The sequence below is a fragment of the Adiantum capillus-veneris genome, chromosome 21 (genome assembly GCF_014529385.1).
Source record: "Adiantum capillus-veneris isolate H3 chromosome 21, ASM1452938v2, whole genome shotgun sequence".
NCBI classification, from domain to species: domain Eukaryota; kingdom Viridiplantae; phylum Streptophyta; class Polypodiopsida; order Polypodiales; family Pteridaceae; genus Adiantum; species Adiantum capillus-veneris.
Window position 1 is genome coordinate 72,556,172 of NC_140951.1, and position 144,179 is coordinate 72,700,350.

The 144,179-nt window shown below is 42.4% G+C and overlaps 1 protein-coding gene and 1 pseudogene across 1 annotated transcript; both read left to right on the plus strand.

Annotated features, from left to right (window-relative positions):
• Nucleotides 1–16,969: 16,969 nt before the first annotated feature.
• On the plus strand, nt 16,970–43,648 carry LOC147431148 (uncharacterized; annotated as a pseudogene).
• A 5,071-nt stretch (nt 43,649–48,719) lies between these two features.
• LOC147431149 (mitochondrial-processing peptidase subunit alpha-like) lies at nt 48,720–110,003 on the plus strand. Its single transcript, XM_086493802.1, has 13 exons — nt 48,720–48,877; nt 50,220–50,474; nt 50,614–50,910; nt 50,981–51,148; nt 51,314–51,487; nt 51,592–51,672; nt 52,096–52,162; nt 52,236–52,333; nt 52,478–52,547; nt 80,666–80,736; nt 80,815–80,864; nt 80,947–81,059; nt 109,724–110,003. The coding sequence occupies exons 1-13, from the start codon at nt 48,839–48,841 to the stop codon at nt 109,768–109,770; spliced, it is 1,530 nt and encodes a 509-aa protein (XP_086349928.1). The 5' UTR covers nt 48,720–48,838; the 3' UTR covers nt 109,771–110,003.
• The last annotated feature ends 34,176 nt before the right edge of the window (nt 110,004–144,179 follow it).

The following is a 144,179-nucleotide window of genomic DNA, read 5'->3' on the forward strand; positions in this document are numbered from 1 at the left end:
TCTTTGTTTGCCAATGTTTGTCTCTCTCCTTCTCCCTCTTCCCTTGTTCTTCTTCTTTCTTGTTGTGGTAGGCAACACCGCCACCAAAGGTGATTAGAGTTTCACTTTTTTTAACATAATCCAAGGCACAAGAATCTATTAGTGACTTTCTTTTCAACTTTTTGATTTAAAACATACTTTTTTTTGTATTTTTTTTCATTTTCAAATACTTTATAACTAAAAATTTATAAATCATCCTCAAATGAAAGAATTTCTTCACAACTAATAAATTTTTTTGACTTTTGGTTTTGATATTCTAATGTCAACCTATTACCTTAGTGTAATATTTATTATTATTAGGGATTAGGATTAGACATTCCCAATATTGATAAAAGACATTCCAAAGGAAAAAGTAATATATACATGTCACAACAAGTAACACGATCAAGGGAATGTTGTAAGAAAGAAAATAACGTTAATTAGTGTCAACTTCATGAAATATTATTAATAATAATTTAAGTTTTCACACAAAATTACTTAAGTCCATTATCCAATAATCTATGTCAAATGTAGATATTAACTCTAAAATCCTAACCTATATTGAAATAGTCACAGTCACATTGGTTTCTTTATGTAGTTCACTACAACATTTATCTCAAACAAACAACAAACTAAACTTCCAAGTTTGGCAAAATTAGTAACTTCTTCATGTTTACCCCCACGGAAATAACTTGACCTATTAGTCATCTTTTGATATATATCTATTACTCCCTTTATAATATATCCTCTCTGCAACCTTTCAAAAATATTTATTGTGAAAAAATAAATTCTACAAACACAACCCTTATTTACTTTTGCATTGCATTTCCTTAACATGCCACCGTAATTCTTCACCTTCTTTGTAATGTAGGGGTTGTGCAACAAGCTGTCGAGGCTAGGACGGTCAACACAAAACAACCTCACAAGGATAGCACATGTGAATTCAATTCCAAATCCTTGATTAGAGTTTTACTTCAACAAGGGAAGAAAAGTGAGGAATCTCTTGAAGGGATCTATGAAAATTTGGGTTAATAAAAAATAGAAAGTAGAGCCGTAAATAAGGAGATCATATTTTACAAACTAAAACACCAAAACATCACAAGCTGAAGTACCAAAGAATCTTTCAATCATTCAATATGTTGCATCTAAAAGTCAAATGTAGGGTATCGGGGCCAATAATGGGATGGCCCCCTTTACTAAGATACACGTGCCTATAAAACTAAATTGCTAAAGTTTGAATTCTAGGACAACATGGTTTGGTAGGTAAAATGGTTATGAGGAGTAATTTTGAGTTTTGATTAGTTGAAAGATGGGCCAACCCATTGGCGTGCATGTCTTAGATTACCCCCCTTGCCGACCCGCTCGTGGCATCTAAAAATTTTACAATGATAAAACTTTTCCCATGTCGCTTGCGCTGTGAGATTTTCCATTTCAGCTAAGATTTTTTCTGCAAGTCGCCCTTTACCTCACCTATGATTTGCGCAAATTTTTTTTCAAAATGCTGCAGCTCTCTCTCTCTCTCTCTCTCTCTCTCTCTCTCTCTCTCTCTCTCTCTCATAGCCCATGAGCCCTCACAAACACACTCTCATTGTTTGTTAAGCAAAAAGTCATCTCCTTCTCCAAGCTTGAGAAGTAGAGAGCCTACAACACCATCTCTTGTCTATGGAATGCAGATCCAAGCAAGACTCAAGCATCAAAGCATGCTCATCATCTTCTTAATCTTCATTACTATGCTAAGCTATGCTCTACGAGTGATGAGATGTAAGGAGAATACCTCTTTCACGTATGCTGCATCTTCTTCCTCTTCACTTTCCTCACTCCCTACCAGATCTTCACCTTTGAAGGTGTTGAGGTCTTGGGATTGAGGTTGGGGACAAGTTCATGTCTATTATAAGTAAATTTAATTGTTGTTTTGGGCATAATATTGGTGCATAAAACTTTCCATCTTCATGGCATCAACAAGGTCTCAAGGAGCACAAAGAATGTATTGAACCAAGTCTCTCTTTTACAAGTATTGTTCATGCCAAGCTAACTAGGATCCAAGTAAACCCGTTCATCAACTGTTGTCAATTTCTCTTATTTACTCTCGTTTATAAGTATTGTTCATGCCAAGCTAACTAGGTGTAACTTTTATATTGTTATCTTTAATCAAGCAATCCCTCTCTATCTTCATTAGGAATTCTCTTAATGAGATGCTCACTACTGTCATTTTCATTCTGCTACAATCAATGTTACTAGCCCAATTTTGTTACAAAGAAATATTTTCCCTCCATTACAAGCAAGTTCAGGCTTTCTTCTACCACTCAGAAAGAAACATGGCTTCTTCTTCCAGCCCTTAAAGCTCTAGGGATTTTTTTAATCTCTCTTTAACAAGCCTCACCATTAGTCTACCAAGGAAATCTACAACAAATCTATTTTGTTTTGTGAAAAGCACGGGTGCTAGATTTTAAAGCAGAGGTCAGCAAGAAGACTGTGAAGGAGTCTTCAGTTCAGCATAGATTTTCTATATTCACTCTGATGTGATTGTGAACAACGAAAATATCTCAATGGTGCATCACCCACGATGAAACTGAAAGTGCTTTCTTAGCCTTACTTTTGTAGGTTTCCTTTCAAACCTTTCTGGTCTCATACTTTTTTTTCTTTTTGAAGAGGTAGAGTTGTATTAAAATAAATAAATACTAAATAACCACGATCCCTCAAGAGGGTTAGCCCATAAGCTATGCAAATGTATAAGGCATGCCCCCGAGGGATTTGCCATGGAAAACTTATCGCACCACGTAAGTGCAGGGAAGGGTTTTTTTTTACAAGTTACATAAGCGTATAAGTTAAGGGCAGGCCACCAATAATTTATCTCTCAAGCTTAAAAATAAGGGAGAGGAGTATCATATTTTTTTGGGGGGGGGGAAGGGGGAACCTGATGACCCGGGTTGATTACTTGTAATAATTGGTCACTGATCTGCGCTAGAACTCATATGAATTTAGAGAAAGTTTTTTATCAGGTCACACATCAAATTTTGCATCAAGCCGGTCATAGATAAGGGCTAATATGAAGCAGGTCAAGGTTTGATTTACACCATCTTTGGATGGTCAGAATTAAACAAGTAGCTAGAGTGCAGGCTGATCGGACACATAGTTTGAAAGTAAGACTAAGACATATTGAGGATACATCTAGTTATCAAAAGAAGTGGTTCCTTAGTACGTTGCCAGTCACTATGCTATACATTCTTTGATTAGTTTTACTTAGTTAGATCATGTGAGACCTAAATTTTATATGTAAGATAGGGATATGATAGTTTTTTTCATTGATTATCATATAAGCGTAGAAAGGGGGGTCATATTCCCTAATATGAGTCGTAAATAGGGGTTTTATCAAAGTTGTCCGCTCGCAGGTGGCATCCCGTTTTGTATATAGAGTGAATCCCCCGGGGGCATGCCCCTCTTGATTTTTAGTTAGTCACTGCTCTCCAAACTTCTATCCAATGGAAACAATGGAGATCATGTATTAGTGCATTCTATTCAGTTGTTGGACTAAGTGGTCTCTTACTTTTGGTTATTGCACTTGCAAATGTCTATCCTTCTCCGTACAAGGAATGGGAGCCAATGGAGTATATAGTAGGGCTCATCTCTGTAATCCATGCTCACACTGGTGTTTTACAATATGTTGGAAGATCTAGCAAGAGTCTTGCAGATGAGGGAATTTTCTTATACAAGCACTTCTACCATCTCAACCAGAGAAATGAAAAAGGTGCATTTGTTAAGCTCCCTCTCCCTACCAATTGGAACTCCTTGGATTGGCCAATCTCGGACATGAAAGTGAGTGAAACTCTTCAAAGCAAACTCTTTAGGGATGTGCAAAGGTCCCTCCAAAACTCCATACCCACCAAATTGTAAATGATTGCTACTTTTTGTCCTATAAGTTTATTTGTGGAGCTTTTTCACACCAACCACGTACATGTGGCGAAGCATATGCTAGTATGTAAATCTCTAGATTCTTACTTCTGTGAGAAGCTTCTTGATAGAGGGTGGTATGATAAAGAGATGGATGGAATGAATTGCAAGATTGCACTAGACACTTTGGTGGCCAAGTACATGATCAACACATAGTCACTTCTCAACTCTTTCTGGTACAAGTGCTCTCAATTTGTTGCAGGTTGCTCTCAGCTTGTGCCTATTGATCAAGAGTCGGTAGGCTTCGAGAACAACATTGTCATAGATGTGGAGGTGGTGGACAAAGATCTCAACCCTATGACAGTGAGTGATCACAATAAGGGAGAAATGCAACCTTGTTCAACTCTGGCATGACTTAGTGGAGGAGATTGTGAACAACGAGTGCTCACAATTATATTTCTTACTAGGTGGATGAAAATTAATGCAACGAAGGAAAAAAGAGATTGTCTGTAGAGACATAAGTGATCGAGTTCAAATCGTGCCAATGTAACTTGTATGACTTCTACTGGGTGTAACTTTTCCTTGAATTGAAATCTATTTATTTCAATAGTAAGATGAATTTATATGTCTGTCTCTCTCTCTCTCTTTGTGAAAGTATATGTCATTTCTTTACATTTAGTACAACATATGAAGAATTGTATGTCTTATGCCACCTTCAATCATTCAAAAATTCCTCTCTCTCTCTCTCTCTCTCTCTCTCTCTCTCTCTCTCTCTCTCACACACACACACACACACACACACACACGCACACACACACACACACATCATTTGGCACCACATTGATAGGTACAAAGAATCATATTAATGTACATATTTTGAAGAGTATTTGTAAGTACAAAGTTTGGAATAGTCAATGGGTTGTAATAAAAAGTGTGTGTGTGTGTGTGTTACAAACAAAATCTGTTCCACTTTTTGATTTTGGTACAACTTTGCAAGTTCCAGTAAGGCCAAAACAATGTGTCAACTAATTTGAGGGAATCAAAAAATAAAAAGTTATATCCTCCCATTGATAGGGTGCATTTCCATAGGGATCTACTCACCAGTTATATATATATGTATATATATATATATATAGTGATAAAGTTAATCACTTAGGTTTTTAATGAACTCCATGTGTGTGTGTGTGTGTGTGTGTGTGTGTGTGTGACATGGGAAAAGGTTGAGACTATTTCACTCTAGGTAAGTTTCTATAGGAAGCTATATTCTCGTCAACCTATTGTATTCACTGAGGAGAGGTAGGTACACATTAATAAACTTCAGACGTATTTATCCAAGAATGAGTATCCACCCTTGGGTTTATAATAGATTAGCATTTTGAAGCTTGGAAAAGAGTGACTTATGTGAATTTTTCACTATATTTTTGAATTTGGCAAGATTACCTTACCAAGAATTGCAGGTAAAAAGAGGTTTTGGCAGATAATTTCTTGTATAATTTAACCCCTCGGATCAAAGTGCATAACAGTGATGGGAGTTAAAATTTTATAAATGAACAATGTGTGTGTGTGTGTGTGTGTGTGTGTGTGTGTGTGTGTGTGTGTTCTCTCACCCAAACCCATGCACACCCACTCTATGAGACAAAAGACCCATAGAGTGGGGCCTACAGCCTCATCAAAGAGATGATGACGTTTGTGTTGGCTTTAATCCCATGCCAGTCATTTGTATTAAGTGATTGAATAATGATATTCATTATTTTAGGTTTTAGAAACTTATTATGTATAAACTTGTTAATTAATTTAGAAATTTCTTCAAAAGCTATGAAAGAATCACTACAGGAGTATAATATTAAGTAGAGAATTTATCTCTTTTCCAACTGTATCGTGTTGAAAATTCTCTTGTAAATGGTTCTAGTAATGAAATTTTTAATGTTAGATAAGTTGTACTAGTTGTAAAAGGTTTTCCATTTAGTAAAATACGTGTGTTAGTTGTTTCTTCTGCTTTAAGTACATCTAAGGGATAGATGTCTAAAAGTTGTCCTTTGAAAGGATTATTGTTTAATCTAGCAATGTCATCCATGTATCTAACTGTATGGATAAAATGTGTGATTTTTTTTGTGTTTCAAAGTTATGTAATGGTCTAATGTACCATTTGTATTCCAAATAAGCTAAGTAGAGATTGCAAAGTACATGTGAACAAGAGAAACCCATAGGAATCCATTTGTGTTGTTTAAAACAATTTGTACTGAGCTTTAGAAAGCTATTGTTGAGAAGCCAATGGAGGTGAGTTATTAATTCCACTTGGTTAAAGTGAAGAGGGGAATTGTGCGTATGTTTTTTGACCCATGTTGGCTCCTTTATAAGAGAAATTGCCGGGTAATGTTTCTTATCCCAATTTTTAAAGGCAAGATCAATCAGGTCTTCTGAGACAGAGAGTAAACCATTATGTCCAAAAATAGGAATGTTTTCATAGCATTGTGTAATGTCTGTTGTAAAGACATGTGTAATGTGATGTGGGAGGTTTATAGCTCGGTACTATTCTTAATTATCCAAAATGAATTGTAATTTATTCCAACGAACTTGCGAGTGGTTTTTTTGTTTTTTTTGCACAATGGAGCTCTAGTTCTATTAGAATTAAATTAAGACACTTGGTCAAACAGTCAGTAATTTTTGTATAGATTTCATTAGAGACATGCGACATCCATCTAAATTTATGTTTATGTGCTTTGTAAGTGGAAAAAAGCACAGGTAGTTTTTTGTTATCCGAATTGTAACCTAAATCTTAAAGTTGAGAAAAAAGGATATTCCTGGCCATTCAATGTTTCAAATGTAGTTGAATGTACCAATTGTTTGCAAATAATTGTAGATGTATTTCCAGCCTTGTCTAGTCCCACAATAAAGAATTTAGATGCTAGATTCCTGATATTTGTAAGTATATCTTGAGTATACCAGGTGGTGTCCTTACTGAGCCATTGTGGGTTCATGTTTACTATTTTGTTTGAAAAATTGTGAGAAAGAAGTTGAGAAACAGTGTGGATCACTCCTGACTCCAATTGGAGTTTTTTATGGCAAGTCGGTTAAACAATTAAGAAGGGCACCAAAAGCTAAGTGAGGGTTAAGTGGAGGGAGGGGAATATGGTTTAATATTTTGTTTAGCAAGGTAAGGATCTCACGATCCTTGCAAATGTCTAAATTTGAAGTACAAATGTGTGAGCCATATTTATCAAATTGTGAAATGAACTCTGTATGAGCAAAACAATGACAAGTAGGAGTGATGTGTAATCTCAAAAAGTCATTATTTGTAAAACCAAATTTTTAGTGGAAATGTGTATTTCCATGTAAACATAATTGAATTAAGTAGTGAAGTATTACCAAAATATTGCTGAAAGATTTCCAAAAAATAGACTTAGGAGGGTATGATTCTAAAATTTTGCTAACAAGAAGACAGTGCACAAAAATCTGGTTTTGATCCTCCTTCTTTTTACATAAAATCTTCTTGCCCGCAGATTGGTAATAACCTAAAAATATTACAATCACATATCAAGAAGATGTTTTACAAGAAGCTTTTTTGCCCTCCCTCTACCTGTATAGCTTTTTGTTTTCCCTCTACCAAAGTTAGAACTAGAGGTAATAGAGGGAGTTAAAAAAGAAGTAAGTGAATTTGGAGTGTTAGTTAAAGACATAGGCCTTTTTAGGGAAGGGGTAGATTCTTCTTCCATGTTGGGTTTAAGGAGACTAAGAAGAGTCTTCACTCCTTTGTAGTCATAAGATGTCAGGAAAGTACCAGATTCATCTTCTTTAGCTCTTTGAGAACGTCAAGCATCATGTTGCGAAAGTGAATAAATGCAATCTGTGCTAAAACCAAGTTACGAGCTTGTCTTCTTAGCCACAAACCTATTAAAGATAAGAGAAACTCTGCAGCTTTGTCACTGCATGATCAAACCAAATGATTCGTGATTCGCATGCAGCTTTGTTTTCTAGGAACTTACCTGCACATTTGATATAAGGCCTGTAAATATTCCAAATAGTAGTTTGCATTTGGCTTAGAGAAAGCCATAATACCCTTTGTGCGTCCATAGATCCCAGTATTGGTGGAACATTTGGTAGGATCCAGAAAATTCATGGCAAAGGGAGCATTGATTAACTCTCCTTTATCTAAGAATAAAGTACCTTTAAGATCCCCGTTGTGCATGCCCTCCACAAAACCCCAGTCCTCTTCTAAAAGCCTTCCTAATTCTTTATAATACACATCTTTACATACAAGCATTGTGGTAGTCTCCACAGATCCAAACTCCTTAAAAATGTGCACGAAACAATGAATAGACAAACACCAACTCAAGCCCATAATTAGAGCCTTTAGAGTATTTCAAAGAGTTTTTGGACATCTATTATCATCTTTTGCTTGAAAGATGCTACGGACCACAAATCTGGTTGTGGCCATTCCATACTCAATAAGGAAGATACTTTGATGGGTTCAAGATTTCCAAACTGTTGTGTAGAAGTAGGCACAATATACGAGTGAAAATAGAAGAAAATCCTTCTTTGAGCTAGTTTGGTCGGGCAAAGGTGTGCAAAAATTGTTGCTCCAATATCCGCATGTATAGCAATGAATGTGACGGAGAGACTACGTAGTGACTGCTCCTCCACCAATGTGGATGGAAATATGACTATAAATGCATGCCAAATCTTAAGTATTGTTAAGGCTGCACCAAGACGGATTAACCTTTTTGGGTTTTAACTTATGTAATGGACCTATATAGGATAATGTGTCTTTTGGGATCTTAGTGAAGGGATGTGATGTTTTATGTAAAAGGGGTGTTCGGGCATAGCGAGAGGAGAGATACGCTGATGTAGTAGATGTAATGGTGGATTCTATCTGTGTGAAGGAAGTGAATACAGTTTGTCATACACTGTTGTCTTCTTTCATTTCTGTACTCTTCTCAACGTGGTGCTCTGAATACATAAATGAAGTAGTGATTGTCTGTAGAGTATGTCTATGAGAGTTAACTAAAGTTTGTGATGATGGCGGATTTTTTTAAATGCATGTGAGAAGTTGTTAGGCAATTTGTCATGAGTGCATGGTGTTAGAAGTGTGGATGTTTAAGGTTAATAATACACTAGAGATCACGGCGTTAGTGACGTGTGTTCATGGTCGGATTTACTCTCTTCAGCAGGAAGGTTGAGTGCCAAGATGACATGGAAGCAAAAAGGCATTGGCAATTATTACGACAGTTTTGGTTTGACGAAGTCAAGTGCCATCGGGTAATCAGTTCTGGATAATTTACAATGATCAACACATTCTTATTTGACAAGGTTGGCTGCAAGGCAGCGGGAATTGTAGCACCAAGAAGAGGAACAGTGTGCAATAGTGCAAGAAGGTCGGGAAGACAGAGGTGTTCAGGTTGACAATTTGGAAGAAGAATCAGAGCCGAGTACAGAGGATTTAGAGGATATTGAGGAGTATGGTGGTATCTTTCATGAGGCTGAGGAGAATAGGCCAGTAGCCCCAAGATATGTTGGCGGTGTTGTGTTGCAGCAATTGTTTCTGACAAGAAGAAGGTTAGAGTATGATCCTTTGTGCATTGGAGGAAATATCCCATGGAAAACAGTAGTGCCGAGATCATCATCATCATCATCATCATCCTCAGCAGGGCAGTTATCTCCCAATACGCAAAGGAATATGGCGGCAGCGGCTAGAGCGGATTTACAAGTCAAGTTTGGGACCTTTTCAGGGAAATCCAAACAGGACCCTGATTGCCACGTAGCTCAATTTGAGACAAGATGGCAGGCCAAAGGATTTGACGGAGTATATGATGCAACAGCCAAGATGCGACAAATTCCAAGCGGCATTGGAGGGGAAAGCCATGCAGTGGTTAAGTAATTTTAACGTGGGACATTTTGCAGATTATGATGCATTGAGAAATGCATTTTTGAACAGATTCCATAAGAAGAAGACACCAAATGATGTGCTTAATAAGGTCAAGGGTATAAAGCAACGGAAAATGTTTGTTGAGGATTATACTCAAAAGTTTAATCAATATTTGAATAGGCTTACTTATGTAGAGAGACCTACATATGAAATGTTAGCCGGATATTATATGAATGGTTTGTGAAAAGAGTTGCGGAATGCAATTTTGTAGGTGTTGATGTTGGGGTAGGTTTGGATAATTTGGTGGAAACTGCCACAACGGCAAAGAAGAGGTTTGGAGTTATTAACCCAAGTTCCTCTAAAAAGAAATCCAAGAAGAAGAAGAAAAAGGGGAGAAAGAAGAAGAGATCAACAGATAATAGTAATGAGGATGAGTTAGATTCTGAATCAGATTTTGATACAGATGTAGACACTGATTCATATTCAGATTCTAGTAGTGATTCCGATTCCGAAGGAAGTGCAGATTCAGATTCTGAGTCAGAGAAGGAGGAAAAGAAGAGGAAACATAAGAAGCAGGGTAAGAAGAAGGCCAAAGGGAAGTCTAAGGGCAGTACAGTGGAAATGTTGGTGGAGAAGAAGTTGAAAGATTTGGGTGTCAAGCTGGATTCATCTAGTAAGAAACTACATTGTGACATATGTGGTAAAGATGGTCATGTCACACCCAATTGTTGGTATAATCCAAATTTTCGGGGACCAATCCCAGAGAGGATTCAACAGAATTTATCCCAAGTAAGTGGAGTATTTTTGGATGTTGGAGGACAATAGAAAGTATTTGATAATCAGGGATGGCAGAGATAGTAACTGGCATTATCAGTGTGGAGACCACCTTTTAATCTGAATCGACAATTTTTGGGAAATTTTAATCAAGGGTATCGACCAAGGTTTGGAGGATATCAAAACTTTTGGCCTTGGGGAGGAAATTGGAATTAGTAGCAAAATTGGCAACAGCCACAGAATTGGAATCACTAGAGTTGGAATCCACCAGGGTGGAATCAGCAGTACCAAATGGACAGGTACCACAGTTGCCTGCACCACCAGTGAACCAGGCTACCACAAAGGAAGCAACTTAGAGTAATTTAATCAGTGTTGAAGTTTTTTCGGATCATGGAGCAAATACAATGTCAGTAGATTGTTCTCCAGAATGCAATTCTTCAAAAGACATGTTGGAGAATCTGGATATTTTGGTAGTGGCACGTTCTAAAGTGCGTCTTAAACCACCTCTGGATTGGGAGGAACAAAAGGAAGTAAGAGATGAAGCAGTTGAGGAAGTTCAAAAATTGGGTCCTAATGAGACGATTTCTAGGAAGATGCAAAAGCAGATGAAGAAAGTGGTGAATTTTGAATTGGGCTCAAGAGCATTGTTTGAGGAATTGTTGAATACTCCTATGCAATTTACCTTAGATCAATTGCTTTCGTTGGTACCGATTTTCCGAGATAGGTTTTACTCTGCAACCAGGATGACAAAAGCTCCAATGACTTTAAATACATTGGAGAAACAAGTTGGAAGTTATCAAATTAATCCGGATGATGTCGATTTCACCATACCAACTGTGCGGCTTGAGTTTGATGGCCGTATTTTTCCAGATATTATGTTATATGGTGGATCTGGTGTGAATATACTGTTGGACACTAAATTTTAGAAGATGACAAATGTGAAGTTGGAGCCTGTACCATTCCAAGTCCAGATGGCAGATCAGAGAAGAGTGCAGCCTATTGGGATGTTGAGAAGCCAAACTCTAAAAGTACGTGGATTGTCTTTTACTGCAAATTTTGTTGTGATGAAGATGCAAGATGCTGGAAATGCTTACTATATGTTGTTGGGTAGACCATGGTTTAAGGCAGCAAAACTGAAACAAGATTGGGAAAAGAATGAGGTTATTTTGAAGAAGGGTAGCAATACCATCATGATTCCAATGAGTTCAAAGAAGCAATTGTTGACATCAATGAAACCAATGTTGGCTCACACTATAAATTTGGCTGAGGAAGTGGAAGACAATGAGGAAGCATGTTTTTTGGTGGCTAATCCTACAGTGCTTCTGGTATTTGAAGTGGATGTTGTGAAAATTGTTGAGAAATATGGGAACCAGGGACCGTTGTAGAAGTCACCTGTTAAGTCCAAAGCAGCGGATGCAGATCAGAAGCCAGACCAGCAGTCAAAATTTAGTCACAGTGGTGATAGAGAGGATCAGGACATTTCAGAGGGAGATATTGCACCAAAAGAGGCAATCCTTAGAACAAAGTTCTTGTATGATAAGCTGATGGAGAAGGTTTCTAGAGTGAAGGAGGATGCTTTGCAAGAATTGAATTTGAAATCTCAAAGGAGTCCCAAATTTGTTAAAATTAGTGTTCACCTAGATGATGCATTTAAGGAGGATTTACATCAGTTGTTGCAAGAGTTTATTGATGTTTTTGCTTGGGACTATTCCAATTTGAAGGGCATGGTACAAGCACAAAATTAATTTGAAGGAGGATGTAGTTCTAGTGATTCAGCAGAGATATAGAATGAATCCCCAATTATGCTCAGCAGGTCAAAGAGGAATTGGATAAGCTTCTCTAAGTGGTATTTATTGTTCCAATTGATCAATTGAAATGGTTGTCACCTATAGTAGTGGTTCCCAAGAAGTCTGGAAAAATCTGCGTTTGTGTGCACTATAGGAAATTGAATGCAGCAACCACTGCAGATCCATTCCCATTGCCCTTTGTGGACTCTATTTTGGATGATATAGCAGGCCATGAGATGTATAGTTTTCTTGATTGGATTTTCAGGGTATAATCGGATTCGGATGGGAGATGAGGATGTAGCCAAGACAACATTTATTAATGATGAGTGGGGAGCTTTTGCATATACAGTGATGAGTTTTGGATTGAAGAATGGACCCCCTTTTTATTAAAAAGCAGCATTTAAAACTTTTGAACCTTATTTGACAAAGTTCATGAGGATTTTTATGGATGATTTTTCTGTGTTTAGTGAGAAGAAAAACCATTTAGAATATTTGAGGAAATGTTTGGAGAGATGCCGATTGTTTCGGATGTCTTTGAACCCATACAAGCGTGCAATAGCGGGCCAAAGAGGAAAAATTTTGGGGAATATCGGAAGGGATTTCCATTGATTCCGATAAGATCAGTGCCATATAGAATGCAGTAGCACCTGCCAATGTGAAGAAGATTTCTAGGTTTATGGGACAAATCAAATGGCATAATCGGAATTTGAGGTATTTGGCGGATGTTAGTGCTCCTTTGACTCATTTGAAAAAGAAGGATAATGATTTTGTATGGGGAGATGCTCAAGAGAAAGCTTTTTAGTGTTTGAAAAAGATGTTAGTGGTTTCATCTATTATTCAACCTCCAAATTGGCAGTTGCCTTTTCATGTCTTTGTGGATGCGTCAGATATTGCAGTAGGAGCAGTGTTGATGCAGGAGAAGATCCGAGGATGGTTCAGACCAGTATATTATGCAAGTCGGATGTTGAAACCAGCTGAAAGAATTATACAGTTACAGAATGTGAGGCTTTAGGGATGATGTTTGCTTTGGAGAAATTTTGACATTACTTGCTGGGGAATAAAGTAGTTTTCCATGTGGACCATCAAGCACTTCTTTTCTTGGTTCTGAAGCCCAAGCTAGAGGGCAGACTTGCTAGATGGATGCTTTTATGGGGTAGGAGTTATACAATACAGTGTTGCATACACCATGGAATCAACATGCAGTGGTGGATTATCTTAGCAGATTGGAGCATTTTGAAGAGCCACCAGGAGTCTCAGATCAGTTGCCAGATGCGGATTTGTTTCATGTGCAGGGACAGAATTTTGACAATTGGTATGACCAAATGTTGCAGATTTTGACAGATGGAGTGTTGCCTTCTATTATGTCATCCGATTAGAGGAAGAAGTTTGCATTGAGAAGTAGGCCATTTTTTATTATTGCTGGAGGATTGTATAGAAAAGGAGCAGATCAAATCATCAGGAGATGCGTTCCTTATGAGGAACAAAAGGCAGTGTTACAAGAGGCCCATTATGGAATAGCAGGAGGACATTTTTCAAGAGAGATAACAGGGAGGAAAATCATGCAAGCTGGTTTGTGGTGGCCATTGTTGCTCAAGGATGTACATCAGTTTGCAAGAAAATGTTTGCAATGTAAAAAGATTGGACAACCCACTTCAATGAATAGGATGCAGGATCACCCAGTATTGCCACTTGAACCATTTTAGAAGTGGGGATTGGATTTGTTGGGCCAATATCACCAAAAGCTAGCAGAATAGGAGCAAGGTATATTTTTGGTTGCAATAGGTTATGCTACCAAATGGGTGGAAGCAGTATCTTTGAGGGATAATAAGGTAGCTAGTGTGGCTAGATTCTTGTATACAAACATTATGACAAGATTTGGATGTCCCATTGAGTTAGTCTCAGATCAGGGTGTGCATTTTTTGAATTCCGTGATTGCAGAGTTAACATCAAAACATATGATTTTGCACAAGAAGTCAACCCCATATCATCCCGTAGGAAAACGGTCAAGTTGAGAGTACCAACAAGGTTCTAGTGAGGATCCTGAAGAAGATTGTCTCAGAAAATAGAAAGGATTGGGATGACAAATTGGATTCAACTTTATGGTCATTTCGTATAGCATACAAGGTTGCCACAGGGATGACACCTTTTAAATTGGTTTATGGGATTGAGGCTGTTGTTCTCATGGAGTATGTAATTCCAAGTCTGAGGTTGGCAGTTCAACATAGGCTGAGCCCTGAGGATTCTGTGTTGCATAGACAAAGAGAGTTGTTGAAGTTCGATGAGGATCGGATTCAAAGTGCCTATGCAGCGGATATAGGACAAAAGAGGAGACAGGTTTGGATGACAAGGCAGATTAAATTCAAAAATTTTCAGAAGGATGATTGGGTGATGTTGTACAATTCAATTGGGCCCACACACCCAGGGAAATTGAAGCTAAGATATTTTGGGCCTTATCAAATTGTGGAAGAGTTGGGCCAAGGCACGTTCAGATTGAGAGATGTTTTTGGTATAGCTGTTTTGAAAACATTCAATGGCTTTAGGTTGAAGAAATTTTATGGCAAGATTCCTGAAGTTCCAAAATGGATGGTGAATAAAGCTGAGGAGATTGCACTGAAATGGGTGCAAGCAGTGCCAGAGTTCAAGGAGGAATCTTTGGAGGATATTGGGGAATGTGAAGTGTCTGGTAGTGAGTCAGTGCTACAGAATGCTATCGGATTTTGTTTTGATAGGGGAATTGTTTTCAGTATAAACCGCAGCGGAATTGTATTGTGTGACACATTACAGAGGGTATGTCATCCAAGGTGTCATCAGGTCGCGGGGCGGAATATCTTAAAGGGAGATTCCCTTGAAGTGAGGGGTCTCATCACTGCACGTGCACATTGTCTTAACATGCAATCTCAGATTAAGGGCCATCATGGGGTAGGCAGCGCACATTTTGAAGTAGAAAGTCGTTATTATTTTGCATGTAAGCGTCCCGTGCTTTTAACCAAATAAAGCTTTGACACTGCACGTCAGTTCACCATCACCGCAGAAGCCATGTCTTTTGATAGCTTAAGGAAGCCCGCGACTGCTAAACAGAAGAGCTTAGTGGTGAAGAGATGCCACTGACGCGTTCTATGAAGATGGCTATGGCAAAGCTTTTGCGCACCCACAAAGAGAGCATACAGAGTGAGGAGGAGAGCGAGGGTGCAGAGTCGGCAGGTGAAGACGCACTGGAGGAGATGGAAGTTGATGAAAAATTTGATGTTCATGATCAAGACACTGAAGTTTGGCTGCATCGGGTTGGTCTTTATGCATATGCATGCCTACCTTGGGTGCTCTGGGAGAAAAATGATTGTGCAAAACAACAGCTCTGCCACCTTAGGGAAAACGCTGGGTACATCATGGAAGACAAAGATATTTCCACAAAGTTGGCGGCGAAAGTCTTCCATGTTTCTCATAATCCTTTGCATAAAATGAAGAAGGTGACAGTGGTGATGAGGTCGGAGTTCGGCCAGCCAGAAGGTAGCAGGGCATAATACATGGTGCGGAATTACGGGAAACTCCGTAGTATTCACCTGTTCTGGTATCTGGATAAGGTTTGCTTGTTGGCTAAAACAGCCTACATGTCCAAAGAATCATTTGCCCTTATTTATTATGCTGAGCGGGGCCAAAAGGTGGATTGGGAATCATTCATATATGACAGATTGCAGTTGGCAGAGCCACAAGATAAGCGCAGGTCGCCTTCTATTACAAAAGTTGCACCCTACCTGCAAGCTATCTTTTCCCATGTGCTGCAAGTACCCTTAACTCGACCATCGCCTAGTTTTGCCAAAGGTCCGGATGTGCAGAGTATTAGTGAAGCTAAACGGCGGAAGTTTGATTGGGAAATGCCTTTTGGGGATAAGTCTAAAGCTGCAATGGGTCAAGGGATTAAATCTGCAGTATACACTGATGAGAAATTGCAGTTGGTTGGGAAGGTGCCACTTTTTCCTTCGATAACATGAGTGTCTAACATTGACATCAGAGTCGTACCATTACTTTGTTTCTGCAAAAGGCTCAGGATAGCTCAGGGGAGCATACTCCGGTTAGACAGGCTTTAAAGGCCACTCCTTTTTCTTAGACCCCAAGAGAAAAGTCGCAGAGTGTGTTTTTAGTGCAGGATGCGGTCCAAATTTTGTCAGATTTAAATCTATTCATATGCAACCAAGAGGCCATGGTTTTGACTTTGGAGACTCAGAGGGCTGAAGGGGAAATAATAGATAGTCTGGAACGCAAGGTCGGTCATTTGCAGAGCAGAGTGGATGAAGTGTTGAAGGAGAAGACATCATTGCAAGATGAGTTGTCTTGGGTGAGTGTGGATATGCGGAATAGGATGGCGAGAACTGCGCAGGAATTTCAACCATGGGCGGATGGACTTAAGGATGCTACTCAGAAACAGTTCCATGAGGTTGAAGATAAAATTTCACATCTGATTACTGATAATAATTTCTTAATGAAAAAATTGACTCCATTAGTGGATCTTGAGAAAGCCACTTTGGATGGCCAAGGAGTCATTGGAGTTTTAATTGCTGATGCTGATGTGGACACTCTGAAGAGGGAAGTGTTTGACTACACCAAGGAGTTACGACATTAGGAAGCTGGGCTTTTTCAGGAGCATATGGCAAAACCAATTGACAAATACACATCATGGTTTGAAGTTGTTGGGGAGTACAAGGTTCGAGAAGAGAATGCGGAGTTGCGAGCTCGTAATGCTGCATTAGAGCTGCAACTTGAGGCAATCCGGAAGCAGTTGATAGTGCAGCAGTCTGAAGTTGAGTTGGGAGCACAAGGTGCTCAGTTGCAGGAAATTCCTGAGGGCGGTATGGATGTAGCTGTAGAGAGTTCATTCCTTGTTGTGCATGTTGATGCCGAACCCATTGCTGGGGAGTCACTTGTGAGAGATGCTGGAGTTGATGAAGCGACGCAAAAGCTGGGAGTAAATGGAGAAAAGCACAGTGGTTGAAGGCGGATCAATGGATAGTGGGTCCGAGGTCAGCCTATGGCTCAAGCCACCGGGTTGTGCCAAGTGTTAAGGCTGCACCACGGCGGATTAGTCTTTTTGGGTTTTAACTTATGTTATGGACCTTAATAGGATAATGTGTCTTTTGGGATCTTAGTGAAGGGATGTGATGTTTTATGTAAAAGGGGTGTTCGGGCATAGCGAGAGGAGAGATACGCTGATGCAGCTGATGTAATGGTGGATTCTATTTGTGTCAAGGAAGTGAATACAATTTGTCATACACTGTTGTCTTCTTTTATTTCTGTACTCTTGTCAACCTAGTGCTCTGAATACATAATAGATGAAGCAGTGGCTGTCTACAGAGTATGTCTGTGAGAGTTAACTGAAGTTTGTGATGATGGCGGATTTCTATAAATGCATGTGAGAAGTTGCTAGGCAGTTTGTCATGAGTGCATGGTGTTGGAAGTGTGGATGTTTAAGGTTAATAATACAAGTATGAATCCACAAGAACGTTACACTGTGATTTCACACCTGGCTTTGTGAGGGCCAATAACATATGGCTGCATATATACCCAAGCACCTTTGGTGAGCTCTTGTGGCACCCACTCATCATCTATACCTCTTGTGTTGTGGCATGCAAGTGTTGTGACCTCATCCTTTGGCCGCCTTTGCGGAGTAGAGCTGGCCATGGCTGAACAAAGACAATTAGGAGGAGGAGCAGGACCTTGCTTGTTGCTACAATGTAGGTGGGAGTAAGTGATAGGAGAAGGTGGATAACCCTTGCTTGGTGTGAAAATGGGAGGTAGTAGGGGAGGAGAGAGGAGCTTTCTTGTTGTAGCAATGGAGATGGTGTAGAGAGAGAGTGTTGGAGTAGAGGGTGAGTGTGATGGTTGCAACCAAAGAGGGGTTGGAAAAGGGGTCTAGAGAGAGAAAAACACTTTTTGCCTGAGGACTAGTCCATGGGGGGGCTTTGGATAGTAAACATGATGTTTCAAAAGTTTTTGAAAAAATTTGAATTTTAGGGTTTTTTGGTGCAAGTTTTGACTTTTTGAGATAAAAAAATGTTTTTTTGACCATAAACTAGGTTTAGGGAGGTTTTAAGAAGATAAGATTTGAGTTTTTGAAATTTTGAAAAAAATCAAAGTTTTGGGATTTTTTCAAAACCGGATCATAAAGGAGGGAAGTTGGAGGTTACATATGGCCCACCACACCCCCCTAGGCTCCCCACCTTCTCACTAAGTAAGAGGCCATTAAGAAGTGTAAGACTACTTTGTTCCCCTACTTTTTTCAGGGCATAGAGTGTGTCCACCACCCTCTTCTCATTGGTTGGTCTCTAATTAACTTTAATCCCAAAGGGCACCTAGAGGGTTCATATTTTTCCTAATGGTAATGAGACTTTTCTAAGACTTGTGTATTCCATATGCCTGGGTTTCCGTAGTTTTGAATGAAGTATGGAAAATGGATGAAAATGATATGTTGTAAATAAAGAAAAATTGGTAAGCACAGACACTGGCATATTTGTTTCTAATCACAAGAATGGTTTTGAGACTACCATGTAAGGAGTAATCTGAATTGGTAAGCATAGACACTGGCATATTTGTTTCTAATCACAGGAATGGTTTTGAGAGTACCATGTAAGGAGTAATTTGAGTGTCTATCCATGCTTTCTTGAACGATTTTCTTAGAAGTTGTAGGTTCTCCTTAAACTTGTTGAGATCCTCTTGTGACCAATCATCTTTGTCTCACATCAAAAAGAGCACGGTGGAACGTCAGACATCAACCTTGGCGTTGTGAGTAGCTGGCTCTTGGTCCTTTGCGGCCATATGCAATTTTTTCCATTGCAGATACTCAAATTTGCTAACGTAGGTGGAGTGATATATCCTTCCACGCTTTGTAAGCTTCACATCTTTTATGCCTAGTGGTTTAGATAGGAATTTGCGAGCCTTAACACCATCAATGGATGGTTTGCAAGGCACATCCTTCTCATTGCTTGATCTTTTCTCATCCCACTGGATTTTGGCTTTGTCCCCATGGAGCTCCATATGTGACAATACTAGTTCAAAAGCCTCTAGAGCCATCTGGTGCTCACTTGACTTCTTCATTTTCCAAGCAAACGCAATGTAGAAATATACTAACTTCTCTACAATTTTGCAGAGACCATGTATTGTACAAATGTGGACATTAACAAGTGGAATTACCGGAACTCGGTGAAAGTGATCCAAGTCAATGTGTAAATGATATTTAGGACGCTTGGTGAGGAGGTTTGAGGGTGTGGAGGATAGAGCCATTAGTGCTTAGTGCAAGGAAGATGAGAAAGATATTATTGCTCAGTGCAAGAGGTCTGTAAGTGCTTAATGCAACTCTAAATGAGAAAGCTATTACTGTGCAGTGTAAGAAATGTTGACTCTCCCTCCAAGATGACAAGGTGCATTAAATGTAATTAAAAAGAGACATTCCCTCAATCATCACAGCCGTTATGACTCTGTCAAAAGAATTTACTTGGAAGGACACTTTTTGAATGGTTGTATGAAGACACCTTTTCTTTTACCACACCTATTTTCTAGAGAGAGAATGCTGAAAATTCTATGTTCTTAGAAGGCCCTCCAAATGACCTCCAAAATTTCCTAATGAATATGGATTATTGCAATGTACCCTTGGTTTTACCACAATTGAATTGTGATGATATCTAAAGATGTGTCACTAGACTATTGGCACTACTAACCCCTACTTAGATCTAATAGTATATATGTATGCATATACATACATATCTACGTGAGTGAGTATGTATGTATCTCTACAAGTGTATATGTGTGTATATACATACATATACGTAAGCATTAAGTATGCGTATATATATGTATCTATGTGAGTGAGTGTGTGTATATATGCACATAGATATATGTGTGTGTGTGTGTGTGTGTGTATGCTAGAGCTTGTGTGTATACATGCTAGGTATGTAGGTTAGGTATAGGGAGAGTAAAAATTGGCGCGGTCCTAATACTTTCTAATGCATCTCTTGTAGATGTTGGATGAGAGAACATCTAGTGGAGCGAGCAGCCATCACATTCTTCCTTTGGTTGGTTCACGTCCCAGGTGGGCGGCTATGATCTAGGGTGGACGTCGCCTCCAATGGACCTGAGTCTTGAGATGGTAGGTCCAAACTATGGATTTAGATTTATATGTAGCTATTTTTTTGTGAGCAAGGGTGAGGGATTTAATATTTACGTAATTACGATAAATTTTGTGTGATCACATTGAGGTCTTATTGACACATTTACATGATTACACTAAACATGATCACAAAGAATCCAGTTAAGGGTAACCTGGAAATCCACTAAAATCCCACCGGGCTTTTCAGTATTCCCAGCGGGCCCGTCGGGCTTTTCCATTTTCCCTGCAGGCCCGCCAGGAATATTGAAAAGCCTGGCGGACTCGCAGAATTATATATATACGGGCCCGATTGGGCCCGCTGGGTGTTATTTCATTGCTTCATCTTCACACACACACACACACACACACAGAGCTCATTGACCTCCTTTGCAGGTACGTCGAGAGGAGAGAGGAGAGAGGAGAGAGGGAGAGAGGGGGTCATGTGGGAGCGTGCTCTACGTCGTAGTGCACGGCAGTAGTGGCGTACCTGACCACACGATCCGTGTATGTGTTATGTGTGTGTATGCTTTGTGTGGTAGCGTGCCTTTTGTCGTATTGCGCGATAGTCATAAGGTACCTTACCACACAATGGGAGTGTGTGCGTAAGCTGTCCTACGGACCAGTGCTTACCACGGGGCATCACCTAGGTGATGCGGGGAAGATGGTGTCCTTGTGGTAAATATTGGCTTACTGTCTGGGTACTACGTCGGTAACGCGGAGAATCTAGTATCCTTATGGTAAGTCAACTTCCCTTCCCCTTTTCCAAAAAACATATGGGCATCGGTTGGTAACGTGGCCATATGATGTTCGTATGCAAGCCATTATTTCTCCTCAGATTCAGGCGGCACTCGGTGGGTAACGCGAGTAATAGAGTGTCGTTTGTTAGAAGCATCTGTTTTTGCATAAATGTGATGTTCAGGTCGTTAACCAACCGTACGAACGTCATATAATTTGTATGTGCATGTGCATTTATTTTTTAAGTATTAACTATATGAAATACTTGGTCAATAACGCGGTTGTGAAAAGTATTTCATATACAAATGTTTGAATTGTTTGATTTTGTTGTTTTTAACTGTCCATATGAATTATATACCAGCTAATCATATTCAAAAGAACTCCTTATTTATCAATCATCACTATTTTAAATGCTCCATTTATATACATTATATACAAAAAAGTATTTTCACACAATTTGCATGTTAAATATTATTTTTAATCTTTTTAAAGGACCTCAAGCAGCACGCTATTTTCAATGCTTTATTTACATAAATTCTCTGTAAAAAAGAATTTGCACACAATTCGCATGTTAAATATTCTTTTGTATCTTTTTAAAGAGCATCAATTATCATCGCTAATTTGAATGCTACATTTACATAAATTCTATGTAAAAAGTGTGTGAACACAATCTGCATGTTAAATATTTATTTCCATCTTTTTAAAGAGCAAGACATTCTTTGTAATTTTCTACTCCGATTTTTATACTTTCAATGTTTTAAATGTTTTTGAAGTCTTTAAGTCGGTGTCTACTTTGTTTGAGCTAGTATGTGTACACGGAGAAAAATATAAGTTAAAAATTCAATATATGCTAAAATGTGTTAGACTGTTATTATGTATTGTTTGATCTGAATTAAGTTCTTATAAACCACTTGTTTGATCTGCATTTTACATGTGTAACAGATTGCAATTTTAAGCAAAGATTGTTTTTAAATTTTTATCGATATTTCCTTGCACATTTCTTAAAGTCTACAAGTCGTGGTTAAGGGTTTGCCTATAATAATGTGAGAGTGTTAGTGTCACTTGCAACCATGAATGACTATTTGATATGCTGTTTTTTATTGTCCAATGCAAATATGACACCAGACCAAAAGAAAAGTATTATGCGTGCCATTCGTAAAGAATGTATTTTGGCAATCTCATGATGTGTAGATCGTTGCATACAGCAGATTAGTGAAGTGATGTCTTCATCAAAGATCTCACTAGTGCTATATGGGAGAACACAGAGTGTAGGTTGCGAAATGAAGGCCAATACGAGTTGTTGACTCCAGCAGGGACTCGAGAATTTGACCCCCACCACAAGGTTAGGACAGTGTTGGGCAATATGAAAGTATGTTGCAGAGACTTAAAAGAAGATATCCCACCTGCCTGCGACATGTGAAAATTAGAGCTCTGGGATAAATTGTGGGAATAACAGAAGGTAAAGATGAAGTGTGTGAAAGCGCAGGACCAAGCAGCCTTACCCGAGAGATTGAAGATGGGCCAAGATGCGCAAGCAGCTTTGGGAGGTCGATCCAATGCCAGCGGCACCGGCACAATCATGCGCACGGCTTTGAATTCCAAGTGCGCTCATCTTGTCGGAATCCCTCACAAAGCCTTGGTAGAAGGTATTGGGGTTGGAGCAGGGTCCTTTGGTGTGTGCACATTGTACACCATCAAAGGCATCTCTTTTTTTCCAACCACATTACATATGTGGAAAATTGTTACAAGAGAGGGAGTGAGGCAAAAATTGACAGCTTTCAGACAGAGAAAGAAATGCAAACGCTTCACCCCTCCATTGTAAGGTGCATTGGCTTTACTACGGAAGCTCTTTGGATCACAATATTCCCATACTACAATGGGGGTATCGTGGGCGACATGATGTGCCGCTTACCATTCACTCACGGATTCTTCAAAAGACACATGCACAAACTACAACATGGTTGGATGTCATTGCTTGCAGCAAATCTTCATGTACAAGAGATAGACACGGCACAAATCAAAGCAATGATCGAGCAAATGCCAACCATTTGTCACACCTTAATCGATGGTGTTGTTGCCGCCCACTCAGCCGGGATAGTGCACAGTGACCTCCACCCCTTCAACATAATGTTGGACTTTACTTGCACCAATAAACCCCGCGTCGACATCATTGATTAAGAGATTATGCTTAGAACACCAGCTAAACGTGCACCAATTAATTATCTGCATCCAAGCGCACAATTGGACTCTACAGTTTTGGAGGCAGAGAGAGCAGGGGATGTCGAGATGGCTAAGCGACTGTGGATTGCTCCAGAACTATACGATCCACAGTGCACAGATACATGTACACAAAAGAGAGCAACATTTATGCATTGGGCTATCTATTCAACATGCTAGCAGATTTTTGGAGTGCAGTCAAAAAAGTTTATTTTTTCAGAAGAAGTTTTTCACCACCCACACGAAGATGTTATAAGGGCTATTCGGATTAAAGTAGATTGTTGGATGAAGTTAAAAGAGTGGGAGCAAAGAAGAAATGCTCCTGATGTGTTGATATTTTTCAAAGAACAATTAAAGACAAACCCTAACCCTGTCCAACATCCCCTTGTTGAACTTGCACTATCATTTTATCCGATCTAAACATTTTTATGAGCTACATGTCTTTTCCAGGGTATTCTATTTTTTATTGAAGTTTATTATCTGGTTTGAAGTGATTTACCTAATTGAGTCAATTATCTTTAGTCATTTCAAATTTGTCGTATTGAGTGTTGGTATTTCAAATTTGCCTTGTGGTTCAATTAGTCGCATTAGTTGTGGTTTGATTTAGTGGATTCTGATGTCTAATGTAGTGGACGAAAAGTTGCTATCTTGTGCATTTGTGAGACTGTTCAATCGTGAGAATATATATTTGCCAATGATATTGAATATTTGTCTATATGTTGATTGTAGCTCCAAGAGAAAATCGTCGATGAAGAACAAGATATTGGCACATCATCAGTGCCCGATGATCAACAACGAGTAGCTGTTAATGCATTTCAGCGCATGATATCTCTAGCACACGGTATGTCGGCACAACAAGCGATGTGCGCTGCTCGACGACTCTCAAAATGGGCAAATCCAAACCATATACAATGGAAAGAGATCAATAAAGAAGTGACGAAGGACATGATCAAGACCATATGGCCATGTGAGGACGCAAAGATCAACAAAGGAAGGTGGAAGGTTTCGAAGTGCAACCATGATGCGATAAAAAAAAACGTTGAGAGGATTTACTTGGAAGTTTATGGCCATCCCATGCACAATGCAGATTGTGCGCTATATTTTGCAAAAATGCTATATGTTCACTTTGTGCAATAGTGCGACCAGTAGTGTTTTCGTCAAAGGAGACAATTGTTGCCACTCATGATATAAGGGAGAGTTGTGTCACTTTCATCGAAGATGAGCTGGCATTAACAGTGGAAGGCGTCGATCTACAGTTAAAGAGAGAGAAGGATATTTACACGACACAGTTGACAGAGAAAGATGCAAAAATAGCACGACCTTCTATAGCCACCCAGACACCCCAACCCTCACAAGTTTGGATGGAGAAAAGCATTCACCGCTTAAGCCAGGACATTCAAAATCTGACAGAGCGAGTGAATCCAACACCTGTATAAGACCTACATTCAAGCAATCCTCGTACATGAAAAATCTCCACTACTTTCTGACACTCAAGCTAAACGAGCAATTCGAAAGCAAGGGAAAACATACCTAGTGCTTGTAAACCAACTCTCAAGCCAAGCGAGCAATTTGAAAGCAAGGGAAAACATACCTAGTGCTTGTAAACCAGCTTTGCTGAAACTAAAACTTCACATCACTCTACACGTGATGAATTTCTTTCACAATTCAAAGATTTTTTCATGCATGATTTGCCTCATGGAATACCACCATCATGCCCTAACCGCACATAGGGAGATACAAAACTAAATCACAAATTGACTTGATCGAGGACTTATTAGAGCTTATAGGAGCTCTAGTACTTCTTGTTAAGAAGAAAAATAGAACCTTTCATATGTGTATTGACTACAAGGCTTTAAATAAGATCACCATTAAGAATAATTTTTTTGTTCCCAAAGTTGATGATCTACTAGACAAATTGAAAAGGACAAACATTTTCAGTAAAATTGATCTTAAATCGGGATATCCTGAAGTTAAAATGTTTGAAAAAGATGTTTACAGAACTACATTCAGAACACAAACGGGACACAACCAATTTGTTCTCATGCCATTTGGTCTGACGAATGCACCAGCTGCCTTCACATTCATGATGAACATAATTTTTAATGACCATTAAGGTTTCGTCATTGTATTTTTTGATGATATACTGGTGTTCAATAAATCTGAGCAAGAACATAAGAAACATTTAATGCGTGTCTTTGACCTTCTTTCACAAAACCATCTATACGTGTATTGCAAAAAAAAAGAGTTCATTTTTCCAATCTAAAATTGAGTATTTGGGACATCGAAAAAGGGAATACATGTAGACCCCAAGAAAATTGAAGCTATTTAGTCATGCATGAGCTACGTTCTTTCACAGGTCTCTCCAGTTATTACAGGAAGTTTGTTCGTAATTTCACTTATAAATCTCATTACCCGACTCTCTTGCTAGAGAAAACCACTCCATATGTATGGACTAATTACAATAAAGGCTCATTCACTGCATTGAAGAATGCTTTTAGTAATGCACATGTGTTACAATTGCCTGACTTTTATCGACCATTCTTTGTTCTAGTCACTAATGCTAGTGGAAAGATACTAGTGCAATTCTTATGCAAAATAACCATCCACTCACATTTGAAAATGGAAAAATTAAACCCTCTAAATCTAAATTCAGAAAATATAACAAAGAATTGATTGCTATAATGCATGCTTTGAAAATTTGGAAACATTGTTTAATGGGTGCCAATTTGATAATCAAAACTGACCAACAACGTGTAAGTATTTATTATCTTAGCCCCTAATAGATAATAAGCATATTAAGTGGGTTGTTTTTATTCAAAGTTTTCAACCAAACATTCAATACCAACCTAGTACAAAAATGTTATAGCTGATGCTTTGAGTCAAACACCCTCTCTTAATAACCTATCAACCATTACATGCACTTCATTTGATTATATGCCTGATACCTATGCACAGTATGATGATTTTAAAACCACATGGTTGCATATGCTTGACAATTTTGTGCACACATTTCTTGAGTACACCATATAAGAAAATTTTCTCTACTTCAAACAAAAGATGTGCGTCACAAAACCATTCCGTATTTTACTCAATTGAAGAATTGCATAAACCACCTTATGTTGGACATAGATGATTTGTTGCTACTTTTCAAAATTTATATCGTGATTTGTATTGGCCTACTATGAAAAGTGATGTTAAACAGTATGTTTCATCTTGTGTGAGGTGCAAAAAGATTTAAGTGGCAACAAGTAAAACATTAGGTCTTTTATACCCTCTCCCCATTCTTGAGAGACCTTAATAGGTTGCGATGATGAGCAATGCATAACATATCCATATGATACAAAGATAATCCTTAACTAAGTTGAGTTTCTTTGTGTCTAATTCTCCACACAAAGCAACCCAGGTTGAACATCATGTATTAGCTATGAAGAGGCTAAATCTATCATTACATTTTTAGAACTATTGAGCAAATACTCTCTCCAATTAGTCTACTTCTTGCTTACATAGGCTCAAAATATCTTCAAGCACTTGACTTACATGCTCGGTCAACCATCAGTCTTTGGATGATGATGACTACTTAAATTGAGCATCATATATAATCTTTTGGACGCGGCTCGTCAAAAATGATTGGAAAATTTTCGATCACAATCATAAGCAATGTTATTGGGTAGCCCATTAAGCTCATAAACATTCTCCATGAACTAAATCTAGAGTTTGAATTGGTCACTTTATAGGAACAAAATTTTTATCTCGTAGTCTACCACAACCCAAATAGAATCATGTCCACGATTGGTATTCAGTTGGAAGACCAACAATAAATCTCATAGCGACACTTTTGGAATTCTCCTTTAGGATCTTGAATGGATGTAATTATGCCTACTTTCAAAAAATCAAGTCGACAATATAAGATGTGTTCTTTGACTCCTCGAAGCAACTTTGGCTAGTAAAATTGTTGCCTTACTAGCACATATGTCTTCCATATCTCTAGATAACTTGCATTGGATTGTCATGGTATTCATAAAGTATTGGGGTTTATAATTTGAGTCCATTGGTACACATACTCTCCCCATATATAGAAAATACCCAATATCGATTCAATTTATCACTCATCAAAGGCGAACCATGTGTAGAGTTATCAATTACACTTGCTTTAAAGTGAGAGAGGATCTCTCTTTTTCACTACACATATCGTTGAGTATGATAGATCGTACTTACAATTGTGCTTAAGAGGTTTTTGTCACAAATAACTCTTTTACTCTAAGAAACTAACCAAGAGAGCATTATAGTAGGAATTTGTCCTCAAATCGTGCAAGAGGAATAGAATTCAAACCATCAACATGTGCATGTACACAATGTTTCCTTGAATTTCATATCAAGAGTTGTATGCCTATTACACCAATATATGCATACACGCCAGGCATGCCCTTCTACAACATGGAACTATAAGAGGCTTGAAGAGAGAATATATTAGCATACAAGTGATTACATGCATGATGAGTATTAAGCACTTGCATCTTCCATAAAGATGTACATACATGCATATCTTGCTACACACTTTTGGAGTTGTAGGAGCAGAGGGGAAAAAGAAGACGATGATTTCTAATAATATCTCTTTCTTTCTGTATGGATGCACAAAGACCACCAACTGTGGACCAAAAGAGCGTGGAGAGGCATACAACAAAATATTTTTAGAGCCTTGCAACACATTCTTACAATACATCTAAGCACTTATATTTTACAATAGAGAAGAGCAAAAGAGGGAGATCTTTGGGGATATTGTAGAATTAGATTAATGTCAACTTTACTATCTAAGTGCATCAATCAATAAATAATCCCCAAAACTTTGAGAATGACTCTTAAAGCAATATCTTATACATGAAAGACCCCATTCTAAGTTTTTTGTTTTTTCAAGTGAGGAAAATTTGCTTCTTGAGCTTTTCCTCCTCCTTTTCTAACCAAATTGAGCTCCTCCCTTAGCATTACTCAACTCTACACTCTCCCAAGTCTTACATGGCACAACAATTAAGGCACTTGAGCAAAAAAGTTTCTTTTGGATTGAGATTACTCATATCTTTGTGCTTTTGCATGTATAAAGCATTCATTTCATGCACAATGGTCTCTTTGAATACAGTCATGATGTATTGAGTTGGAGATCTCTTGTTTATCATTGATAGCCTATGATCACTGAAATTTGTTGCACATGTTGAGCCTGAGGATGCAAAGTAGTTTTGTTCTCCCACCAACAAGTAGCATCATGACGTTGAGGTATTTGAGGGGACGATTCTGTCTAATTGGATTGTATGGGTTTTATTTATTGTGTTGGAAGGCCATTGATCAACCATGGTCTATTTTGGAGATTTAAAAAGCAACCATGCCTGACATGAATGCTCTTTCTTTCATGGAAATTAAGGGTGCATGGTACTTGTGAGTGTGATAAGTCATATGCTAAGGTATGAAGTCATGGAAGAATGAGGGAAATTTCTCATTCCAAAGGAAGTGCTATAGAGGGCTCCACACACAATTCCACTTCATTGATAAACTACATTAATGACATCATCTTTCTATCAAAGATGAGGACTTACTCTACGATGGGAGAGTATATGTACCCTCATACTTAGGCACCGAGAAGTAAAGTCTTTTGGAGTGTCACAATAGTCTAAGTGCAAATCACCTTGGTGTAGAAAGACATATGCATTGGTAAGAAGGCAATCATATCGGCCAGTTTTGCATAAGGAGTTATCTGAGTATGAGTTATGTTGCCAAAGGTGCCAGGTGACCTAGGGAGAGCATCTTAAGATAGGCAATTCTTATGGCCAAGATTGCATGAAGACATATAAGATTATGTGTTACATTGCCAAAGGTGCCAAGTGCTTAAGCCAAAGTGACCATGAAAGACCTACAAATTGCAACTATGATTCTATTTGGACGGTGGTGGACTATCTGACCAAGATGTTACATTTTTCCTCGTTTATTCCTACTAAATTATGATCACTCTTGGATTATAAAGGCTATCCATGTAGAATGTCTATAGGCTATATGGACTTTGTATTGATATTGCTAGCGATTGTGATAGGAAGTTTGATTGCAATTTGAAGAGAACAATATTCTAAAAGTTGGGTGCTACGCTCTATCTCACTATAGCTAATCATTCCTAGGTTGATGATAAAATTGAGCATATTAATTATGTTACGAGATTGGGAACCCTCCTGTTGTATGTGGTTAACTACAATTGGGACAGCTGACGTGTAATGGTCATTTATTGTGTTGTCTTTCTAATTCTATTAACAGTGAGTTGATGTTGTGTAGATCGGAACTCTGAGGGCTGAGGAGAAGGCATCGGTAATAGATTATTCTTGTCCATTTCATTTGTATAGTGTTATTTAATAAATCTTGTATGTCGAGGCTTTTGTCAACAATCAACAATTTTATCAGTGGCACATTACCTTGCATATTCTTCTACCGATTACCACCTGCTTTGGGATAAGAGAGTTCCAACGCCATCCAAAATTCAAATTCCTCACAGAACAACCTGGTCAAACCCTCACAAATTTTAACCTTGCCTGGTGTTACACCTCTGGATCTGACATCATCATAGGTTATCGAGCTAAGTACAAATTACTTTGCTGATTCCTTTTATCTTCTCATTATTTTGCATACCAATCATTTACATCTGTATATATAGTCGTTAATATATATATATATATATATATATATATATATATATATATATATATATATATATAAAAGAGGAAAATATATAAAAAGAAAAAAGAAAAGTAAAGCACGTCATCATGGCCCATCTTTCACAGCCATCCTCTAAACAAAGTAGAAGTTGCTAAAGGTTTGAGAATAAGGAGTTACCTTGGGGCTACAACCTCAAGAGAACTCCCACTCCTCATCTATCACTTGTATGCCCTCTTTTGGGATCCTTACCCTTATGTAGCCATCTAAGACTCATGAAAGAGAGGAGGACCTCAAGCTCCCTAGGTTAGTGCACTAGTCATGGTTTCTCCCTTGTAAAAGCATGTTGCATAGCTTCTCTTTCCCACTTTGTATCCTTGTATTGGCCATGACACTTCTCTATCTATGGGTTGTGAAGCATACGTAAGTGGTTGATCTCTTATACTAGCTCCATACTCATTCTCTTCTCCATGTGAGGGCCCACCATCACAACTCCAGTCGGGTGTTCCATCATCCAAACTTGGGCCTAATGTGTCATTTCTACGTCAAACTCCAAGAACCACTCTGCAATGTATGAAATTGGCTTCGAAAACTAGTCATCCACGAACCATGCTACTCTCTAGCCACTCCCTTTGACACGTAAAGCCCTTCAATGTCTTCAAAAAATGCTCGAAGAGGAATAACTATTTAGGATGTATAGTCCCTACTACAATTTCCGCTTTTGTCAACTATGTGCACCAAGATATGCACTTCAAGGTAAGCATGGTTGAGGGGAAGTACATTTCAAATATACATGCCACGTCTATTGCATTCAAGCTTGTAAAAGGTGGAGAGCTCTCAACTGCCACATGCCAAATAAACTACAAATGAGAATGTCACATAGAAAATGGACAATACCCTTTAATTGAAATTTGATTGTCAATCTCATTTAGCAGGGCAACTTGAACATTATTAAGAACCTATTCCTCCCCTATGGAAGACCCTTGTCATGTAGACACCTTTGCTCCAACAACTCTTGAGCATACATCTCTCAAGGTTCATGCCTTAGGAAACCCTCATATAGATCATGGGACTTTGGAAGAGATGCCTAGTGACCTTCATAGACCATTTTCCTAAGTTTTGATGATTAACAAGCACACAAACTTGGCTCCCTTATTTACAGAGATGCATTGTAGCCATAGTCTTAAGTATTGTACTACATACACCACATTCAAATTAGGCTTGTACATATCTTTGCTAAAATTCTCATATGCCACAACATCATGGAGAAGCTTTCACTTCACATGAGAATTCTCCATAAGCCAAAAAGTCATGCATTGTCCACATTGGAATACCTCTAATCAAGGCACTATGACGATGGATTTGGCTCATGTCCACCACTTCTATGCCTTCCCATAATTGTTATGGCTCTTCTACTACGAGAGAAGATATACGTCCATGTTCTTCACTTTTTATTGACCCAATAAAATCAAGCTTAAGAACAAGTTTCCTTCGTTACCAACCACTGGTTGGACATGGTAGTTGGTAATCACAATGGGGCATACACTATAATATGTGCAAAATGGATTGTACATTGTCCATAGCCAAGTCAAACTGCAAATTCTTATGATCTTCCACAAAATATGGCCATGTGTCATCAATGTGCTTCCATACCATACTATTTGTAGGGGTTCTTAGCATGCCACATGTAAATCAATTGTTCTTGTGCAGAATTCAAGAACCACCATTGATTTGCATCGAAATGAATATTTGATGCACGGAACAAGCAACAAATATATTAGTACCTTTCCAACACTTTTTGTTCTTTGAGAACATTTTCATATCTTTCTGCACTACACTTTAGAGATATCTACATTCCTTCATACTTGCCTTGGAATAGAATGCAATCCTAAGGGTATGCATGTATGGAATTATAATCCATGCCTTGGAATAGAATGCAATCCTAAGGGTAAGCATGTATGGAATTATAATCCATGCCTTGGAATAGAATGCAATCCTAAGGGTAAGCATGTATGGAATTATAATCCATGCCTTTCTTTTGTAGACTCTTTCTTATGCCATCCCTCGATTCTACCAATGCATTGCGTAAAGTAAGAGAACATCAAAATTCACCTACAAAGCTCTATGATGCCAACGTCACTCTACCCAAAAATCTATTGCATGTTGAGCACTAGGCATGTCTTCAATCTAGACACCCTCGCTCCCTCATATAGTTGGGTGGAGGGCCTCTTCTTTCATGTCATCGTATGTGAACTCCTCTATGTTCATGGTTGTGGAAATCATGTGCTTGATCTTTGCCTCAAGCATCTCCTTGTTCAAAGACAACTTTTGCTATGTGTATGTTTTTCCACTCAACGATACATTTTGGTATGGATAACTACATGAAAATTGCCTTTGAGTTCCATGCTATCTCAAAAACGTGCTAGAGAAGTACTCTCCATCTCCATCTGACTCATGTACTATGCATACTTTCTTATCTCTTTTCAACCATAATCTTGAAATTTATAAAGTGATTAAACACCTCACGTTTCTCCTTCATGAAGAACACCCATGTCTTCCTCGTATGGTAATCAATGAAGGCAGCATAAGACTTGCATCTCTCCATAGATGCAGTCTTTGTTGAACCCCACACATTAAAATGCACTATCTCTCACAAATTTTTTCTTACAAGCTTGTCGTGAGGAAATGGTGCCTTTTGTTGCTTTCCAAATTGACAAGCCTTTTAAACCTTATGCATTTCATCCATCTTAAACATTGGCAAACCTATCACAAGCTTATGACTTTACATAGTTTTGGGTCTTTACACACTTGTATGTCTGATATGCTTGTGTCAAATGTCTATGTCTACAACATCTCCAAATCCTTGTGCAAGCATGGTAGCTTTCATCGCAAACACGTTTACACCAAGAGTGAACATTTTTCCAACCTTTTTAACTTAGGTAATGAGCCTTTTATTCTTTTTTGTATTCTTCCACATACATACAATCAAAATTGAGCCAAACCTGCAAACTCTCCTTGACATTTTGCCCATATGTAAAGAGCCTTCCATTCTTTTTGTATTCTTCTACATACATACCAACAAAATTGAACCAAACCTGCAAACCCTCCTTGACTTTTTGCCCAACGGACACCAAATTCTTTGTAATGTTGGATACATGCAATACATCAATCAAATACTTTCCCTTGCCATCTACCACCAAAGACAATGACACATTTAAATTATGTGAAATAGGATGTGTTGTATCGTCCCATCTCAACATCATCAAGACTATCCAAAGTTTATAAGTTCCAAAACCATTCACCACGGCTATTCATGTGATTTGATGCACGAAATCCACATATCATATGTTATGACCACAACGTGAAACATTTGCAAACACAATGCTCAACATATACTGCACCACAAAAAATCTCTTTCGGTCATTTTTACCCTTACTAGTACTTGTGCATAGTTTTTTTATTTCCTTCTTCATGGATACTCACTGTCGTAGTTTTGACTACCAAATGTCCAATATTCCCATCCTTCTACACACTGTTCTATGAAATTTTCCTCAACCTCCTTGACTCGCCCTACCTCTAATATTTCCTCTTCCACATGTATTTTTCCTTTGATCGTCAAAACATATATTGATTTCCAAGATTCTGATTCCATGATCATAGTGACCTCTTTGATCTGCACCATATCCTCTACCTCTATTGCTATTGATGTAGAATACTTGTTAAAAATTACTTGCACCATGCGAATATGAATCTTCACAATGTTCTTCTCTTCTGAAATTGGCAAGGAAACAAGGTCTGTAAAAGTTGAATTGTTTTCATGAGTGTGATTAGGGGTCTTAAACTACCTGTATGCTATCCCTAAACCATGCAAGCATGCTTTCACCTTGTCGTCGTCATCAACCATGGTGCCAATGGATGCAAGGGATTCACATACATCCTTAATTTAAAAAAATATATTCATTCACTTAGAAGCACATTCTCTTCACACTATCGAGATATGTCTTCAACTACAACTTCCTTGCCTTATTTTTAGTAAGACCAACTTTTTCCATGCCTCCTTGGGGGATTTGGCATTTTGTATATGCCCAAACATGGTATTCTCCACACTAAAACACAACTAATACATGACCTTTGTGCTCCTTGGTTGCAATTTTTTAAGGTTTTCATGTGTTCAAAAGTAGGATTCTCCTCAAACAACACTAGTGTGTCTTCCTGTTCACTTTCAATGTACTCCCAATAACCTTTACATATCAAAAAAATGATCATTTTGAACTTCAAAGCATGGAAGTTGTTATTGTCTAGCTTCTTACTAATATCTTTGATTCCATCATTAATATACATATTTGTAAAAAGATATGCACAAAACCTATACCCAAAATAGCTATCTATCACAACATGGGACCACAAGATGTGTATGTACACTTGATACACTATTTCACACTACTATATAATAGATTGTAGTACCAAGCAAGCTTCCTACTTTACCAAAATGGGAGATTTGTATAATCTTTAAGCTTTGCATTCCTACACACAGACGTGCTCTAGCTCTAGAACAAACACGAAAACACACTCGAATGAAAATTTGCTTATCCATAGTCCAAAGGGATGCATAAAAGTCCAAGAATACATTGTCTTTCATAGAAATCTCTGATTCCATTCGGTTGCTTATGCATAGTCCAAAGGGCTGCATACCTTTAAAAACACACGATCTTCCATTGAAATTGGCGAAATTGAAGATTGTTATCGACGCCTTCCAAAAACCATGGGGGTGAGTGTAGGATCAACACATTTTGGGGTATTTAGTAAAAGTTGTTGTATAGTGGTACATCAATGTATAGTAGGGGGGTTTTGTAAGGCAAAAATGATAGATTTTACAAAGGAAGAATAATATATAAGGGGTGTGCATAGGTGATGTCTCCCCTATTCCTACTAATGAACCCTCTTGGCAACACATGAGGAGGAGAATGGAGAAACCCTTACTCTCAATTACTTCTTTTGCTTCTCTTATTTGCAGCTCATAGATCCTTAGCTATAATTAGGCTGAGAGATCCTATGACACATTGAAGATGGCATTTAGAACATGCTTTTCCCCCAACAATGCTCACACTGCTTTAGGAAAATGTTGCACTTTCCTGCCTTAGTAAATTTTTGATCATGTTTTTGGATGAAGTGGAACACTTACAGCAACTTTGTTAAGTTTTACGTTGCTCTGCAAGGATAAAGTCTACGCTAATGAGTGAAAATGTATGTTTTTAAAGTTTGAAACCCACTATGTCAGACCTACAACTTCAGAATAAGGTCTAAGAATGGATCAAGCCAAGGTTAAGGCCATCCCTACACGACCAAAGATTGGTGTATCCATGACCAATGAACAAAGCTAAAGGACATGAGTTTAGCTAGGACAAGAGTAGAAATGCAACTTTGAGAATCTTGAAGTAGATTTTAGCTACAACTCCTTTAATAGCTTTTGTGGATCCTAATTTTTTATAGATGCTATAAATAAAGCCATTGGTGTAGTGCTACTTAAGTAGGATGGTCCTATGGCTTCTAAGAGATAGAAATTAGATAAATCTTATAATAATCATTTTGCATATGAGAGGGAGTTTTATGCTATTGTTTACAGTCTATATAAGTGAAAACACTCATTAAATGTTGTGTGATTTATGATTTAGTGAGATTATCAAATGCTTTCAATGTCCGATAGCTATGAAGAGTAGAAAGGCCGGATGGGCAAATATTCTTCACAAGTATGAGTGTAATACAATGATATGTAAAGGAAGATATAATGTGGTAACAAATACTCTAAGTAGGATGTGAGGGATTAAGGGTTTTAGTTTAATGTCATAAAATCTAATCTAACCAACCCAAATGATTTTCTCATATTAAACTGATCATTAATGTGGGAGAATAAACGAGAACAAGGGTTGGAATATAGACATGTGTTTATGGATCTGTCTCAACACGGGGCCAAGGTTAAAAGGGGTCCAAATGTGAGATGATATGTTAAAGAGCATTGCTACCTAATGGAGCTTAAAGACCGTAGGGTTAGCTTCATTAAGGACCTCCAAAAGTTAGTGTTCAAAAGTCCTTTGACCTTAGGCAAGCTAGGGCTGACCTTGAGGTGGGAATCATACCCAAGCATGAGGTGCTTGTTGGCTTGCTAAGTGTTAGTGGGAACCTTACCCAAAAGCTTGAGGTGTTTCTCACATGCTTAAATGACTAAAGTTCTTGAAGAATTAAATTCAAAGATAAGCCACCAACGTGCCATGCTTGATTGACTAAGTCTTTGAAATATTCAATTCAACCAAATGAATTAATAAGCATAAAAGACACATGTTCAAACGATCCACATGTGGCCCTCATGATGTGTTTGAATGCTATTGGATAGGTTTTAAATGGGTCCAATAAGAATTTAGATACATAAAAATAAATAATTAAGTTCTTTCTCTCAAAGAGGAAAAAGAGGACACATGTCCAAATGAAATAATAAATAATAAGAGAGAGAGAGAGAGAGAGAGAGAGAGAGAGAGAGAGGTGGAACAAGCATGAGAGGGGGGTATACTCTCCCACACACACACATTCTCTCATTGTGTGGAGTGCAAAATACAAGAGCTCCATCTCCTTCTCCAAGTTTTGTTGAAAAGTGGAGAGCCTACACCAACACTCTTGGCTATGGATTACAAATCCAACCAAGAGCCATGCTTCAATGCTTAAGCTTGCCATCTTCTTCATATTCATTACTATGCTATTATGCTATGCTAAGCAAGAAGAATGATGATAAATGAGGGAACTATTTCTTTCTCCTATGGAATGTTTCTTCTTCCTCTTCCTTACCCTCATTCCCCGCTAGCTCTTTCCACCTTCGAAGGTGTTTGAGCCTTGGGACTGAGGCTTGGGATAGTTAATGCTTTTTGCAAAGTTATATTAAGCTTGTGATGCATGAAGTTTTCCATCTTCATAGCATCACCAAGGTCACAAGGAACACAAAGATTATAGTGTAACAAAGTATAATACAAACACCTTTTGGAGGCGGAACCGGCTCCAAGTAAATCCGGTCCTCATCTACTGTCATGTTCTCTAATACTCTCTCTGTTGCAAAAGTATTGTTCATGTCAAGTTAATTAAGTACTATGTTTTTGTTGCTACCATCAATTAAGTTCACCCTCCAAGTTCTCAAAGTAATCTCACAAAAATGCTCACTAATTCTCTTAATTTCAATATTCTCAAAGTTCATAGGCCATTTCCATTACATTGGTATCAGAGCATTTGGTTTCTCTTTTTTTGCTTAAGAAGAGAGGTCCTTAAGTAGCCTATTAATGGTTGATTTTGTTAATTATCTTAGGGTAAGTGGAACTAGGATCTATTATCGATTTTGTTGAGTCCACTATGTGGGATATGGTGCACACCTCGGGAGCTTTGGTCTTAATAATGGGGTCTTTTTAGACTTGCCTACGGCTTTACCATTATTGAGCCATAATAAGTCCGAAAGGATATATCCCTCGATAATTCTGCTATATTAGACCCACCCCACTACTCTCTATAATTAGCCAATTCGAGCCGTGGGTGTAGATACTTAAATGCTTATTTTCAAAGGATAAGGGAGTAGCAACTAAGGTTTTGAGTTGCCAAAGAATACACTAAGTAAACACATAAGTATAATTAGCATGGATGACAATACCCAAGAGAGTAGAATGAACATTGATAACTTTGATTTTGCACATGAAGGTGCTAATGATGATGCCCCCATGTTTATCAATTATCTTGTTACTAGGTTGAATCAAGCTATGGGCAACCCTACTTTGCAAGCCGAAGTTACTCAATAACTTCGTGATTATGGGATTTTCCTTCCTCTTGAAGAGGAGAGAGAGCTTAGGAGGCCTCTTGATGAGACCCCCAAAAGAAGACTCTCTCCCATATGAGAGGAGGAATCCAAAGAACAAGAAAGTAATGAATCCCTAAGTTCCTTTGAAGATGTGGCTCCACAAAGACGGCGGTCTAGACAATCGCCAACTCCTCCCAAGAGAAAACGGTCAACACATAATCCTTCTCCTCGTCACTCCGAAAGGGAAGAGAGGAAACAAAGGAAGAAATGGTCAAGAAAGAGGTCACCCTCTTCTCCTTCTTCTTTACCTTCCGACGAAAGGTATGGCTATTCTCCTAGAGAATACAAGAGGGGAGGGCATCGCAAATCATACCCTGCATGGCGAAGATCACAAAAGCTCAAGAAGTTGAAATAGTATCTCTTTTCTCACCCATGATGGCACCTTTGGTGCCACCGACAAAGTATTGGCCTTCATCCAACAATTTGATGCGGCCTTTGGAGATGAGGGCTTCACGGAGTCCTCCAAGCTACGCCATGTAGCTATGCACTTTCAAAAATCAGCTCGTCAATGGTGGGCTAGTCTTCATGGCAACGGTGAAGCCCCAAAGACATGGAAAACTCTACAAGTTTCCATCATGAAGCAATTCCTTGCAAGCGATGTAAAAGACAAAGTACTTACCAAATGGTGCAGTTTGAAGCTTCTCTCACATGAGTCTATTCACAAATATGTGAACAAGTTTTGGGATTTACATCTCAAGGCTACTGTCTTCCAAAAGATAGACTTTGCCAAGCAAAAGCAACAATTTTGTGTGGGATTACCTGAAGAAATGGCCGAGTATGTCAACTCCCAATGGCTTGGTTCTATAACCGAAGTAATCCACCACACCATGGTTGCTTCCCGCATCAATTTCCAACAAGGGGCTAGACGAAATGTGAAAACAAAGACAAAAATGATGCAAAGGAGAAAACCAATGCCCAAAATTTTTCCCAAGGCAGTTTCTACAACAACAACAATAGGTCCAAGGAGAAGGGAGTTTACAAAGGTAAAAACAAAATCTCTCATGAAGAGCTTGACGCTTTTCGCAAGGACCATAAGTTTTTTAAGTGTGGGAGCAAGGACATGGCTATCATTCTTGCCCTAAGAAAAATGCTCTCAATGAGACTCCTAGGACTTCCACCATCGAAGCTCCAAAAGAGGATACTCATTGCAAAGGATCATCTCTCTCCTATGCTTGGGAAAGGTAAGGGAGCATGATGCCTTCATCTTGTTTGACCCTGGCACTACTCACAACTTCATATCAACGGAGGTTGCCACCAAGTTGGGCATTCAAGCTTTCGAGAGGGGAGACATTGTAATGGCTGACACAGCTTTCAAGGGACAGCAAGCCTCTGTTACTCCCTTGATTGGGAAGTTGAGGCTTCATGTCCAAAGCTATGTCAACAAAGAAGACTTTTTCATCTCTCCTCTCCAACATGAGGATCCTATCCTAAGGGCGCCATGGTTTGATCGCATGGTTGCCAACATGTAGTTCTTGAAAGGAGAATCTACTTCACGTATAGGGGAAAGAACATGTATATAGATTCTAATGAGTCTGGTCGTACTATACCACTTGTAAATTAACCAGCTTTTGATAAGTCAATGAAAAACTCGATTTCTGCGTACAGAATTTTTGTCAAAGAATCCACTAATGACGCTAATGGTTTATCAAATGGAAATGGTAGGAATCAAGAAGAGTTAGACTTGCCTAACTTTCTAAAAGGATTCCAAGATGTATTCATCGATGATATCCCTATGGACTTACCTCCAAAACGAGGGGATGATGACCATCGAACCGAGCTCCTATGAGGCGGTGAGCTCCTATGAGGAAGCTCACCGCCTGACAAGCCTCCTTATCGAGTTTCCCAAGCTCAACAAGAGGAGATTATGAGGCAAGTACAAGAATTGGTAGACAAAGGGATGGTGAGGCTTAGCTCATATCCCTTTTGTTCTCTAGTCCTTTTAGTGCAAAAGAAAGATGGAACATACCGCATGTGTGTGGACTATCGTGCACTAAACCATATCACTATCAAAACTAGATTTTGTGTACCTCGGGGTAGCCAAGAGTGTTGGTGTAGGTGGAGAGCCTACACCAACACTCTTGGCTATGGATTACAAATCCAACCAAGAGCCATGCTTCAATGCTTAAGCTTGCCATCTTCTTCATCTTCATTACTATGCTATTATGCTATGCTAAGCAATAAGAGTGATGATAAGTGAGGAACTATTTCTTTCTCCTATGGAATGTTTCTTCTTCCTCTTCCTTACCCTCGTCCCCCGCTAGCTCTCTCCACCTTCGAAGGTGTTTGAGGCCTTGGGACTGAGGCTTAAGATAGTTAATGCTTTTTGCAAAGTTTATGTTAAGCTCGCGATGCATGAAGCTTTCCATTCATAGCATCACCAAGGTCACAAGGAACACAAAGATTGCATTGTAACAAAGTCTCTCTTGATGGGAGAATCTATAATACAAACGCCTTTTGGAGGGGGGACCGGCTCCAAGTAAATCCGGTCCTCATCTATTGTCATGTTCTCTAATACTCTCTCTCTTGCAAAAGTATTGTTCATGCCAAGTTAATTAAGTACTATGTTTATGTTGCTACCATCAATTAAGTTCACCCTCCAAGTTCTCAAAGTAATCTCACAAAAATGCTCACTCTAATTCTCTTAATTCTGCTATTTTCAAAGTTCATAGGCCACTTCCATTACACTTCATAGAGTTGATGAATGACCAATTAAAATATCTTAAGAGCAATTGTGAGCATGACCCCATCATATCGAAAGGTATAAAAATGAAAAGCGAAGATCTTTTTCACTTAAAAGAAAGTATAAAATAATTACTCCAAACACAGATCTTGCTTGGACAAACGAGGAACTAATTGTTTGAAACATTTTTTCATTAACAATGGATGCTTACTACACAAGAGGAGGGTATGTGTACTTGTGGACTTAGACACTAGGAACCGAGCACTTTGTGAGTGCATGATAGAACGAGTGTAGGTCATTCAAAGCTACAAAAAACATAGACACTAGTATGACGGGACTTCTACTAGCAAAATTTACATCAAGGGGTCCAAGAATACATCTTATATAAGTCAAAAGTGACAAGTAAACAAATTTGAGTGTTTGAAAGCATATGGGTTTTTACATCCATCAAAGGTTCCAAATGGAAAGTTTTTCCATGGATATCATTATTGGTCTTCCCATCGTAAATCATGGACTTGACCCTATTTGGGTTGTGGTAGGCAGCTTGATAGAGATTTTTAGGTTTATACCTACCAAGTCAACAATAGACTTAGTATGACTATCCATGGAGCATATTTACAAGCGTTATGGGCTTATCATTAACATTAATATTGTTCATGTTTCAAAGTTCAACACTTATTTTGGGGGTCATGTTCAAAACATTGGCGCCAAATTGATGGTCTAACGGAGCGGGTAAACCAACTGCTTGTAGATATGTTTCAAGCATATGTAAGCAAGAAGCACGCTAATGGGTCATACGACATTAAATCCATCACCATACATACATCAAGAAAACCAATAAGGAGAATTGTGAATTTAGAGGAAAGGCAAAGTAGAAAGGAAGGTATGCCCAAAAGGCATGTATACAAACGCCACAAAACCTGGTTACATAGGCAAAACAAAGACTTTTCGTTTTCTATTTGTTTTGACTCTTCGTTTTCTACGGGATTCAGCTTATCTAGAAAGAGTGTTTGCCCCTATTAGAGTTTTCTTACAATGATTATAAGCATGCAAAGATAGGTATTTCTCTTTTTGAAATAGTATGTACCTAGCTGGAAAGAGTGTTTGCCCATATTAGAGTTTTCTTACAATAGTTATAGGAGGTAGGCGAGGCTACCTACAACTTAGAGTCTAGTGTGCTACGTGAGTAGTATGAGGAAATGGCTCATCACAATGAACATTGTGGTCTGCACAAGTATGTTAGTAGACTTTATGAATTCATGTAAGGGACAATTTTATGCTCTGGTTCCTTCCAAAAAGAGCTCTTGGTTCCTTCGATGTGAGACAGGGAGGGAAGAGTCCCTTTGTGTATGTACACTATACCCTTGTAAGTTCGAGAGTCTAAGCATCATAGGCTACTCGAGAGCTTAGTTTTGAATACATTCGAGCTTGGTTTCCTCAGCTTTAGCCACTCCATACGTACATTTCTCTCTGAGCCACTTTGTGGACTCTCAATTGCCACCCTCATACACTTTTCAAGTATCGGGAGTCAATGATTTAGCTCAAAATAGAGTATGTAACATGTTTCATTTTGGTCTTGTAGGTCATATTTGAAGTTGAGGACGATAATACTATCTCTTCAAGTTGTGAGGCTGAGTAGCAATCTTCACATATACATACAAATCTCCTCTTTTTCTCCCAATATAAATAACACGATAACATACACCACCCTTCATCAAGGCTCTCTCTCTCTCTCTCTCTCTCTCTCTCTCTCTCTCTCTCTCTCTCTCTCTCTCTCTCTCTCTCTCTCTCTCTCTCTCTCTCTCTGTGGCCCTGCCCCTCGCGCTCCCCTACTGCTGCTGCTCTGCCGCTTGCCGCCTTGCTGCCCTGCACCCTCATGCTCCCCACCTCTGCTGCGTGCTACCTGCTCTCCATCGCGCTGCCCCCCTGCGCCTGCCCTGCGCTCCCGCTCCATCTCTCTCCATAGCCCTGCCCCCCCCCCCCCCCCCCCTTTTTTGTCTATCCCAGGTTAATCCCCCCTCCTGTCTATCGTGCATCCCCCCTTTTTTGTCTATCGCTGATTATTTTAGCCTTTGAGCTTTTTATTTATTGTCTGTTTAGTTTTAGTATATCGCCCACCCACCCCATCTCTCTCTCTCTCTCTCTCTCTCTCTCTCTCTCTCTCTCTCTCTCTCTCTCTCTCTCTCTCTCTCTCTCTCTCTCTCTCTCTCTCTCTCTCTCTCTCTCTCTCTCTCTTTGCCCCTGCACCTGCCCCCCACCCGCGCGCTGACCCTGCACCACCGCCCTATGCTCCCCAACACCCGCCCCTCCCCCTGCTCTCGAGCTGTCCCTGCACCCCCGCCCCCTGCTCCCGTCCTCTACTCACCCGCATTGCCCCCTGCACTCCCGCCCTCTGCTCGCACACTAACCCCGCGTCCACCCCCTGCGTGTGTGTCTCTCTCTCTCTCTCTCTCTCTCTCTCTCTCTCTCTCTCTCTCTATCGCATATGACTATCGCGATGTCTCTCTCTCTCTCTCTCTCTCTCTCTCTCTCTCTCTCTCTCTCTCTCTCTATCGCATATGACTATCGCGATCTCTCTCTCTCTCTCTCTCTCTCTCTCTCTCTCTCTCTCTCTCTCTCTCTCTCTCTCTCTCTCTCTCTCTCTCTCTCTCTCTCTCTCTCTCTCTCTCTCTCTGTGTTAATTTTCTTAACGCACTAACCTTTTAACCCCCCATTTTTGTTAAGTCTATCGTTCAAGTCTATCGCTTGTTAAATTTAAGTCTTTTTAAGTCTATCTATCGTACTCTCTCTCTCTCTCTCTCTCTCTCTCTCTCTCTCTCTCTCTCTCTCTCTCTCTCTCTCTCTCTCCCTACCCCACGCGCTATTCCCCCCCGCCACCCCTCTCTCTCTCTCTCTCTCTCTCTCTCTCTCTCTCTCTCTCTCTCTCTCTCTCTCTCTCTCTCTCTCTCTCTCTCTCTCTCTCGCCCGCACTCTATCACATTTTTTCCATTGAGGGCACCTGGCCACACCGCCTCACGCTCCACCACTCGTCGTGATCGCCGTCAGTGTGGGTGCACACGTACATCCAGTGACTCCCAGCCGCCGCGCCCGCTGCTAGGGTGGGTGCACACGTACACCTAACTCCCTTGCGGACAACAATCAAGCATGAGGAAGATGAACCATAAAGCCGACCCTCTAGAGGATGCCATTCAAAAATGCAAAGAGGAGATGATGGAAATCATGACCAAGATGAACCGTAACCTCGAGGGCACAATAAACATACTTGAAGGACGCGTGCTGATCCAAGAGAGCAAGATAAGCACGTTGGAAGGCCGAGTGATGACCCAAGAGGAAGAGATCGCGTCACTCAAGAAAGAGCTCGCCGAAGCACGAGCAAGAAACGCACTGGAAGAGGGCGAACTACCACCGTTAGTAATCGAAGAAATCAACACGATCAAGGAGCAAGTACGGGCCATCAAAGAAGGAGAAGAGCAGCATAAAGAAATGACGACCTCTTGGGTGGATGTTCTTACCAAAACTCAACAGAAGGTGGACAAAGCCGAGCAATGGATCAAGGTGGCCAAGAAAGGAAAAGGCAAGGAGATAACGCCCACGCCCACACCCAACAACATTATTAATCAGACACTAGAGGAGGAACAGAGGAGAAGGGTGTGCGCTTTACATGTGAGAATCTGCGGTCTTAAAGACAAAGGCAATGTGGACGAAGAAGTAAAAGAACTCACAGCCTTGATGGGGATTCATGAGCCGACGCACACAAGGGCATGGAGAGTGGGCAACATAAAGAAAAATGGAAGCAGTGGAGAAACCTCAAAAGAAAGAGCACTCATCCTCCGTTTTCCCTCCCTGGAAGCAAAGAAGTCATTCTTGAAGAAAAGACCAACTCTTAAAGAGACTGGCATCTTTCTCGGGGATGATCTCACCCTCTCACAGATCGCTCATATGCAGGAAGTAATGCTAGAGATTAGAGCGGCAAGGGAAAAAGGCAAGATCGCTTTTTACCGAGACGAAAAAGTGGTAATACTAGAACGACGCTCCACATGACGGTGCGAGACTTATGGGACCACACTCAAAGTAGTTGCCTGGACTGCAATGGATCTATGCGTCTTGATGTGGGTGCCTTTGAGAATAGCTTTACTGGAAGAGACATCATCTTTTACTCTGAGACACACCAGGCCCCAGGGCAATCCATTCCTCACATCAGTGGATACAGGTGGGAGACAGCCTACAGACAGGAGACACGCTCAGAGCACAGCGGGCGGGGCTCGGGGGGAGTGACAGTGTTATTTAGAGAGGATCTGCAGCCACTGATACATATAGCCCGCATGGACGAGCAGGCTAGGTACATGTGCGTGAGACTGAAAGCAGAGATAGGCAGATACCTCTATCTAGATATTTGCTACTTTCCCCCGAGTACATCAGTTTATGCATCACCCAGAGGACAATCCCCTTTCTCTATTTTAGATGATGACATATGGGAATTCTCTAGGGACGGTGACATTATCATCCTAGGGGACTTCAATGCTAGGACTGCCCATCACCAGGCAGTGTTTTATGATACTTCAGAGGAGATGCTAAGAGAGCTAGATGTGGTAGAGATGGGCCTTTCCAGACTATCACACGATGTGGAATGTACTGAGTATGGGCGACACCTGATAGACATGGGCACTGCACATGGATTTGCCATCTTGAACGGCCTACAAAGATTTCCTACTTCGGGAGGTTTTACATGCTTCCCACACAAACATGGAGCCAGCACAGTAGACTATGTCATGGCACAACCGAATCTCATCTCTAGTATCCAGGATCTCACAGTTGAGCCCTGGCCGATCGGGTGGTAGTGGATCATGCTCTTGTGTCGATGACCATCTCCTTCTAGTTCAGGGTAGCACACAGGCCACGAGTAGCAGCCCCTACTCGCTACACATTCACACGGGAGACGGATTCTGTATACATGGACGGAATCTACAAACGCCTATGCACTGAGGACTCGGGGCGACCTCTGGAAGAGCTAACTACTATACTAACACAGACATTACATGAGGCAGTAGCAGAAGCATACCCACACACCCAGCCTGAGCATAGCCTCCGATCAGGGAGCATGCCTCAGAACAGCTGGTACGATGAGGAGTGCCGCCAGACTAGAGCCAGACTTTAGAGGGAGGTGCTATTGGGGGACGTCACTCACAGACAGTCACAGATTGACTTCCGACGCCTGGTGCGGCGGAAGAAGAGTGCTTTTTTGGCTCGACTCGAGCGGGATCTATATCAACTATTCTTGAGTCAGGACTCACGTGAGTCCGAACTCACGTGAGGCGTGGCGGATCTTTCATGAGCAGTCCCCCCCCCCCCTTGCTATTTCCTCCACAGAGACATGGGGGCAATACGCATCATCTTTGTACAAAGTACCTGGACAGCCGGCCCTTCCCACCCCCCCCGATCCATGCCCACATGCATGTGTCTTTTTCACCGCTGAGATGGTGAAGAAAGCTATTGACAAGATGAAGACTGGAGAGCATATGATCATGATGGCCTAGTCGCTGAGCATTTCATGCATGCCAAAGACCTACTAGTAGAGCTTCTAGCAGTTATGTTTAACCGGGCCATGTGTGAGGGCCTACCAGACTCTTGGAGCCTATCTACGATCGTACCTATCTTCAAATCAGGAGACCCCATGGAGCCTGGGAATTATCGCACTATTATGATTGGGCACACACTGGCACGGTTGTATGCATCCATTCTGGAGCAACATCTGAGTAGATGGGCAGAGAGGGAAGGGATACGTGCAACTGGGCAAGCAAAATTCAAGAGAGGATTCTCTACTCTTGACCATATCCTAACACTCAGGGCCATCATCGAAGAAGGTAGATCTCATGGGAGACAGATCTATTGTAGCTTTGTGGACTTCCGCAAAGCTTTCGACACGGTACCCAGAGCTAGACTGATGCGCAGACTACAGGAAATGGGAGTACCCACATAACTCATTTGGGGGATCATGGCATTGTACAGATCAGTAGTAGGACACGTACGCACCCCGGAGGGACTTTCTACACCGGTTCACTTCACTATTGGGGTAAAGCAGGGCTGCCCGCTCTCTCCTACTCTTTTCGGTATGTATGTGGATGAGGTTTCTGACTACATTGACAGCGATGGGGATAAAGGTGCTCAATTGGTAGGGACATGGATTCCACTTTTGTTATATGCTGATGACATAGTGTTGATCTCCGAATCCCCAAAAGGAATGCAACGTCAATTGGATGCTTTGCATACGTTTGCCCACGAAAGTGGTTTGTCTGTCAACCTGGGTAAAACCAAGGTTATGGTGTTTAATACCACCCCACAGTGGATCAGGAGGTCAGCACCTACATTCACATACGGCCAGGAGACTGTGGAGTACACAGACGCTTACACTTACCTTGGAGTGGTTTTTAGCGGACCTGCATTCTCACTCAGAAGAGCAGCAGAGACTAGACTTACTAGAGCCCACGCAGCATTGGGTAGATTGGAGAGGATGTGTTCGCAGGTTCAGTTTCAGGAGCCCCGGACGAAGCTCTGGCTCTTTGACACCCTGGTGGCTTCCACATTGCTCTATGGGGCTGAGATATGGGGACCTTCACTGGATCACCACGGGAGGCCGGGTCGCTCAGACGGATGGGGGAACATGGAGAAACCTCTTGTCTCTATGATCTCGCGGCTCATTAGAGCCAAGGCATCAGTACCACGGGCCATTATCCGAGCAGAGCTAGCGGCCCCCCCACTAGTGGTAGAGGCGCTCACTAGATCAGTGTCCTTCATAAACTGCACATGGGAACTTCCCAGAGACAGATATGCCTGCATAGCACTTGAGTCCTCTCGACAGTTAGCCATACAAGGAGATACAACATGCTGGTATGGGGAGATGACATCATGGTTTCAGGCGCATGGGTTCAGCATAGACAAGCTACCACCATTCTAGTACTCATTGGATGCACCATCTCTCATTCTTACACAGTCGGAGATCACCAAGCTCATCCGCCAAGACCTGACCCAGCTAGACACCAGGAGGACATGGATACAACCAGCACAAGAACTGGGCACGAAGATGGCTTTCTACAGAGACCACCTTCTCCAGCTTACGGAAGATGGTTTTGTGATGAGACCCAGATACATGGATACCCACCTGTCTCATGGGATACGGTGTGCTATTGGCCAATTACGCACATCGTCTGCTGTGCGGATTGAAACTGGGAGATACAACGGAGTACCAGCAGAGGCCAGGACATGCCCCTTGTGTGACATGGAACTTGAGACAGAGCTGCATTATACATGCCACTGCCCCGTCTACTACGAGATACGAGGCCGCTTCCATTGCTTGTTCAGAGAGGGTTTTGGACCACTCTTAAGAGTAATGGGATACGCCAGTCTCAAAGATAGATTACAGACTTCTTCAGAGCAGACACAGGACATCCGCAAGAGCCACTCCCACAACAGAGCTCCCCCCCCCGTCTCACACCAGAGGCACACTGATTGACCGAGCGATTGAACTGGGGAAATCCAGGCGCCCACAACTGCGCAGGACTACACAGCATCGACAGAGGCTACGTCAAAAGATTCTGAGCACACTGGCCAGGCATGCACGACGCCCGGTCAGACTACTAACCATGGAGGAAATTGATGAGATTCGCCAACGACCGATGCTAGATCTTTTGTGATTCAACTATCCCAACAAGCCGCCCCCCTTATATCTTTTGTGATTCAACTATCCCAACTAGCTTAGTTTTCGGCTTAGCTCACATAGACCAATATAGAATCCCATTATATATATCTTTGTTTTGTACTGTTGTTAGGTTATTTGGTTACTCTGACTTTGTATCAGATCCACCACCTTGTAACTTTCTGGTCTCATAGGTCACTATGGCCTTTTGAAGACGTTAATATAACATTTCATTTCATTTCATTTCTCTCTCTCTCTCTCGCTCCCGTTTAGCGAAACTCAAGGCAGAGCACAAGACAATGAGGAGCATTACAAAAAATTGTAAGCAAACTAGGCCTACCTAGGTAGTAGGCCAACACTTTTCGGAGGAAACAGATGGTATTATTACCAGTATTGTTGGCAGTGCTGGCTTCCTTTCGGCCCTAATTTCCATCTTTGTGAGTGCGGGATCGTGGGAGGCTTGCGAGCAGAGAAGACGATCCGACCATCGCTATGTGGAGGACCTCTGCCCGCCGTTTTTCTTCCTCCAAGGTTGGTTTCCTTTTCGTCCGAGTCTCCGATCGCGCTACATTTAGCAGGACACTTGCATTGTCTCCTTCTCTCGCGCACTTCGATTTCTGTGTTTTTCCCTCCATTAATCCTGCTCCATGCATTCAACTGGGAAATTAAAATTCATATTTAGAGTGTCCCTACCCCGAATGTGTGGTGTGTCCAGTAGTTTCACAGTGCCGATCATTTTTCTGGCATGGGGAAAAGCAGCTTTAAGGTATTTCATTGCGTAACATTGTCCAGGGTCATTGTTCTTCTTCTGACACTCATATATACACGCATTTTGTGAAACCTTCTTTGTTGGTGTCATATATTTTACAACGACCCAAACCCTTCCCCCGGCAGGGCGGAACAAATAACAAAGACAAACACCTGGATTCATGAATAGTTCAACCAAAGCTATCCCACATGGTGGCCTATTCACTAACACTGTGCCGTCGTATATATATCTATCGGCCATCATAATTCTTTTTTTTTCCTCCTTTTTGGTCATATTTTTTCAAACATGCACAACATCCAGAGCTGTAGAAGACTCAAGTGAGGTTAGCTGTCTTTCTGAAGACTAATAATCTGTGTTGAGAAGATTATAAGGTAATCTGAACTGTATTGAGAAGATTACAAGGTGGTTATGACAGTGACCAAAACGGAAGTGAATCATTCCCTTGACATACATTCATTGATTTCCATACTAGCTTTTTCGTTTGTCACTTCACAAGGTATTGTGCTTATACTTGTCTGTGGTATACCTAAGATTCTTCTAATGGGTTTTGATTCAAATTTCTGACCTTACGAAACAGCTACATCCTTGACATATTTTCTATTTTGTGCCAAAACTCTGCCAATCTTTCTTGCCATAGTTTTGACATTGGGTTATGAGTTGTCTTTTTCATATTTTTCTGGTTCACATATTCCCCAATCGCTGTCGAAACTTTGTCAAACTTTACTTGCGAGTTCACCATAGTATTGTGCTTGATAATGGCAGCTTTTGCATCAGAGAAAGAGCTTCACAACATCTGTAAGTTTGATGGTTGCAAATTATCTTTATGGAACGAGAAAATTCTAGACGTCCTTGTCGTAAGCAAGCAGCTAAAGCTGTTGTTTGGCATTGAATCTAAGCTTGCTTGAGTTAAATGCATTGGCTAAGTCTACGATTAGACTTCACTTGGCAAATTCTATTTACTTTACTGTAATCAATGAGAAGACCATCATGTCTTTGATTTGAGTTTGATTTAAGGTTGAGGATTCGTAGCTACCTTAAGCTTGGATTTTTAGTTTTGCAACACTTTAATGTGTGAGTTTTTTTACTTTGCTACTTGCTTTGCAGATCAAGTCATATACTAGTAGGGGGATCGCTTCCACTGCACCGCGGCTTGCAATTCCTGCTGTCGCCAGTCAGGTTAACAAGGGAGGCTTTTTAGCTTGGCTGCTTGGTGAGAAGCCTGCTACCAACCTACCACCTTTGTTCGAGGCATTGCCAGGGATCAAAGTGCCACCTTCTCTACCAGATGATCTAGCTGCTTCACCAACTGAGGTCACCACTCTTGCAAATGGCTTAAAAATTGCATCAGAGAACATTGCGGTAAGCTTGTGCAACAAGAGTCAGTTGCAAGTGGGAGTTTGTTGATTTCGTCTTATGGTGGAATAATCGATAGAAACTTCAGCCATTGATGCTCAGGGTCTTTCACGTCTCTCTTAACTTTAAACCGTGTGTACGTCAGGGTCCTACTATCACAATTGGGCTTTATGTGGATGCTGGTTCCATCAATGAGAGTCCTCATACAGCTGGGGCTGCTCATCTACTGGAGCGAATGGCTTTCAAGAGCACCCGAAACCGTTCACATTTTCGACTCATCAGAGAGGCAGAAGCTATTGGTGCCAACATTATGGCCTCTGCATCTCGGGAACAGATGGCATACACAGGGGATGCCATTAAAACACACATGCCTGAAGTTGTGGAATTGCTTGTAGACAGCGTGCGGAATCCTGTCTTCTATGAGTGGGAGGTCAAGGAGCAGGTAACTTTTGTGCTACATACTTTAGATTATCTCATTTTACAGATCTCATTTATCTGGACGCTTGTTGCAGGTAGCAAAGGTCAAGGGAGAGCTGGCTGAGATTATGAACAACCCACAGAGCGTGTTGATGGAAGCACTGCATACAGCTGGCTATCAAGGTTGTTTAGCAAAGCCTCTAGTTGCATCAGAGTCCGCTTTAGCTCAGATCAATGCTGAATCATTGGCCTATTTTGTACAAGTGAGTGGCTAGCTTTTGTGTATGTGCCATTCGCACATAGGTTTCATCTGTACTATGTGCACAGTGTGCTGACTGACCATTTAGCTGGTTATCCTGTAATTGTAGCCAAGTTGGGTGATTTTTATCTTTATATGTTGCTGTAGCATAACATAAACTTGATCACAGGAGAATTACACAGCCCCTAGAATAGTTTTGGCGGCATCTGGAGTAGACCATAAGGAGCTGCTAGCAATAGCAGAGCCTTTACTTTCTACTATACCGGCTACTGGACAGGAACCATACGAAGTACCAGCTTCCAAGTATGTAGGTGGTGACTGGCGAGGAGTGGCAGATACTCCGGTATACTCCTTGACCATGGGATTCATGTTCGGAAGAGCCCCCATCTTCTTCACATGCTAGTCGTTCTGTCCACTTTTTTATGCTTGGGGTTGCAACTTTTGCAGAAAATACATGTTGCTCTTGCTTTTGAAGTCCCTGGTGGTTGGCGCAGTGAGAAGGACTCAATCGCCATGACAGTTTTACAGGTATGTTATTAAACTGTCAGATTTTATTATAATTATGTTCATGTGTCTCCTACCCGCTACAAAATTGTTCCGTCCTCAGCAAATTTCAGTTTGGCATCCATTCCAATTTCCAAGACTTGCTTGAGCTGCTTTATCATGTGACAGCAACACCGTCACGTAGTCTTCTGTCAACTACGAGGAGGGGCTAGCGTATGGCATATCACAGTCATAAATTACATATGTTTTATTCGTGTTCCTTGAGCGTAATACGTTTGCTTGTTGTGGAGAGTGTCTAACATCTAGACAGTCATGGTCATAAATAAGGCACGCTTTATGGTTGCTAATGTGTTACTGGAGTTGTCTTGTCTTCTGCACTGCTGCACTCTACTCCTTCCCAGTGGTGCACAATTCATGTCTGCTGTTTACAGTCCCATGTTTGTGCAGACCTTACTTGGTGGGGGTGGGTCTTTTTCAGCTGGAGGCCCAGGGAAAGGAATGTACTCCCGTTTATGTAAGCTTCTCCCTTTTAGAGTTTGTTTTTGTGGCTGGAAAAGTTCTCTCTCATCTTGGTTGGATTCTTTCAGATACAAGGGTCTTGAATCAGTACTCAGAGGTGCAGTCTATTGTTGCCTTCAGCAGCATTTACAACGATACAGGACTCTTTGGGCTACATGGATGTTCGGTACATGAATAAGACCCGATTTGTTCCATAATTAAGCTTCACTTCACCTGTTTAGGCTGCAGCGAAAAGAATAGCCTTAGTCTGAAAGACAAAGTTTCATCCTACAATTATAATTAGGCTCTCCTTTCCTGTGGCACATGACAGGATGCTGAATTTGCACTGGACTTGGTGGACATCTTTTGTAAGGAGCTGATAGAAACTGCTCAAGGAACAAGTAAGAATGGTTTTCTCTCCCTATGTTTGTAATGAAAGCTACATACTTGTCGTGTCTCTTGTTCACAGTAGTTGTAACTTCTTGGAGCTTAAATTGAAGCACCGGGGTGAGCTTTCACTTGATTTTTTACAATGATGTTGCGAAGTAGGGTAGCTGGGGCTACTCTTTGTGCTGGTAGAGATTTGTGGGTTACTAACGTTTACACTATAACATTTTCAGTTGATGAATAGATGAGGGATGCAAGGGTTACTAGATACCAAGTGAGCTCCAACTTTTTGTAGTGAAGATGCAACATTGAGCTCGCTCATACCATCTGCCATTTTATTAGCTCCCAAATGTCACTTGTTTCCAAAGGGCTTGAATGACACTAGGTGCCCTTGGTTTTGAAGTGCCCACTCTCTTTAGACATCTGAGCTTATATTGCCAATGCAAACCAGAAACTAGTTTTTTGTATATGCTGCAACGCAATTGAACTTTCCAAGATGAACCTTTGTAAAAGTCAAGAAAGCATGTATAATCAAGGATGGAGAGAAATGAAGGAATGAATAGAGAAGCACACAGGTGAGGAGAGATTAATTGCAAATTTTGCAGGTGGGATTATAGTAAACCTTGAAAATTTTTCAATCATTTGCATTGCCCCAAGGGCTGGGACTGAACTATGCTCGAAAAGACTGAACTTTAGGTTTGAAGGCAAAACAAGGTAGTGTTCAGACTGCCTGTCCAAGAGTAATGCGAAGGGTTGTGAAGCCAATTTGACGCACTTGCATTCGCCCAAAGCCTAGGGTTGCCAGTCACTAAAGAGGAATGCTTATAGGGCTCATTGCTTTAGGGTTCAACAAAAGTGGCAAAAGATTGCATACATAACTTTCTGCACATTGCCCTTGTTGGATTTGGAATTAACCTCGTTCTTGAAACTCTTGATAAGTCCTATGAAACCTAGCTCTTGAAACTCTTTATAAGTAGTATGACAAGAGGAAAATATAAAAACCCGTTTGAATTAGCGAAAATTGGTCAAAGAAAGTATAATATAATTCTAATTAGATTAGAAGATTTGCTCCTTTAAGAAGATGGTTAGGGCTCAAAATATGGTTGTGCGCACTCAAAATTATATAATTTTCTTTTTGAAATGTATAGAAAGAAATTTCTCCCTCTCAAATACTGATTGGGAAGAGTCTGGAGAGACTCGCAAGAACCATCCCAAGAGACAGTTGCAAGATACATACGGCTGCTCCTATTGTCGAAGCTGAGGCATTGTTTAAAGCCATTGACAGCACAGCTCGCTAGCAGGCTGCTCTTTTCCAGGCCACGCTCCACCTGGATCCATACTAGTTGCGAGGCTTGTGAGCGCATCTGGTTCCGACGTGGCAGTGAGCTCCCTCTGCCAGCGTGGAGGGAGCGCTCGAAAGATATCACCAGCCTGGCTGAAGATAAATTTCGAGCACTACCTCTAGCGTCGCGGAGGTACCGTGTCCATGCTCAAGCCGTAAAAGTGGCACCCCTCACGAAGGTGCCTCACAATGGGCCTCAGTACCAGCGCTGGTTCCAAGAGTTGCCACTACCAAACGTCCCCAAAAGTCACCGCATGGCAGGCGCCTACTCGTAGAGAATTTTAACCCTCAATTTCCCAAACAAATTTCCCTTAAGCCTTAATGTAGAGGGTCTTTACTAGAGGACTTTTCCACTAGAAACCAAGATTTACTTTAGAATGAGGATTACTTCACCGCATTTCTTCAAAGCAAACTTGAGATGTCACGTTTAAAATATACTTAAAAAATGCTGCAAATAGCGAGTTTGTGATACCATAGGTAAATATCTCGAAATTTTTTTGATGCATTTATCGGTATTTACACTCAAAAGGCCATTTTATTCATTGTTTCAATGCAAACTCAAAGTGCCAGAGGCTGATGACGCAGGTGTTTTTAAAACCCATTAAATTTATAAGGTGTAAGTTCGAAGACCACAAGCCATGCTTTAAAAAATTTGGTCTATGTCATAGTTACCAGCATACACACACAAATTCCCTACATCTTTCTACATTTGCGAGCGTGCGCACGCACACACACACCATCTTAGAAACACAAGCGTGCACACACGCACACACCATCTCCATACTTTTCAACCACGTTAGAAAAACCACCATTTCACATTTTCACACACACACACACGTCATACTTTTTTAGCCATAGTAGCACACACAATTTCCGTGCTCTTTACTCGTCATTCCACATTTTTTACACACACACACACACGCACACAAATATCTCCTTACTATTCATCACATTAGACAAATACAAAACATGGGAGGTCATGCCATAACTTGAGGTGGGGTGCCTCATTGGAAGCACCAAGAGCCCTAGCTAATACTCAGAATAAATCATAGATGAATGTATGGAATTGAGATTTAAAGTTTTGTTTACAATAAATGGTGAAAACTTTACAAATTTTAGTGTAAATAGATATGCTTTAAATTTTGACTTAGAGAGCCTTGGTTGTGACTTTGTTTCACCAGTTAAGACAAATGCTTGTGAGAGTGCGCGCGCGTAGAAGGGGTTTTTTTTGCAAAAGGTAAAGGTAATGGGAATGGCATAAATTACATTAATGCCTAAAATGGTCGTCGCCAATAACAATTGGCTTTTGTACTGAAGTACCCTACTGCAAGCTTTTCGCGACGAGGACAGGATTAGTAGGGGCGTGATGTTGAGGGGGTCCACGTTGAGGGAGGCTTGGCCACGGTGGCCTAGATGCCATGCTGACAGGAACTACCTGTCACGAGACAAGCACCATGTGCCAACTGAAAAGCACAAATTGAATGGACTTTTAACACTTCAACAACAACTGAACTGAAAGAGAGAGACGACATAGGGTGGCGGAGTTCCACCCTGAGAGAGCACTGGCCCAAACCTTGGCGCCCCTTTTGGTATTTCTTTATATTACTTGAACTTAGTACATCGTCGGTACTCCATCCTCTACACCTCACGCGGAGCATGCCAGAGAATGAGCCCTCCATCATATTTAAAGGCCCTTGGCCTATGAAAAGCAGTCTACATGAAAAGCTATAAACTCAAAAGCATCTGGTCCAAAAGCGGGTGGCCAAAAGCTGTTAGTGTTTTTTGCGGAAATCTGTAGAGCTGCGATGTGGCATTGTCAGCGCAAATTGTAGGGCTGTCCGTACAGTCTGCCACGCCAGCATGTCTGCGACAGTGGACATGTTTTGCGAGAGTTCCGTAGAGAGCCACGCCATCATCTTCTTGTGTGTGTTGGCCCCGCTTTAATTTTAGTGCCTTTAGGTTCCTGGGCCCCATCGGACGGGGTCCCATAAGTTGGTAGGACTTCTTCTTATTCTTTTGTTGCTTCGTCTTAGGGTTTAGGCCCCTCGGTCGAGATCTGTAGGTTGGCTTTGATCTTTAGTGGCTTGACACATCAGCAATTTGTGACATCCCCCTTTAAAAGAAAGTAATCGTCCGTGATTATAACATATCTGCAAAACAACTCAAGCTAGCTCAAATTTTTTTGAGGGTCATTCCAAGGGACAATCCGAGGGACAATCAATTTTCTCATTCAAATCGAAATTCTTGATATCTTGGGTGGTTGGTTTTTCCAGAAGTATCTCATCCAATAAGGAGTCTCATTCCAGATTAGAACTCTTGATATCCTGGGTCGTTGGTTTCCCAGAAGTATATTATCCAAATAGGGAGTCTCATTCCAGATTGGAACTCTCGATATCGTGGGTTGTTGACTTCCCAGAAGTATCTCATCCAATAAGGAATCTCATTCCAGATCTGAACTCTTGATATCCTTGGTCGTTGGTTTCCCAGAAGTATCTCATCCAACAAGGAGTTTCATTCGAAATCGGAACTCTTGATATTTCTCATTTGAGATCGGAACTCTTGATATCTTGGGTTGTTGTTTTCCCAGAATTATCTCATCCAATAAGGAATATTCTATCACAAAGTGATGACGTGGCGGACAGCAAAAACCCTAATTTCTGGCTGAAACCCTAAAATTCCTGCAAACCCTAAAATCTGCCAAAAACCCTAATTTACAGGAAACCCTAATTTCTGGCTGAAACCCTAATTTCAGCAAACCCTAAAATCTGCCGGGATGCTGACGTAGCAGCTGATACGGAATTCCGGAAATTGCGGCGGAATTTGCGTTGATAGCTTTTTATTGCTTTTTCTACGCAAAATAGCAAGAGAAAGAGGGAGAATAAAAAAAAAGTGCTTTTGGCTTTCAGGGCTTTTGATTTTGAAGCTTTTGGGGGCTCTGCTTTTGAGCATCCCTTGTACCTTTAAATAAGTGGTGAGGGCTTCACTTCTCAGGGCATCTGGACGCAGAGTCTGAGAGTGAAACCCTAGCCACTCTCTTGTACTTTGATCTGATTAATATAAAAAGAAATACCGAAAGGGGCGCCAGTCTTTGGGGCCAATGTCTGTAGGCACGGAACTTCGTCGGGCCAGTGCAAATCTATTGTGATCTGTGAATTGTTTTGAAGTGGTTATTTGGTGCTGTCGTGGTTGATTCTTGACTTGGAGTGTCCAAGTCTGTTACAGTGGTATGAGAGCACGGCCGATTTCTCTTCTACGAGAAATCCGATCCCCGAATTTTTTTTCGCGGCACCTATGGTTTCAGGCAATGATCAGTCAACTCCCTCTGCATCTGGGATGCGGACAGGGATCACAATGAAGATTCCGGCATGGAGTATGGCCCGCCTAGGCCTACTCAGGCTGAGCAACTAGAGATGGAGCGTCGTCAATTGATTGGTGATGCAACAAAGATGATACTCAATTTTGCCAAGGATCCGAAGATGGCAAAATATATGAACGAGACCTCTTTGGAAGAGGTACAGACGGAGTGGCAGAGAACCACAACAACACTCGCGAAACCCGCTCTCAAGAAACCTTCTGCTTCCAAGAAATATACGGAGAAGGAACTGGAGAACGTGGTTGATGCACGGATTGCTCAGCTTTTCGACGCAAAAAAGCACGGCAAGAAGCAGAAGAAAGGCACTGACTTCCCGGGATATTTGGGTCGTCGGTCTACATTCGACAAGGCAAAGAAATTGAAGAAGCGTGTCAAGTTTGAAGGCTTACCCAGTTCTTCTTCTTCTTCTTCTGACAGTTCTTCTAGCTCTTCAGACTCGAGCGAAGAAGATAGGAAAAGCAAAAAGCGAAGCAAGAAACAACGCTTCGGAAAGGGCAAGAAAAAGGCAAAGAAGTCTTAAGTCTCGCCCAGTGAGTGACACTTCTATAGAGGACTCGTCTACGGACAATTCAGACTCTGACAACGGAAACTTTTATGCGAACAAGAAGAATTTTTACAAAGCCAACCAGTATGACTTTCTCGAAGATAAAAGCAAGAAAGTCCGAGAGTTTAAGGAAGGTGGCCAAGCACCTAAGTTTGATACTATTTCGGGATACTCCGATGCTTCGAAGGCTTTGTCTTTTATACAGCAGTTTGACATCGCTTTCGCGGGAGGACGCTATTCAGAGCACTCCAAGATTCGGAGAGCTGCCTCTTATTTTAAGGGGAATGCTTGCACTTGGTGGTCCACGCTTCTATTAAGCAAGCCTGTGCAAGTTACATGGCTGAAATTCAAGAGGCTTTTTATTTCTGCTTGGTTGACTCAAGAGTTTGAACGAGATATACGAGCTGCTTGGAACCATCTCCGGATGACCAAGAGCGATACAGTGAATTCTTACCGTGAAAGATTTTGGAGCTCTTTTCTACTCGCCTCTTCATTCAAGAAGATCTCGTTCAGAGAATAGATTGAGCGGTTTACCTTGGGTCTACCTACAGATATCGAAGATCATTGCTTGGAACAGAAGTCAGCTTCTATTCAGGAGTTGATGAGTCATGCGAAGCGGGGCTTTGCAATTCACTCTGGCAGTCTGACCTACCCCACAGATGAGGTCACGACACAACGACCCGGACAGACTTCTGGGAATGAAAGTCCACGACCAAAGCTTACTCCTCAGGAGAGGGCTCGCTTCATCAGGGAGGGGAAGTGCTTTGGATGCGGGGAACTGGGACATATCTCCGTGAAGTGCCCTAAAAAGGCACAGAACGAATGAAATGACAAAGACGACGAAAAGCCCGAGAGTTCGAGAGCAGCCGAGGACCGTGTACGAAAAGGCAAGATGAAAATAGGACTGGTTCCAGACTGTGTGGGTACTGATCCCGACACCATGGATGAGAGTATAGAACTTTGCCGAGCTTGGGGTAAAGTGAAAGATCAAGAGGTCCTGGTTTTCTTTGATGGAGGAGCCAAGGCCAACTTCATTTCACCGGAATTGGCGGTGCGGCTCGAGATTACTCCCGATCGGATGGGACCACTTGCTGAGGCAGTTCTAGCGGCACCCGGTAGGGACGTAGCCATTACACCTGTCATTGGCAACCTTCGGTTGCATTGTCAGGGGTATTTGGGACATGAGGACTTCTTCATAATGCCTTTGGAGGGTTGTGATGTTCTCTTAGGGATTCCCTGGTACCACAAGAACAACGTCGTGGTCGATTATCGGGCGAGAAAAGCGACTGTGACTACAGAAAAGGGCAGAACAATTGTACTTGATATTAAACTGAAGGGCGAGTGTGTCCCTATTGTATCGGCTTCGGCCATTTCAAAAGTAATGAAATCCAGTCTGTTTGTTTACTCGATCTTTATGAAAGAGTTGAGTGATGATGATAGGACAAATATGTCTAAACTTGATAAAGAACGCCAAGATTTTCTACACTCACACCGATTGCTTCTCGGAAGGCCTGCTAGGTGAGTTACCACTTGCTCGTCCTGAAGATCATACCATTGATCTGATACCTGGAAGTACACCACCGAACCAGCCACCTTATTGTGTGAGCCGAGCACAGAATGAAGAGATTATGAACCAGGTGAAAGACCTCTTGGAAAAGGGTCTTGTCCAGCCTAGTACTTTACCATATTGCTCTCCAGTGTTGTTGGTTTTGAAGAAAGACGGATCTTGGAGAATGTGCATCGATTATAGAGCTCCTAACAAAATCACCATCAAGAACAGATTTCCGATTCCTAGGATCGATGATATACTTGACAGGTTACAGGGATCCTCGTGCTTTAGCAGGATTGACTTGAAGAGTGGATATCATCAGATCAGGATAGCGCCGGGAGATGTCTACAAGATAGTTTTTCGGACGACTTTTGGGTTATTTGAGTTTTTGGTGATGCCTTTTGGCTTAACCAATGCTCCTGCGATATTTAACCGGATGATGGACATGATTTTTCGAGAGTACAGGCTATTTGTTGGCTCTTTGTTTGACGACATCATTGTTTTCTCCAAGAATGAGGCAGAACACAGGGATCATCTGCTTCAGGTCTTTCAGGCATTACGGGATCACAAGTTAGTGATTAATGCAAAGAAAAGTGAATTTTTTCTACCAAAGATACACTTTTTGGGACACATTGTGTCAGTAGCAGGAGTGCAAATGGATCCGGGTCAAGATAGAGACTATCCGTGATTGGCCCGACTTGAGGAATGTCCATGAAGTTAGAAGCTTCTTGGGACTGTGTTCGTACTACAGGCAGTTCATACGAAAGTTTGCAGAGGTGACCCACAGAGGTGACTGCCTTTCAAACATTGAAAGAGAAATTGACTACTGGACCAATTTTAACTTTGCCGGACTTGCAAAAGTCATTTGAAGTATATTGTGATGCTTGTGGTCGTAGTCTGGGTGCGGTCTTGATGCAAGAAGGCCATGTCATAGCTTACGAGAGCCGTTTGTTCTCTAGGCCGGAGATGGCAGCACAGATTTATGAGAAAGAGCTTTTGGCTGTTATCCATGCTCTTACTCAGTGGCGGCATTACCTACTCGGAGCGGATTTTACTGTCTTTACAGACCATCAGAGTTTGCGCTACTTCTTGTCACAGAAGCATCTTTCAGAAAAGCAGATGCTGTGGGCGAACATCTTGTCACAGTTCCACCTCCAGATTGTCCATGTGCAAGGACAAAAGAATGTGGTGGCAGATGCTTTGTCTCGGAAACCGTTGGTTCTGGCTATTTCCGCGATACATCATAGGAGCTTCGAGGATATGGTCGATCAGTATGCCACAGATACAGATTTTGCAGATATTTTCACACGGATACGGGATGGGGAGACAGTAGCTGGATACTCTCTTCGGGAAGGCTACTTGATGAAAAAGACTATGTTGTGCGTTACACAGCCGTTGAGGGAAAAGGTTATGACTGAATGCCACTGTCCACCTTTTACGGGTCACCGTGGCATTGCTACCACCATGAAAGGGGTAGAGAGATACTTCTTTTGGCCGAGATTCAAGAAGGATGTGGAAGAGTTTGTGCGGAGTTGCTTGGTATGCCAAAAGGTCAAGTTTGACAGGCATAAGGCATAGGGATTGTTACAGCCTTTACCTTTCACCAGCCAGTGGCAATTCCATTTTTGTTTATTTTCTCTTTCTTTGGGGAATTTCGTTTGGTTTACCTTTTGGAAACACCCCTCTGGAAATCTACTGCCCTACATTGCATAGCCAGTGTGGAACTGTTCAGAGAGAGTCCAGGCCTGAGGGCTAAAGAGCACTAAGGTTGGACAAGGACTATGGTTAGCCAAAGTGGGTTCATTGGCCAGCCAAAGCGGAATCCTTTGCTACATAAGGTACTGGATTAGCTAGCGGCTTATCCCCCGCAGGTACAGGTGATTCAGAGAGGTTTCATGTGCGAAATCTCGTCCGATTCAAAGGGCAAGTAGCCCTATAGGTGCGGGAGCTCGAGGACTTGCTACGGATGCGACCGGCACGGGAAACGGAGCCCGAAACAGTGAATTACAGCCTGCTGTTCATTTTGCAGGTTTAGGGTTTTGGCCCTAAACGGACCCTAATACCCCCAGGAGGTTCGGGGACGCAAGGGGACCGTTGTACAGGTGATCTGGCGCATTTTCAGGGCAGAAAACAGAGAATTCAGCGTGCTGCAGATTCTCGCCAGGTTTTGCAAAGTGTCCGTATGCGTCGGGAAAGTCATCCAATGCGTGGGAATACTTACTGTGAAGGGTCCTAGTACAGTTATGTTGCCGACATCGGGCCAGAACAGAAGAAATTCAGCCCAGATTGTGCGGGGCAGCTTGTAGGGAACCACAGCTTTTATTCCCACTTTTAAAGAATAAAGAAATACTGAAAGGGGCGCCTATTTAGGGGCCAATCTGGTGTTTGACTCGCATACAAATGCATTCTAGCATTTGTATCCCATTCCCCTCTCTTGTGTCATTATAGCACAGGTAGAATAGACGACTAATAATGGGTGAAAGCTAAATCAAGGTTTGAAGTAAAGGCTACCGCCCTTTTTGAAGTTAACAGGCCGGTTACATGGTTCTATCGACGGGATTAAATCACTTTTTCCTCAAAAAGTGAGCCTTGGTCAGTTTGGGTTAAACACACAGAGAGAGTTTGGGATGACCTTGAAAACACATAGAGTTTGAAAGTAGATCGAGTGGATTTACAGGTGAGAAAGGCTACGAGAGTCTTCTTTGGATACATGTGAGAAAGGCTACGAGTCTTTATTTGGATTTACAGGTGAGAAAGGCTACGAGAGTCTTTCTTTGGATACAGGTTAGAAAGGCTATGAGTCTTTCTTTGGATACTAGATGGATGGCAACAAGGAAGAGGGTTCCTCTTCAGAGGATAGACAGCCTATTCCAACTGCACATGAAATTGGCGAGAGTTCAGGCCAAGCAGAGAAAGCTTTGCAGGTTGTTACTGCTGTGACCATGTTCAAGCAATTGATGGAGAATCCAAGATTTATGGAGTTCATACAATCTTCATCAATAGCACATCAAGTTCAAGGCAGTTTTGGCATGCCAGGAACAGTGTTAGGGGTATGCAGGGCATGGTGCCCAACCCCATGTATGCAAACATTGGTTTGCACCCAGGATTTCAGGGCACACAAGGTCAGTTTGGGGTGTCACAAGGCAACTTGGGTATGGCTAGTTTTTCAATCCCATCAGTGAATATGACACCTGGACATCAACATGTTACTGGCAAGGGAGTACAGATGGCTCCCACAGGTGTACCCATTATGCAAATTGTCTCTTTTGACAACTTGGAGTCAATGGATAAGCTAAAGCCATACAAAGAAGATTATCAGTGAGTCCATTGACACATTCAATGGCTTTGATGAGATGACAAAGGTTTTCTCTTTCCTCGAACAGTTTGACAAAGCATTTGTTGGAAGGAGCATTTAAAGTCAGGAAAGCTGTCACTTTTCTGGAAAAAAAAATGCAAGTCAGTGGTGGAATACACTGTTGTTACAAGGACAGACTCCTTCCACTTGGAATGATTTCATACAGGTACCGAATTAGCTAAAGGCTAATTCAAAACAGGTACAGGATGATTTAACAAGATTTCTTGCGAGAAATCTCGTGTAAATCAAAAAGGGCAAATAGTCCTACTGATGCAGAAGATCAAAGGCTACGAATTGGTGCGATTGGCACGCAAAACAGAGCCCAGAAGAAGAAAATACAGCTTGCTGTATTTTTCTGCAGATTTAGGGTTTTGACCCTATTTGATGCTTTTTTGTCCCAAGAGCTTCGGGGAAGCTAGAGGACAGTAATACAAGTGATCTGGAGCATTTTAGGTTCTAAAAACAGAGAATTCAGCGTGCTGAATTTCCAGGACAGGTTTGCAAAAGTGCTCTATTATGCGTGGACACTGGATAATCACTTGGATATGTGGATTTTTGGTTGTGAAGGTTTCTACTACAGTTATGCTGTCAAAATTGGGTCAAAAAGAGAATTCTTAGCCCAATAAAAGTGACAGCATAAGGGTAGATCACAGGTTAATCTCCAAAGATCAACAGAGAAAGATTGTTTTCGATGCTTAGTATGCAAATCAGTGATATTGCATAAAGGCTGAAATTGCATGAGAGTTGGAAGATTCATAGTGCGTTTCATGTGCGTCTTCTCAGACCCTATGTGGGTGATGTGCCAGAAGATATGCCAGCTGAAGATTAGCCGGAAGTCGAGGAACTTGACGAGATCTTGGTCCCGGAACAGATTTTGGCACATAAAGAAAGAAAAGAAAAGGCAAGGTTGCAAGGTGCTGTTTGGTAAAGTTCAAAAGCTATTCACCTCTGGATGTCAAGTGGATGGAAAAAAGTGAACTTGCAGAGTCATTAAAAGTATGGGAACTTAAAACCTTGGTTTGCAACCTACCTTGACCCCTTGAGATTCAGAGCTACATGGATTGTCAGTGTGACAATGGCTTCTGAAATAAATGATGTACATGTTACTTACAGTGAGCTCAAATGAAGTGCATGTTACATGAATGTTAGAGCTGTACAGATTGTCAGTTTGGCAATTGCTCTTATGGAATGTCCAAAAGTTTGTTTAGTGCTATAGAAGTTAGTATTTCTTGTCAGTCTGTCAAGGGTACAACAATTATTTCTATTGAAGAGTACATGTGTAACTGCATTCTTAAACTGTTGGTTTGGGTATGCTCGAAAGGTTACTGGATCCAACGTGTACTAAAAGACAGTGGCAAAATGTGACGCTTCCATTTTGTCATTGGAAAGTTATGGACTCAAAGCAATGGCAGAGTGTGACGCTTCCACTATGTCATTGGGACAGGGTTTACACGCAGGCAATACATGTGTCAACAAGGTGTTGACTGTGAGCATGTATGTGTCGTACATGTGTCGACACGGTGTCCAGACACCCGAGTGCTGACTGTAAGCATGTACGACATAGGTGCAAACGAGGACGTTTGAGATTTCAAGAGGGGGGTATGTCACCAGTCAGTGGCAATTCCATTTTTGTTTATTTTCTCTTTCTTTGGGGAATTTCGTTTGTTTTACCTTTTGGAAACACCCCTCTTGAAATCTAACTGCCCTGCATTGCATAGACATTGTGGAATTGTTCAGAGAGAGTCCAGGCATGAGGGCTAAAGAGCACCAAGGTTGGACAAGGACTATGGTTAGCCAAAGTGGGGTCATTGGCCAGCCAAAGCGGAATCCTTTGCTACATAGGCTACATTTCAGTTCTGGGTGTGGCTGCAGTGTACAAAGAGGGTCAGATGACCTAGAAGAATGTAATGGCAGAAACTCTTAAATTTTAGGGACTGCTATTTTTGGACGGCAAAATGTCTTCGCGTCATTAAGTGTAGTTTGACACGGGGATCATTTTGTTACTCTGTGGCCAACTCAACAGAGGCTGAGGGTGAGATATTTTTAGACCCGAGGGTCTAAAGCGGGAAAATGCACAAATGAGTGACACTTGGCACTCTGAGGCCAGCTTACTGCTTAAAGAGAAGGCAAAAACGTGAATTTTCAGCTGTGAGCTCGTTTTTGAGTGCTGTCACAGGTGGGAGAGCTTCAATGGAGTGCTGGCTTACCCTCTATGTACAGTGAGGTGCAGGATGTCATGACTTGCACACCTCTCACTGCTCTCTGTCTCCCCTATTCTTTATGGTTATGCCCCTCTAGTGGGCTCATCAGATTGACCATGTACAGTGGTGTGGGTTCATGCGCGATTGCCGAGGCAAGAGCCTCTTGCATAGGTATTGGATTAGCTAGCGGCTAATCCCCCGCAGGTGCAGGTGATTCGGAGAGGTTTCACGTGCGAAATCTTCTCCGATTCAAAGGGCTCGAGGACTTGAGGACTTGCTACGGGTGCGGGAGCTCGAGGACTTGCTACGGATGCGACCGGCACGCGAAACGGAGCCCGAAACAGTGAATTACAGCCTGCTGTGTATTTTTGCAGGTTTAGGGTTTTGGCCCTAAACAGACCCTAATACCCCCAGGAGGTTCGGGGACGCAAGGGGACCGCTGTACAGGTGATCTGGCGCATTTTCAGGGCAGAAAACAGAGAATTCAGCGTGCTGCAGATTCTCGCCAGGTTTTGCAAAGTGTCCGTATGCGTCAAGAAAGTCATCCAATGCGTGGGAATACTGACTGCGAAGGGTCCTAGTACAGTTATGTTGCCGAAATCGGGCCAGAACAGAAGAAATTCAGCCCAGATTGTGCGGGGCAGCTTGTAGGGAACCACAACTTTTATTCCCTCTTTTAAAGAATAAAGAAATACTGAAAGGGGTGCCTATTTAGGGGCCAATCTGGTGTCCGACTCGCATACAGATGCATTCTAGCATCTGTATCCCATTCCCCTCTCTTGTGTCATTATAGCACAGGTAGAATAGACGACTAATAATGGGTGAAAGCTACTTCAAGGTTTGAAGTAAAGTCTACCGTCCTTTTTGAAGTTGATTCTTGACTTGGAGTGTCTAAGTCTGTTACAGTGGTATCAGAGCACGGCCGATTTCTCTTCTACGGGAAATCCGATCCCCGAATTTTTTTCCGCGGCACCTATGGTTTCAGGCAATGATCAATCAACTCCCTCTGCATATCTGGAGATGCGGGCAGGGATCACAACGAAGATTCCGGCACGGAGTATGGCCTGCCTAGGCCTACTCAGGCTGAGCAACTAGAGATGGAGCGTCGTCAATTGATTGGCGATGCAACAAAGATGATGTAACTCCTCTCTTGTGCAGTCCTGCTTGCACAAGTTTCAACCTGCTGATCTTTGGGAACTCTTGGAATAGCCAAAGCTAGACCAAAAGCGTCAAGGTGAAGTTCCAAATTTGAGGGGTATTTGCTAGGTCCTTCCCGCATCCATCCACTTCGCATTCAATGCCGGATAGTTGGTGACTAAGAACTGTCGTTCACTTTACCTTTCTCTTTCCTTTCTTGGTGAGCCAATATCTGTTCCAGAACGAGTATCTCCTCGCTCTCTTCCCCTTCAGGTTGCTCCTCAGGCTCCCTGTCGACTGACACCTGACTCTTGAAATTTTTCAACAGACTCATATAAAAAGCATTGTGAATCTTCCAAGTTTTTGGCAACTTCAGTGTGAAGGAAACATCATTTATCTTCTTGAATCTGGAAAGGGCCATAGTCATTCTTAGCTTTGGAAAAAGCCCCGCCTTTCCTTTTCGTTTCGTGGCGTGCCTTCAAACCGTAAGAGCACTGAATCATCTTCCTTCCGTAGCAAGTCACGTCGAATCTTGTGGGCTGCCCTCTTATGCCGTGCTTGAAACTTCTCAAGAGCCTTGTGCACCTTGGCAAAAGCAGTATCCAGATCTAGATCATACTGATCTGCTTCAAAAAAATTATCCTGGGTCTGAGGAATTCTCTAATCTACTAGCTGATTCCCTTTTTCCTTTCTTTCCTGCCCTGGGACCTGTGGGTGGTGTCTTTCGCTTCCCCTGTCCATTGTCACATTAGTCTCAATCATCGGAGCCCTAAGACACATAATTTTTTATCATGTGATCCCCTTTCTCTGAAATCCTTTGATGAACTTTTTGGTTCCCTTAGTTTGTCGGAACCCTTTGATTCTCCAGAATCCTGTGATGAGCTGTCATCCAATTCCCTTGATTTATTCTTTTCAATCTGGCGGACTTTTGCCTAGTTGAGGTTGATACTATCTTGTCCATAAGATAAGTCAATGAGCCGGCATGTGTTTCAAATCGTTTCTTAGCATGTTGTAGAAGTCTTTGAATAGAGTCAGACTTCTGATTTAGACAACAATCTCGAATCTCATTTGGCACACCACATGGCAAAAAAGTGTTTGTACAATTCCTTTGAAGTAAGATGCCGCTTTTTGCACCCTCGCATGTTTTGAGAACCGTCCTCCAGAGAAGACGATGTCAAACTGTTGTACAAACTCAAGGGCTTGATGGGTGTCTTGGTAGTCTAAAAACGTCTTGAATCTGACGACCCGACTCCCTTCCTTGGACTCCTTGGTTTTCTTGTTGATCTGGTCGCTATTAAAAGAGGACGAACTCTACTCCTCTTAACGGCTAGATGGTTTTTCATGCTTTCTAGACATTCCCATCTACATTTCCAAAAACTGCTTCTGTGACAAGAAGTAGCGTAGACTTTGGTGATTCGTAAAGATTGTATAGTCAGCTCCGAGTAAATAGTGTCGCCACTGAGTAAGAGTATGGATCACTACAATAACTCTTTTTCATAAATTTGTGCAACCATTTCAGGACGTAAAAACATCCTGCTCTCATAAGCAATTACATCGTCTTCTTGCATCAAGATTGCTTCCAAACTGCTACCATAAGCATCACAATAAATTTGAATGGCTTTTGCAAGTCTGGTAAGGCCAACACGAGTCAAGTAGTCAACTTTTCTTTGAGAGTCTCAAAGGCTGCAATCACTGTCGGTCCCAAATAAAAGGAACTCCTTTCTGAGTCAGCATATGCAAAGAAGAAACTTTCTCTGCAAATTTCGGAATGAACTACTGATAAAATGAGCACAAGCCAGGTAAGCTTCAAACCTCATGAACATTCTTCAAATCAGGCCAATAACGAACAGTCTCAATTTTGGCCGGGTCCATCTTTACCTCTACTGCTGAGATGATATGTCTCAGGAAGTGTATCTCGATTCTTAGGGAAGACAAAGCTGCTCTTTTTTGCATTTATAACCAATTTATGCTTCTGCAGTTCATGTAAAATTCTCTAAAAATCCCAAAAGTCATTTGGAAAGCTATCTTGTAGACGTCTTCAGGAGCAATCCAGTTAGGATGATAACCACTCTTCATATCAATTTGGCAAGTAGAATTCTGAAGTCTGTGGAGTATATCATCGATCCTTACGAATGTGGAAATCTGTTCTTGTTCATTGTTTCTTTATTTTGGCCTCGGCTAACTCTGTAAGGTGGCCGGTTCGGTGGTGTACTACCAAGAATCAATCATGTGATCTTCAGGACGTGAAGGAGGCAACTCGTCTGGTACTCCCTTAGAGAAACAGTCAGCCTCAATGTTAGAGTTACACCACCGTTGCTTCACCATTTTGTACAGCTAGTGATTGTCCCGGGTTGGCCACCCATCGCACATCATGTAGATTGCATGGGCGGACACTTTTAGAACGTGTCCGGCCGGTCAATTTCAGAGCCTGGCTGGGTGCACACATTTTTAGCCATTTTTGGGCTTTTATGTTTTTTGCACCAGTTACACATTTTACCCTACCTCAACCGAAGATTCTATAAATAGAATGCTTAGGGTCTTGTAGTCATTCAGATTGTGTATTGAGAGCATCATTTGCAGAGCACTTTTGTTTCCTCTCTCTCTCTCTCTCTCTCTCTCTCTCTCTCTCTCTCTCTCTCTCCCCCTAGCATTTTCGGCGAGCGTGGCTCACACTCTTTCCGTTGCTCACTCTCACATGGTATCAATCGCCAAGACGCGGAGAATTTGCATCGATCCCTCCTCTTGAGGCTAGCTGTAACCGGCCTGTACTTTCAAAAAGGGCGGTAGACTTTAGACTTAACTTTATTTGCTTTCACCCATTTAATTTGTCGCCCCACTTTACCTGTACTTTCAAGACACAACAAAGGGGAAAGGGATACACGCTGCTAGAATGCACCTGTATGAGAAGATCGACAATAGATTGGCCCCTAACTTAGGCGCCCCTTTCGGTATTTCTTTATTGTTTAAAAGAGGGAATAAACGCTGTGTTTCCCTACAAGCTGCCCCGCACAAGCTTGGCTGAATTTCAACTATTCCGGCCCGATTTCGGCAGCATAACTGTACTAGGACACTTCACTGTCAATATTCCCACGCATTGACTGACTTTCCCGACGCATACGGGCACTTTGCAAGACCTGGCGAGGATCTGCAGCACGCTGAATTCTCTGTTTTCAGCCCCGAAAATGCACCAGATCACCTGTACAACGGTCCCCTCGCATCCCCGAACCTCCTGGGGGTATTAGGGACCGTTTAGGGCCAAAACCCTAAACCTGCAAAAATACACAGCAAGCTGTAATTTACTGTTTCGGACCGTTTCGCGTGCCGGTCGCATGCGTAGCAAGTCCTCGAGCTCCCGCACTTGTAGGGCTACTTGCCCTTTGAATCGGACGAGATTTCTAGCGTGAAACCTCTCCGAATTCACCTGTGGGGGATTAGCCGCTAGCTAATCCAATACCTGTGCAAGAGGCTCTTGCCTCGGCAATTGCGCATGAACCCACACAATTGTACATTGGTCAATTGAAAAGCCCACTAGTGGGGCATAACATACTGCCATAGGGGGGAGAGAGGGCAGTGCCTAGCGTGCAGGGCATCACTCCTGGCACCGCACTGTACATAGGAGGGAAAGGAAGCACTCCATAGCTCTTAACCTGTGACAAAATCTGCAAATGAGCCTCTTTCCCCTTCAAATTCAGCGCCACCTTCTCTTGCATGAGGAAAGTGCACAGAAATGTGCCACTTGGCACATTTACAAGTCATTTCCCGTTTCGGGGTTGCCGCCTAAAAATCTCCCAACCGGTTGCGCAGTTGACTTCACGGCAGAGTAAGAAAATGTTCCCCTTGTCATTCCGGAGGTAATGACGCAAACCCATTTTCAGGTCCCAAAATAGCAGTTCCCTAAATTTTAGGAGATGCTGCCATTGTATCTTTCTAGGTCATCTGACCCCCTTTGTACACTGCAGCCACACCCAGAATTGAAATGTAGCATCTATAGCAAAGGATTCCAGTTTGGCTAGTCAATGACCCCCTTTTGGCTAACCATAGTCCTTGTCCAACCTTAGTGCTCTCTTGCCCTAAGGCTTGGACTCCCTCTGGACAGTTCCACACTAGCTATGCAATGCAGGGCAGTTAGATTTCCCGAGGGGTGTTTCCAAAAAGTGAAAGTAAATAAATAATAAGAAAGAAATCAACAAAAAGGATAGATAGTAGTCACACGCTGGTGACACTAGCGCTAGCACTCTTGCCGGTTTCCATCTCGGTGCTGATCAACGTTTTTTCAGCCCTAGCGTTTTTTTTTTTGCAAGAGCAGCCAACGTTTTTGCATCCTCAGCCTGATCTGGAACGTCCCTCTCTAGCGCTCCCCTTCAGCAGCAAAAAATGCACCCAAGTCGGCATCAGATCAGCCTGTGTTCTTCAGACCAGGTTGCGTTTTCTGGACAGATCTGTGTTTTCAGATCTTGTTGCGTTTTCTGTGCACTTGCTGCGTTTTCTACAAACGCTATGCCTCTTGCACGATCGGGAGCAGCCACGACTTGCACGGAGACCCTTCTATTGACAGGCACTTGCAAATCTTCACCTTGGACAAGTATCTACACTCAATCGGCACCATTTTGGTACTTATTACTTGTTGTCTTTTTTCTCTGTTTTAAGCCCCTAGATGGTTGAAAAGTGCGAGAACCCTCTCCTCTGATACTCTGCACGCTCCCGTATCGAGCGATGGCGTATAGGCGCGCTGAAATCTCTAAAACAGCAGCGTTTTCAGCACCCTTTGCAGCGGATTTTAGGGCGGACAGCATGCTGAATTTTTACCCTTTGTGCTGTTGATCACTCCCTTGCTGGTCAAGACACCATCCGGTGGTTTTCTGAGCGGTTATTTTTGATTGCTACAGCATTGAAGGCAGTACCTTCACCGGCGACTTGCGATCTTATCGATCTACCTCTGGGACTACTCTCTTGAGCACGTGACATGTCGACTCCGAAGCAGAAGGGACAACAACAACAGTCCCAGAGGGGGGCAACTACGTCTTCTACGACTACGGCCACTTCCACTACTGCGACTATGTCGGCATCTACCAACGCTACATCCAACAATTATGCCCTCACCCAGTTTGTTGAGGAGAAGAAGTTGGATTTACACAACTATTCTGTGTGGAGGACACGTGTCCGTACAATTATCGCCTACCATTGACTCTGGGAATGGTTGAATGATTTCACCCATTCGACTACTCAGCCTTCCTTTCCTACCGCCACTCAGACCCAGATCGACGAGTGGGTGGATCGGGACATACGAGTCTTCACCTTTCTTATTATGAACCTCTCGGACAGCATCACGAAGGAAGTTTCCAAAGAGGAGCATGCACATCCATTATGGAGGTGGATTCTTGACCTGTTTGAGGAGACTAGACATATCATACTTGAACGGGAGTTGTACAACCTCCAGTTCAAGGATTTCAACTCACTCGATGGGTTGGCCTGTCGTATGCTGGAACTCTGGGACGACCTTCTCTCTGCCGTAGGCGATATCACCTCGGCACGCATGGCTGGCCTTCTACTATTCAAGCTTCCCCCACTCTTTGATCCCTATTTTCAAAGTTTGCCCACATCTGGAAGCACCTCTTTTCCCACTTGGGACGAGATTCTCCCTTCCCTTAATCAAATCGAGGGGCACTCCGCATTCCGAGCCGGAGGTGCTGTTGATGCAGAAGGAGCTTTGATAGCTCAAGGAGGTAACAAGAAAGGTAAAGGTAAGAAGAAGAACAAGGACATCGAATGTTACCATTGCCACAAGAAAGGGCACAGAGAATCAGAATGCAGAAAGAGGAAGCGAGAGGAGGCCAACAGGGAGAAACATACAGCCTCGATTGCAGGTGTAGCCTCTCACGAAAGGGCGAGGATTGCTCTTGTCGCGGCGATGGACCACGCTCTTGCTACATCGCAGTCAGGTACTTGGGTTGTTGACAGTGGAGCCACCACTCACACGACTCCCCAACAGTCATGGTTTAGCTCTCTCAGGGAGACACACGGGCAGACTGTCACTATGGGTGAAAACCATTAGATTCCAGTGTCTGGCATAGGCCAGATTATCCTCTTTCGTTCTACCTCAGACCCGAAGTTTAGTTCAGTGGAGGCGCGTTACGTTCTGAACATGGCCTTCAACCTCCTCTCTGTGTCGAGTTTGGATTCTCAGTGAGCTGACATACGCTTTGGGAGTGGCACAATCACCTTTTATGATTCTACGACAGGTACTATCCTTGCACGCGGTGAGCGCGATGGTTCCCTATGTACTGCCTCACTGCTCTTCTGTCTCGGACCGTGGAGTCTTCTTCTCTATGGCATGCATGGTTTGGATATCTATGTTATCAGCAGCTTCAACAGGTTGCTAGGACCTCTAGGGTGGAGGATTTACCAACGATACGCTCCTCATCAGGCGTATGCGAGGCTTGCCAAATGGGCAATCAACACAGGGTTGCCTTTCCAAAGGAGGCATCCAACAGAGCTTCGGCACCACTTGCATTGGTTCACATTGGTCTGTGACTCTATGTGGCCCGATGAGCACTCCTTCATTTTCTGGCTCACAATTTTTGCTTGTGCTTGTGAATAATTTCAACAGGTATACTTGGGCTTCGTTCCTAAAGCTCAAGTCGGAGGCTTTTTGTTTCATTCGAAATTGGAAGACGATGGTTGAAAAGGAGAAGGACTTGCACGTCAAATATATTCGCTCAGGCAGAGGGGGTGAGTTCACATTGAAGGACTTTGCACAGTGGTGCAAGTCAGAGGGCATCCAGCACCAGCTGACTACTCCTTACACTCCTTCCCAAAATGGAGTTGTTGAGCGAAAGAATCGGATTATCATAGAGATGGCTCGTGCGATGCTTGCGCATGCTTTTTTGCCTCGGGTTTACTAGACAGAGGCGTGCAACACGGCGGTTTACATCCATAACCGTTCTCTACCCATGCTTTGCAGGACATGACTCCTTATCATGCTTACTACGGGCGCAACCCCTCGGTCTCACACTTTCGAGTTTTTGGGTGTCCGGCCTTTGTCCATGTGCCAAAGGAGAAGTGACAGAAGTTAGACTTAAAGGCGAAGAAGCTCATCTTCCTGGGCTATTCACGAGAGTCTGATGGATATCGTTCTTTACAATCCTGACGCCAAGGCCACCACAATTAGCCGTGATGTGACTTTCATGGAGCTCTTCAACACACCTGCAGAGGGGGCAACATCCAAGCCTATACCTTCTCTACCTCCTTCTCGTCCACCTCCTACACCTAATCCTACCCCTGTTCCTGTTCATGTTCCCTCTACACCGCAGCCAGTTACTTCACCCGATCATGCCATGTCATATTTCGATTTTGATATGGATGATGGTTTTCCTTCGATGGAGACGGTCCCACTTCGCAAGGAGAGGTTAGTACCTGGTTGGCTCTACTCTATGGTTTCTTCCTCTGGAGTCACAAAGTTACTAGACTCGCCAAACCTTAGACAACCTTGACGTTCTGCACGCTTTAAGGTTAGACAAGTTCATGATGGCGCAGAGTTCGTGAACTTTGCACTCATGTCTCAGATTCAGGCTTCACCAGTTGAGCCTTCCTCGGTGGAGAAAGCACTCATGCACGATCGCTGGAAGCATGCCATGCAGACAGAGATGGACGCTATTTAGCGGAATAAAACCTTGACTTTGGTTCCAAGGCCCAACAAGCAGAAGGTGGTTTCTACGAAATGGATTTTCAAGACAAGAATCCAAGTCGATCATGAAAGCTATGGAGACGTGTTTCGCGTTTTCGACGCTCGTGGCTCATTCTCTTTTCGCTGCTCACTCTCACACTCAGCTTGTAGAGAATCTTGTCGTTGCTTTTCGAGGTCAAACATATTCGACCTTTCAGTTTTTTTTTTTCCATCAAGTACAATCTCTTTGCCCTTCTCATTCGTCAAAGTCACTTTCTTCGCCGGATAGTCAACCACGATGTTGTTCTTGTGATACGAAGGGATTCCTAGGAGGACATCACACCCTTCCAAAGGCATGATATAAAAAAATCCTCGTGCCCTAAATACCCCTGACAATGCAAACGAAGTTTGCCAATGACAGGTGTAATGGCAACATCTCGTTCGGGTGCTGTTAGAACTGCCTTCGCCTGTTGCCTTAGCCTATTGAGCGAAATTCCAAGTCGAGCCGCCAATGAAGTGGGCCTTGGCTCCTCCTATCAAAGAAAATGAGGGCTTCTTGATTCTTCGTTTTGCCCCATGTGCAGCAAAGTTTTGTGCTTTCGTTCATCTGATTCGGGTCGGTCCCCACGCAATGTGGTACCAATCCTGCTTTCATCTTTCCTTTCGGCTGTTGCTCTGTAACTTTCTAGCTTATCTTCTGGTGGTCCTTTGGTTCGTCTTCTGTTCAAGAGTTCTGTCTGGTTCTTCCTGCGAGCACAGGTTCCCTTGTCTGCACTGGTCTGTCCTTTCAACTTTTCTCTCGACTTGAGAGGAGAAGGGCCTCACGCCATCTCGAGTAAATTTCATCAATCGGGTAATTTTTCAAGTGTTTCGCAAGTCTCGGGTCTCTGGAGTACTTGATCTATCTTTTCACACATGAGTCAACCTGCAATTGACGTTTGTACTTCGCTCTGGCAAAATTTTCCACCAAGAATCTGTCCAAATCTTCATTCTTTTCTTCAGATTCCGTGCAGGATTTCAACTTTCCTTTTGCCTGTCCATCTAAACTGGTTATCTTTGTCAAATTCTCCGAGAGAACTTTATGGCTTATGTTGTGTAAGACATAGCGATGAAGATGGAAGCGTGCTCGATGCGTGATGTATGAAGGGTGGGAGTGAGAATCTTTTTATGATCTGATACCACGGTAACAAACTTGGATACTCCAAGTGAGAAATCAATAGCAACACACGAACAAAAACTTAATAATCACTGAACTTTGAGAGAGAGAGAGAGAGAGAGAGAGAGAGAGAGAGAGAGAGAGAGAGAGAGAGAGAGAGAGAGAGAGAGAGAGAGAGAGAGAGTCGACACGGCCCTGCGTAGTCCTGTGCCCAGAGGTATTGGCCCCAACGTCTTGCGCCTCTTTCGGTATTTATTTTTCCCTAATCGTTGCAAAGTACAACTCTCGAGGGACCTTTGCTCTCAGACTTTGCGTCCAGATGCCCTGAAGAGTGATGCCCTTGGGTCCTTTTTATTCTTAGAAGGGATGCCCCAAAAAGCCAGCATCGCAAATTGCGGAATTTTCACACGGCTGTCAGCGCAAAATCTAGGACTGTCCGTACAGTCTGCCACGTCAACATGTCAGTGCTTTTTGTGGGGTTCCGTATGGTAGCCACGTTAGCAGACTGCCACATCATTGTTACAAGTGTGTCTTGGCAGTACCGCCACGTCATCAGTTTGTGACAGCTTGGTAGCTATAAACATCCACCACTGCATGGCATTGCCTCTGAGAAAAAAAAAGTGGATTGGAAAATATTTGATCCTTCTCTTGCAAGTGATCTTTATGGTGTATGCCTTGTAAGACAGAGCGATGAGAACAAGAACGTGCCCGATGCGCGATGAAGTAAGGGTGGGAGTGGCTAATAACTCCGGGGTCGGGCCATGAAGATTCTTCGAATAAAATTCCAGTAGACTTTGGCAGCGCCGGTTTGCTCTTTCTGCTTTGTGGTGGTACCGGTATGCTTTCAGAAAAGCACATGCTTGAAGCTCTGATACCACTGTCACGAGACGGGCACCGCGTGCCAATAGAAAAGAATAGAGTGAACAGACTTTTAACACTTCAACAACAAATGAACTGAAAGAGATAGACATCACAGGGAGTGGCGGAGTTCCACCCCGAGAGAGCACTGGCCCCAAACCTTGGCACCCCTTTCGGTATTTCTTTATATTACTCCATCCTTTGCACCTCATGCGGAGCATGCTAGAGAATGAGCCCTTGGCTCATATTCAAAGACCCTTGGCCTATGAAAAGTAGTTTACATGAAAAGCTATAAACTCAAAAGCATATGGTCCAAAAGCGGGTGACTGAAAGTTGTCAGTGTGTTTTGCTAGAGCTGCCACGTGGCACTGTCAGCACGAATTGTGGGGTTGTCCGTACAATTTGCCACCACGTCAGCAGGTCAACGACAATGAGCGCGTCTTGGGGAGTTCCGTTCAACAACCACGTCATCATCTTCTATGCTTTGTGTGTGTTGGCCCCGCTTTAGTTTTAGTGCCTTTAGGTCCCCTGGGCCCCATTAGACGGGGTCCCATAAGTTGGTAGGACTTCTTCTTCTTCTTCTGTTTCTTTGTCTTAGGGTTTAAGCCCCTTGGCCGGGATCTGCAGGTTGGCTCCCTTCTTCAGGCTTGACACATCAGCAATTTGTGACACTACCTCCGCCATGCTGGAGGTAGTGAGGAGACTGTAACTGGCAACCCGCATATGACACTGGGTCGAGGAAGCGGGAATATCAGAAGAGCAGATCCAGACGAGGCAGAAACAACTATCGATGCTCAGACGTTGACACTTTGTCTGCTAACGAGTTTGATTCCTATACTTTTTGATAATGTCTTTGACCAGAAGAGGTATCACATGATTGGAGAACCTAAGTACGACAATTTTGAACAAAGAAGAGGAAAGAAGGAATTTAAGGATGGGGTCAAAGCATCAAGTTCGATTCGATTTCTAGTCACATGGATACCCATCGAGCTCTTTCTTTTATTCAACAGTTTTATACTGCTTTTTCAAGAGGCAATTTGATAGAAGTTTCGAAGGTTCGGAAGGGACTTCCCTTCTCAAAGGGAATGCTCAGACTTGGTGGTCCATGCTTTTATTGCATGAAGGAGCGCAAAGAACCTCTGTAAAGTTCAAAAAGCTGTCCTCTTCTATTTGGTTAACTCCCCCGTTTGAAGAAGATGTGCTGACGGCTGCAAATGAAAGAGGAAGACATTATCTCGACTTACAATCAAAGATATTGGGACACATTTTTATTGGTGGCTTGTTTCGTAAAGGTCTCCTCAAAGGAGCAAATGGAACGTTATTGCCGTGGCTTACCTAAAGAGAGTTGGAGATACTGTCTCAAATAGCAGTCTTCTAGTATTCAGAGACTCACGGAACATGTGATGGATTTTTTCTCATTACGGATAGGTTTCATTGCCCTATGCTGCAAATGAGCTAGTGACTAAAACTGCATAGAAAGTCATCAAAGGATAAAAGGAAATCCTAGAAGACGTAGAAGAAATCTTCCAATTAACATCTTTTAGAGTAGAAGGTAGAGTATTGCAAGCAAGGCAAGTGCTTTGGTTTTGAGAGGCAAACACATCTTAGCAAAGTGCCCCAAAGAAGGATGAAAATGAAGACAAATCGTAATCTCAAAAGCAGCAGAAGAGCGAGCAAAGAAAGGGAAAACCAAGGTTGGACTTCCTTTAGATTTCATCGAGACGCTTGAGGGTCACTTTGATCCCAAAACTCGGCCTTGCAAGACGTGGGGCAAGGTGTAGGACCAAGAAGCGCTAATCTTCCTTCATAGCAAAGCCAATTCTATCTCGATTGAGATGGTTGCTTGATTAGGGATCAAGCGTGAAGACATTGGGCCACAAATGGTCCAATAGATGGAGTGGTGGCGGCACAAGGCCATGCATTGTTATGCTTGTTATTGGTAAGCTACGGCTACATTGTCAGGGTTACATAGGGCATAAAGACTTCAATATCATGCCTGCAGAAGGGTGCGATGTTTGGTTAGTGATGCGAGGCACGCCCAGGACAATGTTGTGGTGGATTGTGGGGTATAGAAATCAAGTTGAAGAATAGCAAGGGTCTGGAAATAGTGACATATAAAAATGAAATGCGAATGAAGACCCCTTGTATTGACTTCGGCCATTTCTAAATTAACGAAATCAAGTCTTTTTGTTTACGTGATCTTCTATAATAATGCGGATGAGAATAAGGATTCCAATTTGTTGGAGCTAGTAGTTGGAGCGACAAAGGTTTTTGGAAGCTCAAGAAGGCGATTGTTTTCCAGAGCTTATTTTATATTCATTTAGGTGTATTTTTTAGTCGTGTAGCGGACATTGAGACTTAACATTATGCAATTTCCGTTTGAGTTATGACCAATTGATATTGTGCTGATTCTTTCAATCTTTCGTGGTGCGTATTGCTTGTGAACTATTATCATTTTTGTGCGAATTTTTCCTATTTGATGCTTCTTTTAGTGCCAAGCTACACTATGACTGAGTCTGCCTTGCATCTCTAGAGTTATGACAAAAACTCAATACGCAAATCTTTGTAATGATGTATGCTCGTGTGTGTGGGTGTGTGTGTGTGCGGACGCGCGTGATGTGTGGGAGCATATATTGGTGCCTAGTTCTACACCTACTATTGGGCACTGACAACGTTAGTGGGGATGTCATACTATTTGGTCAATACTAGACATGATGGAGCTTGTCCTTATTGAGTCTATACCTTGCACTTTTCTTTAAAGGTGAATATGGGCTCATCTTGGATCCATCTAGGTTTATTGTTTCAGAGGGTTTGGTTGGCGAGTTACCACCAAAAGACCAAAGGATCATACATAGATCCGATCTGTGGCAGTACTCGTTGACTAGACCTCCCTAAAGAGTGAGCCTAGCTCAACAAGAAGAGATCATGAGCCAAGTATTTTAGACCTTTTGGAGTAAGAATTGATCCAGCATCATAGTACATCACCTTTTTGTTTTCCGGTTTTGTTTGTTCAGAAGAAAGATGGATTCTAGAAGATGTTCATCAATTACGTGGCTCTCAACAAGATCACCATCAAGAACAGGTTTTAAATACCAAGGATCAATGATATACTTGACAATCCAAATGACATCCTGTTACAGGCTTGGACACTTCAAGCGAGAAATCAATAGCAACACACGTATAGAAACTGCAAAATAACTGAACTATACGAAAGAGAGAGAATGTCGACACGACACAACAGAGTTCCTCGCCGAGATGCACTGGCCCCAAATATTGCCGCCCCTTTCGGTATTTCTTTATTATTTCTCATAGCAAAGTACAACTCGCGAGTGTCCTCTGCTCTCAGCCTCTATGTCCAGATGCCTTGCAGAATGAGGCCCTAGGGGCTCTTGTAAACTTACAAGGGTTGCCCTAAAGCAGAGCCCCAAAAGCATCAGGTTCAAAATCACTGTGACCCAAACACAACTGTTCTCAAAAGCTCATGTAAAAACTGCCACGTCAATAGCCATCAGAAATTCTCGCACCTGCCACGTGGCTTCAGTATCGCAAATTGCGGGATTCCGTACAATCTTGCCACGTGGCATGTCAGCACGTTTTATGAGCAGCTAGGCCAGAGATCAAGCTTCTGGTTCCTAGGGTTTTAGGCCCCACGGCCGGTGCTTAGAAGTTCTATAAGTTGGTTGGCTCAGTTTCTCTTGTCCACTCGGCCATTTCTCTTCCACTAGGTCATGCCACGTCATCACTTTGTGAGCGATCTTGATCTTGATGTGATGATAGCCACTCTTAAGATGAATCTATTAAAACAACTAGAACCCTATAATCTATCAAGATTTGGTTGTAGTGCAAGATTGGTAGACTCTTTTGAATATACATGATGTAAGAAGCTTTTTGACACTATGCTCTGACTATAGACTGATCATTTGATATTTTGCGGCTAGTTTCTTTGCGGAATTGAAGTGGTGAAGATTTAGATTTCACACTTTACAAATCTTTACTTCTTTCCTTGCTTGAATGTGTGCTACTTAGCACGAGTGATGGTTCCTGTTATTGCTTTGTAGAGAGAGAGAGAGAGAGAGAGAGAGAGAGAGAGAGAGAGAGAGAGAGAGAGAGAGAGAGAGAGAGAGAGAGAGAGAGAGAGAGAGAGAGAGAGAGAGAGAGAGAGAGAGACCCAATGGGTCCCACTAAACTCTCTCAAGGACCCCACACACCGTTGCCGATGTGATATTTGCCTTTGATTGCATAAATGGAATGGACACACATGCAATACCTCTACTGACTCGAATGGGGAATGTCGCCGCGGTAACACTTTAAAACGAAGCACCTCCGGGCTGATTTGATGCTCCTTTGGATCCGTCTCGATGAGGGGTTACTGATGGCCACCAAGGGGTAGATCTGGGGCTGAATTGTGCTCTGGATGTGAGAGGAATGAAGGGCTAAATCCTGGCAGCAAAAAGGCAGCAGATATGTTGTGTTATGCAGGGCTGAAAATGTAGATGATGGAGTCGTTACAGGCTTGGACACTCCAAGCGAGAGAGTTCCTATTACACACTAGTCATGGCCATCTGCCCCCATTCATATCCAGCATGAGATGCTATGAAAGGAGTAAGCAGCATAACGCAGTAGAGCTAACCTCAATTCTGTTCTGAGAGGTTTCATGGCTGTATTGTATATTCAAACTTCAAAACAGTGTGTCTTACGAAGTTTGGATCAAATAAATCGAATTGTTCTCAATTGTAAGAGCTCTTTTTTCATTGATACATTCAGTTACTCAGTAGTATTTGAATGAACTCTAAACCCTTTTTGAGTGGACGTCTGTTGTCATGCCTTCTTTTACTTATTGCTGGAATTTTCTGACATAAAATTCTTTCCCTCCTTTCTCATAGTATGAGAAACCTTTTGCATCACTCTCTTCTTGTGTCTTCTCACTGAAGGATCTTAATGTTTCTTTATGCAGTTACAGAGAAAGAGCTAACCAGGGCCAAAAACTCCACAGTATCATCTGTTTTGATGAATTTGGAGTCTCGGGTATTTTCTGAGTTTCAAAATGTTATGGTGCTATCAGGTTTAAGAAAAGTGGTCTGCTTATAGTACCATCTCCTGCAGGTGATTGTGACAGAGGACATTGGAAGGCAAATGTTAACGTATGGTCACAGGTAAGATTTTCTTATATACTGTAGTTGATGCATTCAGCAACCTTGGTAGGTTCTTCATGAAACAAGTTCTTTGCACTTGCAGGAAGCCTGTTCAGAGCTTTGTCGATCAAGTTAATGCTCTCACCATAGCCGATATACAAGGAATTTTATTGAAGGTTCTAAAGACACCTCTAACAATGGCCTCTTGGGGTGATGGTATGGATTCTTTAAACACATTTTTACTTACTCGTAGATGTCACGTTACTCGTTTTCATTATTGTGGGATTCGAAAACTGTGTTTTCGTGATTTTTGATAGTCATGCTACTTATTCAAGTTTCATTCATTAGGATTTCTGGTCTTGATTTTGCCAATCAATCTTGCCTTGTTGGCTGTTAAAAAATGCTGTTCGTTCAAGAATTCTAAATATGCTATTGGCATACATCCTTCTTTAGTGCTAGGCTTCATTATGGTAGAGTCTGCCCTGCATCTCTATAGTTCTGACAGAAACTTAGTATGCAGATCTTTGTACTGATGTATGCTCATGTGTTTGTGTTGTGTCAGTGTGTGGGAGCATATATTAGTACCTAGTTCTACACTCACTGTTGGGCACTGATGACATCAGTGGGGATGTCGTAGTATTTAGTCACTACTAAGCAAGATAGAGCTGATGGTTGTATTGGCTTGTGGATGACTACCATGAGTCTAAATCTTGCACTTTCTTGGGTGAATCTTGGCATCCTGGATTCACCTAGATACGTCCTTCATCATGACCACTTTGTACCTCAGCCATGACTTTCTTCTTTAAGAAAAAAAGAAAACCGGAGGCCTATTTAGCATCCTCAAAACCAATTTTGTCTGTGAGTTACCCATAGATTAGGCCAGCCACTGATAAAAACTGGACAAAAGCCATACAAGGTACAATTGAAATCATTGGACACGACTACCAAGCGCAAAGGTCATATCATTTAACATTGAATCAAAAACTACACGAGGAGGTAAGGAACTCCCTATGTGGTAGAAGTTAGGGGCTTATGAAAAAATGCCTTGGCAACCTAAAAGACGAGGGGGAAAACTTTAGGAAGAATTTGGAAGCTTTTGAAAGATGGGGCTAAAAAACAACCAAATAGTTGCACAGCTGATTGAAAACTGGGACATAAGAACGAATTCTCTGATCACCAGCCAAAATGTACCATGTTGAACAGATTTGAGCCAAGATGAGAGTGAAGAAGTCGTCGAAGGCCAAAGCTGAGACAATCGCCATCAGCTCCGTGGGAGAGGATGGGAAGAGATCGAGAACAGGGCAACCGAAGGTATGCCATCTCTCTCTCTCTCTCTCTCTCTCATCCAAAAGTCGAACACTCCCTCTCAGATCTTGGGTGTGCAACAAGTCCCGTGATCAGGGGCCACAAAGAGTGATGAAGAAATGTGACAAGTCCAGTTGTCAACAACAAAGACCATCACAATGTCAAGTGTCACAAACTGCTGACGTATCAAGTCAGTGAAGAACAGAGCCAACCTCAGATCATGGCCGAGGGGCCTAAACCCTAAAGAAGAACAAGCAACAACAGAAGAAGAAGTCTTATTCATTTATGGGACCCCGTCCGATAGGGCCTAAGTGACATAAAGGCATATAAATAAAGCAAGACCCACACACACAGAGCATTGCGTGGAGCGGATGACGTGGTAGCAACTATACGAATCTCCGCAATCTGCGTTGATATGATCACGTGGCAGATTGTACGGATTTCCGTGTTTTGCGCTGACTGTTGACGTGGCAGTTGTACGGGTTTTTGTGATTTACGTTGGCAGCTTTTGACCTCTTGCTTTTGGACCAATTGCTTTTGAGTTTGAAGCTTTTCATGTAAACTGCTTTTGGGCCTAGGGCCATTAAATATGAGGCCATGGGCTCATTCTTTGGCATGCTTCCGCGAGAAGGTGCAGAGTCTGCTTGTACTGTGTTGATGCAATATAAAGAAATACCGAAAGGGGTGCCAAGGTTTGGGGCCAATACTCTTGGGTGGAATTCCGCCACTCTTTGTTGTGTGTCGTCTCTCTTTCAGTTTAGTTGTTATTAAAGTGCTAAAAGTCTGTTCGGTCTGTTCTTTTCCATTGGCGGTGCCCGTCTTGTGACAGTGGTATCAGAGCATCAGGCGTGTGCTTTTATGAAAGCATACCGATCCTACAAAAGAGCAGACAGAGCAAACTATTGGAATATTATTTGAAGTAGCTTCGTGCTCCGATCCCGGACTTATTAGCCATTCCCACCCTTACTTCATCGTGCATCGGGCATGCTCTTGTCTTCACCGCTCATGTCTTACGGGGCATAAGCCATAAAGATCACTTACAAGAGAAGGATCCATATTTGTTTTGAGTCATTGTTTTTCTCAGAAGCAGTGCCATGCAGATGTTGATGTCTATAGCTACCAAGCCGCAGCGTCACAAACTGTTGACGTGTTAAAGCCCTGAAGAATGGAGCCAACTTGCAGATCCTGGCCGAGGGGCCTAAACCCTAAGAAGACCAAGTAACAGAAGAAGAAGTCCTACCAACTTATGGGGACCCTGTCCGATGGGGCCCGAGTGACATAAAGGAAGTAAAATAAAGCAAGACCCACACACACACGCACGCAAAAAAAACTGATGACGTGGCAGTTGTACGGACGCTCCACGTTTTGCACTGATTGTTGACGTGGCAGTTGTACGGAATTCCGCAAAACGCGTTGGCAGCTTTTTGGCATTGCTTTTGGACTAGAAGCTTTTGAGTTTTGAAGGCTTTTTACTGTAACTGCTTTTCAGGCCAAGGGCCTTGAAATATGAGGTTAGGGATCATTCTCTGGCATGCTTCTTGGAGAAGGTACATAGCGTGGAGTTCCGGCTTGTACAATGTTGATGCAATATGAAGAAATATCGAAAGGGGCGCCAAGGTTTGGGGCCAATACTCTCTGGGGTGGAATTCCGCCACTTCGTGTCACGTGTCGTCTCTCTCTCAGTTCAATTGTTATTGAAGTGCTAAAAGTCTGTTCAGTCTGTTCTTTTCTATTGGCACGTGGTGCCCGTCTTTTGACAGTGGTATCGGAACATCAGGTGTGTGCTTTTCTGAAAGCACACCGGTCCTACAAAAGAGCAGAGAAAGCTATCGGAATTTTTACTTGAAAATCTTCGTGCTCCGACCTCGGACTTCTTAGCCACTCTCACCCTTACTTCATCGCGCATCGGGCATGCTCCCGTCTTTATCGCTCTGTCTTACAGGGCATAAGCCATAAAGAACCTACGACATAGAATTCATGGATTCAACAGAATATTTGCAGTTTCTGCTCAGCGAGCTTCACGACATTCTTTCGCGGCATCCTCAGCAGAATCTTTTGATGCTGTAAAGTTTTCAACAATTTTTGAACTACATGTTACCCCCCTTGATGCCCCAGGTGGTACCTCCTCCTCTGGCATCAGAAAATATGAGAGCTTCCAACCGGCAACCTTCTCAGCCGTCTGTTTCGATCAGGGGAGTCTTCAGGAATATGGTGCAGCCATCTGACCCTGATCCAATGCAACCGCCTTTGCCACCGTCATTGCCACCACCTCCACCACGGCCGCCACCGGCCCACCAGGCTACAATGGTTGGAGCCCATATGGATACCCTTATTATCCATACCTGGGAAAATGCATCTAACCAACCCAAAGATTTCAAAGATGGCGGCACGACAGTCAAATTTTTCACTTTTTCCAGGGTGAAAGATCGTAAGAAAGCATTGCAGTTCCTACAGCAATTCGACAACATCTATGCTTTGGGGAACTATACAGAAGAATCAAAGATTTCTCGAGCAGCGAGATTTCTTAAAGATATTGATTGCACAATCTGGTACAAGTGTATGTGGAAGCTATTTGATGCAAATAGTCTACAATGATTGCTATGTCGATGTCGACTGCGACTTCTACGTCTGCTAAGGACTTGAAGCTGAAAAACTCTTGAAGCTTGTTAGGTCCAAAAACGCCAAGGGTTCATTGACAGAAAACGCTGTCCTTGAGGCGGTCTTGTCGCTGAAATTCGGCTGCTTCAAAACGCTGATAAGGGCTGTCAAAAACGCTGATCAGGCTCCCATAAACGCTGAGTTTTGCTGGCTTGAACTGCTATGGAATCGCTGCGGGAATCCTGCTGAAAAACTCTGTGTATGCTGGCTGAAAAACGCTGTTCTGGTGGTTATGCTACTGCTGAAATTCAGTCCCTAAAAAGCTGATGTGGCTGGTATGAAGAACGCTAGGAAGCTGGTGCTGGAATTGCCTATGCAAGGGGCTGAAAAAACGCTGGTTTTGCTCATGAAAAACGTTGATGCCTGTTGGAGAGAAAACGCCAGGTTGAAATATTCTTGTTCTTGCTGAGAGTCGGCCTGCTGAGCAATGCTCCTATTGCCTCATCTGCCAAAAAGTGCTAGCTTTGATTTGCTTATATATTATCTTACCCAATTTGCCCTACTTAGTTCCCAACAAAAGTCACTTAAAATAATAAGTGAAAAATGTCAAAAATAGGAAAAATAGGTTTAATGCACTGGAAAATTCCCATGATGGATTCTGATGGAAATGCTTATGATCATGTTGTGTGCAACCGGAGGATGTGCATCTAATCTAAGTGACTGACCATGCATGGTCTACGAAGAGACTTACAAAACTTCCTATTCTAGACTGACTTGACTAACTGGACCCTTGGTCATGCTGTAGCTTGTCCACGGACACATAAGGTTGGATGTGTCACTCGAACAATGCGTGCTGACGAACACATAGTACTTCTTGTAAGGGTTCTATGGACCTAGGCTCGAGAGCCAAGATCGATTCTTCGGGATCTATCGAATCTTCTTGTGGGGGTTCTGTGGACCTCGATTCAAAAGCCAAGATCGATTCTTCGTGATTGATCGAATTTGCAACGAGGTTAGCTCTGCTAGAAAAAGCATTAACTAAACCATCATCCTTGTGAACAACACGTCTTGATCATACAAATCATGATCCTTGTGAGAAAACACATCTTGATTATCATGTAAATCATCATGCTTGTCATTGTCATTCAAATCATCATGCAAATCCTATGTGTCATACTTTGGAGACGAAGAGACTGAGAGAGTCTCCTTTTCCCGAATCTCTTTCATCTGTGCCTGCAATTGAGAAAAGAGTCGCAACATCTTTTTCATGTGTCGGTCGCGCATGGCTTTTCTTGCTTTGTTCTCGTGATCCATTTCTGCTTTTCTTTCTGCGCATTCACGATCAAATTCTGCCATTCTTTCTGGTCTTCTTGCTTCGCGTTCTAACTTCGTGTCTATCATCATCATGTCGAAAGCCTCCATAGGAGTTAGTGCAATCCTTTGCGTAGATGGGGAAGGGAGAGGGTCGGAAAAACCTCTTGGTGGGGAAAATAGTTCTTCGCCTATCTCATGCTCATCATTTCCAAGCGAAGTATCCATTCCGCTTCGAGTGATGACCATCCACGGAAGTCTTTGGTTCTTATGGTCTTGGGTTCTTAAGTTCACAAGGAACTTGGGTTCTTGGGGGTCTTGGTTCTTGGGGTTCTTGAGGTTCTTGCGGGTCTTGAGGTCATAGTCACACGGGACGTGTAACAGACTTGGACACTCCAAGTCAAGAATCAACCGCGACAGCACCAAATAACCACTTCAAAACAATTCACAGATCACAATAGATTTGCACTGGCCCGGCGGAGTTCCGTGCCTAGATATATTGGCCCCAAAGACTGGCGTCCCTTTCGGTATTTCTTTTTATATTAATCAATCATCAAAGTACAAGAGAGCGGTTAGGGTTTCACTCTCAGACTCTGCGTCCAGATGCTCTGAGAAGTGAGGCCCTCACCACTAATTTAAAGGTTACAAGGGATGCCCAAAAGCAGAGCCCAAAAAGCTTTTAAAATCAAAAGCATCAGTTCTCTCTCTCTCTCTTAGAGAGTCTTTTCTTTTTTTTTTTAATTAAAAAAAGCAAAAGCAAAATTCGCGTCGCTCATCATTTTCCTTTTTTTTTTTTTTTTGTAATCCGCCTCCGCGATTTCCAGAATTTAGGGTTTTTGGCAAAAATTAGGGTTTGCAGGAATTTTAGGGTTTCTGACAGAAATTAGGGTTTCTGCTGTCCGTCACGTCATCACTTTGTGACATACCCCCCTCTTGAAAGCATTGTAATCGACCGCGATTACGCCTGCAAAACCGACAAAAGCCATAAACCGTCTTAGCAGACACTGACTGTTAGTACCTACGTACTAGGAACGCACATCTAGCACATGTACAAAATCGACAGTCACATCACAGGACATCACCAGACATCACAGGACATCACATGACATTCAACATTCATTCGGATCTTAGCGGTGTAGGCGCTTCCATAATTGCGGCAATTTTATCCGGATCCACAGAAATACCATCTTCAGAAATGATATGCCCTAGTAACCTGCCACTACGGACAACAAATGCACACTTTAAAGGATTCAAACTGAATTTCACCTCTCTGCATTTCATAAAGCATAACCGTAATTGTTTCAAATGCTCCAATTGTGCTCCAAAAACACTGAGATCATCCAGAAAAATCCTCATAAAATCCGTCAAATAAGGCCCAAAGATTTGGAACATATCCTTTTTAAAAGTGGAAGGTGCATTCCGCAATCCAAACCACATTACTGTACAAGCAAATACTCCCCATGCGGTAATAAAAGCTGTTTTTGGCTGATCCCGCAATGCCATTCAGATTTGATTATATCCACTAAATCCATCCAAAAAAGTATACATCTCATGTCCTGCTACATCATCCAAAATGGAATCCAAAAACGGAAGAGGAAAATGATTTATCGGCAATGTAGCTAGCAATCACATCTAGGTCCAATCGGGACCTCATCGATGTCCGATTGACTAACCCCTATTGCAACCATGTCTATTCGAGATCAATCAGACCAAAATGCTGCAGTCATTTTGGCTATCAGTTCCTGCACTCACAAGAAGTCAAGAACAAATCAGTATCATAATCACTCCGAATCTTGGAGTGCTCTGAATAGCGTCCTCCCGCGAAAGCGATGTCAAAATGCTGTATAAAAGACAGCCTTCGAAGCATATGAGTATCCTCAAAAGTATCAAACTTGATCGAGTGGCCACCTTTCTTAAACTCTCGGACTTTCTTGCTTTTATCTTGGAGAAAGTCATACTGGTTGGCTTTGTAAAAATTCTTCTTGTTCGCATAAAACTTTCTGTCATCGGAACCTGAGCTGTCTATAGACGAGTCCTCAGTAGAACTGTGAGTATCTGGGCGAGATTTAGCCTTCTTTGCCTTTCTCTTGCCCTTTCCAAAGCGTTGCTTCTTGCTTCGCTTTTTACCTTTTCTGTCTTCTTCGCTCGAATCCGAGGAGCTAGAAGAAGTGTCAGAAGAAGAAGAAGAAGAATTGGGTACTCCTTCAAATCGAACACGCTTCTTCCGTTTCTTTGCCTTGTGAAATGTCAATTGACGACCCAAATATCCCGGGAAGTCAGTGCCTTTCTTCTGCTTTTTGCCGTGCTTTTTGGCTTTCTTTTGCGTGTCAAAAAGCTGAGCAATCCGTGCATCAACCACGTTCTCCAGTTCCTTCTCCGTATATTTCTTGGAGGTAGAAGGTTTCTTGAGAGTGGGTTTCGGGAGTGGTGTTGTGGTTCTCTGCCACTCCATCTGTACCTCTTTCAAAGAGGTCTGGTTCATATATTTTGCCATCTTCGGGTCCTTGGCAAAATTGAGCATCATCTTTGTTGCATCGCTGATCAACTGGCGACGCTCTATCTCTCGCCGCTCCGCCTAAGTAGGCCAAGGCGGGCCATACTCTCTGCCCGAATCTTCGTTGTGATCCCAGCCCGCATCTCCAAATGCAGAGGGAGTCGACTGATCATTGCCTGAAGCCATAGGTGCCGCGGAAAAAATTTCGGGGATCGGATTTCCCGTAGAAGAGAAATCGGCCGTGCTCTGATACCACTGTAACAGACTTGGACACTCCAAGTCAAGAATCAACCGCGACAGCACCAAACCAATTCAAAACACACAGATCACATACAATAGATTTGCACTGCCCGCGGAGTTCCGTGCCTGAGTATTGGCCCTTAACTTAAACTGGCGCCCCTTTCGGTATTTCTTTTTATATTAATCAATCATCAAAGTACAAGAGAGCGGTTAGGGTTTCACTCTCAGACTCTGCGTCCAGATGCTCTGAGAAGTGAGGCCCTCACCACTAATTTAAAGGTTACAAGGGATGCCCAAAAGCAGAGCCCCAAAAGCTTTTAAAATCAAAAGCATCAGTTCTCTCTCTCTCTTAGAGAGTCTTTTCTTTTTTTTTTTTTAATAAAAAAAAGCAAAAGCAAAATTCGCGTCGCTCATCATTTTCCATTTTTTTTTCTTTTGTAATCCGACTCCGCGATTTTTGGAATTTAGGGTTTTTGGAAAAAATTAGGGTTTGCATGAATTTTAGGGTTTCTGAAAGAAATTAGGGTTTCTGTTGTCCGCCACGTCATCACTTTGTGACAGGACGCCCATTTTTGGGCTTCCCGTCCCCACTTTTCTGTCCCCACTTGTCGTCCCACCCTCTTTTTTACACTAAAAATCCATTTGAGCCCTGTCTCCCATCCCCCGTCCCCAAATGCGTCCCTTGTGACTATGCTTGAGGTTCTTGAGGTTCTTCTTTAGCTTGCAATCTGTGCTAGAGAAGGATCTTCTCTTCACCCGAGTTCTGCTCTTTTCGCGGGCCACCACTCGGTGGCCTTGTGCTCACACCAAGGTTGCTTTTTCCCACCTCACATCGATTGGCCGGCCGCTACGTGCACGGTCCACTCTCAATGAGTGAAAAGAGGCGCAAGGGAAGGTTGGACAAGCCCTTCTTTCTTGGGATTCCTGTCACTCTTCAAAAACACGATTAGGAATCGACACACCCAAGAGGACTTGGGTTACGTGCGACCGCAACAAGCAAAAAAAAATTATGTGGTTCTTTCCTTGAGTGATATAGAGCATTGCCAAAGCTCTGATACCAATGTAAGGTGCGGCGGAAGTGAATGTTGAACTTTGCTCAAGATGAGCGCTCCGAATTGTGCTCAAGGTTCCTTTCACTTACATAAGGGAGAGCCTTCCGTTCCTTTAGTGAGAGAGTGCAATGGACATAAACAATGTGAATGGACACTGTGCGTGAAGGTGCATGAGCTTGAGAGAGAGAGAGAGAGAAGAGAATACGACACCGGGAAGTTGTCAAACCCTCCTCCAAGGGCCCCACTCGATGGCGAGAGTGGTCTACTATTGATTGCACAATCTGGTACAAGTGTATGTGGGAGCTATCTGATGCAATGAGCCTACAATGATTGCTATGTCGATGTCGACGGCGACTTCTACCTCTGTTTAGGACTTGAAGCTGAAAAATTCTTGAAGCTTGTTAGGTCCAAAAACGCTGTCGTTGAGGCTGTCTTGTCGCTGAAATTCGGCTGCTTCAAAATGCTGATAAGGGCTGTCACAAAACGCTGATCAGGCTCCCATAAATGCTGAGTTTATTGGCTTGAACTGCTATGGAATCGCTGCCGGAATCCTGCTGAAAAACGCTGTGTATGCTGGCTGAAAAATGCTGTTCTGCTGATTATGCTACTACTGAAGTTCAGTCCCTAAAACGCTGAAGTGGCTGGTATGAAGAACGCTAGGAAGCTGGTGCTGGAATTGCCTATGCAAGGGGCTGAAAAAACGCTGGTTTTGCTCATCAAAAAAGCTGATGCTTGTTGGAGAGAAAACGCCAGGTTGAAATGTTCTTGTTCTTGCTGAGAGTCGACTTGCTGAGCAATGCTCCTGTTGCCTCATTTGCCAGAAAGTGCTAGCTTTGGTTTGCTTATATATTATCTTACCCAATTTGCCCTACTTAGTTCCCAACAAAAGTCACTTAAAATAATAAGTGAAAAATGTCAAAAATAGGGAAAATAGGTTTAATGCACTGGAAAATTCCCTTGATGGATTCTGATGGAAATGCTTATGATCATGCTGTGTGCAATCGGAGGATATGCATCTAATCTAAGTGATTGACCATGCACGGTTTGCGAACAGACTCACAAAAGTGCCAGATCACTTCCTATTCTAGACTGACTTGATTGAACTGAACCCTTGGTCATGCTGTAGCTTGTCCACGGACACATAGAGTTGGATGTGTCACGTGACATTCAATCTAAAGGAGACATCATTTATCTTTTTGGAACTCTGGAAAGGTCCATAGTATCTCATGCTAAGCTTTGGAAAAAGCCGCTCCTTTTCCTCTTTCTTTCTCAGGCGTGCCTTCTCAAAACGTAAGAGCACCCAATCGTTCTCCTTTAATTTCAAATCGCGACGATGTCAATCTGCTGCCTTCTTATGTCTCTCTTGATATTTCTCCTTGACCAAGTCCAAGTCCCTCGTGAACTGGTCGGCTTTAAAAATCTGATCTTTCCTGCTAAGAAAGGGTGGAACCTTCGTAGCAAATTCAATAATCTCAAATGGCGCCTTCCCCATCAAAGAGTGAATTGTGTTATTGTAGACAATTCCACCAAGGGCAAAATACTTTCCCCATGTAGTCTTCTGATCCAAAGAAGAAGACTTCAACAAATCCAGTACGACTGAATTTGCAATCTCAGATTGCCTATCTGTCTGCGGGTGGAAAGATGACGAGAACTGCAGCCGAGTGCCAACTCCAAAGAGAGGCCAAGCGACAGAGGAATACATGGTGAAAACCCTAACGGGCGCCATGTCTTTCTTCAAGAGTCTGTCAGATCTTTCCTATGCCATGTTATGTAAAATCTGTTGAATGTTGCTCACATGTATACAAGTTTTTAATGAGCCTGAGAAAACAGGAGCCCCATGGCATTCATTCTTGGAAGGAAACAAAAGCTTATGCTACGATCTGAGTGGGCAACCTTCGGAAGAAGTCCTTTACGGATTCTATACCAGATGTATGTTCTTGCCCTCGAATAATATGCTAGCCTTTGAAGAAGCTTTCTACACTGGATTCTTCACCTGGCAAATGAAGATATCTACGCAGATGATCAGCAACCTAACATCCAAGTTTGTAGGCTACTCAGCGGTGGAGCTGAAGAATCAAGTAACAATGCAATTTCTGCAAGTGCCTGACAAAGAAAGAAGAATCAAATACCAGAAGGCACTGGACGTGCTTAAAGACCGCCTCGCTAGCCGCGTCAACCCGAAGACTATTTTAGCCCATAAACTAAGTGATCCGTCTTGATTGTTTTCTTCACTCGAATGAAATGAGCTTGCTTGCTAAGTCTGTCAATAACAATCCAGATACCATCGTGTCCACTCTGTGTTTTCGGGGGATCAAAAATGAAATCCATTGCAATACTTTCCCAGGGGCGGGTGGGTATGGGTAAAGGCTGTAACAATCCCTGTGCTTTATGCTGTCAAACTTGACCTTCTGGCAAACCAAGCAACTGCGTCCAAAATCGTCCACGTCCTTCTTGAGTCTCGGTGAAAAGAAGTATCTCTCCATACCTTTCAGGTGGTAGCAATGCCGCGGTGACCCGTAAATGGTGGACAGTGGCATTCGGTTAGAACCCTTTTCCTCAACGGTTGTGTAACGCACATCGTTTTCTTCATCAAGTAGCCATCCCGAATGGAATATCCCGCTACTACCTCCCCATCCTGTGTCCGAGTGAAAATATCTGCAAAATCTGTCTCTGTGGCATAGTGATTGACCATATCCTCGAAGCTTCTATGGTGTATCGCGGACATAGCCAGAACCAACAGCTTTCGGGACAAAGCATCCGCCACCAAGTTCTTCTGTCCCTGCACATGGACAATCTGGAAGTGACTGTGATAAGATGTTCGCCCACCGCATTTGCTTTTCCGATAGTTGCTTCTGTGACAAGAAGTAGCATAAACTGTGATGATCTGTGAAGACCTTGATGAGCGTGAAGCGGTGTGTGCAAGTGATAAGAGCACGCGAAGAAATGCACGAGTTGTGGCTTGCAGAGGAGGCAAAGGCCTGCAGAGGGGTAGCGCTAGAGAAGAGAGGGAGAGAGGTAGCGCTCAATTTTTGGAAGGGGAAGAATAGAGTGAGTAAAATGACTCACCTTTCCTTTATTAAAAGTATAGGACCAATTCTAAAGTTAGTGGCCAAGTTCAATGTGAACTTGGCCAAAGGTTAATAACCTTTAAACTATACACAAAAGGGGGCCATTTGGGCCTTTAACCCAACAACCTCCCACTTAAAGGCATAAATGGCGCCTTTAAGCTACATGACTCCCACCATCTGTATGCATAACTGATGTTGTGTTGTGATGTATGGACCTTAACTAATGTAATAAGGCCATCCTGAAACACTTCTCGAATGAAGTGGTACTGTCACGAGGACGTGGCAGTTATTAACCATGTCACAGGGATGTGGCAACTGCTAACCTTGGTTGTTGGTTTCTTTCCAATGGGGTTTATTTTATTTGTTTAAGACCCTCTTTTTGAAGTAGCAAACGGTCGGACATTGTATGGCCAATGTGAACGGTAGATTCACCCGCAGACGGGAAGTGGTCGGCACTGGAATTCGTATGGTAAGAGGATGTCTAGGCTCAGAGCAAGATCATATAGGTCCCCCCGTCGCACTTAGCAAGTTGGTGGATACTAGGAAGTGAACTCAATTAAGGCGTAAAGTCAAGGTGGGACTACCAACAAAATGTATCCGACAGTTGGGCCACATTGCATTTTTGGATGAGGTCCCAATGAGGATAGATGGTCAGAAGACCAGTGGGAGCGCAACGGAAGCATCTCCTAAAATTTAGGGAACTGCTTTTTTGGGCCGTGAAATGTGTTCGCGTCATTACCTCCGGTATGACTAGGGGAACATTTTACAACTCTGCCGCGAAGTCAACTGGGCAACCGGTTAGGATATTTTTAAGCGGCGAGCCCGAAACGAGCAAATGCTTGTAAATGCGCAAAGTGTCAACTTTTCATGCACTTGCCTCTTGCAGAAAAATGGGCGCTGATTTTTAAGCTGGGATGAGCCTCATTTGCAACCTGTCACAGGTTAAGAGCTATGGAGTGCTTTCTTTCCCTCTCATATACAGTGTGGTGCTAGGAGTGATGCCCTGCACACTACACACTGCTCTCTCTCTCCCCTACGTGCAGTTATGTGATGCCCCACAAGAGGGCTACTCATTTGATTGATGTACAGTTGTGTGGGTTCATGCTTTTGTGTTGAGGCAAGAGCCTCCTTGAGCAGGAACAGGGGTAGCTAACTGCTGCTCCAAAGCAGGCACTGGTGAGGGTCATAACCTCACCGTACAGGTGCAAAATCAGCGCTGTGTATGCGCTGTAAATTCACTGTTTTTCAGCCGTACGGACGCCAGGATCATTGGGAATCGTGCCCCACTGGCAAAGGACAGTTAGGGGATTGTTTGGGGCTGAAAACAGGGCAAAAACCAGTAAATACAGCGTGCTGAATTTACTGTTTTTGGACAGGAATCAGAGGGTATACGACAGTGCAAGCGAGTCCCAGCAGGGGAATTGGTTTCGCGCAAGTTTTGGGGCTGTTATGTTGCCGAAATTTGGCCAAATCAAATGGTATCTAGGTGGATACACGTGAAGGATTCCCAGGACCTTACCTTGTAATTTACCCTCCTAAAGAATAAAGAAATACCGAAAGGGGCGCCAATTTTGGGGCCTACAGGTTGTCGGCGTCTGCTCGGAGCATTCTAGCTTCCGAGCCGTGTGTGTGATTAAGTGTTAATTCCCATTACAGGTTCTCTTTGCAAAGTGCTCTGTGTGTGTGTGTATAAAGTAAAGAATTTCGGGTGAAAGCCAACGCCTACCGCCCTACGGGCCGGTTTCAGGTACCGCACATCAATATGCTTTGTGCGTGCATGAAACATGGCATTCTTTGCTAGACATATGGCGGTCTGGCTATCACAACCAAGCATAGGTGCCTTGGCAGGCAAACCAAACTCACTGCATAGGCGTGCTAACCAAATAGCTTCTTTAGAAGCCTCAGTGGTTGAAATATATTCAGCCTCTGTAGTAGACAATGCAACGATCTTTTGCAATCTAGAACACCATGAAACAACACCTCCTGCAAGAGTAAACACATAGCCACTTGTGGATTTACGTGTGTCCACATCACCAGCCATGTCAGAGTCACAAAATCCCTTCAACTCCAATGGTCCTTTACCATAGCAGAGGCATTTGTTTTTAGTCCCTTTCAAGTACCCCATAACGGACTTCATTGCATGCCAATGCAACCTGCCTGGATTAGCCGTAAACCGGCTCACAACTCCCATTGCATGGGCTATGTCGGGTCTAGTAGCAACCATAGCATACATAAGTGAACCACAAGCTGAAGCATAAGGCACACTTTGCATGTCATTGGCTTCTTCCTTTGACTTGGGACAATCATCCTTGGAGATTTTGACATATGGCTGTAATGGCACAGCAAGAGGCTTTGCTTCAGCCATGTTAAATCTGTCCAGCACCTTTTCAATGTACTTTTCTTGCAACAAATACAATAGGCGCTTGTCTCTTTGCCTTGTAAGACGCACTCCAAGTATATGTTCAGCTGCCCCAAGGTCTTTCATTGAAAATGCAGATTTCAGCTGCCCTTTAAGAGCATCAACAATGCTTCTTTTCTTTGCAGCTATCAACATATCATCCACATAGAGCACAAGAATGATAGGGCTGCCATCCTCATCACGTTTGGTATACAAACAATGGTCTGCATAGCTTCTTTTGTAACCATGTTTAAGGATGAAGCGATCAAACTTCTTGTACCATTGTCTACATGATTGTTTCAGCCCATACAAGCTTCTATTGAGCATACATACCAAATGTTCTTTGCCAGGAATAACAAAACCCTCGGGTTGCTTTATGTAAAGCTCTTCTTTCACATCAGCATGCAAGAAAGCGGTATGTACATCCATTTGGTCCATTTCCAAATCAAGAGCAGCCGCTATGGCAAACAATACACGCGAAGTGGTCATCTTCACAACAAGAGAGAACACTTCCTGAAAGTCTATGCCCTTGGTTTGAACATATCCCTTTGCAACTTGCCTTGCCTTATACTTGGGTTTTGCATCAACTGTCTTGATTTTATACACCCATTTGTTAGGAATAGCCTTCCTTCCTTTGGGCAATTCCACCAAATCCCAAGTATGATTAGCATGCAAAGCTTTAATCTCTTCCTGCATAGCAAGCTCCCACTTGTCGTTGTGCTCACATGTCTTTGCCTCTTTATACGTAAGAGGCTTTCCCTCATCTGTCAACATAATGTAATGCAAAGAGGGGTCATATCTGCTCACATGCTGTCTTTGACGAGTAGACCGCCTCACCCAATGATCCACATTATTTGGCAATGGGTTTACATCAGGTGGCATGATAAAATCATCAACAATGGGCTGGTGTACATCATTTTCAACACCGTTTTCAGCATTGTTTCGTGGCTGCAAATGCTTTTCAGGAGCCTCAATTTGCTGTCCAACATCATCTGGCTCAAACACCACTGGATCATCTACATTTTCAGCCATATGTGGTGTATCCTGAGGGTCAAAAATAGGCCTAACAAGTGGCTGGTCATGCTGAAATTTGACCCTTTTATGGTCATGCTTTGAGGCACAATTGTTTTGAAGCAGCCTTGCCTCATTAAAAACAACATCCCGGGTGCGTACAACCCTTTTGAGGTGAGGTAACCAAATTCTGTAGCCCATTTCGCTTTCTTCACCATATCCCATGAAAAGGCCTTTAATGGTCTTGGCATCTAGTTTGCTCCTCAACTCGGGTCTAACATGCACGAGAGCTTTGCAACCAAAAATGCGTAAGTGATCATATGAAGCAGGCTTGCCAGACGAAACCTCTTCAGGGATGTCACCTTTCAAAGACATGTGAGGGGATCGATTGCATATATGCACTTAGTTTTCAAAGCTTCTCCCCAAAATCCATGAGAGAGATTAGCTGTGGACAGCATGCATCTCACCCTCTCACAAAGTGTCCTATTGAATCTTTCAGCGACAACATTAGAAGAGGGGCTGTATGGCACATTAAGCTTCCTCTTAATGCCTAAATTTTCACAAAATTTGTTAAATTCAGCACTCGTGAACTCCTCCCCATTGTCCGTACGCAAACATTTTAGTTTTCTACCTGTTTGGGTGGTCACAAATGCATGAAATTTCTTAAACGCAGCAAAGGCTTCATCCTTAGATTTAAGCAAATAAACCCAAATTTTCCTAGAATGATCATCAACAAAGGAGACAAAATAGCATGCACCTCCCATAGACTTAGTAGGCATGCTACATACATCTGAATGTACAAGATCAAGCATACAAGATTTACGAGAGACACCGGAGTAATAAGAACGCTTTACTTGCTTTCCATATTGACATTCATTACAAAAGTCAAGCTTTGTGCCTTTAGCATCAAGCTTGTTCAAAGTACAAAGCTTAGAAAGGCCCTTTTGACTTATATGGCCAAGCCTCTTGTGCCACAACTCCATGTGAGAGTTAATTTCAACCAATGCAATAAACTTGCCCAACACGGCCTTTCCATGCATGCAGTAAAGTGTCCCTTTCTTTGTGCCCTTTACAATCAGCCTTAAGCCTTTAGTCATTTTCCATGATCCTCTCTCAAACAAGATGCTGTAACCATGCATATCCATCTGACCAACAAGCAGACTCTTCTTGATTCCCGGCACATATCTAACATCATGCAAGACAAGCTCATTTGTGCCATCTATGGAGAGATGCACTGTGCCAATACCCTCAATGGAACATGCATGATTGTTTCCAAGGTATACATGGCCACGCTTGCATGCATCAAAAGTAGAGAAACACTCCTTGACAGGAGTCACATGAAATGAAGCACCGGAATCAACTATCCAAGTCTGGGATAATGCATCATTGACAGTCAACAAAGCATCAATAAGATCACTCTTGGTGATCTGCATGTCCTGTGAATGAACATTAAGAGAGGCATCAAAGTCATAAGCATCATCATCTGACAAAGTGGCACACAAGATGTCCTCTACATCTGACAGCTCCTCAATCACAACACTAGAAGCCACATTGGCCTTCTCTTTGTCCTTTGAGCTATCCTGTGCATGTGTCCAGTGTCTTGACTTCCTTCTTCTCTGTCTTTTTGTCGTTGCCATTCTTTTTCCGTTCTAACTCGGCTTTGTAGTACCTGTAACAATCGGGTTTCTTGTGACCTTTCCTTCCACATTGATAGCAAGTCACATCACCCTTGCCTTTGCTGGCATTTCCCCTTTCCTTACTCTTACTCTTACTCCTTTGTGCATAGACATTCTTCTTCTCTATCTTGCCTCTAACCATGTTGGCAGAGTTGCCTCCCTCTCCACTTGCTTTCCTCTTGATTTCCTCATTCAAGATAGAACCCCTAACACCATCAAAGGTTAAATTGGGGTTATTTGACAATGAAACCACCAATGTTTCCCATGACTCGGGTAAGGTCATAAGCAAGAAGATATCTATCAGCTTATCATCGGAAGGAGGCAAGTCTGAATCCTGTAACTGCGACAAAGTACCTGTGAACAACGACAAGTGCTCTGCAGCGCTCTTGGACTCATCTAGTTGCATGCCAACAAGTTTCGCATCAAATACACTTGGTTGACAGGCGCTGTATTCTCATACATTCCCATTAACTTCTCCCACACATCAAAAGCACTTGTGAGACCTTTCACATCAATGACTGTCTCATCGGTCATGGCCATTTTAATGTATGTAACAGCCTTCCTGTTCAGGCTAACCCATGCTTCATCCATCATATTCTGTGGCTTTACCTGTTCAAGTGTCCCTTCACAATCCTTAAGAAATAGGATTCCCTGGATCCTGTCTTTCCAAAGGTCAAAACTTGTTCCATCGAACCTCTTAATCTCGAAGAGGTTCTTCACATCCGAAGAAGATGAGGCTATAGTTGCACGAATAAGAGGGCTAATACGCTGAATTTTTGGGCAAAATGCACAAAAACCGGAGTATAGCCTCACAGAGGTGTGTACTACAGCTCCAAATGGTCACAGGAGCAATTGGGGCAAAATAGGTCGATTTAGGCAAAAAAAACAATTTCTGAAATTTATGCGCAGGAAATTTCAGCGAGCGAATTTTTGTGCTATAAACAACAATTTTAGTTGTTTTTAGCCTCACAGAATATACATAAGGCTAATACACAGCCTTTAGAAGCACGTATGAGCAAAAGCTCCAATTTGTAGCATCAAATTGCACAAAAATGAGCCACAAATGGTCATACATAGCCAAAATTTGTCAAATGTGCGTAGATTGTATCAATTTGCACTTTCCCCAATGTAGTCGCACCAAGAATACACTTGCAAAAACCTGCGTAATTCTGAAATTTGCTGAAAACACTTGTTTTGGGACCTATTTTTCGGCAATTTCAGTGTTTTCGGGTAGCGGGGACTTAGCAAAGATGCTCCCACATCTTAATACATCAAATTGCAAAATCTCGCGTGAAAGTTGACCTCCTTGGCTGAAAATCAGCGTTTGCAGGTTTGGGAGCAAACCCTAATTGGGCTCTTATACCAGTTGATGAGCGCGAAGCAGTGTGTGCAAGTGATATAGCGTGGCCTCAGCTTGTCGGGCGTAATTCCAAATCGAGCCGCCAATTCAAGTGAAAGAAGTTGGCCTTGGCTCCTCCATCAAAGAAGATGAGGGCTTCCTGTTCTTTCACTTTGCCCTAGGTGGGCAAAGTTTGCACTTACGTTCATCTGATTCGGTTCGGGTCCCACGCAATGTGGTACCAGTTTTGTTTTCACCTACCTTTTCTACCACATTCCTCTGTTGCTCTAGAACTCCTGGCCCATCTTCAGTCTGTTCTTGCTGTGCCTTTTTGGGGCACTTTGCAGAGATGTGCCCATGTTCCCCGCATCCAAAACACTTCCCCTCTTTCAGATAGATATAACGCTGTCTCTAAGAGTCTGTCGGGCACGTGTATCATTCTTCTCGTTGTTCTGGGAACTCTTTTTTTTTTTTTTCCGAGAAAAAGATCCTTCTATTAGTTAATGAAAGCTGCCCATAGGGCTACATCCACCTCTGCAAGAGAGGGCTACAACAAACATGATGGGGAGACTCTCCCAATGAATGGGGCTAAATCAAGAGATGGGAGGAGGGAAAAGCCACACAGGTGGACAATAGTGCCATCTGAGCACCCCCTGGACCATGGAGAAAAACGGCCCAGGGCGCCAGAGACGAAGGAAAGCCTTGCGGCGCTCCCGCATGCGGTCGGAGCTACCTTGTAGTCCCTCAAGCTGTCCTCTGAGAGTATGGATCAGCTCTAGCCAAAAGTCACGAACAGTCTTTGCCGGTGGTACAAGGCGAGCCTCAAAGATGCGGAAACAACGGGCCCGCCAGATCAACCAGAGAGCTAGGCCGTTGATGAGCTCCCAACACTCCGCTCTCTCACTGCTCCACTCCTGTGGAGTAAGGTCTGTAGCAGGCTGGAGTGTAGGTCGACCCCCCTGAATCACTATCATCCTGCTGGTGGAAGATAGCTCAAACTGAAGTGCCGGGCCCGTGAGGGTGGACCAAGCCGCCGCCCCCCAAGTGTATTGTCGACCGTGGGGAGGGCAGGCATCAGCCGAATAACTCGTAGCCACACTTGCTGGGCCGAGGGACAGTCCCAAAGACAGTGTCGTTGTGGCTCTGTGTGCAACCAACCACTGGAACAAGGTGACGCGCCTCGGCTGTCTGGAGTCCCACAGCCTCTGCCAAAAAACTACCAAGAACTCAACTGTGAGACCCTCCTCCTGCCAATGACGTGCTGCAGCGGGGCGGGCCTCTCTCTGTGCTGTAAGTATATGACGTCCAAGCCGAACAGTGTACTGAAAGAAAGGGACTCCTGGGCGGTCTGCAGATGAGAATGGGTCCCTCCAAAGCCACTCACCAGAATCCCACTGTACTCGTGCCAGTGGACAGCACTCCCAAGCCCATAGCCTCCAGTGTCCTGTCTCAAGAGCTGCTGGGTCAGGGTCTATGACGCAAGTCCTCCCACAGATGCCGACAACGCGGATCCTCTGGAAACAACACTCTGCTACCTGCGGGGCCTTTACTGCAACTCTCTGTAATCGTCCCCCACCCTGAAGCTCGAAGAACAGGGCTGGGACAGTCTCTGAGCAAGCCCTGACTAAAATGAGAACCTCCAGTCGTGTGAAGGCTCCCATCCACCGTGGTGCTACTGGCTCGAGAGGCGTGAGCCAATCAGCTGGAACTGACTCTGAGATGTCCTGACACATGCTCTGAACCCCTCTCATGCCCTGTAGCTGGACAACCTGCACCTCCTCTGACAAACCTGTGAACTCTAGCCAGTCACCTAGAGAGCGCGCTGGACCTGCTACCATGGGACCCCAAGAAACATGAGGCCTACTCTCAACCAAGTGGCCTCTTTGAGTGCTAACCATGGGGTTCCAGACGAGGGGCTGCCGTAGGCGCTCCTCCGTGCACGTCGGCTGTCGCTGCTCTAGGCCACGCCGCAACAACTCCCAAGAACGAAGCAAACTCACAGCGAATCGGTCCTCCAGTCGCCTGCTCAAACCAACTCGGCGCAACTCTGTAAAGATCCATCTGGTCGAAGGTTGCCAAGGGCCTCCTGACTGAGGCACCCTGGCATGAAGCCTCTGCAACAAGAACTCCTTCTAGGGCTCCTCACCTGGAAGAAGTCCTCTGACGACGAACTTCCCAAGAAGGGCTCTGCTCTGCTGTGCTGGATCAATGATCCCAAGCCCTCCCTGAGAACAAGGAAGTGTGATGACCGACCAAGCCACCTTGGCTCGGGCAATCTGAGTGTCGCGACCAGACCAAAGGAAGTTCCTGATCAGCCTCTCTACCTGGCTGATGCAAGAACTCGAGAAGATCCAGCAAGAAGTGATGTACCACATAGTCGCCAACAACACCTGGTTGGCAACTACTACTCTACCAGCCAGCGAAAGTCGTGCTGAGCTCCAATGTAACAGCTTTCTCCTGATGGACAGGAGAAGAGGAGCAATCTGCTGCTCGGGGGACAAATCCAAACCAACCTGACAACCCAAGTACCGAACTGCAGTCCCTGGGGGAATCCACCTGAAACCCTCTCCTGGCATCCAATCTGGCACAGGAGCACTGCCAACCGAGAAAGCCACTGCCTTTCTCCAGTTGATCAATGCGCCCGATGCACAGCAGAAGGTCTCCAAAGCCTGCTCACATCTGTGTAGATTGGCCTCCTGGCCCTCTAAGTACAAGGCGGAGTCGTCGGCAAACTCAGCGTCCAGAAGCTCATCTCCCCGTATAGGGAGTGCTAAGCCCCTCAGACCAACCTACTCTGACACCAAAAATCTGCTCATCGCCTCCGCATAGAACAGAAAGAGAAAGGGGGCAAGAGGACAACCTTGTCTGACCGATCGTGTGAGCATGAAGCGCTCACCTCTACCTCCTGCCAAAAGCACCTGACTGTGGGCCTGTCTGTACAAAGCTGACACCCCTCTGATCCAAGCCTCTGAGAAGCCCATCCTGCGTGGCGTGCCCTCTAGAAAGTCCCAGTCAACTCTGTCGTATGCCTTCTCAAAATCGAGAAGAAGAATCACAAGGTCCTCCCCTCGGAGCCGTGCAAGGGCAGAAGCCTCCCAAAAAGTGAAGATGTTGTCAAGGATACTGCGTTCCTTGACAAAACCTGTCTGAGTCCCATGTATAAGGCTCTCCAAAAGTGGCTGAATCCTCAAACTCAGAGCCTTGGCAAGAATTTTGTAGGCTGAGTTGAGAATGGTGATGGGGCGCCACTGTCGAATCTCATCCAAGGAGCCACCCTCCTTTGGAATGAGGTAAATCAGGCCCTCACTCATGCTATCCGGCATCACTCCTGTGTGCAGAATGTATTGAAAGGCACTACAAAGATCTGGGCCAAGCAGGTCCCAGTACTCCAAGAAGAAGCTGAAAGCCAGCCCATCCTCACCTGGACAGCTACCACGAGGGAGGGCCCTAAGAGCTGTGTGCAGCTCTTCAAGCTGAAGAGGTAACTCAAGCCTCTGCCGCATCTCCTCAGTCACAAGACAAGGCATCTGTGCCCAAACCTGCTCCCTGCATGCATCCTGTCTCTCTGACTCGGGCTCAGCCGACAGTAGCTCACGGTAAAAGTCAGTAGCAACTGCACGCATATCCTCTGGCTCACAAACAACTGACCCATCTGGTCTCCTCAACTGATTGACCTTGGCATGCGAGTGCCGAGGTCCCACTGTCTCAAAAAAAGCACCTGTCACTCTGTCACCCACCTGAGTCCACTGAGATGCCTGTCGGTGAAAGGCAAACTCATGGCGCCTCTCCTCTGTGCAAGCAAGCTCTTGTCGAGCTTGCTGTAGCTGCTCCTCCAACCATGGACTGTCTGGATGCTGCTCCTGCATCCTCTGCAGTGAAGCAATGCCTCGTCTGAGACGCTGCTCCACCTCTCTCGCTGTAGCCCGTCGAGCCAAAAACTCCTGGAGAAAGAAGTGGCTAAGCTGAGCTAGGCCTGAGGCCACTCTGTCTGCAGGTGGAGCGTGGCTGTCCATGCCCTCTGTCCATAGAGCCTCGACCCTCTCTTTGAGTGCTGAGTCCAACAAGACCCGCTCTGGGATGCGAAGCATCGTGCTCCCACTCCTCTGCCTGTCTGTCACTGTGAGGATCACTGGTGCATGGTCCGAGAAGGATGTCCCTGCCAGGATGCCCACTGATCCCCCCAAGTCACTGAAGTGGTCACTAGTGTAGAAGCGATCTATGCGCGATAGATTCACTCCTCCCACTCTGCGGTCCGATCTAGAGAAGGCAAGACTCTCTGGAGGCCTCACAAAGCCAGAATGCTGCCATGTATCCGAGACCCTCAACGTCATACAAAACCTCTCCCAAGCTGCTAACTCGACTCCTGGCTGCCTCCGATCCTGTCAGAAGGGTCCTCCAACATGTTGAAGTCCCCTCCTACACACCACTGGTCAACCTGTGGCAAAGACTCAACAATCTGTGACCAAAACTCTGCACGAGCACTCGCCACATTGGGCGCATAAATGTTCAGGAAACCCACCAGGCTACCCTGAACCTGCATAGTAATCCATTGAGCCCTGCCTGGTACAATAATCCCTCTGCCCACAATGGCCTGCTGTAATGAGTCCGCAATAGTCATACATACCCCACCCTGGATGCCTCCAGGCCCAAAAGCAGCTGACCAAAAGGTATCATAGCGTCCATGCAAAATCTGACCACATCGCCGAATGCGGCTCTCAGACAAATGGTGCTCCTGAAGCATAAGGAGATCAATCTCTCCTCCCACAAGGCAACGCTGAAGCTCCTGACGCAATCGGCCCCGCTGTCGCTGAAACTGGGGCCCACCTAGTCCCTGCACGTTCCACGAGACGATCCTCATGGGGAGCGAGAGAGAACAGATGCTGCCGCAGCAGCAAGACGAGCTATCTTCGAAGCAGGCTTGGATGGGGAGTAATCCGCATCCTAGCGTCCTCTAGATAGGCTAGACTGCAGTGAGTGCCTGGTCCAAGCCCAAGTAGAGCGAGCCGTGCGTAAGGCCACCTCCTCTGTCCAGGAGTCCTCATGAATGAATACATAGCAAGGCAAAAACTGCGTATCAGCAAAAAGGTACACCACAATGTGTCTACATCCTGCTGAATCTGGGGGTGTCACCGCAAACTTGGCCAGTGGCCACAAAGTCTGCAGCAAATCTGTAACGCCAAGTTCTCCCATGTGGTGAGAGAACTCGAGAACCTGTGTATGCAACCATCCCACCACTGAGTCGAGGGACCACTCTGTCTCAGTCCTGCCACAGAGGGGGAAGGAGAAACCAACTGCTGAGTCCAAGGCCTCTGTCCCCCTAGCGGCGAGGAACAAAGCGTGGACTCTGAAGCAGGCTGCCTCGTGGTCTGCTGCGGAATCGCCAAGAAAACGAGTAAACCCGTAATCGAAGAAATCTCAGTGGCGTCGGAGGTCAAAGCTCGTCAAACCACGAGGGATAGCTGCAAGAGGAGAAGTCTGAATCTGCAGTGGGGGCCGCATGAAGGGTTGACCCTCTCTCGCTAGGCGACTCGTGGCGAAGGCGCTGCCAAGAGATCTCCTGGCCGCCGGCAAGGGTCCAGTCTCCTGAACCGACTGTGGTACTGAAGCAGGAGGAGGGGGAGAAGGGGCTGGGGGGCGGGGGAGAGGAGAAGCGGTGGGGCGGCAGAGACATGGGGGGGGGCGAGGTGGGGAGTGAGCGGGAGCAGAGGGCGGGGGAGGGCATGAGGAGGAGGAGGGGAGATCGGAAGGCGGAGCGGCTGGCGAGGGTGAAGCGGAGGTGGTGGCTGGCGTAGGGGGCTCCTCCTGCTCAAGAGGACCAAAGCGGTTCCCCGTGGAACCCACTGCTGCTGAGAGCACCTGGGGGCCACTTTGAGTGCCAGGCTGTCGCTGTGGCCCCTGGCGTCGACGGCCACGGGCCTGTTGCCACCCCTCCTCCGCTGGAGCCCCAGGCTCGGAGGGTGGCGCTGAATCTGTGCTCTGTGTCGTTGGCTGTGGCTGCGGCCCAGCCTTGGCAGGCTGGGGCTGAGGCTGGGGTGTGGGTCGTGGTCTCCTCCGTGGACAGGCCTTCGCTAGGTGGCCCATCTGTCTGCAAATGAAGCACTGGTTGGGGAGACCCGAGTACTCCACACTCTGTCTGAACCAACCCCCACTCACCCGAGGCAGAAGGATGACCTTCAGGAGCGTGTGGGTATCTCTGACCAAAACTCGAATTGAAGGGATGCCAGTCGCCTTGGCAGCTACTGATGCTACCGTATGAGGTGTCTCCAGGACAGTTCCGATGGCGGAGCCAATCCTGGAGAGAAGTGGAAGGTACTCCCTCCGTAAACCGGAAAGCAGACTGAGATGGGGATGTTCGCCTCCTCTACTAGCACATCCGAAGACGGGTCAAAACCATGTCGCCACTGTCGAAAGTGGGTGCGTGATGCTCGGATGGCCAATGGACTCATAGCTATGACCTTGGAGGCCATCTCGGAAGTCTCGAACTCAATCTGGTAGTACCCCCGTTCGAGAATCTGGACATCCAAGATCTTGCCCACCTCTGCGAGGAGGCGGGCCTGGAGAAGGTCACGCAACTCTCCTCTGTTGGGACGAGTGCCGAGAACCTTGCAGATGACAGAAGTCGCATGCAAGCGTTCTACCTCTGTGGCAAGGCTCGCTTGCTCTGCTGGCGTAAGAGCAAGTCGAATGGTGGGCTGAGCGGGGTCGGGCGAGAGGCTTCAGGCGAGTCCCTCTGAGGTGAAGCTGGAGCCTCCATCTGTGTCTACTGCTGAGTCGAAGAAGCGGGCGGCGAAGAAGAAACCTGCAAACAAGTCAGCCAGGCACTTTTCCGAAGAGAAAGTACTGCCGAGCCAGGTGCAGAGGCCTTCGGAGCGAAGAGGGGGGGGGGGGGGGGGGGGGGGGGGGGGGGGGGGGGGGGGGTGGGGGGGGGGGGGGGGGGGGGGGGGGTGATGAGGAGACAGCGAGGGCGAAGAGGGCAGCCGTGCAATGTGCGGGTGCACAAGCAGCAGCGAGCGGGGGGGATGGAGCGGAAAAGGCAGAGCGAGAGGAGGGCAGCGGGCTGCGGCAGCTAATGGGGCAGCACGCGCAGATAGGGGGGGGCAGCGGGTGGGTTGAGAGGCAGTGCGCAGGGCTGAAGGGGGTGGGGGGGCAGCGAAGGGGCAGCGGGGGGAGGGAGGGGGGGGGAGGAGAGCGATGGCGCAACAGCAAGGGGGGGGGGGGGGGGGGGGGTGGGGGGGGGGGCGAGCAGCAGTAGCGGGCCTGATAATATTTCTGGGAACTCTTTCTTTTTCTAATTTCATTGTGAGAGGTTTGTTGGGTTCTCTGAGTCAAGATCTCATCAGTGGGGTAAGTCAAATTTCCTGAATGTATCGCAAAAACCCCGTTTCACATGACCCATCAATTCTTCAAAAGAATTCAACTTCTGCTTCAAGCAGCAGGCTGGGATCTATGTAGGAAGTCTGCAAAAAAGCCGCTCAATCTGTTCCTTAAACAAGACCTTTGTAAATGAAGAGGCTGGTAGAAAAGAGTTCCAAAATCTCTTGCAATAAGCGTCCAAAGAATCTCCCTTGGTGCAAACTTGTTCGAATTTTATTTTGCCCAAATCTTCAGTCTTTACTACAATTCCTGCATCGGATCTTCAACTTTTCTTTGCCTTCCCATTGAGAGGTGTCATCTCTGTCAGATTCTTCACCAGAACCCATGTGTAATCTGGGATTCTTAATGGCTTTATGCCCTGTAAGACCCAGCGATGAAGACGGGAGCGTGTTCGATGCGCGATGTATGAAGGTTGGGAGTGCCTAATAAGTCCGAGGTCGTCGTGACACGAAGATTCTCAAAAGCTGCGTGCGTTGCAAAAAGAATCGAATCCTTCGTAGAAGAAGAATCTTTCTATGCTCTGATACCACTGTAACAAACTTGGACACCCCAAGTCAAGATTCTACAACGACACAAGAGAGATTCGCTTCAAAACAGTTAAACACAATTCACACTCGAGTCGACACGGCCCGGCTTAGTTCCGTGCCTAGAGGTATTGGCCCCAAAGACTGGCGCCCCTTTCGGTATTTCTTTTTGTATTTATTTGTGTTCAAAGTACAAGAGAGTGGGTAGGTATTCACTCTCAGACTCTGCGTCCAGATGCCCCGAGAAGTGAGGCCCTGCCCACTTATTTAGTGCTACAAGGACAAGGGATGTCCAAAGCAAAGCCCCAAAATGAAAAGCTTAAAAGCTTTTTAAAAAAAAATAAAGCAATTCATCCAAAAGCTGCCACTTATGTTCAGCCATCGTAAATCTAGGAATTCCGTACGCATGTCAGCTCAAAAAGCAGAGAGTCCGTACTGTGTCCGTACTGCTTGCCATGTCAGCTCGTTTTGCGGCGGATTTTCCGTTGGCTGCCACGTCAGCCCGTCGGCGCATTTTCAGCAGCAGGGTGTCCCCACGGGCCACGTCACTTGTTTGTGACAGGATGTCACAAATTGTTGACGTGTCAAGTCAGTGAAGAACAGAGCCAACCTTGAGATCACGGCCGAGGGGCCTAAACCCTAAGAAGAACAAGCAACAACAGGAGAAGAAGTCCTACTAACTTATTGAACCCCGATCCGATGGGGCCCAAGTGACATAAAGGCATATAAATAAAGTAGGACCCACACACACACAAAACATTGCGTGGAGCTGATGGCGTGGCAGCAACTGTACGGATGTACACAATCTGTAGTGACATGATGACGTGGTAGACTGTACGGATTTCCGTGTTTTGCGCTGACTGTTGAAGTGGCAGCTGTACGGATTTCTGTGATTTATGCTGGTAGCTTTTGAGCTCCTGCTTATGAACCAATTGCTTTTGAGTTTGAAGCTTTTCATGTAAACTGCTTTTGGGCCTAGGGCCTTCAAATATGAGGCCATGGGCTCATTCTTTGGCATGTTTCCTGGAGAAGGTGCAGAGTCTGGAGTACCGGCTTGTACTGTGTTGATGCAATATAAAGAAATACTGAAAGGGGCGCCAAGGTTTGGGGCCAATACTCTCTGGGGTGGAATTCCGCCACTTCGTGTCGTGTGTCGTCTCTCTCTTTCAGTTCAGTTGTTATTGAAGTGCTAAAATCTGGGTCTGTCAGCAGGTTTTCGGTTTTTCGGACAGTTGCCAATTCAGATGTCTACACAATATTTGAGTTGAATTTCTTTCTAGGTGTTAGGGCCCTTGGCCTGGTCCTTCAAAGTTGGTAGGGTTAGGATTTCCAACCAAAATCCTAACCTTCAGTCTTCAGTTTTGGGGTTTTAACTTTTAGGCCACTCAGCCATCTTTTGCAAGTTGATCAGATCTACCACGTCGCCAAGTTGTAACAGGTCTGTTGGAATAGCTTTTAAACGTGCGCTCTTCACAAGAGAATTACTAATCACATCATGTATACTGCCAGAATCAAAGAAGGTCACAACGCATTGACCATTCACATGACCATAACACTTAATGAAGGACCCATTTGGATGATGATTAGAAACTTGGGGCGCACTACTTGACTCTTATGGCACTAAGAGAAGATGTGGGTTCTATGGTTCTTTCTTAGGTGATTCATTAAGACAATCTCTTTTCATGTGACCTTTGTTTGGATGGTCGAGACCCTGTTTACTTTGTGGAATCCTCAGGCAGCTTTCTCATTTGGTGATGTTCACTTTTCATGTGACCTTTATTTTCTCATTTGGTGATTTTCACTTTTCACTTTTCTTATGAGAGATTGTCTTAAGGTTCAGGTATGGAGACAGGTTGGTCAGAGGAATGCTCGATCTTCATAGCCTCGTCAGTCTCAGGAGAGTTCAGTTCAGTATAAGGTTCCAGATGGCGAGGGTCAGAGTCAGCAGCACTCTAGTGAGAGTGGTGCATATCTGTGATAAGAGACAGAGATAACCACGGAGACAAAGGCAGGCTCAGCCCGTCCTGGTCCTCCAGATATGAGATAGCTTGAGGAGAGACCAGAGATTTTACCAGAGTTGGACCAGTAGCCCTGGAAGTGGCCAGGGAAGCAAGAAAATCGTTTCACTCTCGAGGCTACACCAGGAGGACAGCAGATAGAGAAGCCTTCCTTAGAGGAGGGACGTTTTAAGCATTCTGTTGGTTTTGCTTGTACATCACATGTTCCTTCGTCCATGTGACTGCACAGCCAATTTTATGCTTCAGGCCCCCGGAGATCACATGATCACCTGAAGCATCCTTGAGGGATGGAGCCTTTGTGCATTGATGTGCTTCTTCATGATATATTGACGCGCTGCTGGCCTAGATCCTATATTCCTTGGTCCAGAGGGGCCACCCACGAGACATCATAGATTCCAGACGAGAGAGAAGAGAGAGAGAGAGAGAGAGAGAGAGAGAGAGAGAGAGAGAGAGATTTTATTGCTTTTTGCAGTCACACATGCCCCAAGATATGATGAGATAGCAAGTCGATTCAAGTAGAAGGGGCAGCCAAGACAAAAATCCCAGTGTATAATCACACATCTTTCAGGTTCCACTTCGGAAATTTTTTTCCAGAGTTTTTTTTTGCAGCTCTGAGAAGCGAATCCTGGTACCACAATAGATGAGATGAAATCAGTCCAAGAGGAGAAATGAAGATCAAATAAATCCTGGTTGCCTCATTGGCAATAAATGTATTTTTACATGCTTGTGCTCCATGGCTGACATTTATAGCTTTTCCTGGTAGCTAGTGAGACTCTCTCTCTCTCTCTCTCTCTCTGTGGAACGTTTCTATGACTTCCCTCTCTTCCCCCCCCCCCCCCCCCCCCCCCCCCCCCCCCCCCCCCCCCCCCACACACACACACACACACACACACACACAAACGCTTAATTTAGACCGTCTCCCAATAATGGGTTTCACTGCCCTAAAGGTACCTGAATTGGAGGTTGGGAAGTAGTGTTCAATGAATGTTTTTTTTTTTGGCTGAAGTCACTGTTCGAATGTTTTGTGTTCCGTCCGATGTATTCTTCAAGAACTTCTGCATGGGCGGATGTTAGATGCTCTTCTTGTGGTCAATATGCACTAGTGCAAGTTACACGTGGAGGTTGTGTGTCCTGATCGCCTTGCATATTCATGTGTACAAGTTTTTGCTTCTTAATTGTCATCTTACTTATATATCTATTTTTCCTTGCAAGTGACCATTTTGAAGCATTTTATAATTTGTATGCAAATGGAATTGCATATGGTGCCCTAGAAGCCTTATGGATTCTAGAGCCAAAATGGGGATTAGATTTTGTAGGTTCCATCTCACCTTGTGCTTATTGTATTCGCAATGAATAAATGATTCGTCACCAATAACAACTCTTGCATCAATGTGTAGTTGTACGAGCACATTCTAGCTTGGGACTCTGAAAGTAATTTGAGGCTGAAGTACAACTATCCCTTTGAATAAAAGAGCTTGTATCCCTAAAGTGCATCACCTCTCTGGTGATTGAATATGTCAAAAAGCTGTAAAGGTCTTAGGTCATCATAGGATAATTCTCAAACTAAGTTGCTTACTATGATGAGAGGTCTTACAAGCGTATTTTCTTACAAGCTTTACCCAAACAATGAAGTTTGCCGGTCAACCATTGAATGTATGATGTAAGGACATGGGCACATGGCTTTTTAAATTGATAGCTCTTTGCCATGAATCCAATCCATTTATATGTGGTTGTGGTTTATCTTGAATAAAAGTATAGCATTGTTTTATTGAAAGGATGAATACCATGGAAAATCCTATCAAACAGTCTCTTTGACACAATGAGCTTTTTTTTAAAAAAAACACTTCATTAGGTGAGCTTAGCAGTGATGACTTTGTAGTAAGAAAGTAGATAAGGGAAAGGCTTGACGACGAGGGGTGATATGAAAGTTTTATGTGATGTGGACCATAAAGCTTGGCTCACGCACAAATGGACACATGCATTATGGAAACACTTTTTTAGATTTACACCTTTGTCTTTTCCCTGGAAATGGGCTCAGGAGCATACGTGCACTAGGTTGAGAGATTGCAAATGCTTATGAATAGTCGTTGCAAAGAAAAAGCTGGAATAACCAACGGCAAATCTATACTTCGTTGATAAATTTTTCAAGCATTGATGACATGTATCAAACTACACACTTCTCCCCTTATGCACTTGCTTGCCACAAGATTTACATTTTGATCGTCGGGGTTAGGGACAATTGGGGACAAACAATAATGTGAAGTCCAACCACCTTTCAAGGTAGCTTACATGATTGAAAGCTGAATAACACTAGCGATAAACTAATCATATTTTATATATAGCTATGATATTCTATGAAAGATTACAATTTTTTTTCATATAATAGGCACAATACAAATCCTACAAATAAGATAAGTCTGATAATTTTATTCACCACAATTCAAAGAAGTGTAAAAGGTTGGCTATGATATATCATCAAAGATTAAAATAGTTCATATAATAGCTAGAATACCAAATCCTACAATAAGATGAGTGTTAATTTTCTTCGTTTCAAATCATACAAGTGAGAGGATAATAAGTGTTTCTTTATACAAGTTGTAAATAGGGACGAGTTGTAGCGGGGAGTGAGTTATGTGTCATTCATCGCCAATTGTGTAAAGGATGTGAGTATATTTTTGGTAAGGAAAAGTTGGAGGAGTGTAAGTTTTACAACTTTAAGGTTGTGATTCAAAAAACACAATTTTATATTACAAGCACCAAAAGAAATTGCTGTATTTGCTGTATTACAAGCTCAAAAAGAAATAGGGACTTTCTAGTAACTATCAAGAGAAAATTTCAAAGAGTCTTCTCAAAAAGTATATTGTGTGGAGGGAAAATGCTAACCTTTTAGGACGTGTCAAAGACAGTCTTTTTCTATGAACTCAATGTAGTTCCTTCCTTTGCTTCATTGACAAATATCTATTTTTCTAACACTCGAGGTTTTTGGTAGTCCTTGGGTAGATAGGTTTGCATAACCTTTGTCTCTCAAGGAAGTGAAGGCTTGTGAAGAGAAAGAATAATCAATGCGGAGCAGCTTGCAAGATAAGTGAAGGCTCTGAAATCCAAAGGTATCAAAACATCTAATTCATGGCTCTAGATTCCTAGCATACATTAATAAAATAGACCTCTACAAGGTAGCAACAAGTTTATCTCAAGGCCCAAGAGTTCTACTTATTTAAATAAACTTAGTTTAAACTATCATTCTTAAACAACTAGTTAAGTTTTGTTGATGGTCTTTCTTACAAAGATTTGTTAATGGAATATGAGTGTAATGTTCTTTCCTATTTTATGTAATATGAATATAATGCTCAATCTATGTTTTTGAATATATTGCAGGAGGTTTTACTATTGCTTAAGAATTGTCGTTTTTCATGTTTAACATAGGAGAGACATATTGAAAACACTTGAAATGCCTTTGGACTATGGAATTCAAGAGAGACATGGCCTACATAACGAGGTACTACTTGCGTAGCCTTGTCATACTAGTTGTGGAGAGCGAAGAATCTTTTGCCAATGATACAAAGAAAGAATCCTTTTATTGAAGTAGCACTAAATAAATTTACTTTAACCATATTCACCACCGTTGGCATTTCCTTTCTTGAAAAGGGTTACGTTTCTTGACATCTCTCATGCCGTTGGTTGTATTAAGAGTAACTCTCATCAAGCTCTTTTTGTAGTAGGAAAGTAGACTAAATGAGTGGCCGCCAAAAACATTGGTGTTTTTGTGTTCCCATATTGCCCATAGGTAGCTATTTCTTGCCGACAACCATAACAATAGGTATTGTCCTTTGGATTCACCCAAGATGTTCTCCCTCCATGTGAATGGTTGTGGGTGAGCACTTGAGCTGACTCATACAAATAGTCCAATATAGTTGTGAAATGATATTGTAGTTGGCAAATGCAAGGGAATATGATCCAAAGAAAAGATGGACCGAGCGGGGGGGGGGGTGGGGGTTGTTGTTAACCCGATAGGAGACGAAATGCACAAGCATGCACTCCTAGGAAAGGGCAGGGGGACTATGAGCAAAATACCATTTAGTGCTAGGTGTTGGAATTAGGGTTGTAGAAAAACACACAGAGCTTTGAGAAGATGAAGGAAGCTCAAGGCACACAACGGAGAGTGTATTACTTAGTGTGCAATGGAAAGATTAGATAGCCCTAGTGTGATGGGAGTATACAAAATGCACGGGGTAAAAAACCTCCTAGTGAGGGAAAAAATTCCCCGATAGTCCTAAGTGTGTTTAGACGCATCACTACCACATGTATATGGTAACAATCTCCCATGGGAATGATGTGGTAAACGAGAGCTAGCACATAAGAGTATAGGGAAGTGCCATGCCCCGAGGACATGATCAGTCCACAAAGGGGAGTAAGCCCAAAGCTTTGCAAAAAGCTTCAAAATTCTCACGAGACAATGCCTTTGTAAAAAGATGTAAATAGAGATAGTTGGAATGTTCGAATTAGGGTTGCAAGAAAACACACATAGCTTGGAGAAGACGAAGGAAGCTCAAGGCACACAATAGAGAGTGTTTTACTTAGTGTGGAATGGAAAGATAGATAGCCCTATAGTGATGGGCATATACCTCCTAAAGAGGGGAAAAGGGTCCCGTCGGTCCTAGTGTGTTTACACACATCACTACCACATGTATATGGTAACATGGGCTTGTATATGCATGCTTGCTATTCTTGTAGTTAGTGGTTTAGCTAACATGTGGATGAATGAATTGTAGATTTGGAGCTGAAGGAGGTTTGCAGAGTAGTCTCATATTTTGTCAGTTATTGTCACAGTTGCCATACAATAATTTAGTTTGTAGATAGCTTAGCCTTGAGTAGTTTAGAAATTATGCTCATTGGAAGCACCCGTTGAAATTAACATGTTTGTTAAGAGGGGCCTAAAATTGGCACAAGTTACTTTAATAAAATTATCAAATATTCAAATACAAAGAGACTTGTGCAGTGCACTTTGGGGGCTAAGATTAGGCCATTCTATTGAAGATTCTTTCTTCTCCCTCAACTCTATGCATTTAAACTTTGCATCTTGTTAACATTTTGCTAATAATCCTTTTCTAGTATGTTGTCATATTTGATTGATTGTGTGTGTGTAAGGTTGGGTCTAGCATGTCTATAGTAGCTGATTTGGAAATCTTGAAAGTGATGCTTGATTATGTGTAAAGTTTCCATGGTGTTTCTCCCCTCCAATTTGACAACACAATAACCAAATTTTAATTAATGTAAAAGAGAGTAGATTGGTCTTATATCCCACAACTAGGTAGAAATGGAACAAATTTCTCGTTGAACATATATTAGAATTGAGTGAAGCGTCTAAAAACCTTAAACTTGTTGTATGAGTGGATGTATCATGCGTGCTTTGAGTACTAATAAATGTAAGTCACTTAGATTGTGACCACTAAAGATGGAGCATTCTTCTGAAGTCAAGCATCATTGGCACCATTGACCTTTAAATTTCGCAAATTGTATAGTTTTTTTCGTTTAGTTTATTTTGTGCAAGGCCGCTCACATTTTTACTCGTTAAAATCGAACAAACTACCCAAAACCATGTGAAATGTCTGTCAAAAACAACCCTCGAGAGTCGAACTGAGCAAGTGTTGAATGAATGGAACGAGGAGATTTGATAGGATGACGTGTAGAGCCGGATAATGGAATTCTCAATGGGCGGCGGGCGAGCAAGTGTGAGTGGGGGTGAGCATTGGGTGAGGGTGAGACAGTGTTCGGGAAAAGTGTGCCTCAGCTTAGCCTTGGGCCGATATAATAATCAAAACAACCAGTTGAAAGGAGGGGGAGAAGGAGGCAATCCGCTTGGAAAATGTAAGAAAATAGAGTTAAATTATAAAAAATGCTAGTTATTATTATTATTTTTTAAAACCATAAATGGCGAGAGCAGAATTATATTAAAGAAGAAGCGCAATTACAAAGGACTACCACAAGGGTATAATTACAAAGGACTACCACAATGCTGGTTATTTTGAAAAACTTCCTCTTTAATCTACTTTAAAGGGAATTTTGTACGTTTGTGAAATTGATTTTCCTCAAACATTGGGGTGAGATAAAAAAATGTGACTGGCTTAGGGAGGACGTGGGGAGAATGGGAACAGTCGCTAAATAAAAGATAAAAAAGGTCGGAAAGTGGATGGATGATGGAAGTGACTGGTGAGGGCGGGGGGGCCTGTGCCTGCGCAAAGGGAAACGAAAGGGACACAAACACATGGACGTACTGACAGCCGGCGCATGGAGTTGGAGACTGTTGGGCCCCTTGCCCATCTTGTACGATATACAGAGGCAGAGGCTAGAGCGATCGCCGATGGCCCGCCGATGGGTGATGAGTCGCACTTGTGAGAGAGTATGCGCAGACTCCAGACTCCAGAGAGAGAGAGTTTGGCAAACGGCACCCACCCACCGTGACCCACGAGTACCCACCTGTGTACTAGCAAAGTTGCCAGCTAGAAGAAGAGCTTATCTCTCTCTCTCTCTCTCTCTCTCGCTCACACACACACACACACACAGAGTCTCTCTCTCTCTCTCTCTCTCTCTCTCTCTACGCTGTCATTATATCTCAAGTTGTCGCCTGTCATGATCCATCCAGGAGACGAGTGGAATGGAGTGAAGAAGGGGCGTCCCTTCCCCTTCCCTTCTTCCCCAACTAACGTTGACAAGCCTCCGTTCCGTCCAATGTCTCCATCATCACCTCTACTCTCTCTCTTCATGCACTGCAGTCTTCTCACCGCCAAACACGCAACTACTTTCCTACTTCCCGTTCCCAGGATCCCACGAGGACTACACCTTTCACGGAGGGGAGATCTACGGTTCCAAATCGTTGTTCATCATGGACCGTCCGATTGGATTGGGAGGGAGAGGCTTGGCCTCATCACCTCCCCCATCATGGACCATATTCTTACCATTACACTACTGCACACGTCTTGTTATGTGAGAACAAATGTAGCATTATTTTAAGTAGTCTCGGCACAGCAGCGAACTTAATTCACACCGAGTTTACACCAAGGTTCCCATTTAGTTCACACCACCAAACTGCCATGCACATACCTTGGAGAGTTCACGTGCAAGTTCACATTTGCCCGAGTTTACATTTAGTTCACATTTGAGATCAACATTTGTGGTCTTCACCGATACGCGATGCTGCTTTTCAACCATGGATCCCCTCAAAATAAAATTGAGGTGTCATTGAGTGACCAAGGGGGAGTCATTACTAATTGACACCACAATTTTTTTTATAGAGAGTACAAGAACTTTGAAACACACTCACACACCCTATGTACATCGGCCTCACAGGTAGGGAGAGAAGTATCCCACACACACACACACCCACACACCCACGTATGGGGATAGTCCTTAAAGATTTAGATCATGTCTTCAGGTCGCCAAGGGGGGTTTGAACCCAAGACCTTAGACACATAGGCTATGACTCTACCAACTGAGCTAGCACCCGTTGACAATTGACACCACAATTTTAGAGGGGATCTATGGTTGGAAGTCGACATTGCATGTTGGCGAAAATCACAACCATTGATTACCAATTAGAACTTGATGTAAACTAAGTGTAAACTCGGCCAAACGTGAACTCATTGTCATGAACTAGATATGAACTCCACACTCTATGTGCATTGCATTATGGTGGTGTGAATTTGTTGTGAACTCAGTGTAAACTCGATGTAAACTAAGTGTTAACTCGGCCAAACGTGAACCATCGTCGTGAACTCTACATATGAACTCCACAATCTATGTGCACTGCAGTATGGTGGTGTGAATTGGATGTGAACTCAGCGTAAATTCGATGTGAACTAAGATCGCAGAGAGACCAAACTACTCAATATAACACTACCATTTTTCTCCATAACGAAACGCGTGCACAAGCATAGTCATAAGATATTTGCCTCTCATGACGAGAAGGCCGTGAAGTCAAACCCCATCCAACCCATATTTTTTCTCCCAATTGGATCAAATATTCCATGATCAACAAAGATCTAAGACCCTAGATTCCCTCCAAGAAAGGAGGTGTCAAATAGTGCCAACAAGGAGGAGGCTAAATGTGTAACAATTACTCCCCCTCGTGTGGGACACTGGGACCCCTCCAGGCATGCTCACTTGCCCTGCTTAAAAACGACCATTTTCTTAACCTTGGTCAAACTAGCAAGACAATCAAGATTTCTACCAACTCTAATTACAATTAGTGGGAAATTGTGGGATATATGAGGCAACTTAACTACTACTTACAAGTTACCTTCCTCTTTCATCGCAAACATTTCTTTAGAGGTTCGCTAGAAATTTGAAACTTCAACATCCCACATACAAAAGGGTTCCCTTTTCCATATAAAGAGGCCCTAGTCTAAATGTAATCAAACTCAACGCTTTGACAGAGAGCATGATGTTCTTAACAACTACACTAGCACTAGTGGGGTTCACGAGAAATGTGTCTCACCTTACAATCGTGTCGTAGAAGATCCAATAATGTCGAAATGGATCAATAAGAAAAGGAAATATTCTAGAATAAAATAGTGTGAAACAATAGCTCGAATTTCTAAAATCTTTTCTTTCGAAAAGGATAGATAGAAACTATGTATGGTTTAAAAAATGTTTTATCTTGAACACTTCCTAGTGTTACCATAACATGTGCTAGTGATCTGTGTGAACACACTTAGGACCGTCGGGGTATTTTTCCCTCACTAGGAGGTTTTTTACTCCATGCATTGTATATATGCCCATCACTCTACGGCTATCTAATCTTTTCATTGCACACTAAGACACTGCCAGTTGTGTGCCTTGAGCTTTATTCATCTTCTCCAAGTTGTGTGTGTTTTCCTGCAACCCTTATTCCAAGAATTGGTATCAGAGCACGTTGCGTCCTCCTGGGCTTAGTCACCAGTAGTCCCAGCACGTGTCTGCTCACTATCTTCGATTTTTGCTCACTTTCTCCGATTTTTGGTTCAAGCTCATTTTGCCCTCCGTTTCCACTCCAGACAGTACTGTGCGTAGGCTATTTTGTCATTTTGTGCAGAATTTTTGTCAGTGTCATTTTTTGCATAATAACAGGTCCCTTAAAGTCTTCTACGGTTTGTGCTATATAGCAAGTATTGTTCTTGCTTCATTTCTCCTCTTTTGGGCAGTTTTCACTTCAGGGGCAAGCATTCGTCACGGCCGACAACAACACAGATGCATTCAAGATGTTTGATGTTGAGGACAGATTGGATGGGTACAATTATTCTATGTGGGCTTACATGATGCAACATGTCCTTGTGTCAAAGGGCGTTTGGAACATTGTGCAAGGCATTGATGTATGTGTTGGTTTTGAGGATGTAGGCAATGTTGAGGATGTTGCAGGTTTTGATGGCAGGGTTGCTATTGCCAAAGTTGTTCTACCTATGGCTCAACAAGCTCATTGGGATGTCAAAGATTCACAAGCTCATGCATTGATTGCGTTATCTGTGAAGCTGTTGCGGGAGTGAATAACACTACCCATAAAGTGCATGCAACACAACCTAGATCAAGTAAATGTCAATCGAGGACAAGATGACACTATAGGCGCATGGAGGCAATCTCTTTAGCTTGTCAGGCTGAGACCATCCCACGCAGACAACACTCTGTAAGCCTAACTAAACCACAATCTAGAATCTCACTGCTCTCAGCTACATCACCAGCCCACATGCATACAAATGGAAGGAAACTCACCAAACCTTGCCAGAATTGTACGAAACTTAAAGAACACCATCCCCTCACTAGGATACACCTGTCCCAAAGCCTCTACACTCAAAACCCTCACTCTAGACCCATATGCAGAAACATGTATGAAGACAAAGCCGGATTTTGGAAGTGCCCGAAACTGAAGTTTATGAGTACTTATCTTATGTCGCCACGATTCTAATGACTAGTCGTACGCCAAAAAAAACATCGTTTGATATACCTACGACTGCAAATAGCTCGTAGATGAGCAAGCGTGTTGCTCCGTTTAGCGAGGAATGCTTGCCGTTGTCACATAGCTCTTGCCGAGGCTAGCGCGATGGTGTTGTTGGATCTCCAATGCAAGGAGCGAGCGGGGAGTAGCGCCAGGATGAAGCTCACTCTCTCTCTCTCTCTCACATAGTCGACGGCAGCTTAAAACTTAATTATGACAAAAGTTCTCCTTACAAAATGACCTAGGTACCTTATATACTAAGGCTACCATAGGTTAGTCCTAAAGTAGAGTTCAAAGAGTCAAATGGCTTTTGTATTTATAATCTTGAAGTGTCATTCTACCTAAGCTTCTACAACTAGACTACCTATTTATTACAAATGATGTTTATAACCATAATCCTGTGCATTTCGTAACTCTCATAAAATAAGGCTTTGTTGAGTTATGTTGTGTTGTTGACCCACGGGTCAACAAAAGCGCACTATTACTCCTCACATTCGTAATTTGCAAAACAAGCTTGGGATATTATGGCTAGTCTTTATGCAAGTCGCAATGAGGCAAAAATTGTATTACTTCGTAAAGGCTAGAGTCTAAGATTATGCATGAGGAAAATGACATGGTCACTTTCCTTGCTGGTGTCAAGGATATCAATGAGCAACTTATCTTTGTAGGCGAAGTCACTTTAGAAGAATATTTTGTATGTATCTGCACTTGGTAGACTTGGACTTGTAGCAAATTTTTGGTTGCATGACATATGTACAACACATGATCTCAGTTTCGGTGATGAAATTGTTGCATTTGGCATTTATGTCGTGGGCTTTATAAGCTCACTTTGTATGACAAGTGTGGACAAAGTTTTGCAAATGCAGTTACAGATTCAAGGTCCGTTTCAGATGCAAAATTGTGGCATGCCAGTTTACAACGTTTGCATAAATCTGATATGGTTGCTTCTTTGCCGCCTCTTGAAGCACTTGTCAAACATATTTGTGAAGGCTGTATTTTGGGTAAAATGCAGCGTTCTAAGTTTCGAAAGGATGGTTCAGTTAGGGCCACATGCAGGTTGCAGCTTGTGCATAGTGATGTTTGTGGGCCCATGCAAACTCCGTCTTTGGGAAATTACTTGTATTTCGTGACTTTCATTGATGATTACTCCAGGCATGCATGGGTATTTCCGCTTAAAGCGAAGTCCGAAGTTTTTATGTGCTTCAAACAATTTCTGGCTATGGCTGAAAATGTCTCGAAATGTACTATGGACACCCTCCGTTCAAATCGAGGGGATCAGTATATGACTTATGAATTTAATGCATTTTTGGCTAGTCATGGGATAAAATACCATGTATAGTGCCTTATACGCCTTAGCAAAATGGTGTAGCTAAGAGGAAAAACATGTCACTTACGGAAATGGCACGATGTATGGTTAAAAGTCAAGCTTTGTCGCATTCTTTTTGGCTTGAGGCCATCATGTGTGCCACTTATGTACTTAACTGGTGTCCTACAAAAGCTTTGCAGTCCATTACTCCATATGAAGCATGGCATGATAGAAAGCCTTCTATTGAGCACATGCGTGTTTTCGGCTGTTTGGCATATGCTTTGGTGCCACAAACACAACGCAAAAAATTGGATGATAAGGCTGTCAAATGTATTTTTGTTGGTTATAGTGATGAAAGCAAAGGTTACAGGTTGTATCATCTGCAAAGTAATTGTATTCTGGTTTCACGGGATGTAGTGTTTGTGGAAGATTTTGTTCAGCCCTTGCTGTCATGTACTAGAGACAGTAATGTAAGCTCACATGGCATTTATGACACTTTGTTGCCTCGTTTCAGTGGTGGAAGTTCGAATGTAAATTCCAATGAGGCAAATGTACAGGCTATGGGGGTTTTCGAAAATGTTACAGAAGATCAGCCTATTACTGATGCAAATGTACATGATATACTAGATGAGGAAAGGGCTGAAAATGAGCAGGCCAAAATGGTTGGTGCATACATTGCATGACAGTAAATTGGATGCACCTTTGTCTAATCGTACTCATTTAGGCTCTGGCCATGCATCCTATGCATCAGATTGTTATGCTTTGGCTCTGACTAGCTTACATGATGTTGAGGAACCTCTGTCTTTTGATGAAGCACATAATTCAAAAAATTGGATGGTTGCCATGCAATCATAATATGATGTACTTAGAGAAAATGACACATGGAATTTATGTGATTTAACTCCTGGTGAAAAGGCCATTGGTACGAAGTGGGTTTACAAGTTGAAACACGAGCTGGATGGTGAGATCGATCGCCATAAGGCTCGGCTTGTTGCAAAGGGTTATGCACAACAAAAAGGCATAGATTATGAAGAGACTTTTGCTCCCACTTGTCGTATGACAACTGTGCGTTTTCTATGTGCATTTGCAGATAATTTTGGTTGGGATGTACATCAATCAAACATTGTTACTGCTTTCTTGAATGGTGACATATTTGAGGAAGTTTATGTAACACAGCCTCGTGGTTTTGTCAAGAAAGGACAAGAGGACAAAGTGTGCAGATGTAAGAAAGCTTTGTACGGGTTGAAGCAATCTCCTCTTGCTTGGTATGAGAAAGCTGACACTCATTTGGTCAAACGAGGCTTTTGTAACAATCCAACAAAAAGCACATTGTATGTAAAGCGTGAGGGTGATGTACTTCTCATTGTGGTTCTTTATGTAGATGATTTGCTGCACTTGACCAAATGAGAGACATATTGCTGAATTTAAGGCTGATTTGAATGCTACTTTCAAGATGAAAGATTTGGGACCGTTGTATCATTACTTGGGCATACAGTTTAAGAAGTGTGATGGTGGTATTGCCTTGTGTCAAAAAAGTTACATAGAGACATTGCTATGCAAGTTTGGACTTGAGGATTACAAACCTATTGCCACTCCCATGGAAATAGGTTTAAAATTGAGTCTTCATGATGCTGCTGTTCCTGCAAATGTCACTCTTTACCAAATTGCTGTTGGATGCCTCATTTATGTATGCAACACGAGGCTGCATATTCAGTTTGCAGTGTCACAGGTCACCAGATTTATACATAGCCCAGGGTCTAAGCATGGGCAAGCTGTCAAGAGGATTTTCCTCTACCATAGTGGCACTTTACATCTTGGCTTGTTTTATCCCAAGAGGGGATCATTGCTGCCAGACTTACATGCTTTTTCAGACTTAGATTGGGCTGGTTGTTTTGACACGCGAGTGTCCAGAAGTGGTTTTGTTTCATGCTTGGTAGTTCATGTATATCATGGTTGAGCAAGAAGCAACCTATTGTGGCCACTTCTAGTTGTGAGGCTGAGTACAGGGAAAACTTCACAGCCACGGTTGAGTGTGTATGGCTCAGACGCCTTATGGATGATTTGGGTGTTGGACATAACACTGCCAACACTATCTACACTGACAGTCAGAGCGCATTGGCAGTTGCGAGGAACCCAATTTTTCATGCTTACACAAAGCACATTGAGGTGCATTACCACTATTTCAGGGAGCGGCTCTTAGCAGGAGAGATCAGCTTGGCTTATGTGCCAACATAGGACAACCTTGCAGATCTTTTTACAAAGGCATTGTCTCGTGAGAAGCTCGAAGCTTTCCGTAAATCTTTGGGCTTACTCCCCTTTGTGGACTGATCATGTCTTGAACTCATGGCACTTCCCTTTACTCATGTGCCAGCTCTTGTTCACCGCATCACTCCATGGGGGATTTGTTACCATATACATGTGGTAGTGATGTGTGTGAACACACTAGGACCGCCGGGACATTTTTTCCCTCTTTAGGAGGTTTTTCCCCCCGTGCATTGTATATATGCCCATCACTCTAGGGCTATCTATCTTTCCATTGCACACTAAGTAATACACTCTCTATTGTGTACCTTGAGCTTCCTTCGTCTTCTCCAAGATGTGTGTGTTTTCTTGCAACCGTAATTCCAATAGTCCAACTATCTCTATTTACATCATGATGCTAAACCACACCATCATGGTGCTTTTTTAGACGTCCTAATTCAATCGCTCGAGAGGGTAGACAAAATCATAACATCCCTCCTGCCAAGGGTAAATAATGCTCATAAAAGAAATCAACTCGCCGGTGAATGATGAAAGGTGGAGAGAAGATCACAAAAGGCATCCAATGAGCATCTTGTCTAAAGTGACCTTTAAATGTCAATAGATATCCATTGTAAATTGTGCTAGTGCGAGCAGTGGTGGTTTCATGATCTAATATGGTTTCAGGTACAAATATTTCTTCTTGGTGATTAGTTCATCTTAGACTAAATGAGCTAGTAGGGATCCTTGGAATGGTCTCAATAAACTAATGTGAATTGCATTGTCTATGTAGTAGTATGAAGTAAAGTCAAACCTAAATGAAACATCATTGTTGACATGTGAAATGTGGTCCATAAAAGCGAGAAGCAAGTTTAACAAAAGCATTAGTATCAACACTTTGAATCCGACGCGTTTAGACCTTTAACATAACATAATCTTTTTTCTGGAAACATGATTCATGCGGTCTTTGTTTGCATGCTTAGTGTATTGTTCTAGTGTGCGTTTCTTGGTAGTACGGGCTTTAGCATAAATGGAATAAAAATCAGCAAGAAAATCATCATCAGTGGGAATAGAGAGCCAGGCGAGAAGCTTGTGTAGGTGGTGAACATACATATACACCATCAAAATGTGATTTCCTTGTGGCAGAATGAGTGGTGTTGTTATATGCAAATTGCAAAATGTATAAGTAATCATTCCACTTTTTCTATTGTGAGTGTACATATACTTTCAATAGATTAATAAATGATTGTACGATTAGTCACTTCAGTGTGTCCATTACATATGCTTTCAATAGATTAATTAATAATTGTACGATTAGTCACTTCAACGTGTCCATTAGATTCCAAATGAAAAGATGACATGAAATTAAGTGTGTGGCCACATTTTTGGAAAAAGGTGGTCCAAAACGCACTTCAAAATTTTGAATTTTGATTAAAAAATCATAACTATAGGTAAACAATGAGGTGGAAAAGTAGGTTTTGAATACAAGAGTGAAGCTTGATATGTAATGAGAGTCTTGTTACATGGAATGAAATATGCCTTTTTACTCAAACAATTAATCACTATCCCACCAAATCATATCATGCTTAGGTGTAGTAAGAGGAAAACCAATAATGAAATTTATTGAAGCCTGTTCCCAAAGTCTTTCAAGAATAAATAGTGGATGCAACATACCTGTTTTTGTTTTTTTAAATAGCAAAACTCACAATTGTGAGTGAATTATATTGAACAGCTCAAAAAATTACAAGGTCTTGTCATGCTCATGTTAAGCCATGACAACATCCAAGGACCATAATTACATCAGCTATTAGGGCAGCCACCCCTACCAACCTGCCCTCTCATCCTTGATACACAAGGTCCATAATCTTGTCATTTTGAGATCTTTTATTTACCGATGGCCAAGATTTGCCCCCATCCTAGGCATTCCATCTGTTGACAACAAGGCACAAGTAGTCCTAGACCAATCCTCCGAGTGTTGCTTGCACCTTAGTGTCCATATTAGCACTTTGCTTTCTTGTATAATTTCTGCGAAGCTTGCTACCTCAAAACCTCCTTCAAAAACACGGCGGTTCCTTGACAAGGAAGGAACAGACCTAATCTCTTACTTGTGGTAGACTTAATATTGTGACAAATGAAACAAAAATATACTATTTGATATCAATGTGCATAGTAGGCCAAAAGAAATCACAACACAAACTCTTGTAAATGGAACCAATAATCACGAGACAAAATGGTTGTGTAACGCAAAACTTTTCCTTGAGATACAAAAATTCCTTTTGAATATTGTACTTCAAAAATGAATGTGTAGCATGCTCATTCATGTATAGCCATGTAGTCTAAAAAATTGATATTATGCATATGCATAGGGAAATGATATACTTGAAATGATAGACATATCATTAAGCTTGGGGAGTTACAATAATAATAAGATGCCCATCACGTGGATTCAACATTAGGGAATGTTTTATTCTATATTATTTCACATTTTCACATACAGAATGATGTTGAAAAAATAATAATTTAAAGATTGAATAGGAAAAGGGTCCCTTTTATTGTAGAAAAATTTGTAGCTAACGGGTTTTATATATAGTCCTTGCACACATGTGATATATACATTTTACATATAATGACACCCCGGAGTTATGAAAAGAGGATCTTCTACTCAATGCCTCAGCCACCACAACATTTTCTTTCCTAAGTTGTTATTAAATGGTAGGCCAAAAAAATTGAATAAAAGAGGCCCACTTAATGTGTTTGTCAAAAGTAAAAGGTTGAGAGAGCGGGTATGAGATCATTGTCATAAGTGTTGTGCTTTGTTTGAAAGGGTTTAAACTTTCGACTTTCAAAAGAAATTGGGTGATTGTTTTTCATAAGTGCAACACCTATACCTCTTCCACTAGCATCTATTACAATAACAAAGTATGGATGAGAAAAATCAGGTAACGTTAAAACAAGTGCAATGATCAATGACTCTTTCTTAGCTTGAAAATATCTACCATGCAATTAAGTGCAAACATAAGGTGTGGTTTTCTTCAAAAAAAACAGTGTGAGATAATGTGACTTGCACTCAAAATTTCTAACAATTTTTTGAGAATGATTGCATAAGCTAAGAAATGATCTCAACTCATGTAAATTTTGAAGAGTGGCCATGATTTGTTAGCCTCAATTTTCTTGAAATCTACTTAAATACCATCCTTAGAGACTATTTGTCCTAATAGATAATGTAAGATTGAAAGAAAGAGCTCTTTTTAGGATTCAAATTACAATTCATTCTTTTGCAACAAATAAAAAACATGTGTAAGATGTTCTTTGTGTTCATCCATAGAATTTTTAAGAACCGATATGTCATCAAAGAAAACTGCAACAAAATTCTAGTGATCAATGAAAATGCAATTCATTACATTAGTTAACCCAAATGGCATAACAAAAGGTTCATAGTGCCTTGTACATAGTTTTATAAGTGTCTTTTTGTACCATTTTGACTTGGGTGATATCCTCAAGACAATGACTCCTTTCAATTTGTCTAACACCTCATTTGCCCAAAGAATAGAGAATCTATTTTTGATTGTGATCTTATTTAAATATCGGTAGTCTATAAACATATAGAAGGTACCATTTTTCTTCTTGACAAGAAGAATAGGTGCTCCATATGGTGAATTACATGGCATGATAAGTCCTCTATCTAGCATTTTTTGAACTCAGGATTATATCTCTTTGTGGGTGAGTGGATCTACATGATAAAGTGATTCACTTCTAAAAATGATGTCAATTTATGATGCTTTGGGTTAGAATGTTGTAAACTAGGGGATAGTTCATTCATAAAAGTGTTTTGAAATTGTGTGAGAAATGACTTGTGTGGCTCATCACACGCAGGTGTTTCATTGGTAGTTACTTCATTGACAAGCACTAAGTATGCCTTTTCTTATTGACCGGTTACCCAGGCTTGGCTTGAGTGTCAGGTAAAAATGCAATTTTTGATGTTTCAATGATTACTTTCAAAGAAAGTCATCGTTATGTGTAAATAAAAGTGAATGCATACGATAATCAATTTTGGATTAACTCATGATGATGAAATGGCATAGTAAGAATCATGGCTATACCATGCACACATGTAACAAGGAATGTTCTTTGTTAATAATCATTAAATTTTTCACTTTGGGATTGTAGTTGTACTTTTGGTTATTAAACAAAATTTTCACTTTATGCTTAGATTCAATTTGAGAGAGAGAAAGTTGATGTGCTAGAGGTGAAGAAATAAAATCATTACTGCTCCCATCATATCAAGAAAATAAGTGATATTGCATCTTGCACTTTATTCTTGACCTATAATAATGCATGAGAGAAACTAAGAATACCCCGATCTACTTCATTTTGATTACCGTCATAATTTGGGTTATATGCATAGCTAGCGTCTGCATCCAAGGTATGCTCATCCAGGTCTTAGTAGTTTACTACCAGTATCTTTAATGATAGATGGGCACATTGGGGGTTGCGAGAAACCCAACATTGTAGAAGGACATGGAAGTGCATCATCATTATTTTAGGAAGAGCCTCTTTATAAGTTGGAGAGATCATCTTGGCGTATGCATCAGTAGATGACAATCTTGCTAATCTATTAATTAACAACGGGCTAAAGAAAACTTGCCTAAAGACAAGTTCAAAGCTTTGGGCTTACTCCCCCTTTTTGCATTGATCTAGTCCATAGGATTTAGCTTTTTTCTTAACTTTATGTACCAACTCTTGTTCAATGCATCTCTGCAAAGAGGGGGGGGGGGGGGGGGCGGGGGGGGGGGCGGGGGGGATGATTGTGATCATATTTAGGTAGTCATGTGTGCAAACATACTTAGGGGCATAAGGGCACTTTTTCCCTCACTAGGACATCTTTTCCTATTTGTCCATTATTCTAAATCAAGCTTACCTAGGTACTTTCACACTAACAAAACTTCTTGTCCTATGCCTTCAAGCTTTGCATGTGCATTCTTTTAACCCTAATTTCAATAATTTTGGTTCTACTCATAGATAACCACATATTGAAGCATTAAGCATAGCATTAAAAAAAAAAAATCATGCAATTTTGTAGTTTCAAATATCATTCAAGTTCAAACATGTGCTCACATTTTGCAAGTATAAATGTAATATTTTTGATTGGAAATGAGAAATCCCGGTTATAATATCAATGGACGTTAGTTCTAAGGTCAAGATTTGAGCATTGCAGTTATAAATCTCAATAAATAGCTAAGAATCTTACACACACACACACACACACACACACACATATATATATATATATATATATATATATATATATATATATATATATATATATATATATATATATATATATATATATATATATATATATATATTTGTGTGTGATGTTTTTGGGAACAAAGTTTCAAACTCACAGTTTCTCAAAATTAGTAGCTTTTAAAGGTGAAGAGATCTCAATTACCAAGGGTACTCTAAATTTCTAAAAGTTGGAACTTGGAGCAGAAGAAAAGTGATGTAAATGCACAAGGTGAGGATGAACAGTTGTTATGTTGAATCTACACTTCACCTCAATCATTTCAATTTTCATGTCTTCTTTATTTATTGGCTGAGGCAAGCATAGCAAAAAAGAAAGAGACCAACCTTACAACCATCATGATTGCGAAGAAAAGAAATCCAACACAAATATTTTGACATCTAAATTTCTAACATAATTTATCTACAAAAACCATAAATCACAGCTCTGTTAGAAAAAACCCGGGTATACTGTATTTTAACCGGCTATAATCATAAAATCCCGGCTAGATTTTGAGCTTTCCTTGAAGAAAACCAGTAAATTTACACAAGTTTTAGCATAAATACCAGCAAAAGCATCAAATTTTGACCTAAAAACCGATAGAATTTCAAATTTTGCCCTTATTTTCTTCGGTTAGGAAAAATGTATTTTTCTAGCCCTGAATGACAGACAGCTATAAAGAAAAGAAAACAATTATCTTTAAGTAGCACTTTAAATTGAAATGCCAACATAAAAGTCCTACTGTAGTAAATAAAGTATTATTTAATTAATTTGTACTCTAAGCTGAAACCCTCAAAAAGTTGATCAAATTGAACAAGCTGAAAATCCTTCACCTCAATCATCTCATGCGTTGAAAGCAATACCTTTTTTTTCACATTTAATGCGTCCTTTTTTATATCATTACCCAATGATCTTGAAGGCTTGAATGCCTTTCTTTGAAGTACTACATGGTCCTTTTGTGAGCACTAGTTCTCCCTCATCACTATATCACACGTGCATGGTCAAATGGGATCAATGATCGAGGAGGAAAAGGCGGGGTGCGTCAATCATGGACCGTTAGATCTGAGATTGCCCTGAATTTACCAATTTGTCCAAATTTACAAATTTACCCCGAATTTACTAATTGGCCCACATTTACAATATGACATACTCGAATCCCCTATATTTCAACGTACGCATGAGCACATGACTCATGGAGGGGAGGTCGGGGATTCAAGACGTGAGGATCGACCCGAATTTACAAACCTGCCTGAATTTACTTTTCTCCCCAAATTTACCAAACGCCCCTAATTTACCGAATGCACATCTGACGGCCCAAATCACCTCAACCATCGATCCCATTTGAGCGTATGTCCGTGCGAGATAGTGTGGAGGCTAGTCCTCTCTCTCTCTCTCTCTCTCTCTCTCTCTTTGTGGCCGAGGAGCTGCACTACACACATGTTGGATCAAGGAGCTGCTGCCATGTGTCATGGGGGGACCGGAATCCCTCCTCCTTTTATAATAATATACATAGATTTTTTTCATGGGTATGTGTCATATGTATCTCTAAAAAATTATATGATTCCTAAACAGTTAATGGTGTTGCTAGACTTTTTGCAAGCAAATGGAAGCTCAACCCGACCACAAATGAGCCCTAAAGCCGATGGTCTTGTACCCGAATACGTCGGCTTTTTTCTCCTTGAGACAGTTTAATGTTCAAGGAAGATGCTTTTTTTGCAAAATGACAAGCAGGACATCACAAGCTACCTTCCAAATGCTTGAAGACCAAAAAAGGAAAGAGCCTTTCCTTTTCGTTCTGGACTCGTTCACCTTGAGGATTGAAGCCTTGTCAAGGTAAACAATTTCCTTTTCATTGAAGAGGATCCTCCAGAGTTTGTTGAACAAGAATCTTATTCTACAATTTGAGGTTATCCTTAAAAAAACAAAGAAAACATACTTATTAACTTTAGGAATTACAAAATTGAAGATGCTAAATGGATTCTCTTCCTTTATAGAAACATACTTTAAGATATATTTCCACAACTTACTTAAGGCACATTGGTCTTAAGTGGATATGTGTTGCCATATTACAACAAGATACACACAAAGTACTTGGACAAAGTCAAGAATAAAACCAAGGGTATTCTCAAGTGGCTGTGCTTGATTTTACACCCTTGTTTTGTTGTACTATAGCTTTGGATCTGTAGACCAGCTCCCACAAAATAACCTTTGATTGATATAATGCTAATTAGACTAAGGGAATTCACATTTTTGAAGCCATTGACACATTGTTGACGGGAATTATAACCCCTCTCTTGACAAAAGCATATGAGCATGCCATAGCTAAAATTTGGGGGATGTCATTACAATAGTGAGACAATGCAATAAACTACAAATGGGTAGGGCGTGCCATTGAGGAGAAGTATGCTCATCTTATGTGGGTCCCATGTGCCACCCACACCCTCAACGTACTATTGACAGACACTGGAAAGATGTCATGTATAAACAAAACATCATTAGAGATGCAAACCACATGGTCAAGTTCTTATGGGAGCACCGGTTCCAAAATCTCTTTAAAAAAAAAAAAAACGTTAACAACAAAGACTTAGCATTTTTTTGGGTGCTACTCATTCCTCACAATGTATATTCTTTTGTCTACATTGATATGAGTATGGCTAGTGATTAGAGAGATGGTGGTGAATTTTTGGGTCTAATTTATTTCCCATTGATACAATTGATCAATGATACAAGTATAGCCAATGCTTGGAGAGATGGTGGCAGATCCACACTAGGACATGTGGCTACATAAATATCCTAGATACCAAGTGTGCACTGTCAAGTTTAAAAAACTAGTGCAATCTCCCATCTTTTGGCACTTGGAGTAGATTATGCAAACATAATTGGTATGTTCAAGATACATGGCACATAGACGCCATCAAACGGGTAAGTGTCCCTATCTGGAGGAAAGAGTATGGGGGAGATAAAGCAGAGCTCCAACATATTGCAAGAACTTTATGATGTCCATAGTTGCATCAAGTGACACTCCTCCTGTGCCTGTGCAATGCAAGTCAAGTCTTGTTGACCATATCTATCCCATTCTTTCTCAAGAACTATTTTGGCCTCTCCATGATACTTAGTTCGAAGGGGCAAGGAGATTGACCAAATCAAACTTTCCCACCCCAGTTCTTTTTGCTTTCTCTTGGTGGAAAGCAAGGGGTCGGGAGACTTATTCCGAAAATGCAAGACGACTTTTGTTCCGGACGCCTTGCGAGGATTCGAACCTCCAAGGTGTCCATCATGTCCTACAATTAGAAAATACAACATCAAATGCAATAAACCATATGAAAGGCACCTTTAAAAGAGATAATATTTCTATAACTTCTACTTAGTCAAACTTGACACTGATGATGCTCCATTGGCAAAAAGTGTTTATGACTATAATAGATAGAGATTACAAGGCTCCGTAGGGATCTAGTCATCTCTTAGGAAAAGGCCATCATCATCTAAAATGCAAAAGCCAACTTGATGCCATCTATACAAGTATGAAGAGAGGACCTCTTTTCAAATTGACCTTCTATGATGCAAATATAGCATGTTTCAATCGTGTAAAGTAATCATGGCTATATTTTTAGAACGCATAGTTTTAAAAGATATCTAGCAATATATTAAGAGACAATAGATGGGACAAGGTGTTATCTCATCATTTGGGAGCCCTATTTATACACCATTGATATGATTATAGAAACTCGATTCATTTTGATCTCCAACATAGCCATCACTCCCACTGGTGTTTGAAATGCCAATATTAACTTTTGTGTTGATCATAATATTAAAAATTTCCCACCAATAGAACTATCTAGATGGTCCCCAAGTATAGGGATATGATATAGCTTGACACTTCCATGGGATCAATAGCATAAGAATATGTTATGAATACACTACCCTTTTTAAAGAGATGTAATATTGTTATGATACATCACAATATTCTACTTTCCCAAATCAATAAGGAGATGTTGCATCATGTATGCCCAAAGTGATTAGTTGTCCCCATCTACAGTGTCCTCAAGAGCCATGGTCAATAACTACACGTGGCATAAAAGTTGCATGCATAGATGGGAAACTACACAAAGCTAGCATGGCTATTTATCACAACACTCAAAAGGCTACAAAGTGTCTATTTTGCTTGCACAAAAGAACAAAATCCTTTATAGGATACTACTAGTAGTCAAAACAAATGTCAAAATGAGCCAAAATGAAACTTCTAACAATATCAATATCTATGAGAGGCTTACCCAAAGGTATCATTGACTTTGGAATGCTCACAAAAAATTACCTCAATTTGAGAAAGTGACCTTAGATGGTGTTGGCAATGTTACTTAGGATGGCGGAGCCTACTCTTATCCCAAATTTTGGAAATACAACTATAAGAGTGTAAGTTTGTGCACTCCATTGTTGCATACTCAAATCATGATTCAACCACTTTGAAAAGACTTTCACTGTTGTGTTTTTGTAGAACATGTATACAAGCAAAATGGAGGAAACGAGTCAAAAAATCACATGTTTCTTACTGGACAGACATAATCTTAGAACCCATGCATAATATACAGAGAAGATGATAAGAAATTGACAGGGGTGGAAGGATGTTAACATATTGTGCTAGCTAGCATGTGCCAACAAGCATATCTTAGTGATGTCCTTCAAGTGTGTGGGCCTCCATCATGAACTGTAAAAATACTTTTAAAAAATTGAATCAAAGTTCAAATGAGCTTGAAAATTTACTATGACGTTACTTCAAAGTAGTGGTGGACTCATGATGCCTGGAGGGAAGCACGGTGTACGGGCCACAAATAGGAGAGAGGGGGGGAGACAATTGCGAACTGCAAGCCGTCCCTTAGTCGCAACTCACGAGGCTGCCTAGGTGGAGAAAAGCTTGGCACAACAGCCAACCACCTCCAATGATGACTCTGTTGTTGACACTCCACGAAGAAGGAAGTTGACGAAAAAAGCTTCTGCTGCGGCTCACAAAAGAGTGAAGCTATTTGAATTTCAAGGATCCCCAATGCTGATTCATGCAGGGAAGGGGAAGAACGACTCAGGTACTCTCTCTCTCTCTCTCTGCCACCAAATGACACAGACTACATGTTACAATACACTAGGCCTATGTGTGTGTGTGTCTGTGAATTGAGCAGTTATGGTTCAAGCTTGTGCACAAATTACTCAAGAGTTGTTGATTGTTGCTCTACGTTTGTCTATCTCCTGTATGCATAAAATGTGAGATACATATTATTTCCCAATGAATAGAAAATTTTCCCTTTTTTATGGATAGCCTTGCATTGTAATATCTTGTGCCATTGGGGGTGTGCATGCCGATGGAAAGAACCCAAGCTCAACATGCTAGTGCAGGAGAAATTTTGTATTGTAGCAAAAGATTTCAATGTTGTTCATGGCCTCTTGATAGATGGTGCCAACCCCAAATTGGTGAAGAGGGTCAAAATCACAGATATGGAGTGGTTCAGTGTATTCAGAGAGCCAAAGTATCGCATTAAATGAAGTTCTATACATAGCGATATATATGACCAGGTGATGCAGCTGCACTACATGGTGTACTAGAAGGCCCCAACCAACATGGAGATCAACTCTGCATTTACAAAGGGGTTTGTAAAAGAATTTAATCAGATGGAAATTGCAAGCGGTTCAACCATGCACTTGAATTGGGCTTAGTTTGCTGTCCAACATTTGCAGGACCTTTGAGAAAAAGGATACTATGAGTCCCGTATTGAAAAGTGGAGGATGCGTAATTTCCATCGTTCATGTCAAAACACCAAGGAGGGGTCTGTGGAAATGAAGGAGGGCTACTTGGGCCAAGTAGCCACAAATATTGCCAAAAGACACCATGGCAACACCCCTCCCTCACCACATCACTCATCAAGGGGAAAAAATCCTATCATATTTTGGCCTTGAGGATTTCCAACACATTAAACGTTGCTGGTGATCATCTCACAAAACAACTGCAGGAGGCTAAACAACATCTTGTCAACACAAGACAAGAGCTCAAAGTTGCAAGGGTTTTGAAAGCAAGCAATGCTAGGGTTAGCCTAGTTGTGGTTGCTATGAGACAAAAGTTTCATGATGCTGACAGTGAACTACAAAGTTTATTACAGAGCCACATGTGGATGTAAAGAGGGAAATAGAGCTCAAAGTGAAGATAGAGACACTTAAAGAGACATTGGATGGTTTGGGTTTTCCTCACAGTGAGGACTCCCCCAATGATGCTGAAATTGACGTAACTTGTCATTGTGTAAGTGTCTGTGACTTTTGTGCTGACACCGTATGTTTGGAATATGTGCACAACTATCCTATGTACTTACCATGCTTCACTTTTATTTGGTTTGTAGATTAATGTGGAGGTGCAGGAAGAAAAAGTCCATGAAAGTCAATTGAAGCTACTCATGCACACAAGCAAGATGCTACAAGGCTTCCTCTTCCCCATTGCACTCTGTAAATTAGCCATGGACACTTTTACAAAAAGGATAGGAGGGGTATGTGATGGGACGACAATCAACCAATGTATTGACTGTGGTCTCGCACTAGAAGTACAATAAATCACTGCCGTGGTCAAGCTACATTGTGCGCATAACTATCATCTTCTATGCTTTACTGCTGCATGCTCCCTGTCAGAATGTAGAACTTCCTCTTGCCAACAGAGGATACCAACATAATGATGTTGCAAGCTCACAGGGAAAGGACATTCAATCACACCAATCTCTAGTAAGATAATCATAAATGGCAGCATTAACCAATAAACCAGCATAACAAGAAAATATTGGTATGCTAATTAGCATACTCTGAATGCTAGTTAGCATATTGTGTATGCTAGATAGCATAGTGGGCATGGTGGTTAGCATAGTTTGTATGCTGGTTAGCATACGGAGTCAGAATAGTGGGTATGGTGGCTAGCATACTATGCATGCTAGCTAGCATACACAGTTGTGCTAGTAAGCATACATGCTAATGTGTATGCTACTTAGCATACCTAGTTATGCCAGTAAGCATACATGGTACTGTGTAAGCTAGTTAGCATACATTCTAATGTGTAGGCTAGTTACATGCTAGTAAGCATACATGCTACTGTGTATTCTAGTTAGCCTACTCAGTTTTGATAGTAAGCATACATGGTAGTGTGTATGCTAGTTAGCATACCTAATTTAGCTAGTTAGCATACATAGCAAGATAGTTAGCATACCTAGTTATGCTAGTAAGCATACATGCTACTGTGTATGCTAGTAAGCAAACCCAATTATGAAAGTAAGCAAACACGCTACTGTGTATGCTAGTTAGCACACCTAGTTATGCTAGCTAGCATATCTAGTTGTGATAGCTAGCATACCCAAGTTTGATAGCTAGCATGGGCCCAATTATGCTAGTTAGCATATCCAGTTGTGATAGTTAGCATACCCAATTATGCTAGTTAGCATACACAACTATGCTAGTAATCATACATGCTAATGTTTATGCTAGTTAGCATACTCAATTTTGATAGTAAGCATACATGGTAGTGTGTATGCTAGTTAGCAAACCAAATTATGCTAGTTAACATACCCAATTATACTTGTTAGCATACATGGTACTGTGTATGCTAGTTAACAAAAGAGATTATGCTAGTTAGCATAGGAGCATGGTGGCTAGCATACTACATTTAGTTAGCATACACACTTATGCTATTTAGCTTACCTACTTATGTTGGTTAGCATAAATGCTACTATGTGTGTTAGTTAGCATACATGCTAGTTATGCTATGTATGCTAGTTAGCATATTGGCTATGGTGGCCAGCATGCCCAATTATGCTAGTTAGCATATAGGATACTTTGTATGCTAGCTAGCACACTTAGGTATGCTAGTTAGAATAGATGCTAATGTGTATGCTAGTTAGCATAGTTTGTATGCAAGTTAGGAGAGTCTGTATGCTAGTTAGCATATGCGCTTATTCTAGTTACCATACCCAGTTATGCTAGTTAGCATACCCAACTATGTTATTCATGACATAGTATGCTTGTTGGCATACTGTGAGAGACTAAAAGCATGATTTTTTTGCTAGTTAGCTTAGTCTGTATGTTAGTTAGCATAGTGGGTATGGTGGCTAGGAGACAGAGTATGCTAGTTAGCATACCAAATTATGCTACTTAGCATTCCAAGTACATGGAATGCTTATCGGCATACTAAGTATACGAGCAATCATAATGATATGCTACCTAGAATACTCTATATATGTATATAGTCATTATGTTAATTACCACACATCCCATGCATAATAGCATTTTCAATATGCTAATTACTGTGTGAAGAATCCAAATTTGCATTACTAGCAATTTGGATATGATAATTAATGTTTGAAAGGAATACACAGGAATCAATGATGTGGGAAGCGCACATGACAAGAAGCATGTCAAGCAAAGGAGAAGGCTTGTAATGATGAGTTGGATGAACTGGAAAGAATGCATGAAGGGGTAAATGTGACACCACCGCAAGAAAACTTTCTAGGGGGTGCTATAGACAATAAAGAAACGAATGATGATGATGAATTCATCATGATCAGTCATGCCAAAACCAAGCCCGCATCATGAAGCCCAAAGACACGAAAGCACATGTGGTTCAGCGAGTCCTTCAAAAGGACATCTACACATGGTATTTGCAATAGCATGTGTATCTATCCTTGAACCGATTGCAAAAGAATGGCTTCAACATCTCAAACATTCTCATGCCAATCTTGAAATTTGGATGTTCTTTTTGAATATGTGAAAGAGCTCAACTTGCATTATCCAGATTTAATCAATATGTTTACTATCAAACAAATCCAAACATGAATATATAGAATGCAACCTAGGACATCTGGCATGTTCATGAAAAAAAATCAAAGTGTTAAATAGCACATTCAACATCCTAACATGCATGTAACATGGTGTGTTGACTACCATATATAGTGTTTTCATTAGCATAATAAGTATGCTAACTAGCATACTCAGTGTGCCAACAAGCACATGTAAATAGCATAGCATGTGTGCTAACTAGCATACATGGTGTGCTAACTAGCATACAAGGTATGCTAACTAGCATACAAGGTATGCCAACAATCATAGCATGTATGCTAAATAGCATGTACAATGTTCTGATTAGCATACCCAAGATACTAACTAGCATACTAGCTGTGCTTTACAAGCATAATCGGTGGATTGTTTAGCATATGAGGTATGCTAAACTACATAGAATGTGTGCTAAGTAGAATCGAAAGTATCACTAGCATGGACTAGTTTCTGACCAGCATACCTTGAATGCTAACAAGAATAATACGTGTGATGATTAGCATATGAGTCATGCAGTCTATCATACCCAACATTGTAATTAGCATACGAGGTGTCATAAAATCTAATATCTAATATCTAACCAACCCAAATGATTTTCTCATATTAAACGGATCACTTAATATGGGAGAATAAACGGGAACAAGTGTTAAGATATATGACATGTGCTTATAGATCTATCTCAACACGGGGCCAATGGTAAAGGGGCCTAAATGAGAGATGGTCTATCAAAGAGAAAGGCTAACCAATGGAGCATAATACCTTAGGGTTAGCTTCATTGAAGACCTCCAATAATGTGTGTAAAAGTCCTTTGACCTTAGGTAAGCTAGGGCTGAGCTTGAGGCGGGAACCCGACCCAGCTCGAGGTACTAGTCCTGCTTGTCATGCTTGATGTGACTGAGGTGCTTGAGTTTCTTGATGATTGAGGTGCTTGAGATGCTTGACATGCTTGAGATGCTAGGATTGCACTTGAGGTGAGAACCCAACCCAAGCTTAAAGTGCTTAAGGGCCAAGCTTGTGGTGGGAACTGGGCCTATGCATGAGGGGCTTGAGGTCTCAAAAAGTCAAATATTCAATCCCTACAAGGAGGGGGCGAGACCTACATGAGGGGATATGAGAGAGAACACCCACACACTCACACAAGGCATGCATGGTACAAAGAAAGCAGAAGGGACACTTGTCAAGTTCCTCCTCATGTTGTGCTTGAAGCCTGTTGGTTTGCCACCCAAGGGGTCCAATGATAATTTAGGATATTTAATTAATTGATTTTTCATTTATCAAGTCCTCTCTCCCAAAGGGGAAAGGGGACACTTGTCTCAAGGCTACCCTCGTTGCTTGTAATGCCTCCTGCTTGTAATTGGCTAGAGGCCTGGAGGGGTCCAATGAGCTTCAAGCATGAGCTGCAAAGGGGGGGGGGGGGGGGGGGGGGGGGGGGGGGGTTGACCCAAGCAAGCTAGGGGGTTGCTTAGAAGGTATACTCACCCACACACACTCACAATCACTCTCATTCTGTGCTATGCTAAGTGAAAGAGCTCCCTCTCCTTCTCCAAGCAAGTAGAGGTTGAGGGCCTGCACTAACACTCTTGGCTATGGAGTGCAAATCCAACCAAGAGCCATGCTTCAAGGCTTAAGCTTGCCATCTCCTTCTTCTTCATTACTATGGTATTCTGTATGCTAGCAAGAAGAGTTATGATAAGTGAGTAACTAATTCTTTCTCCAATGAAATGTTTCTTCTTCCTCTTCCCTACCCTCATTCCCTGCTAGCTCTCTCCACCTTCGAAGGTGTTTGAGGTCTTGGGACTGAGGCTTGGGATAGTTAAAGCTTTCTTCAAGTTTATGTTACGCTTGTGATGCATGAAGCTTTCCATCTTCATTGCATCACCTAGGTTACAAGGAACACAAAGATTGTATTGTAACAAGTCTCTCTTAATGGGAGAAATCATAATACCAATGCCTATTGGAGGGGGGACCGGCTCCACATAAATCCGGTCCTCAATTGTTGTTATGTTCTCTAAATTCTCTCTCTTGCAAAAGTATTGTTCATGCCAAGTTAGCAAATTGCTATGATTATGTTGCTATCTTCAATTATGTTCACCCGCTATGCTCACAAAGTCATTTCTCAAAAGTACTCTCATTAATTTCCTCCACTCTCAAGTTAAATAGGCCAATTCGATTACATTGGTATCAGAGAATTTGGTTGCTCTTTTCTCGCTTAAGAAGAGAGGTCCTTAAGTAGCCTATAAATGGTTGATGTTGTTAATTATATTAGGGTAAGTGGAACTGGGATCTATTATCGCTTTTGTTGAGCCCACTATGTGGGGGATGGAGCACACATTGGGAGCTTTGGACTTAATAATGTAGTGTTTTTAGACTTGCCTACGGATTTACCATTATTGAGCGATAAGAAGTCCGAAAGCAGCTAGCCCTCGGCAACTCTACTATGTTAGACCTACTCCTCTACTCTCTATAATTAACCACTTCGAGCCGTGGGTGTAGATACTTAAGAGCCGATTTTCAAAAGCTAAGAGGAGTGGCAACTAAGGCTTTGAATTGCCAAAGCATACACCAAGTACATACATAAATTTTGTTAACATGGATGACAATAATCAAGAGAGTAGAATGAACATTGATAGCTTTGATTTTGCACATGAAGGTGCTAATGATGATGCTCCCATGTTTGTGAATTATCTTGTCACTAGGTTGCAACAAGCTATGGGCAACCTTGATTTGCAAGCGGAAGTTACTCAACAACTTCGTGCTTATGGAATTTCTCTTCCTCTCCAAGAGGAGAGAGAGCTTAGGAGGCCTCTTGAAGAGACCCCCAAAAGAAGACTCTCTCCCATTCGAGAGGAGGAATCCAAAGAGCAAGAAAGCAATGGAAGTTTAAGTTCCTCTAAAGATGTGGCTCCACGAAGACGGCGGTCTAGATGATCGCCCACTCCTCCCAAGAGGAAAAGATAAACACATGATCCTTCTCCTCATCACTCTGAAAGGCAAGAGAGGAAACAAAGGAAGAAAAGGGCTAGGAAGAGGTCACCCTCTTCTCCTTCTTCTTCACCATCCTCCTCTTCCGACAAAAGTTATGGCTATTCTCCTAGAGAATACAAGAGGGGAGGACATCACAAATCATTTCTTGCATGGTGAAGGTCACAAAAGCTAAAGAAGTTCAAGGAGGGAGGAAAGAGTATCTCTTTTCTCACCTATGATGGCACCTTTGGTGCTACCAAAAAAGTGTTGGCCTTCATCCAACAATTTGATGTGGCCTTTGGAGACGAGGGATTCACAGAGTCCTCCAAGCTATGCCATGTCGCTATGCACTTCCAAAATCCAGCTCGTCAATGGTGGGCTAGCCTTCATGGCAATGGTGAAGCCCCGAAGACAGGGAAAACTCTACGAGTTTCCATCATGAAGCAATTCCTTGCAAGAGATGCAAAGGACAAAGTGCTTACCGAATGGTGCAGCTTGAAGTTTCTCTCCCATGAGTCTATCCACAAATATGTAGACAAGTTTTGGGATTTACATCTCACGGTGGCTACTGTCTTTCAAAAGATAGACTTTGCCAAGCAAAGGCAACAATTTTGTGCGGGGTTACCTGAAGAGATGGCCGAATACATTAACTCTCAACGGCCTGGTACTATTAGCAAAGTAATCAATCACACCATGGTTGCTTCACGCATCAATTTCCATCGAGGGGCTAGACATAATGTCAAGCCCATGGAGAACAAAGACAAAAATGATGCAAAGGGGAAAACCAATGTTCAAAATTCTTCCCAAGGCACTTCCAACAACAACAACAACAATTAGTCCAAGGAGAAGGGAGTTTAAAAAGGTAAAAACAAACTCTCTCTTGAAGAGCTTGAAGCTTTTCGAAAGGACCATAAGTGTTTCAAGTGTGGGGAGCAAGGACATGGCTATCGTTCTTGCCCCAAGAAGAATACTCGCAATGAGACTCCTAGGGCTTCCACCATCGAAGCTCCAATAGAGGATGCTCATTGCAAAGGCTCATCACTCTCCTATGCTTGGGGAAAGGTAAGAGAGCATGATGCATTCATCTTTTTTGACCCTGGCTCTACTCACAACTTCATATCAATGGAGTTGGCCACCAAGTTGGGCATTCAAGCTTTCGAGATGGGAGATATGGTAACCGCTAATGCAGCTTTCAAGGGACAAAAAGCCTCTGTTACTCCCTTGATTGGGAAGTTGAGGCTTCATGTCCAAAGCTATGTCGACAAAGAAGACTTTTCCATCTCTCCTCTCCAACATGAGGACGTTATCTTAGGGGCACCATGGTTTGATCGCATGGCTGCCAATATGAAGTTCCCTGAAAGGAGAATTTACTTCACTTATTGGGAAAAGAATATGTATATAGATGCTAGTGAGCGTAGGCGCACTATGCCACTTGTAAATTCTCTTGGTTTTTGATAAATCAACGAAGAGCTCAGTTTCTGCGTATATGATTTTTGTCAAACAGTCTCCAAAAGATCCTAATGTTTCATCAAAAGTAACTGGTAGAAATCAAGAAGAGTTAGACTTCTCTAATTTTCTAAAAGGATTCCAAGATGTGTTCATCGATGATATCCCTATGGACTTACCTCCAAAACGAGGGGATGATGACCATCGCATTGAGCTCCTTCCTGGAAGCTCACCACCTAACAAGCCTCCTTATCGAGTCTCAAGAGGAGATCATGAGGCAAGTACAAGAGCTGGTAGACAAAGGGACGGTGAGGCCTAGTTCCTCTCCCTTTTGTTCCCTAGTCCTTTTGCAAAAGAAAGATGGTACATACCACATGTGTGTGGACTATCGAGCATTAAACTATATCACTATCAAAAACAGATTTCCCGTGCCTCGGGTAGAAGATCTATTTGATAAGCTACAAGGCTCTACCTACTTCAGTAGGATTGACCTTAAGAGTGGCTATCATCAAATAAGGATAGTGGATGAAGATATCTTAAAGACCGCATTTTGCACAACGTTTGATCTTTATGAAACTGCCTTTTGGTTTGACTAATGTACTAGCTACATTCAATCGTCTAATGGAGAAAGTTTTTAGACCATACCACAAATTCATTGGAGTGTTATTTAATGATGTCATCATCTACTCCAAGTCTTTGGAGGAACATAAACAACATCTCCAAGTGATTTTTCGAGCATTGAGGGAGAATAAGCTTTTTCTCAACCAAAAGAAAAGTGAATTTTTCCTTCAAGAGATTCAATACTTAGGTCATATTATCTCTCAAGATGGTATCCGTATGGATCCATCAAGGTTAGAGGTAATAAAAGCATGGCCTAACCCAAGGAATCTACATGAGCTAAGAAGCTTTATTGGTATGTGTTCATATTATAGAATGCTTCATAGCAAAATTCTCTCAAGTAGCAGGACCCACTAAACGACTTAACTAAGAAGAACGTTAAGTATGTATGTACTGCTAAGGAGCAAAATGCTTTTTATAAGCTCAAAGAGAAGCTTACTTCCCAACTAGTCCTCGTACTTCCGGATCTCTCAAAGCCATTTGAGGTCCAATGTGATGCTTGTGGTGATTGCCTTGGAGCAGTTTTGCTTCAAGAAGGGCATGCCATAGCATATGAGAGCCGAAGGCTCAATACTGATGAACGAGTATTTGGCATTTATGAGAAAGAGTTTTTAGCTATTCTATATGCCCTAGACACATGGAAGCACTACCTATTGGGGACTCCATTCATTCTACGAACCGATCACAAAAGTCTCAAGTATTTCATGACGCAAACCAAGCTTTCTGACAAACAAACGAGGTGGGCAAATTTTCTTTCGCAATTTAATTTTCATATTGCTCACATTGTTGGTAAGCACATTGTTGGTAAGCACAATCAAGTGGCCGATGCACGTTCACGACGACCAAAAGTTAATGCAGTATCTATAGCTACTCACAATGATCTATCTTCTATGATAGATGTGTATGCTACTGACCTTGACTATAGAGACATAATGTCAGCCCTTGATTTGGGGAAGAAAGAGGAACCATTCACCTTGAAGGATGGTTATCTTCTCCACGGCCTATGTGTTACACATTCCCTTCATGATAAAGTTATGTATGAATCCCATGCTCCTCCATATGCGGGGCATAGAGGTATTCAACCTACTCTCCGAGGAGTAGAGACATACTTTTATTGGCCTACCATGAAAGTGGACATACAAGAGTATGTTTCAAAATGTGTAGTATGCCAAAAGACCAAGTATGATAGAGGGAAGCAACCTGGATTACTCCAGCTATTGCCTATCCCAAATTCACCATGGGAGAGTATATCCATGGATTTCATCTTTGGATTACCCAAGTCTATCCATGGGAATATGGACAATAGTAGACATGTTTAGCAAACAAGCACATTTTATTCCTATCAAAAAGACTATTAAGGCACATCAAATGGCAACTCTCTTCATATCTCACATTTTCAAGCACCATGGATTACCCACATCCATCGTGTCGGATAGAGATCCTAGAATGATCAATAATTTCTAGAAAGGTCTCTTTGAAAATCTAGGAACAAGATTGAATTTCTCTTCGGCCTATCACCCACAAACAGATGGAAAAAGTGAGATAGCCAATCTTACGATACTCGATCTACTGAAGACTTATGTTACCGAAGTAGATCAACGATCACAATGGGAAAAGTACTTACCTCTTGTAGAGTATGCCTACAATAATATTGTACATACTTCTACGGGAAAAGAACCTTTTGAGATCATTGAGGGAAGACCTAAAAGTCCCTTGCTACTCAAAGTACATGGGAAGATCTTCGCTGCCGATGAGTATAGCTGTGACCTACAAGAATCTTTTCAAAAGATTAAGGAGGCTATATCCATCTCTCAACAAAGGCAAAAAGCTGCTATTGATAAGCACAGAAGGGCCTTAATGTTCAAAGAAAATGATTGGGTCTTACTCAAGTTTCCTAAGGCTCGATTAAGGCAAACGACGGGCAAAAATCCTACGGGCCATCAAAAGTATTATGCTAAACTAGCAAAAAGATACTATGGTCCTTTCCAAATCTTAAAGCCCATCAATGAGACGGCTTATCAACTCAAGTTGCCCAACCATTGGCTCATACACAATGCCTTTCATGTAAGGCTACTTAAGCCCTAGAAACGCGAGCCACCAAGTGAACCAATTAAGACCCTCCCAAAGTTGAAGACCAAGAAGAGGTGCTACAACCCGAAGCTGTCCTTCGGCATGAAGACAAGGTAATACAACATGGTAAGATTATCCCGACGGTATCTTATTAAGTTTAAAAATTATCCTTTTGAAGATGCTAGATGGATGCAAGGAATGCA

What these genes read in the sequence shown, in the direction of transcription:
- LOC147431149 (XM_086493802.1), top strand. Translation starts at nt 48,839, where the DNA reads ATGTGGAGGACCTCTGCCCGCCGTTTTTCTTCCTCCAAG. An exon ending in TCGCCATGACAGTTTTACAG is followed by an intron (nt 51,673 to 52,095) that starts GTATGTTATTAA and finishes ATGTTTGTGCAG; the next exon opens with ACCTTACTTGGTGGGGGTGG. An exon ending in AGAAACTGCTCAAGGAACAA is followed by an intron (nt 52,548 to 80,665) that starts GTAAGAATGGTT and finishes TTCTTTATGCAG; the next exon opens with TTACAGAGAAAGAGCTAACC.